The sequence below is a fragment of the Halichoerus grypus genome, chromosome 1 (genome assembly GCF_964656455.1).
Source record: "Halichoerus grypus chromosome 1, mHalGry1.hap1.1, whole genome shotgun sequence".
Taxonomy (NCBI): Eukaryota; Metazoa; Chordata; class Mammalia; order Carnivora; family Phocidae; genus Halichoerus; species Halichoerus grypus.
Window position 1 is genome coordinate 85,570,742 of NC_135712.1, and position 121,896 is coordinate 85,692,637.

At 36.9% G+C, this 121,896-nt stretch overlaps 2 protein-coding genes across 4 annotated transcripts; one reads left to right on the plus strand and one right to left on the minus strand.

Annotated features, from left to right (window-relative positions):
* The first annotated feature begins 21,603 nt into the window (after positions 1–21,603).
* KCNMB3 (potassium calcium-activated channel subfamily M regulatory beta subunit 3) lies at positions 21,604–27,403 on the plus strand. The gene is made up of 3 exons (XM_036115908.2): positions 21,604–21,851; positions 25,638–25,836; positions 27,005–27,403. Exons 1-3 carry the CDS (start codon positions 21,604–21,606, stop codon positions 27,401–27,403), a joined length of 846 nt encoding a protein of 281 aa, XP_035971801.1.
* Positions 27,404–32,589: 5,186 nt separating this feature from the next.
* Positions 32,590–120,385, minus strand: PIK3CA (phosphatidylinositol-4,5-bisphosphate 3-kinase catalytic subunit alpha). Of its 3 annotated transcripts, XM_078068962.1 has the most exons (22): positions 119,905–120,385; positions 109,824–110,015; positions 72,604–73,031; positions 71,863–72,072; positions 70,267–70,517; positions 69,411–69,656; positions 68,603–68,688; positions 54,705–54,810; positions 54,035–54,187; positions 53,810–53,944; positions 50,014–50,138; positions 49,047–49,128; positions 48,571–48,735; positions 48,245–48,348; positions 46,666–46,837; positions 44,039–44,145; positions 43,398–43,519; positions 42,489–42,567; positions 38,496–38,666; positions 37,822–37,939; positions 37,562–37,713; positions 32,590–36,743 (listed from the first exon to the last, which is right to left on the minus strand). In XM_078068962.1, the coding sequence occupies exons 3-22, from the start codon at positions 72,953–72,955 to the stop codon at positions 36,473–36,475; spliced, it is 3,207 nt and encodes a 1,068-aa protein (XP_077925088.1). In that variant the 5' UTR covers positions 72,956–73,031; positions 109,824–110,015; positions 119,905–120,385; the 3' UTR covers positions 32,590–36,472. The 3 variants fall into 3 exon arrangements, with proteins under 3 accessions (XP_077925088.1, XP_077925086.1, XP_077925093.1); XM_078068960.1 differs by lacking the exon at positions 109,824–110,015; XM_078068967.1 differs by lacking the exons at positions 109,824–110,015; positions 119,905–120,385 and adding an exon at positions 119,657–119,675.
* Between the last annotated feature and the right edge of the window lie 1,511 nt (positions 120,386–121,896).

Genomic DNA, 121,896 nt, shown 5'->3' on the forward strand with positions numbered 1-121,896 from the left:
CGCTCACTGTTATATTGGAAGGTCTGGAACAGTGCCTTCTACACAGAGGTGCTCCATAAACGATTCATGGAGTGTTATTGATTCTTGATTGTTGAGACCACATCTTGTCTGGTCTATGCTGGGGAAGAAGACTTGATGGATTTTGTGCTGGCTGAATTGGAGGGCTATCCCCTTGGAGCTGTCCAACTCCCTCAGCCCAAACTGCCCACCTGGTCTGCCAAGCAGACTCTTAGATTCAGTTCAGAATTGTCCTCTCGAAAACCCTCCCTTGCCCTGACCTCCAAGCACTAGTCATTCCTCTTCCTTGCTCTCTTAGTACCTCGTTCCAATCTTTAATTACACACCTTCACACAGCATTGTGTCCTTGTTTGCGTACCTATCTTTCTCCCCAATTGGGCCGTGAGCATTTTGCCAGCAGGAATTCTGCAGGGTTTGTCTTTGGATCCCTGGTGTCTGACAAAGACTTAGAATTCAATCCCACAATTATTTGTGTGGAATAGACAAGTTGGTGGGTGCATTGGGAAACTGGATGTGTGAATCTGATATGTAGGAGTGAAGTCAGTGTTAGTGACGCAATCACTAAATTAACCAATTTAACAGCCATTTATCCAAAAACCATGCCACTAAAGAAAAAAGTCTTTGACACTTGAGCCAGTCAGTTGCAAAAGAGTTCAGATCATCCTTATTGTGTCAAGTTAAGTTTATCTGAGCCATTCTCCCATTCACATCCTGTTCACATGCTCCTATTCACAAGCCTGGGATACAAGAGGCTCTCTTGGGATAACTCCAGAGTCATGGTTCTGACGTTCTTAGCTCTTGAATGACTCTATTTTCACCTAACCTGAGTTACAGTCACTAGCTCTTGTGAGATCAGCCTCATTAATCATAATAGTATCTGTGCTGGGGAGGATGACTACCTCACCGCCCCCCCCCCACAGGGAGACTCAATGACGTACAACATGAGGGTTAGCTCAGGCTCATTCTATTCACTTTTGATTCATTGCATCCTTTGGTCTGCTGTGTTATCACAGATTTGAGATCCACAGCCATAATTCAGTTGGTAATTTTATGTAATGCCATCCCTGGGGTGAAATTTTAATTGTGAAAGAAAATTAGTTGTTTATTCACTAACCATTTGTAAGTTGTGGATGACATAGCCTTGTGCTAGAGGCTGAGGACAGGGATGAGTAAGATCAAGTCCTTATCTTTGAGGAGCTGACAGTCTAAAGGGCAATTCAAGATAAGAGGGCAGATGATTTCAATCTGATTTGTGAGGGCCATAGTAGGGTAAAGTCTTGGGGGATGAACACAAGCTGGTCAGACGAAGGATAGGGGCAGGGAGGGAACAGCAAGAACAAAAAACAGGAAGGCATGGACACGGAGTGGCATGGGACCAAAGCAAAGCAGTCTCTGGGCCACATAAGGCTCTTGAATTTTAACCTACAGACTGAGTGTTTTCCGAAATATATTTTATTTATTTATTTTAAAAAATATTTTATTTATTAATTTTTAGAGAGAGAACGAGAGAATGCATGAGCTGGGGGGGGAGGGGCAGAGGGGGAGAACCAGAGAGAGAGAGAGAGAGAATCCCAAACAGGTTCCACGCTCAGCTATGGAGCCTGACGTGGGGCTTGATCTCACGACCCTGAGATCGTGACCTGAGCTGAAATCAAGGGTCAGATGCTCAACTGACTGAGCCAATCAGGCATCCCTCCAAAATACATTTTAAAGGATACTTGTTTTGTGTGATGATAATGACTTTTGCATAGTAAAAGGGTTTTATGATTAGCTAATTTGGGGGAACCCTGACTTAAAAGGCAGTATTAATACTGTCCAGTTGGTACCCATTTTTCCTGAGCTCTGTGCATCATCCTGTGATAGGCAGGGGGGGACACAGGGAGAACAAGACATACTGTCCCATGCTCATGGGGCTTGCAGGCCAACAAGGAAAGTAGGAATTAAACAAATAGCTACAAATGATATGTTAAGTATTTACAAGTGAGAGAAGTCCCAGAAAGAAGAATGTGTTATAGGATACAGATAGAATGGTTAATAAGAACAAGAATTAACACTCTTTTAGCCCATGCCATGAACCAGACATTGGGTTAAAGGCTTCACAAGCATTATTACATTTAAACGAAGCTAATTGGGACAATATGCTAATGTGTGTTTTGCATTTCCTAATGCTGGACTAGTAATAGGGCATTTCCCAAGCAGATTTGACCATGAGATGGTTTTTTCATAGAACAGCCTTTCAATTATACGGCAGATTTGGCACGGGGAGCCATTGAGGTGTTCTCAACCACAGAGAGATATGGTCAGGTTTCATTTTCCAAATGGCAGAAAACATTTACTTTGTGATCTTGGTGACTTGGAAGGGGGCAGAAATTTTAGAAAAAAGTTTAGGAATTGTCAAACTTGCCAGTAAGACAGAATTACCTTCACTTTTCAAAATACTGACCTATTAAGTCTGAGTTTCCTAAAGCAGTCTGTATTTTGTAAAGGCTCCTGGGTACACAGGAAACTGGTAACATTTGTTGCCTCTGGGGAGAGGTCTGGGCGGCTGCATGACAGGGACAGGAGGAAGACTCCTTATTGCAAAGTGGTGAGCCACGGTTACATACTACCGTTACAGAATAAATGTGTGAATTAAAAAATCTTTATGGGTGATCCAGATGTAGACAGGATGGAGAACCACTGGTGGAATTAATTAGTGAATTCAAAACCAAATGATGTGAAACAAGTGATTAAAATTTCCTATTACAAGTAAGATGTGCTAGATAGGTTTGATCATTAACCTTAAATGACTAAAGAAAGCAACTTTCTATGAATGGGGAAGGGAAGTCAGAACATGAGGGGTTAAAGAGACAGAAAAAGGGGGAGTAGAGGCTAAAGACTAAAATTCTCTGGTGGGCAGAAACAGGTGGGCTATCGGAACTCTGACCCTTCTACTCACTAACTGATGAGCTGTGGGACTTGGGGGACTTGGGGACTCAGTCCCCGCCCCCCCATTCCTCACTGTAACATAGGAATAATATTAGCTGCCTTAGAGGGTGCTTGGAAAATCAAAGGAAACAATGAATGAAGGTTTTACACACACACACACACACACACACAAACACACACACAAACACACACACACAGCATTTAGCATAGTGCCTGGCGCAAAGTGAGAAGAGAGGGTAGACCTGGACATTTTTGTAAGGAGAATGGAAGATGGAAGTTATAAAAGTGGAGACAGATCACGATCTTGCAGGGGATAGAGAGGGAGGCGAGCGAAAGTGCAGGCTGAGAAGGTTTCTTGGAAAGGAGGAGAACCCTCTTCCTCTGGGAGGGAAAGGAAGGAGAAGGTGGGCAGGTAAAGAGGTGGCAACAGAATTTTCAGGAGGGAGGAGGGAAGCTGAAGGAGATGAGGCAAAAAAATCTTACTCCTCATCTCTGCAAAGAAAGAGGCATGGTGGAAATTTCATAAGATGTTTCAACTACTCACAATATTTGATGCACAAAAGCCATGTTTTTTTGGTTAAAATAAATTGGCGCCAGTCTGCGTATCTGATGAAAATATAGGCAGCCTCCCTACTACGTCATCTCTCTGCTTCTTCTTTTTCAATGTGTTACCTCCAGCACAAATACCTTCAAAAGGCCATTTATTCATTCAAACCTTTTATTTTGAGCCTACTGTGTGGCAGGACCTGGAAGACCACGGAGGTCCACACAACAAGGATAGTGCAGGGTGGTAGGGATGAGGAGGGGTGGGGAAGAAAAGCACAGCTTAGCTATTCTTATGTCCAGTGTGTGAACTTAGAAACTCAGAGAAGGCTGCGTGTTTGCAGTGCAGGAATTAGGTGGGTTTCTCTTCGTATAGCACATTGAAACTGACTTATTTCCCCAAATGAGCCAATTGACATAAGGTATAAATCCACTTGAGTAGACATGTTCCATGTGGCCCAAGAAAGATGCTGGCACACTATACCAAAAACTGTGGAAAAGAGTATGCTGAATCAAGCTTAAAAAATAATTTCTGCCACCTAATTGTCCACTTTCTTAACAAGGACAACCGTAATGTTCAGTCCCTTCAGACCCAATGCCTCCTTCATAGCAGATAACTTTACTATTCTGAAATGAGATTCATAGAGGACATAACCTGCCAATACATTTAAAAAATAACATAATGCCCAAACTTTATTATATAGGAAAATTAAAGTTAAGTAAGTTACCATTAAATATGTGATTCTCCATGTAAATACTTGAGCATGGCTACATCACTAGTGCGATGAAGGCCACAGAGAGTGACATCTATATGGACAATCACTGTGGATGTGGCAGCTGCAAACATAGGCCAATTTGGGGATTTTATTGTATTGGTAACTCAAATACCAACTCAAACAGCTTTGCTGATGGTGATGTGATTTTCTAGAATGTGAAGAACTATTTTTTTTAAAAAAGATTTATTTATTTATTTGAGATAGATAGAGAGAACCGGGGGAGGGGCAGAGGGAGAGGGAGAGAGACAATCTTGAACAGACTCCCCACTGAGTGCAGAGCCTGATGCGGGGCTCAGTATCAGGACCCTGAGGTCAAGGCCCTGAGATCATGACCCTGAGATCATGACCTGAGCTGAAATCAAGAGTCAGAAGCTCAATCCACTGAGCCACCCAGGCACCCCTAAGATGTGAAGAACTTTTGATGAAGTTCTGAACAAAGCAAGTACATATTTCTCTTAATTTATAGAGTAGATGCATTTTTGGAAAATTCAGTGGATATTGAAAAAAATGCAAATATACTCAAACATAGATACTGTGTGTTTATATGTAAAATGAAGTTAGGTTTTAGCTCAGATCATTATAAACAGGCTTTGCATCTACATGAATGTCTAGTGGGACATGGAAAGTTCCATGGCACTCAGGGCAATTCTTTGTTGTGTGGGACTTTCCTGCAGAACTACAGGACATCGGCCACATCTGGCTGTTCACTCCAATCATGGGGACAACCAAGAAACATGCCACAGATTTCCAAAATGCCCACCAGGGGGTGGCACCGAACCACTGTGGTGGAATACGTGAATGTAGTTGAACTCTGCACTTAGGAGAGGCTCACTAAGTGCTTGTTGAATAGAATGATTACGAACCTTGCAGAGCCTCACAACCATCATTTTGTTTTTTGTTTTTTGCTTTTTTTTTTTTTTTTAAAGATTTTATTTATTTATTTGACAGAGAGAGACACAGCGAGAGAGGGGAACACAAGCAGGGGGAGTGGGTGAGGGAGAAGCAGGCTTCCTCCTGAGCAGGGAGCCTGATGCGGGGCTCGATCCCAGGACCCTGGGATCATAACCTGAGCCGAAGGCAGACACTTAATGACTGAGCCACCCAGGTGCCCCGACAACCATCATTTTGAACTTTAATTCACAATGTGGAGAGGCTGTAGCTATACATGGAAGATCTAGACAAGGAGAGCCAAATGTTCTTGTCTTTCAAGCCTACCCCAATGGGTTGGAAGTAGTTGCCCTCAATATCATATACAGAATAATTTTGGGGGTAGTGTCCAGCTTATTCAATTGTTTCAGCACTATTTACTGGGCATCTATGCTAGGCACTGTTCTAGGAGCTAGAGATACAGTAATGAATAAAACAGACACAGATTTGGGCCCTCATGGAGCTAACATTTTGAGCTCAGGAAGAGCTGACATTAAAGGTGTCTGCCATGAGATCAGGAACCCACTAGCCACAAGTGTGTCTTACTTGAAACAGAAGAGTTACTGGAATCACTACTAATCCAGGAACTCTCCTGGAATTTTATTTTTAAAAAATTCAGTTTCTAATACTCGTTCATTTTCCTGTCATTTGTCTTTTTCTTCTCAGAAAGAGAAATAGAAACAAAACAAAACAACCCAAACAACTTCTAGTTAAATGATAATTCTGATTGAGTTCTCGTGAACACAGTTATTCTATAATTTGTAAGGTTGTATTAGAATTAATGAAGAGATATCACTTGCCAAGACATGGAGATTTGGTCAGGTTGGGAACAAGAATTGATTTGAAAGTAACTAGGACACCCCCAATACCTAGCAAAATTTGTGAATGCCCTCTCTGTGTGAAGACCTGGCCACCAACATTCTTGGGCAAACCTTAAGAATAAGACACATATCCCCAGCCACTGGGTGAGGACCCGCCCCATATTGCTGTGGTTTTGTGATTTGGGGGTTACTCGTCCTCTCTGAGCTCTGTGGCCTCACCTACAGGGATATGTGAAGTACTACCTCTTCGGGTCATGTGACTGAGCAAATAATGTTCCCAAAGCCCTGAGCATGATGCCTAGTGCAGGGTGATCATTACTCCCAGCAGATGCGGGGTGAGGGTGGGTGGTTGGTTCTCTTCTTTCTAGGTGAGTGGGGCTACTCATCAGCTCATGTGGGGACTTCTTACATTCTTGTAACTCCAGGAGAGGAGATCACATTTTCTTGCAAACAAACTTATGGTTTCATAGATTTCATTGAGTCTTAAAAGTAGAAAGTACATTAAATCATCAGCTCCAACCCCCACACTGTACTGAGGAATAAGCTGAGATCCAGGGAGGTTGTGTGATCTGGGACTAGACATAGTGTTTAGTTTTCTAAGGTCAGGCCTTCAAGACCTAATTAACCCATAATGTGATGTGGGGTTTTCCAAAGTATGAATGTAGGACCACCTGTATTAGAATCATATGAGGAGGGGCTCCTGGGTGGCCCAGTTGGTTGGGCATCTGCCTTTGGCTTGGGTCATGATCCCCAGGTCCTGGGATCCAGCCCCATGTTGGGGTCCCTGCTCAGCAGGGAGTCTGCTTCTCCCTCTGCCCCTCCCCCTGTTTGTGCTCTCTCTCTCTCTCTCATATAAATAAATTTTTAAAAATCTTAAAAAAAAAAGAATCATATGAGGAGCTTTTTAATATGCAGTTCCTGGGTCCTACACCCAAACTATTTTATCAGAATCTCTAGAGATGGCACCTGGTAACCTGCATTTCATAGCAGGCCACACTTGAAGTCAAGTACCACTCATGTAATGATCAATATTGGTCATTTATGATATTATAAAGTATGCCCATACCCAGTGCCACCTGAAGACTTGGTCACAGTGGATTCGAAATAGGAACATAAACCTAGGGCTGTTGAACTATCTAACAATTTCAGCTATTATTTCTTAGTTTCTGCTTCAATTATCCAGTGAGTTGTCTCTATGCCAGGATACGCTCAGTTCTGAGGCTCCTTGAAATCGCATAACTCAGTGTGGCTCTCTGCTCTTGCAAAAGCCCAAGAAATGACTCAATACATGTAAAGCCTTAGAACTGTGAGGGGCTCACACTAAGTGCTCAGTAAATGTTAATCATTAGTATTATTTCTCATTAGAGCAGGAAGAGCATCTGCAGAGAGGTGATGCTGGTTTCTCAGACATGAACTTAGATCATAGGATCAGTGTCCATTTGACTAGCAAAGATGGTTGGAGACAGTCATTAAGATAAAGGAAATGGAAGATCCCATCAAGACTCCCTAAGTGCATGGTACAGATCATACTACCTTGTTGTTTTTACCTGTGAAGAGAATGTAAGATCAGATATGACTTTACTTTTGACAGTTTAAATTGTTGTGTGCATCAGCAGAAACTACTCATATTGGAATGATGGTTCAGTTAGGGATTTATTTATTCTCCTACACACAAATACACAGAGAACACACAAGTACATAGGCTGTTGTATACTTTTTAGGTTGTTGTAAATTATTTGTGCATATCTCAATTTAAAAAGAGAGATACAGTGTTCATGAACACGGAGAATTTTAGCCATAAAAGAATTCTTAGCTGTCATAGGTAGTATGTAATTGAGAGAATGTGAAAAGAATGAAGAAGTAGTTTCTCCAGCATGATGAAAGAGGAAGGTGGTTCTTTTTTCCTTGAGCAAAGCATTTGTTAAATGCAAAAGAAAATTACTATGGACTCTGGAACCAGGAATCCATGATGCCAGCATTTTGCAATGACATCCTCTTTCATCTATAGATCTCACAACAGTTTATAGACACTAATTAAGTCTCACTGTACTAATACACTTCACACCGAGTTTTCTTTACTTCCTTTTTACTGAGGAAAACCAGGGCAGTGAATGTTTAAAGGGTTATTTGAAGTTACAAAGCTGGGATTTGAACCCAGTACCCAAAGCTTTTGGCCCAGAGAGGAAGGGGACCCACATGGTGGGTTTGACAGTTGACTCATAGCTGATATTTTGTGGAGCAGGAAGTGATCTCTGGCAATTCTGAGAGGAAGGAAAAAGCTTGGAGCTCTGGGATGGTCTAGGGGACCAAGAGTGGGGACCAGAGATCCTGATGTACAGCAAAGGCACACGTACTGATGCCTCTTACCACCACACTCCTTCTGCCTTACTTGCCATGCTCCTGAATAGACACAGTGGGATTGCAGTTCATACTGACTACTCTAGATTTTTGAGACTGTGAGCCTTGAGGGAAGTATGTGTGTGCCAGGGGGGAGTGGCCTGGTATTGGTGGGCAGAGGTGAGTCACTTACCAAGTGAAGCCGCAGTAGGAGGGAAATCAAAGGGCAACAGGTTATGTTACTCCCTCTCACTTGTCATCTTGGCCCTCTTTAAAAAGGAAGAGAAAACAAAGCACAGGATAGGTCTGAGATCAGTCTCAGATGGCCAGGTATGACAGCTACACCTCAGACATATTCAGGCCCTGACTTGTCCAGGACCTAAAATAAATGTCTGGGTCTATCAGAACTCTTGAATGGAGACTAAAAATAATTTGAAATAATTCACTTTCTCTCTCTCTACCCTCTCGAGATGAATGTTTAAAGATCATGCAGGAGTATTTTCACATAAATGGAATAAGCATCAGAAAAGGGGGATGACCAGAAAGCCCCAGGAAAGGCAGATGCAAGTGCTGGGAGCCAAGTAGGAATCTCACAGGCTCAAAGAGTATTATGTTTCTGAGACTGAATTAAATCTGCAAAAATAGTAGCAAATTATTTACCTCTTCGAAGAGAGTTACATACCAATTTGCAGGGGAATTTATTAGCACATCTAAATCTGAAAAAGAAAGGTTATAGATTTACAAGGCTAAGTTGCAAGTAGGGAGCAGAAGGGAAAAAAAATTAGTTGCTATTAGTTTTTATTCCAAATTGCATCAGTTCCTCAGAAACAAATAGTTTATAAAGGGCTTAGTCCATAACTCTAATAGAAAAATAATACAAATCAGAAGTATATCTATATATATATATTTCAGTAAATAATATTAAAATAGCTATAAGTAGCAGTTAATCTGGCTATATAAACATGGATATTTACAGACAAGATTATGCTTACATTCTTGCTCACACTGATGTTTTGGAAAATGGTAAGATGATATTATCTTTACTAAAACCATACAGCAAAAAAGGTCTATCTGACAATCTATTATCCAGTTTTAGTAAGCTACATTATAATGGTAATTGATGTTCATGATTTGAGGGTATTGAAAGATCTCCAAATGTCTTCTGGGTTATCAAAGAAAGATAAAATGTTATTTCATACAGTTCTTTAAAACTTTGATATAGTTTTAATGGTGAGTTATTTTATGGCCCTTGAAAATTTGGGAAATCACATATGGCATAAAAACGAATTCTCTTAATTGGAACATGCAATTAACTTTCCCTAAGCTTGCACTCTAAGAGACAATTTGTGAAAAAAGAAACGTGGTCAGGGTAAAACATTTCCTCTTATTATAAACCTTGAACTGGGTATGTCCCTCACCCATTACATAGGGTCCCTTGGGCCTCAACTTTCTGCAAGCAGTTGGGTCTCTATGGCAATGCACCGGGCTGCCGAAGCGGAACGCAGGGGACACGGCGGAGGCAGGCGCTGGGCAACCATGGGGAAGTCTGGCTGCGCAAGGCTGTGCAGGGTCTTCTTGAGCGTCTGGGCTCCACTGCTCCGCCTTGCCAAGAACCTGCAGAAATCCTGGGCCCGCCTGCCTCGACTTCCCTCCTCTCCTGGTAAGCGGGCTCCGCACACCACCCCGTGGCGCCCTGGAGGCGAGGGTGCTTCTGATGCCTGCCTGCACTGGGACTGGTGGCTCCCGGTGGGACTCCACTTCCGTTGATGCGTCAGCTTCACCCTTCCTGCGCCCTCAGAGGCGATGACTCAGGTGAAAGGAGTCCATTTTGCCCAGCCCGCTGGTCTCATGTAGCTGTTCAGCATCCCCGTTCAAATTACACTCCAGGGTGGCCGGCGGCGTCAGGGGAGGTAAGTCACCACTAGAATCTCTCTTGCTGAGTAAGTGGCTGAAGGGTGGCCATGACGAGTTGGCGGTTAGGTTTGGTCTTCATCCTCTGAGGGTGCCCACTTGCCCTGCCTCCCAGGGGACCCTGGGGGCAACTTCCCCAGAAGTCCTGACATCAGGGGGCTGCAACCTTTCTTGTTGGTTTCCTCTTCCATTTGGCTTGCAAATTCCTGAAGGCCAGGGACCTTTTTTTTAACTCACCCGTGGTTCCCTGGCACTAGAACATGGCCCAGAACATGTTTGGTGCTCAGTAAATATCTCTTGGTTGAATGAAGGGTCGAGGACATTACCACCAACATTTGGTTCCCCTGGTGAAGCATGCTTGGGCCCTGGAATCACAAGCCTGGATTCAAATCTCAGTTCCACCCCTTAACTAGCTATATGACTGTGGGCAAGTCATATAATCTCTGTCTGCCTCATCCCCTTGTCCATAAAGTGGGGATAGTAATAGTCTCTACATACTTTCTATGTACTACTCTCTACACTATTCCATTACCCTCTCTATTTTAACCATTGTTATTAACCATCCATGTCTACGCCTTAAGGAAGTGAGATAGGCTATCTTAAGGACCTTAAGGACCTCCCCAGAGGAATGCAAAACAAGGGGACTGTGAGCCTTAAACAAAGCTACGGTCCTTCTGTCTGCTTCTGGGTTTGGGCCGGTGGAGTTGTCAGAACTGGATGCCAAAACTGAGAGAGGAGCCTTGCCTGAGGGTGTTTGAGGAATAGAATATTAAAAGCTTGCCAGGGGGGTACATTTCTCAGCCAAGTTCACACACTCTACCTGGAAATGTGGATGGTTTGTTAGTGGCTCAAGTGGAGTTGGGAGCTGAGTTGTGGAAAGAGTAAAGACCACAGTGGTCATCACAGTACCCACTTCCATCATCCTGTGATGACATGCGTGGGTATTCGAGAAACGAAGGAAAGTGAGATAGAGGGGTTTGGGCAGAGGTGAGGGTCGGAGGATGAAGACACAGACAGATCAAGGGGGAAAGAGAGGCAAAAATACTTCTCTCCTTGAAAGGCACTAAATGCTTTTCTGAAAAGACAATTAAAGCGAATTACTATATGGCAGAAGATCAAATGACGAACAGGCAAGGTAACAAGTTTTAATGCCCTGTTCATAACACAATTAACTAGATATTAGAGCAGTTGTGTTCTCCCCAAAGCAATTCAGTCTCCCATTTTCACTGGTGAGATGCACAATTTGGATTATTGCCCTTGCCTCTTGCTGAACTCAATGAACCATGCTGACTTTACTCAACCTCGTTTGCTGTTTCAAAAGAAGTTGTTAAACAATTTTGTAATTAAAAAATAGGAGGATAAAAATAATTACCCACCTCTCCTCTGTAACACAAACAAATTACAGGGAAATATGAATTTAACATCCCAGTGCTTAGAAGTTACTTGCACGTGTGAAAGGAGTGCCAGACGAAGTACCAAGCTTTGATGAACAGCAGTGTCTTTCTAAGGAACACTCCTTGACAAGTTATGGTGTTGGAGGGAGAGGCTGCTGGTTTCGGCAGGGATCACAGCCAGAGAAGCATGTTCAAGCTTTTGAAATCATTTGCCTGAGGCTAAGCCAGAAGGTGCCTGGAGCGATGTGTGCGAAAGGGCTGGTGGGAAAGTCAGTTCTGTCTGCAGGGAAGCCGCCGGAGGGGGTGGGTACTGCCTAGACTGTGAATAAAACATCTCCAGGTAACACATTGGTTGGAAGTGGAAATATATTGCTGGCAATAAGGAATAAAAATGCTATTCACTCATCTCACTGGCTAGAGAGCAAAATTAGATCATTCTGAAACACTTTGAGGTCCTTGGATGAAAGGCGCTTGTAAATACCACAAAGTTAATTACAGGGATGTTTATGGTCTCAGAAAACTGGAAAAACCCCAATATTCAACAATAAAGAAATAGGTAAGGAATTTATGTCATATCCAATTGATGGAATATTATGCAGCCAATAGAAGGGTCACAAAGAATTGCTCATGATATAAGAAAGGGCTTATTATGTTAAGTGAAAAGAGAAGATTAAAAAAACCCCACTATATCCAGAATGATCTCATTCTATTTAAAACAATATAGAAGAGGGGGATAACTCAGTAAGTGAATAGAAATTATCTCTAAGTGGTAGAATTGTGGGTGATTTTTGTTCTCTTCTCTCGACTTTTCCACATCTTTCAAGTTTCATAACATGAGCATATAAAAAGTACGTTACTCTTACGAATCCTTTGACATTTCTTGAGGCTTTCCTACGGCTCGGTTTGTGGTTAGGTCTCATAACTGTTCCTTATATGTTTGAGAAGAATATATATTCTGTAGGGGACAGTATTCTATATTACCATTTAGATAAAGCCCATTACTTATTTTGCTCAAATCTTTTCCTCACTGATTTATCTGGTTGAGCTATCAATTACTGAGGGAGTATGCAAAAATTTCTCATTTGTCAGTGGATTTTGTCTATTTCTTCCTATAGTTCTTCAGTGAAGCAATGCTATTAGGTACGTATAAATTAGTATTGTTAGCTCTTCCAGGTGACTCTTTAATCAATAGCATTACCTTCTTTACTTCTAAGAGGCTTTTTAACTTGAAGGTTCACATCAGCTTGCTTTTCATTAGACTTTGCCTGACAAACTTCAGCCTTTCTACATCTGCGTGTCTCACGTGATTTCTCTCAGCATATTGACAATATTCCTGTCTTCTGGTTTCCATTCATGTTATGGAGAAGTGAGATCTCAGCTGGTCATTCCTTTGAGGTTGATCGTGGTTGCTTTTAAGATTTTCTATTGTGGGGTCTGTTCAATATCTCTGTGATGGGTCTAGGTGTGGGTTTCTTTTTATTTTATCCCACTGGGCTTCTGGAATCTGAGGACTGGGTTTTCATCAATTCTGAGATTTTATTATCTTTTTAAAATATTGCCTCTGACTTATTTCTCTTATTTCTGGAATTCTGAATAGACCTTACGTTAGATCTTTCCTATTTATTTTCCATGTTTCTTCACTTCTCTTTAGTATTTTCCATTACAGAAATTCTGTGTCTTATACTCTGGCTATATTGCAGGTCCATCTCTCTGTTTACTAATTATCTTTTTGGATGTTTCTAATCCACTGTTAAATCTGTCAATGGAGTTTTTATTTAAATTATTTTATTTTTCATTTCTAGAAATTATATTTGATTCTTTTAAATATTGGCCTGGTCATATTGCAGAGTCTTGCTCTTTTTGATACTTCTAATCCTTTCTTTATTTCTTTAAACATATCACAGATACACTTTTATATACTGTCCAAATACCTGAAGTTTTTTGTGGATCTGAACTGTTTTTTCTCACTCAAAGGCCCTTACTGTGTTTTATGACTTTTGAATGAGAACACATACTCCTTGAGACTTCATAGGATTCCTTTGGGGCCTAGATTCAGTAGATTGCCTTCTCATTTTATTGAAGGTTCCCTTTTCTGTGCAGAAAGCTTTTAGTTTGATGTAGTCATGTTTGTTTATTTTTGCTTTTGTTTTCCTGGCTTTTGGAGTTAGATCTAGAAAAATATCATTAAGACCGATACTAAAGAGCTTTCCACCTATGGTTTCTTTTAGGAGTCTTATGGTTTCAGGTCTTACATTGAAGTTTTTAATCCATTTTGAGTTAATTTTTTGTATATGGTGTAAAATAGTGGTCCAGGTTCATTCTTTTGCATGTATTTGTCCTGTTTCCCAACACCATTTACTGGGGAGACTGTCCTCTCCCCACTATATATTCTTGTCTCCTTTGTAATAAATTAATTGACCATATAAGCATGGGTTTATTTTTGGGCCCTCTAGTCTGTTCCATTTATTTATGTGTCTGTTTTTATGCTAATAACTTTAGGTTTGCAGCATAGTTTAAAAGCAAGCAGTGTGATAACTCTAGTTTTGTTCTTCTTTCTCAAGATTGTTTTAGTTATTCTGGATCATTTGTGGTTCCACACAAATTTTAGAATTATTTGTCCTATTTCTGTGAAATATGTCATTGGAATTTTGATAGGGGTTGTCCTGAATCTCATTGCTTTGGGTTTTTGTGGACATTTTAACCATACTAATTCTTCTAATCCATGAGCACAAAATATCTTTCCATTTATTTGTTTCTTCTTCAAGTTCTTTCGTCAATGTCTTACAGTTTTCAGAGTACAGGTCTTTCATCTCCTTCGTTAAATTTATTCCTAGGTATTTTATTCTTTTTGTTGTGATTGTAAATGGGATTGTTTTCTTGATTTCTCTTTCTGATAGTTTGTTACTAGTGTATAGAAACACAACAAATTTTTGTATATTAATTTTGTATCCTGTAACTTTATTGAATACATTTAATAGATCTAAGAGTTTTTTTCATGGTCTTTAGGGTTTTCTATATATACTATCATGTCATCTGCAAACAGTGACAGATTTACTTCTTCCTCTCCAATTTGTATGCCTCTTATTTCTCTTTCTTGCCTAGTTGCTGTAGCTAGGACTTCTAATATTATGTTGAGTAGAAGTGGGCATCCTTGTTTTGTTCCTGATCTTAGAGAAAAAGCTTTCAGCTTTTCGCCATTGAGTGTGATGTTGGCTGTGGGCTTGTTGTATATAGCCTTAATTATGTTGAGGTACTTTCCCTCCATATCTACTTTGTTGAGAGTTTTTATCATAAATGGATTTTAAATTTTGCTGAATGCTTTTTCTGCATCTATTGAGATGATCATATGGTTTTTACCCTTCGTTATTTAACGTGCTGTATCATATTGATTGATTTGCAGATGTAAAACCATCCTTGAATCCGTGGAATAAATCCCACTCAATCATGGTGCATCATCCTTTTAGTGTTTTGTTGAATTCAGTTTGCTAATGTTTTGTTGAGAATTTTTGCTTCTATGTTCATCAGGAATATTGGCCTATAATTTTCTTTTTTTGTGCCGTCCTTGTCTGGTTTTGGAATCAGGGTATTGCTGGCCTCATAAAATGAGTTTGAAAGTATTCCCTTCTCTTCAATGTTTTGGAAGAATTTGAGAAGGATAGGTATTAGATCCTTGAATGTGTTGTAGAATTCACCAGTGAAGCCCTCTGGCCCCAGACTTTTGTTTGCTGGGAGGGTTTTGATTGCTGTTTCAATCTCTTTATTAGTAATTGGTCTATTCAGATATTTTATTTCTTTATGATTCAGTCTTGGAAGATTGTCAGTGTTTAAAAATTAATCCATTTCTTCTAGGTTGTCCAATTTGATGGCCTCTAATTGCTCATAGTAGTCTCTTATGATCCTTTGTATTTCTGTAGAAACAGTTGTAACTTTTCTTCCATTTCTAATTTCATGTATTGGAGCCTTCTTTTTTTTTTTTTTTTTTTTTGGTGCTAAAAGTTTGTCAATTTTGTTTATATTTTCAAAGAGCCAGCTCTTATTTTCATTTATCTTTTTTATTATCTTTTAAAAAAAGATTGATTGATTTATGTATTTATTTATTTATTTTAAAAGATTTTATTTATTTATTTGACAGATAGAGACACAGTGAGAGAGTGGACACAAGCAGAAGGAGTGGGAGAGGGAGAAGCAGGCCTCCCGCTGAGCAGGGAGACTGATGCAGGGCTTGATCCCAGGACCCTGGGATCATGACCTGAGCTGAAGGCAGACGTTTAATGACTGAGCCACCCAGGTGCCCCTAGTTAATTTATTTTAGAAAGAGAGAGCACACGTAGTAGAGGAGGGTCAGAGGCAGAGGGAAAGAAATAATCTACAAGTAGACTCCCCGCTGAGCACAGAGCCCAATGCGGGGATGGATCCCAGGACCCTGAGATCATGACCCAAGCCAAAACCAAGAGTCTGCCGCTCAACTGACCGAGCCATCCAGGCGCCCCTTCTTTATTGTCTTTTTTGTCTCAATTTTATTCATTTCCACTCTGATCTTTATTATTTCCTCCTTTTACAACTCTGGGCTTCGTTTGTCCTTCTTTTTCTATTTCCTTTAGGTATAAAATTAAATTGTTTGTTTCTTGTTTCTTGAGGTAGGCTGTATTTGCTATGAACTTCCATCTTAGAACTGCTTTGGCTGCATCCTGTTGATTTTGGTATGTCTTATTTCTGTTTTCATTTGTCTCTAGGTATTTTTTTTTTTTCCTTTCATTTATTCTATGATCTAGTAGTTATTCAATAATGTGTTGTTTTATCTCCAAGTATTTGTAGTTATTTGTTTTCTTCTTTTATTAAATTCTAATTTCATACCATTGTGGTCAGAAAAGATGCTTGATATGATTTCAATCTTCTTGAATTTATTGAGACTTGTTTTGTGGCTTAACATGTGATCTATCCTAGAGAATGTTCCATGTGCACTTGAGAAGAATGTATATTCTACTGCTTTTGGATGGAATGTTCTATATATGTATCTATTAAGTCCATGTGGTCTGATGTGTGGTGTAAGGCCAGTGTTTCCCTACTGATCTTCTGTCTGGATGATCTAGCCATCAATGTAAGTGGGGTATTAAAGTCTTCTTTAAGTTAAGTTAAAGTTAAAGGCTTCTACTGTTATATCATTGCTGCCAATTTCCCCTTTTTAGGTCTATTAATATTTGCCTTGTTTTAGTGCTCCTATGTTAGATACATATGCATTTATAAATGTTGTATCTTCTTACTTGATTGACCCCTTTGTCATTATGTAGTGCTCCTTTCTGTCTTTCATTTAAGTCTTTGTTTTAAAGTTTACTTTGTCTGATATGAGTATAGCTACAACAGCTTTCTTTTTATTTCCATTTGCATGGAATATCTTTTTCTGCTCCCCAATTTCAGTCTGTGTGTGTCCTTACTTTTGAAGTGAGTCTCTTGTAGGCAGTATATAGATGTGTCTTGCTTTTTTTTTTTTTTTTAATCCATACAGACACTCTGTATTGATTGGAGAATTTAGTATGTTTACACTTAAATTAATTATTGATAAGTGTATACTTACTGCCATGCTGGTAATTGTTTTCTGGCTGTTTTTGTAGTTCTTCTCTGTTCCTTTCTTCTCTTTTTCTCTTCCTTTGTATTTTGATGATTTTCTTTAGTGTTGTGTTTAGATTCCTTTCTCTTTTGTGTGTGTGTGTTTACTATCAGTTTTTGCTTTGTGGTTACTATGAGGTTCACGTATAACATCTTATGTATATAAGTCAATTTTTAAAAAGATTTTATTTATTCATTTGACAGATTGAGAGAGAGAGCACAAACAAGGGGAGTGGCAGGCAGAGGGCAAGGGAGAAGCAGGCTCTCTGCTAAGCAGAGAGCCCAATGTGGGGCTCCATCCCAGGACACTGGGATCATGACCATGGCCAAAGGTAGAGGCTTAACTGACTGAGCCACCCGGGCACCCCTATAACAGTTGATTTTAAGCTGATTGCAACTTTAATTAAATTTGAACACATTCCAGAACTACTTTTTTACTCCCCTCTCCAGAGCTAGTTTATGTTTTTGATGTCACATTTTACATGTTTTTATTTTATGTATCTCTTAACTAATTATTATAGTTTTAGTTAATTTTACAACTTTATAAGTGGTTAATTCACTACCTTTACTATATATTTACCTGTTCCAGTGAGATTTTTTTATTTTGTATGTTTTCTTGTTATTAATTTGTGCCATTTCTTTTAAGCTTAAAGAAATCCCTGTAACATTTCTTGTAAGACCGGTTTAGGAGTGATGTACTTCTTTAGCTTTTGCTTATGCGGCAAAGTTTTTATCTCTCCTTCAATTCTGAATGATAACCTTGCTGGGTAGTATATTCTTGGTTGGAATTTTTTTTCTTTCAACATTTTGACTCCCTCCTGGCTTGCAGTTTCTGCTGAGAAATCTACTGATAGCCTTATGGGGTTTCCCCATGTACATAACAATTTGCTTTTCTCTTGCTGCTTTAAGATTTTCTCTTTACTTTGAACTTTGGACATTTTAATTATAATGTGTCTTGGTGTGGATCTCTTTGGGTTCATCTTACTTGGAACTCTCTCGACTTCCTAGAGCTGGATGTCTGTTTCCTTCCCTAGGGAGGTTTTTAGCTGTTATTTCTTCAAATAACTTTTCTGCCCCATTTTCTCTTTTTTCTCCTTTTGGGACCCCCCCATAATGTGAATGTTACTCTACTTGATGTTGGTCTCTTAAGTTGTCTTCATTTTTTAAAATTCTTTTCTTCCTTTTGCTGCTCTGTCAGGGTGAGTTTTATTGCTTTGTCTTCCAGCTTGCTGATGTGTTCTGTTTCATCCAGTTTGCTGTTGATCTCCTTGAGTATATTCTTCAGTTCCATTATTATGTTCTTCAGTTCTGTGACTTCTGTTTGGTACTTTCTTATAATTTCTCTCTCTTTGTTGAAGTTCTCACTGTGTTCACTCATTCTTCTCGTTAATTTGTTGAGCATCTTTATGACCATTACTTTGAATTCTTTATCAGGTAGATTACTCATCTCTTTTTCTTTTTCTTTTTTTTTTAAGATTCCACCTATTTATTTGACAGAGAGAGACACAGCGAGAGAGGGAACACAAGCAGGGGGAGTGGGAGAGGGAGAAGCAGGCTTCCCGCAGAGCAGGGAGCCCGATGCGGGGCTCGATCCCAGGACCCTGGGATCATGACCTGAGCCGAAAGCAGACGCTTAACGACTGAGCCACCCAGGCGCCCCACTCATCTCTTTTTCTGAGGTCTCATCTTGTTTTTTTTTTTTTTTTTTTGGAAGGTATTTCTTTGTTTCCTCATTTTGCTTGACTCTGTGTTGGATTCTATGTATTGGGCAAAATAGTTCCTTCTCTCAGTCTTGAAGGAATGGCCTTGGGTAGGCGATGAATCTTCTTGTTCACCCTTTCCCTAGCTCTTGGTTGTCTCTTTGTGGTTGTCTAAACTGCCCGATTTATTCTTTACGTGTCCCAGCTGTTGAGGGTATGTCAAGACCTGTTAGTGTTCCAAGGGGAGGAATTTCATTTAGCACTTAGCTTAAGGCTGATTGGAAGACCCTCAGACCCTCAGGCAGCAGCTGTAAAAGTATGCAAATATATACAGTCCCTTGGGGGCAATTGGAAAACTAGCTGACCTTTAGACTGGGTGATTTAGAGGTGTCTCCTAGATGAGAGTTGCAAAAATTAGGGCTCCAGACAAGTGTATAAGCTCCTTTCTGGGAGGTCTTATTGAGCTATAGCAAGACCAAGAGGGTGTGCAAGGATTGTGTCTCCCTGCCTATGTTCCCTGGGAGTGCCTCTTAGCCTCTAGATGTATGGGAAACCTGAAGCCTGTACTTCAGCCTGAAGCTCCAGGCTAAGTAAATAGGCCTTTTTTACAGGAAGATTGTGTGTTTTTGTCTGCTATCTGTGCATTGCCCTGGGGTGGGGGTGGGAGGTGGCCTGCCAAGAACTCTTTCTAATTGTTACATTCTTGTGGAACTCAGGAACACCAGTGTCTTGGCCACCAGGGTCAGGTGATCAAAGGTTGTCCCCTGTGTGGATGCTGTCCATGCACACTGAAATTATGCCAGTTTTGCATATCAACAATTATACTTGGGTTTATTAAATCAATATATTGTAAGTGCCAAAGAGACCTCATAATAAGTCTCTTCATGCATGGATTGCATGAGTATCTTACAACCAACCTCCAGGATGACTTACAATATGAAGCAACTGAAGTCCAGTTTCAGAACATGAAGGAAAAGACAGGGTATTGGGTACTGGAAGCCTACAAAATATCCAAATCTTACTCCATGGGTAAAACTCTTCTCTTTATCATATTTGTTTATGAATTATAAATTGTACTGCCTCAAATTTCATTAAAAAAGTTGTTTTCCCTGCCCATTCTCTGAGGGTGGAAAGATAGAGGGTGAATAAAATATCAAAGGAGATTAAAAATCCTCAAACCACATCCTTGATTCCCAAAGTAATATTAACCCGGGAGTGCTGCCATCCTCTGAGGCTGGTGCTTCCCACTGCAGGCTCCTAGAACATCGTGGATTTCTTGACATTCCCCTCACTGTCTTTGAATTCTGAAGATGTTGCCAGGGAGAAAAGGAGCTAGGGAAAGGAAGGGGAAGGATGTGGGATAAAGTATAAAATATACTTTTGGAAGAAAACAACTAGCAATTTCCTTTACAAGGTTTTTGCTTGGCTTTAAATTTTAGTAAGCTTTTTATGCAGTTTGATGGTGTCTGAGTTTCTACCATTATAACTGCATTTGTTTGGCTTAAGATTTTGTTAAGACTCTTAAAGTGGAAATACCTCTGGGACTCATACGCCTACTGAGCAAGGAACTGCAAATCAATGACATTGACCACAGGAAGTGGTGGGACTATGGCAAATTGGAGAAGACATGCCAGTCCATAAGGACAGCCTCTACTTAGCTTGGCCAGCTGTTCCTAGGCAGGAGTGTGGACCTTATGATTTTTTTCCAAAAGTTAGTAATCAGCATTTTTATGAGAAATTTCACAATTTTTAAAGTGTTAGCAACTAATCCCACATTAAAAAAACACACAGAGAAGGCCAACAAAACACATCTGTGGGCTGGATGCTGTCCATGGATCACCAGTTAGCAACCTTTGTTTTGGACTTGACTGTTCACTGGACCCCCACTGTGAAATAACTTATCACATCCTTTGCTGGTACAGAGCAGAAAAAGGGAGAGGAGACATGTAGGGCCATTCACACAGAGCTGTGAGGGAACAGAGAGGAGGAGAAGAGGGGTGAGGGGAGAGAAGACAGAAGTGAAACCTTCATTATTCTGAATGGACTGGCCATGGGCCACCAAGCCCCATGGTAGATAAGCTGCCTTTCCATAAAAAAGAACAATATAAAAGAACAAGTCAAATCCTACTATTTCTGGATGTTGTTAATTCTGAATCTGAACTTTTTGAGTCATTCTTTACATGTGGAACTCATAAAAGAATGTAAAAATTATTTTCAGGGGGAACGTGCAGTATCCCTGACAGATAAGCAAGTTCATAGCACTTATTTACATAACACAAATGAAAACTACTTATAGGTAATTGTTTTCTAGCCCTTGATTAAACAGATCTCTAAAGACTTCCTCGGGCTCCCTGCTCAGTGGGGAGCCTGCTTCTCCATCTCCCTCTGCCGTGCTGCTCCCCTGCTTGTGCTCTCTGTCAAATAAATACATAAAATCTTTAAAAAAAATAAAGACTTCCTTACTGTTGCGTTATATGTAAAAATATTATGTTAATTATATTTTATAACACATAATTTTAGCTTGTTTAGGTGGGCTTTTAATCAAGCTCTGAACATGGGATTTCATTGTGTTGTTCTGAACCTGATCACAACCCTCAGGTGGACGGCAAATGGGATCATCCTTCCACCCACCATGAGTTAGTAAATGTTCCCATTTCTCTATGAGCTTATTGAAATCTCTTCTTCCTACTTCCTCCAAAGGACAGCCTTTTCTGTCTCAGGGAGGAATAGAAATATAGACCACAATGATGGAGACCTCCCAGATGTGCACAAGAAGCTGCCCTCCAGTGCTGGAGAGGACCGAGCCATGCTGCTAGGGTTTGCAATGATGGGCTTCTCTGTCCTCATGTTCTTCTTGTTTGGAATCACCATCCTAAAGCCTTTCTTGCTCAGGTAAGAAGCAGAGAAAGGAGACCCAGAATTTTCAATTCAGATCAGACCAAGCACAAAGGTAGAGAAGAGGCTGGCTTTGGCTTCTTCAGCCCTCCTGATCATTGTCTAAGGGAAAATAGAATCACCTGTTTGTCTCTCAGTGCTGGCAGGAAGCGGGGTAAGAAAGCGAAGATATTCCTTGGCCACTCCCCCTCTTCAGTCTGAAAAATACTTTCGACAACTAATCCATACATTAGATATGCATGTAGGTAATAAATTCTTCCTTTAACAAGCAGATATCAGGGGCACCTGGATGGCTCAGTCGGTTGAGCGTCTACCTTCGGCTCAGGTCATGATCCCAGAGTCCTGGGATCAAGCCCCACATTGGGCTCCCTGCTCAGTGGGGAGTCTGCTTCTCCCTCTCCCTCTGCCTGCCACTCCCCTGCTTGTGCTCATGCTTTGTCTCTCCATCAAATAAATAAATAAAATCTTTAAAAAACCCGAACAAGCAGATATCACAGGGAATAGTTAATTTAAGTCTTTTACATGAGCACAACAAAAGTTATTTGAGTTTGACAATGTCTAGCACATAGTAGTTGCTCAATAAATATTAGTTTCCTTCCTTTTGTTTTAATTGGTTTCCTTATTAAATACATCTAATAACAATTATCATTTATCAAACATATACTATATGCCAAAATATACTATATTTTATCCTATTTAAGTCTATAGCAAACCTATGATGGTACCATTATCATTTTAATTTTCCTTTTATAAATAAGAAAGCTGAGACTCAGAAAGGCCAAGTAACTTGCCCAAGTTCACCTAGCCAGTAAAGAACTTGCCTGTCATTTTGATATAAGACTCCTTGCCTCCTAATACTTAAATGAAGTTTGAAGCAATAGGGAAGATGGGAGATTTCATTAGGGCAGGGGAGGAGCTGTATAATTTTGGAGGATGGCTTACACAACATGGGGTACTTTGAGGGAGGGCAGTACTGCATAGGGGAAAAGCAAGGGGCACTTTCCCTTTGGTTAGCCAAAGAATGATAGAAAGTTGGGAGAATGGGGAGAGGGAGGCCTAGGAGTTCAGTGAAGAAAAAGGGTCATAGGATAGGAAGTAGGTGGCCTGCTTTTGTTACTTATCAGATTCATCTCCTGCCATTCCTAAGTTACATTATTAGGGCAATAATGTGGAGGTCTCCATTGCTAGAGTACATAGCGCCACTATTAGAAGTGCCCAGGAGGTTTTTCCCTCTGCTATTAACACTGGGAGAATATGTTCTTCTTCTGATCAACCAGCTTTTATTCAGTGGACACCAGGAATCTTCTATGTAGTTGTATTTCCTTCATTGCTTTGGCTGCTAGGAAGCTCAGAGCCAAATTTGTGGCCCAGTTCTCATAACTTATGGTCTGCAGGATACATGATTGTACCTCACTCTTGATTTCTAGCTTTCTACTTCCCTTTCCTATTACTCCATCATATATATATATGGGGGGGAGATCTGTATCTATATCTACCTATCTATCTAGCTACATTACACATATCTATGTAAACTGAATAAAGTGTGTGTGTGTGTGTGTGCATGTGTGCAGGTCCAGGTCAGATTATTTTTAAAATGTGATAATTTGGGAGATGGTTCAAGGATACCTTCCACAACCTGATGCCAAACTGTGGCTTATATTTACATTTTACTTTCCTAAGCATTTCTGGAAATTGTTTGCTTAAAGTAATTAAGTGGATGCTTAAGAGTGATGCGTTCTCCTCTGTCTCTTGCCTTGTGATCTTGTGGCACCTCACAGACTGGTTTTGCTCCACAGAAGATGACCTGGATAGCTCGTACCTGTCCCCACTCCCTTAGACTCTCATCTCTCAATCCAATGATGGACTTTGCCTGCTTGTAGACGCAGACACACAGTGTTATTGAAAGAACACGCTCATGTTTTCAGCTCTAAATACATCCCTGGTTCTACTGGAGAGGCCTGGCCCGGTCCTTGTGCATGGGAATTCAGAGAGCTTAAGTTCTAACACAGATAAACAGGCAACTCTGAAGTATGATTTTAAGATACTTAGTCTAAATAAGTACAGAATTTAATTTTGTGAAAAAGCAAGCTAGTGTTAAACCTGTGAAGAGAACCTTATTTTCCATATTTGTATTCTCACTCGCCCAATATTTTGTTCTTCTTAGGCTCCATCCAGTGGTTTTTTTATGCCCCGGCCTTGAGATTATTTTAAACGGCACCGTCTCCCGAGTTTATTAAAGAAAATGCTTCCTCATGACCAAAGATCTCAATGGGAGTGCAGTGTGAACCTAGTTTCAATGAGGGTTTTCAAACATTGACTTCAGAATTTGCTAATCTCACTTCTTGTGTTTAAGTCGCCAGGAAATAAACACAGGGACCCACCTACATGTGTGAGGGTGCATGAGGGGCTGGTCCTGTACATTCAATCAAGCATTTCCTCTCACGTTCATTTACCCTTAGATTTGTCCTCTAATCATTTCATACATATCTGTCTTTTCAACACCACCACAAAATCTTCATGGGCAGGAATTTTGTCTACCACTTCTCGTAGCACCTAGAACATTCCGTGTGTGTAGTACTTGTGCAAATTCTCAAAGGAACGTTTTCCAAGTAAAACTTAATTCAGTGTAACTTATTGAGCCTCTACTATGTGGGAGGCATGGTGCTTCACGCTTTGAGCAACATAAAGATGAATAGGATGTATCCCCTAACCTCAAGGAACTTACTGATAGTAAAAACATAGTAAGCTTTTTTTTTTTTTTTAAGATTTTATTTATTTGACAGAGAGAGACACAGTGAGAGAGGGAATACAAGCAGGGGGAGTGGGAGAGGGAGAAGCAGGCTTCCTGCTGAGCAGGGAGCCCGATGTGGGGCTCGATCCCCGGACCCTGGGACCATGACCTGAGCCGAAGGCAGACGCTTAATGACTGAGCCACCCAGGTGCCCCAAAACATAGTAAACTTTTGAATGAGACATTCCTTCTATGATTTCTATTTGCTCTTTGGAAGTAGAGAGAGTACATGGAATTGTACATTGTTACTAGGCTATATTGACCAAGGGCCACATTGACTGTGGTTGGACCCCTTGTGAATGTGCCCAAAGGCACATTTCCATCAGGACAATCTTGAGATGACGAGGCATGAAAGAGGATGAGATTTCTGAGTATGTGGTTACAGTAATATCTGTCAAAGCATGGCTTGCCAAATACCTGCATCTTAAATACAGCTAAATATAGATTCTTGGGCTTCAACTCAGATCAACTGAACCCAAATCTCTAGGAGTGAAGCCATAGAATCCACAAATTCTTCACTCTAACAAACTTGCTCAGGTGATTCTGAAGTTTGAAAACCATTGATCCAAGGGTTGGTGCAGTGAGAAATATGCCAAGAGGGTCATAATTGAGATGAAACTTAGCAATTTGCTGTTTATCCCCTTTCTCAATGTTCTCCATGTTCCCTAACCCTTATGTACCTTCTGTAATGGTTCTACATTACCTTGAAATAGACTAATGCCTTGGGTTATCACATTAGAAATATAAAACTAGGGGCCCCTGAGTGGCTCAGTTGGTTGAGCATTTGACTTTGGATTTCGGCTCAGATCATGATCTCGGGGTCTTGAGATGGAGCCCTGTATTAGGTTCTGCTCTGGGCATGGAGTCGGCTTGAGATTCTCTCTCCCCCTCTCCCTTTGCCCCTCTCTCCACTTGCTCTCTCTCTCTTAAAAAAAGAGAGAAATATAAAACTAAATTTATAGAGGGTGAAGATAATTTTTTTTCCAACTGAAGCACTCAGAGAGAAGAATCAAACTGCACTATCATCCACACTCATATCATGGATGACTGGATGGACTGTGCTTTCACCTGTGGTATGGACTGCCGAGGCCAGGGCAAGTACCCATGTCTTCAGCTGTTTGTGAACCTCACGCATTCAGGTCAGAAAGCTCTCCTACATTATAATGAAGAAGCTGTCCAGATAAACTCCAAGGTAATGTAAAGTTCATGTAATTAAAGAGTTCTAATTATAGCCTTCCTTCCATGCCAGACTGTCCCCAGCGGAGTGCAGTCCCCAGGACCATCTCTGGGGATAAAGCTGTTTCCCTCCAGTGAACGCCTCTACGGTGGTCTAATCAGGATAAAGGAAGCTAAAAGCATTCTTGAGGAAAAAATGGGGTATATAGAATGGAAAGGAATTATTCCAATTTCACAAACTGGTGTCTAGAATTTACAGGCTGAGCCAGTGAAGAGAGTCATTTGTGGGCAGTCTTACTTTTGGAGGTCCCACTCTCCATCATATCAAAAATGTTAAAATGTACTCACAACCCACCTTAAATCAAGTAAACAATTTCTCGTATCAAAGAGATTTAAAGAATTATTATAATTTTGATTTTAATAGGTTACTAAATTGGTTCATATGTTTTTAGTGTATATTTACACCTAACTATGAAAATTAGGTTGTATTAGATTAGTTGACATGCTATACTTTGTTGTCTTTACTTAGGCACTAAGCCATCTGATGATTTCTCTTTTCTGTTTTGGATGCAATAATTTTTAAGGTCTCAAACATTTCTGTAGGCCCTAAGCCCAGTGCCATGAATGCCTAGTGGATATGCTGAAAAACCTCAAGCTTTTTTGAAAAAAAAAAAATCACCAGCTGACAGATCCCTTCACTGGTTCTGCCTTCCAGGAACCAAAACCTATGTAGGACCCCTCTCTGTGGGCCTAGGGCAGAAGTCACAACATGCTACCCTTTAGGGAAAGATTTTACTATGGGAAATCAAGACAACTAGGCTAGAGGCATTCATAGGTGTTGAAAGCACATGGTGAGTTCAATAGATATTTGTTGAATGGACAAAGACCGAGTGCCTGTATGTGGAGGGAGCATGGTCCTTATGAAGCTGGTCACTGCCTCTTCAGCAATGTCTGTATTTTAAAGAATTCCTTCCCACATTTCTGCTTAGTGCCTGGAAATGGCCATTTCACTTGGTGCCCTCCTGCCCACCTTTCCCTATGAGCTCTGCAACAGGTTTCATCACCTGAGATTGAAACTCTCCACGAATAGCTTCAGTTTGAAGCTCTTTCAGAATTAAAACTGTTGTTTAAATGCTTGGTTTGGGGACAGTGTCCTCATCTTTCTTCCTCCTCCATATTCCTAGTGCTTTTACACACCCAAAGGCCACCGAGACAGGAATGATTTGCTCAACAGTGCTCTGGACATAAAGGAATTCTTCGATCACAAAAATGGGACACCCTTTTCATGTTTCTACAGCCCAGAGAGCCAATTTGAAGATGTCATTCTCATAAAAAAGTATGACCAAATGGTTATCTTCCACTGTTTATTCTGGCCAGTGCTGACTCTGCTAGGTGGTGCCCTGATTGTTGGCATGGTGAGATTAACACAGTACCTGTCTCTACTGTGTGAGAAATATAGCACTGCACACAGAGATGAGGTAGGTGGCAAAGTACCTTATATGGAACAGCATCGATTCAAACTGTGGAGTGTGGGGAGGAGCCAAGAAAGGGGCAGAGAAATCTCACGATGGTGGCCAGATTAATTGAGCACTTTTGGCCTTCGGATGCTTGGCAATTTTTGCGCCTGAGGATCTAATGGTGCCTGCTTGCAGACTAACCATGTAGAGGCAATTCAAATTAAGTATATTTCACATGGGAAACAACATTTTTAAAAAGCCTCATTATGTATTCCATCTATTCTATAAATACACACAAACTTTTCCTTTACCCCACATTTCTTTCCACGTGAGCCAAAGCAGCACTTTTGTTCCTTCACGGCAACATGGGCTCCAGGTAGCTGTGCTTGATCTAATTTCGGCTCTCGTGGAACCCGTCGGTGTGGAGTACATGATGAGGGCATCTACCTACTGACCACTGAACAACCAGCCTCGCTGTCGGCAACAGAGTTCACATCAAAGTATTTCTCAAAACAATCTTGGTGAAGAGCAAGTCATTCACTGTTCGGAAGAGAATAATCTGGTAACTTCAAAAAAATGTGGGCCTACCATTCTACCTCCCCATTCATGATAAAGGAAGAAAGCGGCTGCCTAGCAAATTCGCTAAGTTTAGAGCTATTCATACTTAACCTTGCCATGTACCATGTAATTTTGCTTTCAGCCACATTTTTCTAGTTAATTATGCTTTCCATAAGCTCATTTTATTCTTTGTGCACATTCTGGTGGGAGTGGGAGAGACGGCCAGAAATGTGAAGCAGGGAGAGGCTGTACTGGATGGAATTTAACATTCATGTCAGATGATCCGCATTGTAGACAAGTCCCACGTGGATAGTCAGCAAATGTCCGTACTTTAATTAATGACTCAACGTGGTTATTAACTAATGAATGTCACAAGGCTCTCCCAACAAGTGCTTTCCAGAGTAAGCTGAATAGGAGCTGAAAACAGAGTTTGTTCTGAAAACCTATGTGCCTTAAAGTATCTTTAAATTTTACTACGAAGTCATACATCACGGACAATAGAAAGAATGAGACTTTTGAAGCAACTTTTATATGCAGATGTAATCAAAACAGAAATTTTGCTTCTAAGTCAATTATTATGCCTTTCCGCAGTGAATTTCAAGTCACAAATGACTAAATAGACTGGATAATTAGAGCAATATTGACTTGACAAGTAATGAACAATTTTGGTGCTTTCTCCTCTTCCGAGTGTGGAATGGTAGAAAAAAACATGTCTCAGAGGATTTTATGTGAATTCGTAGGCCATAATTACAACTTTTCAGGTATGTATCCTTGGGCAATTCAGCTGAACCGAAATGAAGGTTCAAGCCTTTCTCTTCTCATTTAGAAAATGAGGATAATCTCTTCCTTCATGGGGTTAAGGAATAAACAAGGTAGAGTATGTAAAACACCTCGCTCAATTTCTGGCGTCTAGTAAAAGTGCTCAAAAATGTTAGTAGATAAAAAATTGTTTGCTAAGTTTCAATATTCAGCCAGCCTTATCCCTCTTTTGGGTATATACCCAAAGGAAATGAAATCAGTACCTCCAAGAGATAATCTGCACTCCCCAGTTCAGTGGAGCATCATTGACAATAGCCAAGATATGTGTCCATCAACAGATGAGTAAATTGTGATCTTACACACACACACACTGAACACACATATACATGAGGTATGTATCTACATACAATGGAATATTATTCAGACTTAAAAAAGGAGATCCTGCCATTTGCAATGACATGGACAAACCCAGAGGGCATTATGTTAAGTCAGACACAGAAAGGGAAAAAACCTGCATTTCCCTTATATGTGGAATCCAAAAATGTCAAATACATAGAAGCAGAGTAGGATACACATAGAGTAGGATGGTGATTACTGGGCGTTGGGGAAATGGGGAGATGTTAATTAAAGTGTACAAACTTTGTTATAAGATGAATAAGTCTAGAGATCTCATGTACAGCATGAAGACGATGGCAATAATACTACCTTGAGTACTGGAAATTTGCTACGAAAGTAGATTTCAGGTGGTCTCATCACACAGATATACACACACAAAAGGTAACTAGGTGAGGAGATGATACATTGATTAGCTTGACTATAATTATTCACTATACATGAATATCAAATCATACTGTACACCTTAAATATATACAATTCTTATTAAAAAATAAAATTCAGTCAGCCTTGGTACCTTTCATTGGACAGCTGGTTATAAGGGCTAGTGTAGGGAGCTGGAGAAGAGGATTCCTTCCCACCTTCTCTTGGCTAAATATAATATACATTTAAGGTCCAGAACATGCTGTTTAAGAGGTTGTGGTAAATTATTTTGTATACCAAAGACTTTCCTGAAATAAAATAGATGTATGCATACATATTTTAAATCATTTTGCAAATTGAGAGTCTATAGATTACTTAAGGGCACGTCTTAGTCCATTTCTTAGTTTGATACGCATCTAACAACATGCAATTCTTGGGATTTTTCTCCTAACAAATTCAAAATCACTGATTTAAAACCTAAAAAGTGAAAGTGTGAAACCTGAAATGTTTCAATTACTACAGTTTTCCACTCACAGAGTGCGGCTACTTGGTTCATCTAATCTCATCTCAGGAAAGAGAGACATTATGCTTGGAGAACAACGTCAATTTAGAACAATGTTAATTCAAAGTCATGCAAACCATTTGGCAAAGAAACAAAATTTAAGCTATTACTTGCTGTTAATTGCTTAGAAGTACAAAGTATCAATGTCCACATGTATTACTGGTTCAAGAAAAGCCCAGACTCCCCTTTTGCAAGGTTTATGATAACTGAAAGCAAAACCAGTTTGCTTCTAGCCTAACCTCACTTATAGGTTCTGGTCTTTAACTGACTTCTGTCTGCATATAGACAAACACATTCATACGTTTATGTGTATCCATATATTTTTGCTTGAAATACAAACACATAATTCCTTATACTTAAAGGAAGTTAAAATTCAAACAGATATTTCTCTCAATATTCATCACTTTACTGGGGCAGAAAAATTGGCTTTTAAGGCATAATAGTTTCAGGTTTTCAATCAACTATTCTTAGTCATTATTGGTAAGAACTCAAGTTCAGCTAAATTCTGATTATTAGCAACACCGGTTTGCTTTTAAGTATTCAAAAAAAGGCAAAATATAATTATCACATTTTTTTTTTTTTGGTTTAAAATACATAGTACACTAAGGATTGTTTGGACACAAGTCATTTTTTTCTTTTTCTTTTTTTAATAAACAGCGTGAGGTTACAGACTGCAAAGTTAAAAGAAAAGCAGACATTGACAGTTTCTGATGAGCACAAACAGTAAGTGCAGTCACAGGCCAAACTTCTTGCTAGGAACAGCAAGACTGGGAAGCGGTCTTAAATTTAGTGACACTGTATTATTCTATATTCTCAGTACAATAACACATGCATCTTGCTGTGTCAAATACTTTCGGGGCCATCATTAAAAGAACATTTAAAAACATTTTTCTCCTAACGAATGCATTATACCATAGGACTTCAATTCATAGAATGACAAAATATAGAGAAATAGATTTGCTACAATAAAAGGGGCCAAAAAAGGGTGGTGGGGGCTTCTTCTGGAAGCTTCCAAAGTCAACATTTGATGTGTTAGTAGTCTTCTTTTGGTAGTGCCACATTCTCCAAGATATTAAAGTGTTAGGTTCCAAAAGGATATATTCTTTTAGATTTTATTCAACCCAATTAAGCCCGAGGACTAAGTCACATTGAAACTATTAATTGTATTTGAAACTTAAGTTCCATAGCCAAAAACATTTCTAGAAACCACATGAAGTCCAAGCCCTCCAACCACTCTTTGGAACAAAAATTAAAACTGATAAGGGGCTTTTTCTTATGAAATTGATAGATCATGACACATTTGGAAATTCATACTAGAATTAAGAAGTTTAGTCTTATTAAAGATATTTTGAGAAAATATAAAACAATGAAAGTTTTCTGCCTCCTTGCTTACTCAGAAGGAGGAACAAAAGTTAAGAATCACCTAAAAATATACATGGCTCTTAGCATAACCACAAAATTATTGTAGTGACAGATTAAATAAGGTTTCAGATAGATTTATAGACTTAACTGGCTTACAAAATGCATTTAAAAATAAAACCTTTCCATACTTACCAACGTGAAGAATGGAGTCTACTGCTGGTAGTGAAAATCAGTTACCTAAACTACACTAAACGTACAATGGACTGATTCCCACCCCCCCCCCCAACCGCCCCCAACCCTCTACTAAAATTCATATGTAGTTGTGTAAAAATTAAGTCAGAAAATTTCCTTATGGCTCATAACTGTCACTTTATGCTAACTAGCATGGTTGTAATATTAACATGTCTAAAACTAAGGAAAAGGAATGGCGCTTCATGAATAAAAAGGAAGTGTGAAACCTTAATCAAGTGGAATACTCAGATGAAATAAGCTTATTTAAAAACTAACATCCCAACTTGGGAAACTCCTAATGAATTCTAAACACTTTTGAACTTTAGAACCTGATGTTTACACCTTTTATAAAAGATGCCTCTTGACTAGGGCTAGCAAGCAGTGTGTACACAAATAGAAATGTGTGCAAATATACACACACTAATTTCACTAATAATAAAGAAAAGAGAACACAACTAATTTCGAATGCCGAATTCAAGAACCTAGTACCATAAGCCTCCTGGCGCTATAGCCTTTTCCATGGCTGGAGCAATGATTAAATTTTAACTGAAAATTTTTCTCAAGTCTCCAATGCCATTAAAAATAAGGCATGCCAACTCTGACTTTTTATAAGTCTAAACTACAGTGCTCTGGAAATTTCTGTAACGTAAGAGCCTGAAGCACTGAATTGTGACTCACTTACTTATTTTTTCTTATTAACCTTCTGAGGTAGAGTTACCAATCCAATTTTATCAGGACTGTAGTTATCTTGAGCTAAACCCCATAATCTTTTCAGAAAGTGAAAGTAGCTTTTGAAAGAAAAGAAAAAAAGGCTTCCCAGGCCATGGCACATAAAATACACTTATAATTTTAATGTAATAATTAAAAAATAAAAATGGTTTCTGTTTATATTTTAAAAAACAGCCCAGCTGTATTACTCTGTCACCAAGAATTGTTATCTAAAGATCCCGTCAGTGCTGAGTTTTATAGTTCAGCCTTCACAATCCCATCCCTGATGAAGAGTTAGTTCCCTCATGGTATGCACAATATACTCACAACTTTCGGCCTTCTCTTAGAAGGCTCCATCTAAGGCTTCCTTTAGAAGTGCCCCTTCTGAGCAGGATGGATATGAAGAATGTGATTCATTCAAACAACTCCTCCCTGTTCTGCTCCCTCCTTCAACATTCCCCTCTTCTCAAAAACATCTGAAGTATGAAGTTGTTTTTAAATAGTAGAAGCACCACAATCCATTAACACCACATATGGTCTTTAAACCGAAATATTTTAGGGATGTCTTGGACATCAAAATTGATTTTTAAGGTGGATTCTGAGTGTGTGGGTCCAGCCCAGGTCTGCAGTTTGTGCAGACACAGAAACAAAAGAAAGTTAAAACATTCAGAAAAAGTTAACCTGTTAGCTGGCTTTAAAATAATGCTGGAAATCCAATTTTTTCAAAGAGTTGGCAAGCATGGGCTATTGGTCAGAATATGAATTACATGGATTTACAAAATCATTAAGAAACAAATCCAAGTTTATATGCTGTGAAATTTCCATGGTTCCTTTAAAATAGATAGGCTGCTCGTAATTTTTTTTATAATGTTAAGTCTCTCAATTTTTGATGGAAAAAGAATACAGATGGACTGTGTTTTACCTATGTGAAAATCACCAATCCACTGAAAATAAAATCCAAGAGGGTATATACATTCTAATCAAGTCATTGATTATTTTCCTGATTAATAAGAACTACACTTTACACAAAATACTTTATCAGCAGCTGTTTTCATCAAAAAAACCAATATTCAGTTTCACAGTTGAAAAAATTACACATTAAAATATTTTACAATTCATTGTATATTCACCAGGTTTCAATTTCCTAAAGGGCTTGTAATATAAAGCAGATTAGAAGGGAAAACCTCAAAGTTGATTCCTTTGACACTGAGTTTTACAGAGGACACTAAGAACCACAGAAAGCTTAGGTTCTATCATAAAATAGTGACCAAATTCCATTCTTCTTTAAAAAATCCAATTAGAAACATCTTTTTTAAAAACCAAATTCTACAATATGATTAACAGATTTCAAATTAACAGCAGTCTAAAAATCTTCAAAATAAATGATTTTGTATACTGAGAATATGATAAAAAGTTAAAACATGATTTTCAGATTATATCTTAGTAGAATGTGTTTAAAATTAGGTTTTATTTTCTTTAAACCTGCTTGGTTTTTCTTTTTTTCCTCCAAAATAGTCATTGAAGGAACTATTTCTCAAGTGACCAAATAAAACCGTAAAGTCAAGTTAGTTACACCACATTCAATGATAAGGATGGTTGGCCACAGGAACTGACCAATCCATGGGAAGTGATAGGACACTGAAGTACCTGGAAACAGCTTACCACTGACTTGACAGCCTAGTCACCCCATGTAGCATTCAATTTTTGATTCTTTGCCTTCTGAGCACTACCTGAGCCTTTTTTCTTATTTTTAATGTTGTTTGCTTAAACTCTGCTTGGATTCATTTAAAATTTGCTTTGCTTTTAGCTATATCACTTAATCTACATTCTTTGTAAAATTTGTCTACACCTCTTCAAATAGAATTAACTTGGTTGTAATAACTGTTGAAAATAAATGTAAAAGATGAAATAAGCTATGGGGCTGTGTTTTAATCGTGGAGAGGTCCCAGGGGAAGAGGACTAGCTGGACTGATGTGAGACATGCAAAAATCATGTAAATTTTGTGCAAGGAAGCTCAAAGCTTTTTTGGCACTCGGGTAAAATGCTGTTCTCTCTTAAATCTTCAGTTTCCACCATCAGAGTTTCAGATTTGTACCATTTCATTAAGTTTTCCTGTAATTAATCCCTGATATAGAAAAGACTGGGATGTTAGTATGTATTAACTGAATATATCTAAAAGGCACAAAATGTTAAAGAAGTTTTAATAAGTTATGAAATCTACATCTGCAAAAGAATCTATTTGGCTTCCTGCTTAAAATGGGAGTTTAAATTCTTCTTAACTATTCCAAGACAGTTTACAGAAATAAGTTCCCCTAATCTTCAAATTTATTTTTCTTGTTGGCAATATTATATACATGCTTTAGTGAAGTACCTAAGTCTCCAATAATTAGGCCCTTTAAGGGCTCTAAAATAGCCAAATATTAAGAGTATTTGTATTAGAGTCCCTTGTTTACTATTCAAGACTTCTATTATAGGTAACTGATTTCATAAATGAATATCGTTTAAGTGATGCTGTTTTACTAGAGTATATAATGTGCACTTTTTATAGAGTTTTGTATTCCAATAATATGCCTAATCTAGAAAACTGTCAGTAAATTATTGCACTTTTTCTGGTGTGGCACCTGGACATTTGCTAAAGCTATTTCCTAGGGCATTAATCATTCATTTCAAATACTGAATAAAATATGAGATTCTAGAGTGATGATTAGCATTAGCCCCTACACCTTCGGTTAATGTTTTCCAAAGTGTTTAAGAATGTATCCTGCACTCAAATGCAATTTAATAAAGTTGGACAGTGAGCCCTAATAGCTTGGAAATGGGACATGATCTTAAAATGGTTTAAGGTCCTACTTTTATTATCCAGATATTGCATAAATAGCCTAAAAAGGTAAAAAGTTCATGGTTTCTATTCCCCCATATTATAAAGTATTATTCATGAGCATACCTTGGTAGAGGGGTTGAAGCAATCAGGAAGATACTCTATATTGTGTTAATTTTGGTAACTAGTTTCCTGACTGAGGCATTATCGACTATAAAAGAAGATGGAAAATGGGGGAGTCATATGAAAACAGAAAGAAATAAAACTAAAGAGGATGAACTTTAATCTGTTTTCCTTATGCAGTTATACACTAGTCCCTGGTATAAATGGGATAGTGCCTGAGCCTCACCCACAGACCAAGAGGAAAGCTGACCATGCTGCTACGAACAATAAAAAATTTGGGGTGCAAACAATGCATGACTATGGGACAGATCATGTAAATAAAGAATATATATTAATGATAGTTTCTATAATATAAATAGCCTTTAATAAAAAAAATAATCTTTTTTAATAACATTAATACTCACTTCTATTTTCTGGAAACATGCATGAAAAATGTATTCAATTCAATTGCAAAAGGAGAAAAAAAAAAATCAACCTACGGTGAATACTGTACAATTCTGGAGCAAGAACTAGTCCTGCTCATTCTTTCTCTCTGATGATTATTGTACTTTGTGGGAGCCCAGAATTTCCCTGGGAAATAAGAATCAGATTCTTGTAAATACTGTCCAGAAAAAAACCCAAAAACACCACCTTATAACAGGTCTCATTTGTGACTGCTTCTAAAACTTTGCAGATAAGACCCCAAATCGTCAAAAGGTTTGATTTATTAAAAAGGAAAAGTCTCTGGTGAAATCTCAAGAGTCCCTTCCACCCCAAACATTTTTTCTTCATTAAACAAGGAGTCAAAAAACCCACTTCAAACTATAAATTGAACAGCAATGGAAAAATAAGAAATCTTCATTATTTTCTACTCTCAATGTAATTTAACACCAAACTTCAGTTTCCTTGGACCTAATGCAATAATAGACTTTGTTGTGTCCACAATTTCAAAACATAGAACATTTGCAAGACAAAAAAAGAACATCATTCTTTTTCCTTCTCCATCATTTCTATATATTTTGGGGTTTTTTTGTTTTGTTTTCTTTTTTAAAAAAAGATACAAACAATCTTCAAAGTTTACCTTTTTGGACTTAAGGCATAACATGAAATTGCGCATTATTCTAAAGCTTAATTTTGAAATGAACTAGTTTAGTGCTCTCAAACCCTGTTTGCGTTTACATTATTTAAATTATATAGTATTTTATTTCTGTTCTTGTGTAAATTCTAATGCTGTTCACGGATTGTGCAATTCCTATGCAATCAGTCTTTGCCTGTTGACAGTTATTAACAGTGCAGTATAGAATCCAGATAATGAGCTTTCGGTTTCTCAGTTATCATTTCAGTTCAAAGCATGCTGCTTAATTGTGTGGAAGATCCAATCCATTTTTGTTGTCCAGCCACCATGATGTGCATCATTCATTTGTTTCATGAAATATTCCAAAGCCTCTTGTTCAGTTTTATCTAAAGCTAGGGTCTTTCGAATGTATGCAATATCATCAAAAGATTGTAGTTCTGGCATTCCAGAGCCAAGCATCATTGAGAAAAGATTTATGAAGAGATTGGCATGCTGCCGAATAGCTAGATAAGCCTTGTAACACATCTCCTGAAACCTATAAGTAATAAGAATAGTTTGATCAGTATGGAGCGAATGGGGTTAATACCTTGAGGTCTCTGCTCAAATGTCACATCATTAGAGAGGCCTTCTTGGGCAAACCTATAAAAAACAGCCTTCCTCTCCCATTCCCCTTACCAACACTTTCTGTTCTCTTTACCCCACGCTAGAATGTAAACTCCGTTAGTCCATAAGGATTCCGTTTACTGCTTTATCACCAGCACCTTAGGATAATGCCTGGTACATCAGCAGTTTACTGAGGATTTATTAAATATAAGAACTGGTCCATACTAAAGCCTTTAGGATTTAGGCTAGGGCCAGGACAGAGTTGCAGATAAAATGGAATTTTATACAAGGTTTCTGAACGTACTTTAAGGTTTAAGATAGACTGATTATATACCAGAAAGCGGTCAGAAAAATTATAAATAAATGTGGTAATTATAGCTGACTGATTTCCTCAAATTGTAGGACTAAAAAATATTGTCTTAAGCACTATACATTATTTATCAGTATACAGAAGGTGTAGTCCAATTATTTAAATAGTAGTAAATAAAAACCTTTAATATATTAAGAAGTTTAAGAATCACTTTCTTAGGCCTTAAATCATTTCAGGCCTTCATTAATAAATTGGTTTTTCTTTCCATTTTTCTTCATAGCATTAAAAATAAACACAATAAAACAAGAATAAATAAATACACTAAAATGCTCAGGCCAGAATGTTAATAAAACATATTTTAAATTGCTTGAAAAATATCAATTATTTTTGATAGAGCAGCAAGAATTTTGTACTTTGTATTTTTGATTTCTTGAACTTACCTCTCAAATTCTCTTGTCTTTGTGCATTCTTGGGCTCCTTTACTAATCACTATTAAGAAATCTTGTGTCAAAACAAATGGCACACGTTCCCGTTTATAACCAAATTTTTTCTTCTTGTGATCCAAAAAGTGTCCAAAATCTATATGAAACAGCTTTCAAAAATAAAGAATTATATTATAGCTTGACAAATGCAGAAGTACAATATCCTGAATTAATAAATTTAAGAATGTGAAAACATCTTAAAAAGAGGAAGCTATTACTTGTCCATCATCTTTAACCATGATGTTACTATTGTGACGATCTCCAATGCCCAGAATGAAGGTAGCAACACAATAACCAGCACATGAACGTGTGAACAGGTCAATGGCCGCATCGTATCTACAAAGAAGAAATAAACACTTAATGAGTAGTGTGGTAATATAGAGTCATCCAGTCCAAATGGGGAAAAGATGGTCAGTCTGTACTGAAGACTGAAAACAATCACTGACATTAAGAAGAAGAAGTAATTATGTCCAAAGATTTGAGGTAGAAAGGACATTTCTGGCTATCCTCTGACTAAAGCATAAGTCTTATTATGGTGAAAAAATACTGAAGGTGTCATGAAAAAAATTTTCTTTTAATCATTTTAACAATGAACTAGAAGTAAATTTTGAAATGTTCAATGTTGACCTTGAAAAAAAAGAATAAGGAGAAAAACACATTTTCGATACCTAAAATTGGATGTATAAGTTGGGTAAATAGGGATTCACCAAAATTATAAGTAATTCTGATCATTCAAACACAAAATCTCAAATATTTCAAAAGGTAAGCATATTTTTTTTCCAAAGTAAGTACAAATGTTTTCTCTGGTCTCAAGAGAAATGTACGCAACCATTCAAAGACCCATCTAACAAAACCTTTGATTGACATAGGGAAAAAAAAGTAACAGACTCACATTTCTCCTTTGTTCTTGTCTTTGAGCCACTGATGGAGTGTGTGGCTGTTAAACTGCAGAGCGCCTTTCAGACCACCTTTGCACTGAATCTGCATAATCGTGTGAGAATTTCGCACCACCTCAATAAGTCCCACACAGTCACCAATTGACAGACAACCATAAGGTAACATTCTGAAAAGGATCAAGACATTTGCAATTAAGTGACGGAAATCTGAAACAACAAATATTTTAATAGGCTAATACCGGAATATTCTTTATGCAAAGTTGTCATGCATAACCTTTATTCCTTTAACTTTGGTTTTCTTTTAAAATTAGAAAAATACTAGAAAAATCCTCAAAATTATCTGCCATCATTTGTTATAACCTTCAACTGAGAAAGCACCTAATTGTACGAGAGAAAAGCACTAAGATTATTGTGGCAATTAAAATTTTATCAACATTTATGACTTAAAAAATATGGGTGAATTTCAGCTTGTTTAGCTGACATCTAAATAATACTTTAGGGCAGCAGTTCTCAAATTTTTGGTCTCAGGACTCCTCTATACTCTTAAAAATTACTGAGATCCCAAAGAGCTTTTATTTATGTGGGTTATATCTACTGATATTAGCAATTAAAATAGAGAAAAAATTAAAGTATTCATTTGAAAATAACAAACTAGGGGCGCCTGGGTGGCTCAGATAGTTAAGCGTCTGCCTTCAGCTCGGGTCATGATCCCGGAGTCCTGGGATCGAGCCCCGCATCGGGCTCCCTGCTCAAGTGGGGAGCCTGCTTCTCCCTCTCCCTCTGCCATTCTCTCCACTTGTGCTCTCTGGCTCTATCTCTCTGTCAAATAAATAAATAAAATCTTTAAAAAAAAAAAAAAGAAAATAACAAACTATTATGTGGTAATATAAATAACATCTTTTATGAAACAAAGAACCTTATATTAAAAAATATTCTTGGGGTCCCTGGGTGGCTCAGTCGGTTAAGCATCTGACTCCTGGTTTCAGGTCAGGTCATGATCTTGGGGTTGTGGGGCTCTGTGCTCAGCACTGAGTCTGCTTCAGATTCTCTCTCCCTCTTCCTCTGCTCTGCACTCTCTCTTAAATAAATAAATAAAATCTTTAAAAAAGAAATTCTTAGTAAGAAGAGTGACACTTTCCCATATTTTCAAATTTCTTTAATGTCTGGCTTCATAGTACTGAACTGGATTCTCACATATACTTCTGTATTCAATTTAATGCAATGTTTTAATTGAAGCATATGAGGAAAATCTGGCCTCATTCCATTATGTAGGTAGAAAAAGCAGGAGTACTGTAATACCCTTTTCAGATAATTGTAAATATTTTTCTTTGATACTATTCCAAAACTGGACAAAACGTAGTTTCTCAAGTTGCAATACGGAATGTGAAACCATACCAATAAACTCGTCATACTATGTTACATTAAAATCTGTCTATCTTGCCTCTGAATGGGACTTTTACCCACATGTGACTTGATCATATCCTGCACTGGTCATTTGGAAGATATTAGTTCACTGAGTTACAAAGATCTTTCAGATGGTGATACTTCTCATTGTACCAACTAAAAAAAATCACAATTGTTAATATTACCACTGATCTCATCAGAAAAGTCTTTACTTTGGGGGAGCTCTTATGGTGGTACATACAATTTTTTCCAAATTCTAATTTTTGCTTGAAAGCTCAAATTTGATCTTTGACAACAAATACCGTCAGTTGTTCACCTTGAAGAGATAGGCTCGTATCATTCATTTTCAAGAAAATGTCTGCCAAATACCCATGTCTCAATAATGAAAGCTTATCTATTAGTTATTCTTTAAGTAAAAATGGTTCCATGAAAAAAGCAGTTAGTATGGCTTGCAACTCCTTAATAACCCATAAATGCCTTTTCTTGATAAAACCATACTTGGGTATGCAGCAGAAGTGCTATATGGGTACCTCCTATTCATCACAGGGTAGTAAAAAGGACATGTAGTCAAGGGAGGTGTAAGCAGTTAAACACACAATGGGAAAAACATCCCAACTGGCACATAAGTACTAAAGTATGGTTTTTCTTGCTCTGATGCTCTCCTAAGCTACTGTCTATGCTCTCCATCTTTCTTTTACTTCTTTTTTTAAAAGATTTTATTTATTTATTTGAGAGAGAGAGAGTGACAGAGACAGCAAGATAGAGCACAAGCCGGGAGGAGAGGGAGAAGCAGGCTCCCACTGAGCAGGGAGCCCGATGTGGGGCTTGATCCCAGGACGCTGGGATCGTGACCTGAGCTGAAGGCAGCCACTTAACTGACTGAGCCACCCTCTTTTACTTCTTAAGTCACTAAAAGAGTAACAGTCTTCACTTATTTTCATTTTCTCAATTCCATGTAGCGTTAACTTCTATTGCCTACCACTCTACTGACTCAACTCTTCTTACAGTTAACCATGAATCATCAAATCTAAAGGTTTTTTCATAGTCCTTATGCTCTTACATTCCCTGAAGCACCTGATGCTATAAACTGTGAATCTCTTCCCTTTTTTGGGTCCTGTGAATTACTTACTCTGGTCTACCTATCCCTTTGACCATTTCTTTTACGGAATCTTTCCTTCTACCTGCCCTGGTAAATGTAGGAATTTCTTAAGGTTGTACTCCTGCTCATTCTCTCTTACTTTACATTTTAATTTTATTAATGTTGAACATGCTCATAGTTTAAAGAGTCACACAGTCCTATAAGGCTTGTGACATAAAAAAACCAAACCAAACCAAACCAAAACAAAACAAGCAGAGAATCCAAGTTTTGGCAAGAATAAATAAAAATGCCCTGACTTTTTTAAAATAAATTTTTTATTTAAAATGAAACTTTAAATAAAAATTTTTGCTTAAATTACTTAAGTTAAAAAAATTTAGAAAATATTCTAAGACTTAAAAACTTCTTGAAGATCCAACTTACTTTCCAATGATCTAGCCTAACTTTAAATGCTTTTTAACACAGTCACTCATTTAAAATTAAATACTGTAATTACCAGAGTTATATAGTTAAATCCTTTACTCTGTCTAGTTCTGCATTCTCTTTTGTTTTATACTTCCCTGGGGGCAGTGGTAGTAATGGAATGTATATCTCTCAGACACAGACAATTATACCAAAAGAGGAAACTTGATTCATGTAACACTGTTTTTAAACAGGAAAGCAGAAGGGACGAAGCAAAGAATCAGGAGTTAAAAATTTGAAGTTGATGACCTAATTTTGTGCTTTAGCAAATTACTTGACATGTCCATTTTTTTTTCTTTGCAACAAGATGATTCTACTATGTGTCACTGATATATTTTTACATACTAGTTACCCTCAATCTTTAATAGGCATACAAATAAGCCCTAATCTGCTCTGCTGGTGCAGCTAGAGTTGACTCCTATGCCCACTTATGGACAAAAATTCTTTTGGAGAGAGTGGCCTTTGCTGGAATGACTCTAGATTTGCAAAGAGACGAGAAAGAGAAGGGAACACTGTGAGAGAGAAATGACAAGGACAAGATGAAGCATGACTGAAAACTTAGACATAACTGCAGAAGGTCGGGCAGAAACCAACAGAATGGCAAAAGCTTTAAGATGAGTTCTTTTCATAAATTTTGTGTCAAACTGATTCAAGATTAAGAGGCTATATAAAGTTTTAAAATTAGAAAATTTATATTATGAAAGAAACTTTCTTTTAATCACTTCTGAATGAAAATAGGGGGCTTTTGTGCCTCCTATGTCCTGTCCTAAAAACTGACACTCCAGACACAGCTGCAGTCTTTGCCAACTTATGAGAGACAGCTCTTCTTGCCTAGTGGCATCTCTTAGCTATTCTATGCCAAGGAAGAGGAAGACAAATGAAAGTAGTGTAATCAACTAGTATTAATTACTACTCCCTACATTTCTTCATAGATACATGCCCCTTTATGCTTTATAACTGATGTTTACTAATAGTTTACTTTTTCAGGATAACTTTCAACATATATGTTGCCTTACTGGTTACCTACCGAAGATCAAGACCTTGATTTTGCCAGATATTTTCCATAATGCGAATTATTTGAAGTGTTAGCATATCTTGCCGTAAATCTGCAATTCAAATAATATGTATCACCACTTAATGCCATAAATGCAAACCTGGGTGTTAGGTCATCACGTTGCTTTCAAAAGAAAATAAATACAGCTAAATTTACTTTTCAAATTAATCTGTAAAGAAGCAGTATTTTGATTCTCTAGCCCATTTCTAAGGTATCTGCATAACCCCATCTGTATAACAATGTAGATAAGCTAGCATGTATTTCATAAAAATTTTATATTTAAACATTTAAAGTACTTATTTTTTTGAATCCTTAAATTTGAACCTGTTTATAAATATTGGGGTTAACAGAATTCAGTGCTGAAATGTCATTTCTCAATGGAAACCCATCCCTGATCCTCCCATTGCTTCCTGCCACAGCCTGTTTTCCAAGTACATTAGGACCTTCTTTTAGATTTCTTAGCAGACTACACCTTTCTTTTGTACCGTATTGTAATTTTATTTTTGTAATTATTTGTTTAATGTCTCTCTTCTCCCTGCTAGACTGTAAACTTTAAGAGAGCAGGGACTCTGTTTTGTTTATTCTTACAATTGGATGGCCTAGCACATCAAGTATTTATGGAATGAATGGATATTCACACAGCTAAGTAAATAATAGTTAGAAACTTATTTCAGGCCTTTCGATTCTAAATTTAGTACTTCTTTTCTTTTTAATAATTACATATACATTTTCTAGAGGTTAAGACATCCGTTTAATATTATATATTTTACCACATGCATATTCCTTAAATAGCTTTCGATAGTCTTCGTGATTCATAAATATCCTGTGTATAAAAAGATAGCTAAATTCATGCATCATAAGTTCATTAATACTCTTCCTTACCATCCCCATTTTTAAAGATGATCTCATTGTTCTGAAAGAGTAACTCTGACATGATGTCTGGGTTCTCCCAATTCAACCACAGTGGCCTTTTTGCAGAGGACATAATTCGACACTCTTCAAGCCTTTAAAATAGTTAAAAACTTTACTAGGCACCTTACTTTTTAAATTCTTTTTACCCTCAAATTTATTTTAAAATACACAGACAATATAGTTTTTTGAAGTGTTATAAAAACTTAAAACCTTCTCAATTTCATTTATGAATTCATTTCTAAGGGAGTATAAAAAAATAAATATTAAGCTTAAAACTTTCTTATATAATAGCATATGAATTTTCAGCAAATATAGGGATATGCCATTCGTTTTACAGACATTACATTTCATTTTTGAAATGAAACCAGAAATTCTGGCCAGAGAAAAGTTTTAAACTCTGTTATTAAAGTAATAAAAACTCATTCTGACTAAATGCAGTTCTGAACTTAAGAAATCTGAACAACTTATTTTGCAAGGTAGGACAATGGCAGAGGGAAGTATATATAATTGAACATTCTAATTATAATGGACATTTTAACTTTTCTTAAGATTTTCTCCAGGAAGGGTGCTTGTTTAAATATATCAATAAAACTTCCAATAAGGTACATTACCTGAGATTTCCTAGTTGATGAGCAGGATTTAGAGGAGACAGGAAACCTTGTAGAGCATCCATGAAATCTGGTCGCCGCATCTGCTCAACTAAAAACTTCATCTGTACCTGATAAATGAGCATAATCATGTTTCAAAACTGATTTCGTGAAAGGTGAAACTAGCTGCTAATCTCTTTTATATGTTGGAACCTCAGTATTGTATAGTGTATGAATCCGTATCGTGTATTCTGATTAGAAAGGTTTCTCGGACACAGAGCAACACACCACAGGCAGCGGCAGGAGGGGCAGCTGTGTCCTGTCCTGTAAGAACTCTGCACGCTGACACAGGCATTGTTTTGGCTCTAGAGCAGGGCTTGGTCAACTACGGCAGTTTTTGTAAATCAAACTGCACTGGATATAGCCATGCCCATTCATTTAGATACTGGCTGCTTTCACACTAGAATAGCAGAGTTGAGTCATTACAACAGAGACTGCATGGCCTGTGAAGTCTAAAATATTTACTATCTGGCCTTTCAAGAAAAAGTTTGCTGACCTTTGTTATAGAGAAAAAACTATGGAGATATCAGGTTAGCTTAGCAACTTTACTTTTAAGCTTTGCTTTAGAAAACACCATTTCATTTCCTCTCTGTTGGGTAAAAAAGGTCTAGCGAGGTTAAAGGCAATTGTTTGGAAAAGGACTTATAAAAACATTTGTTACATCGAGTCGCACACTATACTCAGGTTCCGGTATATATGCAGCAACATCTCTTTAATCAACTGAAACCAGAGCCCAGACTGCTGAGCTATATCATGCAATAACTGCCATTTCATTTTAGGAAATCTTCGTCTATCTAAGATATAAAAGGTAAGTGGGGGACAAAAGAGGTTAGAAGCTAGGAATTCATAATAAATTAATTTTCATGCTGTGATTTTAGTAATAAAGTTTTTTTTTTCCTTTTTCACTGTGGCTAAGTGAGTAGCTGGAAAATCTAGTTATCACTGACTAGAGCAGCTCTTGCTCATGTAAAGGCATTTCTTTTTCTATCACTATCAACCCTAATGTTAGCACACTGCTTCCAATGCTTTATCACTATTATGATAAAGCATGAAACCACCCAAAGAAACTGTTCTTGTTCCTATGGCATTTTCAGTTTCCTATCACAATCCCATTTAAACCAATAATAATGTGAATAATGACTTTCACATTCCCAATTAATCCACTGTATCAGAGCCAAGCTGTGATATGAAAATTCCAGCTAAAAGAAATGCCTATATTTGCAAAATAACTGATACCTAGTTTCTTTTTTCTTATCTGTTACAATATAAATATAGTAAGTTTTATTCTTTCAAAGCAGTCTAGTCCCCTCTGGCTCATGATTCCAGCATCAGAAACAGTGTAATAATAATTATTATTTTTAAATTTTTTTTTAGAGAGCACGTGTGAGCAGGGGCGGGGGCAGAGGGAAAGAGAGAATCTTAAGCAGGCTCCACGCCCAGCATGGAGCCCAGTGCCAGGCTTGATCTCATTACCCTGAGATCATGACCTGAGCCAAAATCAAGAGTTAGATACTTAACCAACTGAGCCACCCAGGCGCCCCCACAATTCTTTTCTTTTTTTTTTTTTTTTTTAAGATTTATTTATTTATTTGTGAGAGCGAGAATGAAAGAGAGAGTGTACATGGGGGGGGAGGGTCAGAGGGAGAAGCAGACTCCCCGCTGAGCGGGGAGCCCGATGCGGGACTCGATCCCGGGACTCCAGGATCATGACCTGAGCCGAAGGCAGTCGCTTAACCAACTGAGCCACCCAGGCGCCCCCCCCCACAATTATTTTCTAATATCATTATTTGAACTTATATTCCCCAAGTTCAATAAAATCAACTCAGTTACTCACTCTATGACATTTAGATTAATACAGTAACTTCCTTTAAAATTTTTTTCATGCAGTATCAATGAAGATGTTGGAAAAATTCATTCAGTACTGCTAATTTACATTCTTTGTGCTTGGGGACTAATATACCGGGATTTTTTTTTCCCATTTCATTAGAGGTGAGGAATGATCTCACTTTTTACTACAGGATGTGGTAGATTGAAAAAAGGACAGAGAGGAGGAAGAGGTCATGAAAACATATTCCTCAGTTACACTAGGCTAGATTACAGATCACCAGTGTGTGATAATGTTCACTGCATGACTAAGAGTCCATTTTAAACTTAGAAATGTACAAATTAATTTCTTTACACTTATTTTCAGGGTCATTACTGAAAGATAATAAATGACACAAAATAAGGAAAAATAATTTTAAAAGTCAGGGCTGTGTAAAAGAGAAGGAAGGGAAAGAAGAAAGGACTAACATTTACTGGGCACTGCCTGCGTTCTGGGGACTGTGATATGTACTTCAGTGCATCTCATGTAATTTAATTCTCACAACTACACTACGTAGAAAGTATCACTGCCATTTATAAAGAACGAAAATGGATCTCAAAGACTAAATAATGTGTCTAACATTACACAGTTGAGAGGCGGTGGCACTTGGATCCAAATCCTGATATGCTTGATTCTAATGCCCACAATCTGCATCTACACCGGGCTCTCAAATTACCCTGCCCCACCGCAATGAAGAGTTTCAAAAACAAACTAAAGATTCACATACCTTTTGTGTTTCATCCTTCTTCTCTTGTTTGAGAATGTCAGTTAAGTTAATGAGCTTTTCCATAGCCTCAACTTGCCTATTTAGGTGCTTCAAATACATCCCACATGCACGACAATAGGACTCCAAAAGAAGGCCAAACCTCTGACTAACAGTTTTATTGTGCATCTCAGATCTAAAAGAGCAGCATAAGATTAAAAAAAAAAAAAAAAAAAAGACCCACATACACGCACGCACGCACGCACACAGTGCATTACATATATGGTCTTAAATAAGTATACGTATATAGTCTTTTTTTCTAATGTTATAATCATACTAACAATAAAATGATTTAAAATCTATCATTTGGAAGCAAAATAATCAAGAATTTAAGATAGTTCCTGGAAGTGTAAATTTAATAAACTAGCCTATAGGCCTATTTCAACTACTTTTCATTTACTAATCTTAGCACAAGATATATTAACTATAGAGAACAAACTGATGGTTACTGGAGGGAAGGTGGTTGGGGGCTGGGTGAAATAGGTGATGGGGATTAAGGCGTGCACTTGCTTTAATGATGAGCACTGGGTGTTGTATGGAAGTGTTTAATCATTATATCGTACATATTGTAATACTAATATGTAATACTGATATTATACTGCATGTTAACTAACTGGAATTTAAATAAGAACTTAAAAGGAAAGATATATAAACACGAAACAAGTAAATTCAGGACAAAAGTAATAAAATGAATAGGGAGGGAGTGAAGAGCGAGTGAGTACTATTTGACTCTTGTGGCATACATGTCCCTTTTCTATACTGTCTTTGAATTTAAGTTATTTTAAACCTAGCTTCGAGACTCCATTTTGATTCATTTTAACATTTAAAAAATCAAGTTAATTATTAAAAAAGTCAAATTAATTATAAATCTTTCTAAATTTAGAAAACAGTGTATGGCTTATGATCTCACTTTGAGTATTAGATAGATCATATTCTACAAAATACTTTTAATTCTTTTATTTATTTATTTGAGAGAGAGAGTAAGAGAGAGCATAAGAGGGGAAAGGGGGGAGGGTGAGGGAGAAGCAGACTCCCCGCTGAGCAGGGAGCCTGATGCGGGACTCAGGGATCATGACCTGAGCTGAAGGCAGTTGCTTAACCAACTGAGCCACCCAGGTGCCCAAATACTTTTAATTCTTAATTAGCTTGTTTTCTGAAACGTGGGATTTTTGTCATTATTGTTCTGAATTCCAAGGCAGGATTTTTTTCTTCCCTTTTATTTTGGGTATTTTAATCCACATATAAGTGAAACCAACTGCAATATTAACCAATATTAATCTAGCATATTTTGCTTTGCTTAAAGTAAAATCAAAGTCTTTAAAAATATTTCAGCTCTCATTTCTGTATAAAATTCAGCTTTGAATTTTACTGCTTATTTAATATTAAAGAGAAAAAGTTGAAGGGAAGCTTACCACTGGTACAATATACTTTCATTATGGCAAACTCTTTCAGACAAAAACAACAGTATATAATATTTATAGATCTGTTAAGAAAGCAAGTAATATATATCTAAAGAATTTACTGGGAAAATAATGTGACTTACTTTAAATGCCAAAAGAAAAAGTGCCCAATCCTTTGATTAGTCAATGCTTTCTTGAGTAAAAATCTCACAAGCAGGTTATCCAAATACTGTTCATATTTTAGGACCTATGTGATTAAACACAAAGATAAAAACAACGTTGCATCAATCAGGGTCGATTTTTGCATGGTTGGATTTAAAGAAAATTTTTTAGAAAGTAAGTAGGTACTACTGGTAATAAAACTGATTTTAAAAAAGGCATAAAACCAGTGTAGATAAAGATCCACAGTTTGGATAAAGTTGCATGGATTTAGAATAGAACATTATTTTTCTATTTTACATTATTTTACCTGTACTAGCTGAATTAGGTACTGAGAAAGCTTGTCATCTGTTAAGTATTTTTCCAAGCACCGAACAGCAAAACCTCGAACCATAGGATCTGGGTAATTACAGTCCAGAAGCTCCATAGCCTGTTCAGGTTTGATTGGAGGCCAGTCTTTTACTAAGCAGTACATCTGTTACAGGAAAGACAAATCATATTTAAAAAGGAAAGGCAATTGTGAGTGAACTCTCTAAGACATTGTCTTAATTTATTATTTTAAAATTAGTTAAGAGCTCTCCTTATGAACTTGGTGTTTAAAATGTTCAATTCTAATTAATTTTTCAGTGGAAGTGTTGTGAATGATATTTTTCTCCACTATATTATCATTACTAATATAAAACATAGTCTCTTTCACCTCTTATGCAGACTTTCTGAGAGAAAACAATTTGAGCTACACACCAATTGTATACAACAGTTATTCTGTAATCTCAAACATGCATTTACCTGCGCTACTTCATCTCTAGAATTCCATTTAACGGACAGAAGCAGTTTGGGTAGAATTTCAGGGATAGTTACACAATAGTGTCTGTATGGAAAAGACAAAACAAAACAAAAAACATTCTTGCATGTTATTCAAAAGGCCTAGATATCTAAAGTTTCAACTATGTAATCTTTCCAAACACTTTCAAAACTTACCATTACTAGCCTTCTTTAAAATCAAAAGAAATCAGCATTTAACACTATAGTTGCATATTTATGCACATATACACTTAGTTATAATGTCAAGAAAGACAAAAGAAAAATCCAAATGGAAGACAGATACTTTGAACAAATTATGAACTTATTTCATAACACTACAGAGCTCCTTTTATGTACCTACTTACCCCATAGAAACCATGAGAAGAGTCGCCACTTCTACTGTAGTCACTGGACAAAATTTATGTTTCAATGGACTTTCTGTAGAAATGCACTGCAACTGCTTTATTTAAATAAATCAGTATATAATTCCCAAGTAGTGGGGTAATTTCTTCATAAGTGAAAATAAAGCACTGCACTATCACTTTGAGGAAGTGTAAGAAAAAAACGGAAGGAACGCCTAAAAATTGAAATATCTAGACCAACTACATCACAACTAAATTGATCTAAAGCTGTAGGGTATTTTTTTTTTTCAGATCTTGAATTTCATTTAAAAAAGCTCCCAAAATAAAATATTAAAAAAAGTCATATCAGGGATTTAGAATTTTAAAAAGCCTTCAAGGCTTGAAGGTGGAAGGTTAGCACCAATGCAGCATGATTTTCTAGAAATACTGATCTTTATCCACAGTTTAAAAAAGAATAATGTTTATAATAAAAAGTCACGTAAATTATGCTTTATGTACTTTAATAGGTATGGTAGAACCTGCAAGATAAGCCAAGATCTGTTGTTCCTTCTGTAACAGAAGAAACAGGGAATCTCCATCTTAATATTTACCTGTGGCTCCACAGAAAATCTTTCTCTTGCTCAGTGATTTCAGATAGAGGATCTCGGGTACAAATTGCTCGGAGCTGTTCTTTATCATTTTCTCTTAATTCATTGTCTCTAGCTAGTCTGTTACTCTGCAAAATAAAGTAATATCTTATATGATTTCCTTTGCCATATTTTTTCCTGGATTCATGAGTGATCTACAAAAAAAGACAATGGCCAACAACTCTATATTGCTTATTAACTGTTGTGAAACAGTTTATTCTCATCATAAGCCTTTATTTTCAGGGATAGGGGAGAATCAACTTAAGGCAGTATTTGCAGAACAAATCCAGTATCTTAGTTAACATTACCACCAGCCACAGAACAGTAACTACCAAAGTGAGTCAGGGATAAGACCAGACTGGGATACTTGGGGGTAGAAGTGAGTAACTGATTTCTCTTCCTGATGAGGCCCCTTCCTAGTATTCTATTAACTAATCTGCTCATGTTTCTGGAATAATACGAAATAGTAAAATAATAAAATAAAAATGTAAATTCTTTCATAATCTTTGCTCGAATGCATCCTTATAATCACTGCAAGGCTTTCAAACTTAAAAAGTAAAAGTAAGTAAGAGAAAAAAGGAAAAGAAATACCCCCGTTAAAACACTGGACATTAAATGTTTGGAAACTAAAATGAAAATACCATAACCTTTGGTATAATTCCAAGATTCCAAGTAACATATTTATTCCCTTTAAATACAGACATATTAACTGCATAATGAGTAATTATCAATGTATATTAATATATTATGAAAACAAGTATACATCCCTTGGAATGGGTTACACATATTCCCAATGGCTAAAAATGAAAGCAGGCATCCATGCCACTTGGTTTTTATTAACATTTTTTAACATTTTATTAACATTCAAATATTAATTTATCCAATAATATAAATAAATATTATTGGCACATGTCCATCAACAAATATTTATTAAAACATGTAGCGTGTGCCTTGTTTTATTCCTACTGCTGGGGGTCTTAAATAGTAAAAGAACCTGCACTAACAGGGTCCCCATTATAGTGAAAAATTAAATGAACAAATAAAAAAAATTGGCAAGTTGATACAAATACTTTGGGTGATGTAATGGAGAATGACTGAGTGGCTATACTTTACACTGGGTGTTTGGAAATGGCCTCTGAGAAGGGAATATTTAATCAGTGATCCAAATGACAAGACAGAACCACCCACACTAAGATCAGGAAAAAGACCACTGCAGATGGAGGAAACAGTGAAAGTGACCCAAGGAGAGAATGAGTTTGGAGTGAGGGAGGAACAGGAAGAAGACCTGTGAGCCTGAAGCCCAGTGGATGAGGGGAGCAGTGATGGGAGGTCAGAGCACGTAAAATTTGCAAGTCAGGGTAAAAGGTTTGGATTTTATTTTTAGTGAAAGCTATTTAAGGGATGATTTGATTTATGTTTTACAAAGATTATTCTAGCTGTTTTGTAGACTGAGGAAGACCATTTAGGAGGCTATTGTAATACTCCAGGTAAGAGATAACAAATACTTAACCCTTGATTCACCAGGAAAAGCAGTCATTATCATTTCTCATCTTGGTCCAAGTGACTCTTAATATTATTGGCTTATTTTTAGTTGTTTTCATTTTTAACACAAAATAAATGTGAAAAATTTTGTGAAAAACAATTGTGAAAAACAACTTTACTAGACATCTTATTAAGAATTTAAACACGGGCGCCTGGGTGGCTCAGTCGTTAAGCGTCTGCCTTCGGCTCAGGTCATGATCCCAGGTTCCTGGGATCGAGTCCCACGTCGGGCTCCCTGCTCGGCAGGAAGCCTGCTTCTCCCTCTCCCACTCCCCCTGCTTGTGTCCCTGCTCTCGCTCTCTCTCTCTGTCAAATAAATAAATAAAATCTTAAAAAAAAAAAAAAGAATTTAAACACAGCAGAACCAAATTCATAATCCAAAATGGGCAACATCCTTTGAATGCCATTAACTGCTTGCTCATCAACTGCCATGCATGAGCCTGGAACATACACATCTTATAGATACTGATTCCTGACTTCAAATGCATATCTAAAAAGTTCTAGCTTATCATTACTCCTGGTTTTTCTTCTTGTACTTGAACTGTCAAAATGTAATACTTTTGAGAACTTTTATAGTAATCCAAGCAATTTTGTATTTCTACATCACCTTTTTCCTTCCACTCATCTTTTCATACACACCTGCCTGTGATGTTTATCCACTTAAAAAGTATATCAAGTAAATTCTGGTGTACAGCAGCATTAAAACTGGAAAGAAAGATGAGGTGTGGTCCAAGTTCTCATCAAAAAATGTGTGATGAAGTTATTCCTGTTGAATGACTAACTGAATGTGAATACCATATTCCTTTTTGTCCTTGGAAATACATTGTTCACTCATTATATCTTGAGTTTGAGAAAATTCATCTAAGATATTATTTGATGTTTTCCCTATATGATCAATTTGACTATCATCATTAGAGTCTGGAGTAATGATTCTCAAGTGGCGTAATTTTGTCCCCTCTACCTCCCAGGACCTTTTATATTGTTTGTATCTTAGATTTATAAAAGTTTATAAAAATAAATAATTTTTTTCTTTAAAGAAAAAATTCTAAGAAAAAAAGTCATAAAATATCAATCCTTACAAAGAGTTAGAACTGCTCAAAAAAGAAACCCAAAGCTAATTGAGACAGACTCTGATGGTAAAGTGAATGTATGAATAAAAACAGGAGATAAATGAGTCTTAAAGTAATGATTTTAAATTAGTTCATACTTATCCAAATACCTGCTACATATCTCTGAAAGTATACTGGCAGGAAGGTTATGATTATTACTAATCAGTTTACAAAAGGGATTTGATTTGTAAACTCCTTACTGAGAACACAGCTATAAACTAATAAAGTTCCTCAGTGCAGCATTCCAGCTGCCCCAGGGAGGCATATTTCAGACCTCCTGGCCCCATACTCATTGGTTGGTCTAGCTATAATGTATCACCAGGCCAAAGAAAAAGTGATAAATTGGAAACTAGGGAAAGAGACAACAAAGAACAAAAATACCTTCTTCTCTTAGCACTGATACCATTGCCCTTGAGAAATAAGAGAGTTAATTGTCCTTGAACCCAGTTATACTGTGGTTCCAAAGTAATGGCCAAGATCAGACAACTTGATCCATATTTAAACTCCCATTTTATATGTAATCTTTTCTAGGGGATTTGGAGTATGGTGGTAACAAAGCTCTCCTCTACTTCCAAGCTCAACTAACAACATACTCACACTTCCGTTTCAACTTTAAGGTTACTATCTCAGAGAATTAAGAAGTTCTTTCTTGAACCCAGTATATATCAGCTTTTCACCCCAACCCTCTGTAATCATTCTTGGCACACTACTGGTTTTTCCATCCTAGCACCTACCATGATTTATAATCTTACATTTCTTTTACCACTTTAATGTCTATTTTCACATTAGACTGTATACACAATGGAGGTCTCTTTAGGTCACAACTTTATTACCTAGTACCTCTCATACAATAAATACAAACATAGTTGACATTCAATAAATATTTGTTAAATGAAGGCAGGCTAGGGCTCTGAATAAACTAAGAAGAGGCAGAACTGCAGTAACAATATTAGCGTATGGAGAATGTGATTCTATCGCAACTCTGTCCAGAGCCCATAGGAGCTATGCCAGTGTAACTAAAACACATGAACCCTTCTTCAAACAAAGAGGATAAACCCAAATCCACCGATTATGATTGATACTTAAGAAAACTCAGTGATCTGCCTTACCAGTCCTGCATGGGAATAACTAAATCCTGCTTCCCGAGACACCGACCAGTTGGCATGCTCTTCAATCACTGACATATCTGGGAACTTTACCACACTGCTGAACCAGTCAAACTCCAACTCTAAGCATGGGGTTTCCTAAGAGATGGAATAAAAGTTATCATATATATTGTGTTTAACTGTCATAAAAAAGGAAAAAATTCTAATTTATGATAATAAAAAGCTTACTTTATTTGGATTTGACCCAGTAACACCAATAGGGTTCAGCAAATCTTCTAATCCATGAGGTACTGGCCAAAGATTCAGAGCCATTTTTCCAGATACTAGAGTATCTGTGTAATCAAACAAGTTTATATTTCCCCAGGCCAATGGACAGTGTTCCTTCAAAAACGAACAGAAAAATATTCACTACTCTGTGGATTAAATTACAAAATGCATTTCAAAACACTTTTCTTCCCCAGAAAGAATTCAATAACTGTCGCTATAATGATTATCTATAATAAGCCACATCAATTTTTTTTTTTTTTAAGATACAAGCACTTTCTGTTTCCCTATTTGAAATTACATGAACTTGTCTTTAATTATAAATAGGAAATATGAACCAAAGCAAGCCAGGCAGATATTGGCATGTAGTCACCTAACAGATATTTGTGGGTAGTCACTCTGCATGTTTAAAAAATTGTGTCAATGCAAACTCAGGAGATACTCATTGTAAATAAACTCAGGAAGCTCTCCTGAGGTATTCTTCTTTGACACATTTATTTATTAAAAATTTAAAAATATTTGACTAATTTTTTTAGATAAAGAAAAAATCCATTTCTTGATAAAAATTCAAATCAGCAGTATAATTAAGAGTTTTTTAGAAGTAAATATAATTATTCCTTCTGAAATACTTTACCTCTTTAGCACCCTTTCGGCCTTTAACAGAACAAATGGAAAGGCAAAGTCGAGCAGCACGAGGAAGATCAGGAATGTATATATCATAATTTAGCCATTCATTCCACCTATGTAAGATTTTAAAGAAAAAAAGAATTTACCAAAAAAAGGCTTTATCCAGAGTACATAAACAACTCCTACAAATCATCAAGAAAACAAAAAATCAAATAAAAACAGGCCAGAAATCAACTGGAATAGACATACTTCACAAGATCATATCCAAATGGCCAAGAAACATAAAAATGTAGTCATTATTATTTGTCATCCAGAAAATGCAAAATAAAATCTCATGGAAATATTACTATACAAGAGATTGGCTAAAACTATAGAGGCTGATGATACCAATGATGATACCAAGGGAGGGTAAGGAGCTGTAGTAACAGGAAATCTCACACATTGCTAGTGATTAGTATTTGTAAATATCCCCCAAGTGTTAACAAACCAAATGTCCAAAAGTAGAATATATTGCAGTAATTTGTATAATGGAATACTATACAGTAATGGAAATAAACATGTTACTTACAATATGGATGAAATCTTACAAACATGAGTGAAAGAAACTAGACATAAAAGAGTATCTATTCCTTGAGTACATTTATATAAAATTTAAGAACAGTTCAAACTGAAAAATAATGTTAGATGTCAGGACAGTTGTTGCCTTTGGGGAGGTGAGAAGGTTAATGGGAAGTGGCAATGTCGTATTTCTGGTAAATGTTCTATTTCGTAACCAGCATAGTGGTTATATAGGTATTAACTTTGTGATAATTCACTGAACTTTATGATTACAACTTATATACTTTTTTTATTATTATGTTATGTTAATCACCATACATCACATCATTAGTTTTTGATGTAGTGTTCCATGATTCATTGTTTGCGTATAACACCCAGTGCTCCATGCAGTACGCGCCCTCCTTAATACCCATCACCAGGCTAACCCATCCCCCCACCCCCCTCCCCTCTAGAACCCTCAGTTTGTTTCTCAGAGTCCATAGTCTCTCATGGTTCGTCTCCCCTCCGATTCCCCCCCCCTTCATTCTTCCCTTCCTGCTATCTTCTTCTTCTTCTTTTTTTTAAACATATAACATATTATTTGTTTCAGAGGTACAGGTCTGTAATTCAACAGTCTTACGATTTATATAATTTTAATGCATTTGTGCTATACTTCAGTAAAAAAAATAATTAAAAACAAACTAGCTTATAGAAAAGGCACAGGAAAGAAGGAAACTAAACAAGAAGAGTGCAATTTCCTATTATTATTACAATTATATTTACTTTTACATATGGTGTAGTTTTATTCAGAAGAACCCGTTAAGTATGTAAGTAAAATGAAGGATATGTAAGCAGAAAGTATTTGAAGTTGAGAATAACTACTTCACAAGAGATAACAGTTAACATTCATAATAAGGAAAGAATAGAAAGTTGCTCTAGAGAGTGATGACAAATATTTATGATAAATTCCTTTCAATTTACTGGAAATTGTATGTGAAATTATATCTATATTTGGTGGACATATTTGTAAAGAGCCAATTAACAATACATTGTTGTTTTTTTTTTAAAGATTTTATTTATTCATTTGAGAGAAAGTACAAGCAGCAGGAGGGGCAGAGGGAGAGGGAGAAGCAGGCTCCCCACTGAGCAGGGAGCCCAAGGTGGGGCTTGATCCCAGAACCTGAGATCATGACCTGAGCTGAAGGCAGTTGCTTAACTGACTGAGACACCCAGGTGCCCCACAACACATTGTTTTGTCTTGTTTTGAAACATTATAGCAACAGTTACCAGTATAAAGTCAGAAGTCAGACTACCTAGAGTAGATTCCTGCTCCTCCTATTTTATTAAATGTGTGACCCTTTGTGATGTGATGAGCACTGGGTGTTATCTGCAACTAATGAATCACTGAATAGTACATCAAAAACTAATGATGTACTACTATATGTTGAATTTAAATTAAAAAAATGTGTGACCCTTGCTTTTGTCTGTTTTCTCATCTTTGAAATAAGACTAATAATAGTACTTACTCCATAAGGCTGTTGTGAAGATTAAATGAGATAACACAAGTAAAGGGGTGCCTGGCTGGCTTGGTCAGATAACACAAGTAAAGTGATTAGAATAGTAACTGGTCCACAGCAAAAGTTCAAGTGCTAGATATTAATCTAGAAAATCTCTTCAAAAGGCTTTTTCATAATTCTATTTTTTATTATAAATAAGACCTAACAATAAAATGGCATAAAGTTCTATTTTTAATTAGCCAAACTAAGGTATGAACTTTATCAGTAAAATAAGTTCTACTTATGGACAGAGATAAAAAAAAATATGGTCCTTTGATGCAGAGAATGCTTACATTTAAGTGGGAGGACTTAGTAATAAGAAATTCTAAAGGGGAAAGAAACAATAAATGCAAGTAGAAGAAATACTGTGGGATCAGATAAGGCCACAATAATTTAAGAAAAACTAAAGATACACATACTCACATGTACCCAAGAGTTTTATTACTTCTAAAACTTTAGAATTGCTTATAATTAATGAGAAATATTCTACACACTTTCTAAGAAAGCTATGTCCTATAAATGTAGTTGTTCAATACTATGCTAATTGACAAAAACATGTTTCTCTCTTCCTCTAAAGTCCATACAGACACATGCGTGCACACACATCAATTAAATTATTTTTAGGCAATGGTTTGATATATATATTCCAAATTTATTCTGATTTTGGGAGAAGACTGGTAACATCTATGAAGAAATCATTAAGTGGCTACTTTACCTAGCATATGGGAAGTACGGATATGGAATAATCACTTAATCTCAGTAAGAATTTTTTTTAAATCAACTTTTCTACCTTTCTAATAACTTCATATTCTTTTATCCTTGATTTTAATTTTGTGAATACAGAAAAGTTAAAAAATCTACTTAAATCCTCATACTATTACCATAGGGATTTTACCCTTTAACTAGAGATTTCTTTTTTATTAAGTATTTTAATTTTAATTCCAATATAAACATACAGTTATATTAGTTTCAGGTGTACAATATAGTGATTCAACAATTCTATACAGTACTCACCATAAGTGTACTCGTAATCCCCATCACCTACTTTTCTTATCCCCCCCATAACCTCCCCTCTGATGACCCTCTGTTTGTTCTCTATAGTTAAGAGTTTCTTGCTTTATTTTTTTCCCCCTTTGTTCATGTGTTTTGTTTCTTAAATTCCACATGACTGAAATCATATGGTATGGTACTTGTCTTTCTCTGACTCATTTTGCTTAGTATTATAACTCTCTAGCTTCATCCATGTTGCTGCAAATGGCAAGATTTTTTTATGGCTGAATAATATTCCACTGTGTGCGTCTGTGTGTGTGTGTGTGTACAGCTCTTTAGCCATCCATCTAGCAATGGACACTTGGGATGCTTCCATAATTTGGCTATTGTAAATAATGCTGCTATAAACTATAGGAGTGCATGTAGCTTTTCAAATTAGTGTTCCGTATTCTTTGGGTAAATACCCAGTAGCAGGATTACTGGATCATAGGGTAGTCCTTTTTTAATTTTTTTGAGGAACCTCCTTACTGATTTCCATAGTGACTGCACCAGTTTACATTACCAGCAACAGTGCACGAGGGTTCCTTTTTCTCCACAAACTCACCCAATACTGTTGTTTCTTCTGTTTTTGATTTTAGTCACTGACAGGTGCGAGGTAGTATCTCCTTGTAGTTTAGATTTGCATTTCCCTGATGATGAGTGATGTTGAGCATCTTTGTTTGTTTGTTTTTTAAATTTTTTATTGTTATGTTAATCACCATACATTACATCATTAGTTTTAGATGTAGTGATTCATCTAAATGATGAATTGTTTGTGCATAACACCCAGTGCTCCATGCAGAACGTGCCCTCTTTAATACCCATCACCAGGCTAACCCATCCTCCCACCCCCCTCCCCTCTAGAACCCTCAGTTTGTTTTTCAGAGTCCATCGTCTCTCATGGTTCGTATCCCCTCCGATTTACCCCCTTCATTCTTCCCCTCCTGCTATCTTCTTTTTTTTTATTTCCTTAACATATATTGCATTATTTGTTTCAGAGGTGCAGATCTGAGATTCAACAGTCTTGCACAATTCACAGCGTTCACCAGAGCACATACCCTCCCCAGTGTCCATTACCCAGTCCCCCCATCCCTCCCACCCTACCCCCCACTCCAGCAACCCTCAGTTTGTTTCCTGAGATTAAGAATTCCTCATATCTGTGAGGTCATATGATACATGTCTTTCTCTGTTTGACTTATTTCGCTCAGCATAATACCCTCCAGTTCCATCCACGTCGTTGCAAATGGCAAGATCTCATTCCTTTTGATGGCTGCATAATATTCCATTGTATATATATATACCACATCTTCTTTATCCATTCATCTGTCGATGGACATCTTAGCTCTTTCCACAGTTTGGCTATTGTGGACATTGCTGCTATAAACATTGGGGTGCATGTACCCCTTCGGATCCCTACATTTGTATCTTTGGGGCAAATACCCAGTAGTGCAATTGCTGGGTCATATGGTAGCTCTATTTTCAACTTTTTGAGGAACCTCCATACTGTTTTCCACAGTGGTTGCACCAGCTTGCATTCCCACCAACAGTGTAGGAGGGTTCCCCTTTCTCCACATCCCCACCAACATCTGTCATTTCCTGACTTGTTAATTTTAGCCATTCTGACTGGTGTGAGGTGGTATCTCACTGAGGTTTTGATTTGGATTTCCCTGATACCGAGCGATGTTGAGCACTTTTTCATGTGTCTGTTGGCCATTTGGATGTCTTCTTTGGAAAAATGTCTGTTCATGTCTTCTGCCCATTTCTTGATTGGATTCTTTGTTCTTTGGGTGTTGACTTTGATAAGTTCTTTATAGATTTTGGATACTAGCCCTTTATCTGATATGTCATTTGCAAATATCTTCTCCCATTCTTTCGGTTGTCTTTTGGTTTTGTTGACTGTTTCTTTTGCTGTGCAAAAGCTTTTTATCTTGATGAAGTCCCAATAGTTCATTTTTGCCCTTGCTTCCCTTGCCTCTGGCGATGTTTCTAGGAAGAAGTTGCTGCGGCTGAGGTCGAAGAGGTTGCTGCCTGTGTTCTCCTTTAGGATTTTGATGGACTCTTGTCTCACATTGAGGTCTTTCAACCATTTTGAGTCTATTTTTGTATGTGGTGTAAGGAAATGGTCCAGTTTCATTCTTCTGCATGTGGCTGTCCAATTTTCCCAACACCATTTGTTGAAGAGACTGTCTTTTTTCCATTGGACATTCTTTCCTGCTTTGTGGAAGATTAGTTGACCACAGAGTTGAGGGTCCATTTCTGGGCTCTGTATTCTGTTCCACTGATCTATGTGTCTGTTTTTGTGCCAGTACCATACTGCCTTGATGATGACAGCTTTGTAATAGAGCTGGAAGTCCAGAATTGTGATGCCGCCAGCTTTGCTTTTCTTTTTCAACATTCCTCTGGCTATTCGGGGTCTTTTCTGGTTCCATACAAATTTTAGGATTATTTGTTCCATTTCTTTGAAAAAAGTGGATGGTATTTTGATAGGGATTGCACTGAATGTGTAGATTGCTCTAGGTAGCATTGACATCTTCACCATATTTGTTCTTCCAATCCATGAGCATGGAACGTTTTTCCATTTCTTGGTGTCTTCCTCAATTTCTTTCATGAGCATTTTATAGTTTTCTGAGTACAGATCCTTTGCCTCTTTGGTTAGATTTATTCCTAGGTATCTGATGGTTTTGGGTGCAATTGTAAATGGGATTGACTCCTTAATTTCTCTTTCTTCTGTCTTGTTGTTGGTGTATAGGAATGCCACTGATTTCTGTGCATTGATTTTATATCCTGCCACTTTACTGAATTCCTTATGAGTTCTCGCAGTTTTGGGGTGGAGTCTTTTGGGTTTTCCACATAAAATTTCATATCATCTGCAAAGAGTGAGAGTTTGACTTCTTCTTTGCCAATTTGGATGCCTTTGATTTCTTTTTGTTGTCTGATTGCTGTGGGTAGGACTACTAATACTATGTTGAATAGCAGTGGTGATAGTGGACATCCCTGCTGCGTTCCTGAGCTTAGAGGGAAAGCTCTCAGTTTTTCCCCACTGAGAATGATATTTGCTGTAGGTTTTTCATAGATGGCTTTTATGATATTGAGGTATGTACCCTCTATCCCTATACTCTGAAGAGTTTTGATCAAGAAAGGATGCTGTACCTTGTCAAATGCTTTTGCTGCATCTATTGAGAGGATCATATGGTTCTTGTTCTTTCTTTCATTAATGTATTGTATCACGTTGACTGATTTGCGGATGTTGAACCAACCTTGCACCCAGGGATAAATCCCACTTGGTCGTGGTGAATAATCCTTTTAATGTATTGTTGGATCCTATTGGATAGTATTTTGGTGAGAATTTTTGCATCCATGTTCATCAAGGATATTGGTCTGTAATTCTCCTTTTTGATGGGGTCTTTGTCTGGTTTTGGGATCAAGGTAATGGTGGCCTCATAAAATGAGTTTGGAAGTTTTCCTTCCATTTCTATTTTTTGGAATAGTTTCAGAAGAATAGGTATTAATTCTTCTTTAAATGTTTGGTAGAATTCCCCTGGGAAGCCATCTGGCCCTGGGCTTTTGTTTCTTGGGAGATTTTTGATGACTGCTTCAATTTCCTTAGTGGTTATAGGTCTGTTCAGGTTTTCTATTTCTTCCTGGTTCAGGTTTGGTAGTTTATACATCTCTAGGAATGCATCCATTTCTTCCAGATTATCTAATTTGCTGGCATATAGTTGCTCATAATATGTTCTTATAATTGTTTGTATTTCTTTGGTGTTGGTTGTGATCTTTCCTCTTTCATTCATGATTTTGTTTATTTGGGTCATTTCTCTTTTCTTTTTGATAAGTCTGGCCAGGGGTTTATCAATCTTGTTAATTCTTTCAAAGAACCACCTCCTAGTTTTGTTGATCTGTTCTACTGTTCTTTTGGTTTCTATTTCATTGATTTCTGCTCTCATCTTTCTTATTTCTCTTCTCCTGCTGGGTTTAGGCTTTATTTGCTGTTCTTTCTCCAGCTCCTTTAGGTGTAGGGTTAGGTTGTGTACTTGAGACCTTTCTTGTTTCTTGAGAAAGGCTTGTATTGCTATATACTTTCCTCTTAGGACTGCCTTTGCTGCATCCCAAAGATTTTGAACAGTTGTGTTTTCATTTTCATTGGTTTCCATGAATTTTTTTAATTCTTCTTTAATTTCCTGGTTGACCCATTCATTCTTTAGTAGGATGCTCTTTAGCCTCCATGTATTTGAGTTCTTTCTGACTTTCCTCTTGTGATTGAGTTCTAGTTTCAAAGCATTGTGGTCTGAAAATAGGCAGGGAATGATCCCAATCTTTCGGTACTGGTTGAGACCTGATTTATGACCTAGGATGTGATCTATTCTGGAGAATGTTCCATGGGCACTAGAGAAGAATGTGTATTCTGTTGCTTTGGGATGGAATGTTCTGAATATATCTGTGAAGTCCATTTGGTCCAGTGTGTCATTAAAGTCTTTATTTCCTTGTTGATCTTTTGCTTAGATGATCTGTCCATTTCAGTGAGGGGGGTGTTAAAGTCCCCCACTATTATCGTATTGTTGTTGATGTGTTTCTTTGCTTTTGTTATTAATTGCCTTATATAATTGGCTGCTCCCATGTTAGGGGCATAGATATTTACAGTTGTTAGATCTTCTTGTTGGATAGACCCTTTAAGTAGGATATAGTGTCCTTCCTCATCTCTTATTACAGTCTTTGGTTTAAAATCTAATTTGTCTGATATAAGGATTGCCACCCCAGCTTTCTTTTGGTGTCCATTAGCATGGTAAATGGTTTTCCACCCCCTCACTTTCAATCTGGGGGTGTCTTTGGGTCTAAAATGAGTCTCTTGCAGACAGCATATTGATGGGTCTTGTTTTTTAATCCAATCTGATAGCCTATGTCTTTTGATTGGGGCATTTAGCCCATTTACATTCAGGGTAACTATTGAAAGATATGATTTAGTGCCATTGTATTGCCTGTAAGGTGACTGTTACTGTATATTGTCTGTGTTCCTTTCTGGTCTATGTTGCTTTTAGGCTCTCTCTTTGCTTAGAGGACCCCTTTCAATATTTCTTGTAGGGCTGGTTTCGTGTTTGCAAATTCCTTTAGATTTTGTTTGTCCTGGAAGCTTTTTATCTCTCCTTCTATTTTCAATGACAGCCTAGCTGGATATAGTATTCTTGGCTGCATTATTTTTCTCATTTAGTGCTCTGAATATATCCTGCCAGTCCTTTCTGGCCTGCCAGGTCTCTGTGGATAGGTCTGTTGCCAATCTAATGTTTCTACCATTGTAGGTTACAGATCTCTTCTCCTGAGCTGCTTTCAGGATTTTCTCTTTGTCTCTGAGACTCGTAAGTTTTACTATTAGATGTCGGGGTGTTGACCTATTTTTATTGATTTTGAGAGGGGTTCTCTGTGCTTCCTGGATTTTGATGCCTGTTTCCTTCCCCAAATTAGGGAAGTTCTCTGCTATAATTTGCTCCAATATACCTTCTGCCCCTCTCTCTCTCTCTTCTTCTTCTGGGATCCCAATTATTCTAATGTTGTTTCGTCTTATGGTATCGCTTCTCTCTCGAATTCTGCCCTCGTGATCCAGTAGTTGTTTATCTCTCTTTTTCTCAGCTTCTTTATTTTCCATCAGTTGGTCTTCTATATCACTGATTCTCTCTTCTGCCTCATTTATCCTAGCAGTTAGCGCCCCCATTTTGGATTACACCTCATTAATAGCCTTTTTGATTTCTACTTGGTTAGATTTTAGTTCTTTTATTTCTCCAGAAAGGGTTTCTCTAATAACTTCCATGCTTTTTTCAAGCCCAGCTAGTATCTTTAAAGTGATGATTCTGAACTCTAGATCCGACATCGTACTAATGTCCGTATTGAGTAGGTCCCTGGCAGTCGGTACTACCTCTTGTTCTTTTTGTTGAGGTGATTTTTTCCGTCTTGTCATTTTGTCCAGAGGAGAATAGATTAATGAGAGAACAAAATGCTAACAGGGTAACAACATCCCCAGAAAATATACTCTAAACAAATCAGAAAAGACCTGAAGCAGGGGGAAAAGAAAGGGAAAGAGAGAAAAAAGAAAAAGATAAAGATAAAAACAAACAAAAACAGAACAAAACAAAAAAAAACAGAATATGATCAAATATGATCAGGCTGGTACATAGATCAGTGCCACACACTAGATTTTGGGTGTATTTTGTTCTGTTAGAAGAAAGTGCCTCTCAAAATTTTAAAGAAAGAAAAACCTATATATGTACAAAAATAAGGGTTGATATGATGAAGGGATGGAATATGACTGTAAAAATGAAAATTATAAAAAATTTTCTAAAAGGAATTGATAAGAAGTTGTTTGAAAAAAGAAAGAAGAGGATTTAAAAAAAAAAAAAAGGGAGAGAATGTGATCAGGCAGGAGAGTAGAAAAAAGCACACACTAGAGATTTAGGGTATATTTTGATCTATTAGAAGAAACTATCTCAAAATTTTAAAGAGAGAACAACTTATATATATATGCCAAAAATACGGGTAACTACTGTGAAGGGACAGAATATGACTCTAAAAATGAAAAATAAAAATGTTTTTTAAAAAAGGGACTGATAAGATGTTGGTTGAAAAAGGGAAAAAGAAAAATTAAAAAAAAAAAAAAAGACCATTAAAAAAAAAATTAACTTTGAGAGACTAAAGAATCATGGTAAAAAAGCCATGGATTCTATTTGCATTATTCCCCTAGCACTGGAGTTCTGCCGTTCTCATTGATCGGTAAACCTGGTCTTGGCTGGCTGTTCTTGCTGATCTTCTGGGGGAGGGGCCTGTTGCCATGGTTCCCAAATGTCTTTGCCAGAGGCAGAATTGCCCCGCCCTTGCCGGGTCCGGGCTAAGTCATCTGCTCGGGTTTGCTCTGGGGAGCTTTTGTTCCCTGCAAGCTTTCCGTAAAGCTTTGGAGGCGGAGAGTGAAAATGGCAGCCTCCCTATCTCCGCCCCAGAGGAGCCGAAAACTTGGGGCCCCGCTCCTCAGTGAGCCCCCAGAGAAAAGCAGTAAGTCACTCCCGTCTTCCCGGTCTCTGGCCGCACTCTGTGCTCACCCGGCCTGTGACCGAGCATCTCTATCTCTGGCACCCGACCCCGTGTGCAGTCTCCAAACCCAGCAGATCCCTGCGATGCGCTCCCACGCCGCTCCTCCCGGGGCAGGAAGGGGAGTCTCCCCGGATCTGCCTCTTGTTGGGTCCCTGCTGGAGGAGCAGTGGCCCGACTGTGCCACCGATCAGTTTATGGCAACCCCGAGCTCAGAGCCCGCTCCTCGGCTCCGTCTCTGCAGCCGGCTTCCCTGCTCCGATCCCTGGGAGCTCTGCCGCACTCAGGCACCCCCGGTCTTCCTGTGACCCGAGGGTCCTGAGACCACACTGTCCCGCGAGGGTTCCACCCCCCGCTTAACCACTGGAGCGACGTCCCTCAGCGGAGCCGACTTCTAAAAGTTCCGACTTTGTGCTCTGCGGCTCTATCACTTGCCAGAAGGGCCAGTGACGGAGGCCCCCTCCCCCGCCCTCTATCCTCCCGAATATCGCCTCAGATTCACTTCTCTGCATGTCCTACCTTCCAGAAAGTGGTTGCTTTTCTGTTCAGAGTGTTGTTGCTATTCTTTTCTTCGATCTCCTGTTGAATTTGTAGGTGTTCAGAATGGTTTGATCCCTATCCAGCTGAATTCCTGAGACCAAACGAAATCCAGGTCTCCTACTCCTCTGCCATCTTGCTCCGCCCCGATGTTGAGCATCTTTTCATGTGTCTATTGGCCATCTGGATGTCTGACTTCTTTGGATATGTCTGTTCCTGTCTTCTGCCCATGTTTTAATTGGGTTATTTGGTTTTTGGGTGTTGAGTTTTTTAAGTTCTTTATATATTTTGGATACTAACCCTTTATTGGGTATGTCATTTGTTGTCATTCAGTAGGCTGTCTTTTAGTTTTGTTGTTTCCTTTTCCATACAGAAGTTTTTTATTTTGATGTAGTCCCAATAGTTCACTTTTGTTTCTGTTTCCCTTGCCTTTGAAAACATGTCTAGCAAGAAGTTGCTGCCTGTGTTCTCTTCTAGGATTTTGATGGATTCCTGTCTCACATTTAGGTCCTTCATCCATTTTTAGTTTATTTTTGTGTATGGTGTAAAAAAAGTGGTCCAGTTTCATTCTTCTGCATGTGGCTGTCCAATTTTCCCAAAACTGTTTATTGAAGAGACTGTCTATTCTTTCTTGTTTTGTTGAAGATTAGATGACCATAGAGTTGAGGGTCCATTTCTAGGTTCTCTATTCTGTTCCATTGATCTGTGTGTCTGTTTTTGTGCCAGTACCATACTGTCTTGATGTTACAGCTTGAGGTCTGGAATTGTGATGCTTCCAGCTTTGTTTTTCTTTTTCAACATTGAGTCTTTAGGATTTTCTTTTTATTTTATTTTATTATATTATGTTAATCACCATACATTACATCATTAGTTTTTTATGTAGTGTTCCATGATTCATTGTTTGCGTATAACACCCAGTGCTCCATTCAATACGTGCCCTCTTTAATACCCATCACCAGGCTAACCCATCCCTCCACCCCCTCCCCTCTAGAACCCTCAGTTTGTTTCTCAGAGTCCATAGTCTCATGGTTCGTCTCCCCCTCCGATTTCCCCCCTTCATTTTTCCCTTCCTACTATCTTCTTCTTTTTTTTTTTTTTTAACATATAATGTATTATTTGTTTCAGAGAGTCTTTAGGATTTTCTAATAGAGTATCATGTCATCTGCAAATAGTGGAAGTTTTACTTCTTCCTTACCAATTTGGATGCTTTTATTCCTTTTTCTTGTCTGATTGCTGTGGCTAGGACTTCCAGTACTATGTTGAATAAAAGTGGTGAGAGTGGACATCCTTGTCCTGTTCCTGATCTTAAGGGGAAAGACTCCAATTTTTCACCATTGAATATGATGTTAGCTGTGGGTTTTTCATAGATGGCCTTTATTATGTTGAGAGTTTTTATCATGAATGGATGTTGTACTTTGTCAAATGATTTTTCTGCACCTATTGAAATGATCATATGGTTTTATTCTTTCCCTTATTGATGTAGGATATCATGTTGACTGATCTACAACTACTGCCACCCTTGCATCCCAGGAATAAATCCCACTTGATTGTGGTGAATGATTTTTTTAATGTATGGCTGGATTTGGTTTGCTAATATTTTGTTGAGAATTTTTGCGTCATGTTCATCAGAGATACTGGCCTGTAGTTCTAAACTAGAGAATTCTTGAAGAAAAGATAATCAAATTTAAGTCTTCTCTAAATAGCTAATTTACTAAAATTTTGAGCTTTTAATCTTATATTATTAAACAAATTTACATTTTGCTTTTATGAAACTAGTTTACTTTTGGTACTTGAAACAACTAGGCTATATCTACCCAATATTATTTTGGGGTCTTTGGTTGGGGCTTGTTGAACTCCTTAGAATGTTTATAGTTTTCAACAAATTTGGCAAATTTTTGTCCAGTATTTCCTCAAATATTGTTTTTCTGTTTCTCACACAAACACCCCACCCAATCTGTGATAGACATGCAGTATGGGTGGGAAAAAACTTTTCCTGTTACAACAAAAATTTAAAAAGATCCTGTAGTTGTTTGTTTCACAGTGTAACTTCTAATTTAAATAATGTACCTTCTGACTGACAATAGTTCAGATAGGGTAAGGAACTATTTTACTATTTACTATTTTACTCCTGGTAGAGAAGGCTATCTCACCTCTTTGAACTTCACCTAGGCTCTAGAATGGTGGCCATATCTAGCAACTTAATTACAAGACCAGAACTTTTTCTTGACTCTTCCAGAACTCAGTCTAAATTCATTATAAAATTTACTTCTGGATATTTTACTAGTTGTCTCTATTGCTAGTCTACAAAATCCATCTTTAATTTTTAGTAACAATTCGAGTGCTCTTAAAATATTTCTATTATGTTCAGGGTAAATTCTTAATTCCCAAATGATTTTATAAAGAGCCAAAGAAATAGCAGGATGGCAAACTGTTGGATTATATTACCTTTTTCTTCTTCATTGTATTTCTAGGCAGTAATCATTTAAAATGTTCCCCCAGGGCGCCTGGGTGGCTCAGTTGGTTAGGCGACTGCCTTCGGCTCAGGTCATGATCCTGGAGTGCCGGGATCGAGTCCCGCATCGGGCTCCCTGCTCTGCAGGGAGTCTGCTCCTCCCTCTGACCCTCCCCCCTCTCATGTGCTCTCTCTCTCATTCTCTCTCTCTCAAATAAATAAATAAAATCTTTAAAAAAAAAAAAAAAAAAAATGTTCCCCCAAACTCCCTCTCAGAAACTGATTTGTTCCCAAAGACTCTTTATTTGAATGTCATAAAGATCTACTCTTGTGAGTGATGGGAGTGCCTCATAGTCTGGCTCTGAAGTTGTTTGCCAACTCTCATTCCTTAATGTAAGTGTAAATGGAGGTAAGAATAAAATACTAGGTTAATGGATCTAATGTGGGGAATCATCAGCACAAAATGCAACTATATTCTGTTCTCTACTTGATATAATGGAAAGAGAGAATCAGAAAAACCCTTCGGATAAAATTTTACAAAGAATTAACAAAATGATCCTGTGATAGATACTCATTTGCCTGAAAGTCCTTAGGGTCTATATGTAAATGTTTGGTAATTTAAATTACTTGTATAAAACTAAGGATGCAAAAAAAATTTAATACTTTTATTGATTACATTGCTAAATACTAACATGGCTTTTGGAAATATAAATCCATACACTTCCTTACCTGGGATTGGAACAAGGTACTCTTTGAGTGTTCACATTATCGCATAAGGGTTCTCCTCCATGATAGATACCTGTTCGAACATAGATCTTAAAAAAGAAAAAGAAAGTTTGTGTATATAAAGACACAACAAATACACACACACACACTACAGAACCAATATTAAACAATATTAAAATAATGTAACTGATATGAATGACAGAATCCATTAAAAGTTTCTGTTCAGATGTTTTTCTGTTCTTCCTTCACATATATAATAAGTTAATACTGATGCAGATTCTTCACCAAACAAAATGTGTTGCTGCCTTTAGGGGGACATCACACTATAAAAAAAATCAATATAGACTCACAATCCCTTTAGGCCAGGTATGTAATTCAGAGTTTTTCATATTTTAGAAAGATAAATTGGTACATATACTAAATATTACTTCATATTCTTAGCTGCTGGAACAGCACCCCATAAAGACATTAATATTTCTGCAACAAAACACATGCATATTTACACTAAATGGGATATATAGAGACTATAAAAATTCCCGCTTCAGGTTAGGTCAGGTTTTGCTGCCACATGAATTCTGTAAAACTCATGGTTTTAAGAACTTAGATATATGGAAATTAGAATTATGAGAATATTAGAATTATGGATATTAGCATTACAGACAAAGAACTGTAAGCCGTGCAACATCTGAGGGAGAGGAGTGGTTTTCTAGCTATCTGAAAACAGTGCAGGTCAACAGATTATTATACATAGTTCAATAAAAAAGTCAATGTAAAATAATTTATATAAATAAGCGTCAACACTTGACTTTACCTTGTCAATGTCTCGAATATTTACATTCACATAGGTCGCACAAAGGATTTTTATTCTGAGTGCACTATTTATAACCCAAAGGGATTTTGTAGATGTTTCTCCATTCATATATGGTGTAGCTGTGGAGATGCGTCTGGAATATGAAGGCATTGTGAAACAGTCCATCGGCAGTTGGGAGTAAAGGCTTTCTTTAGCCATCAGCATCAAATTGGGCATCCTCCCAAGCATTATACAGCTTCTTATGTACTGTAAAAGATTAAGAGGGGAGGGAAAAAGCCATTTCTTATAAGGTGTTTCATTTTAAAAGCAACAAACATGTAAGCAAAAAAAAAAAAAAAGGAACAAAGGAATTAAAAACAATGACTAGAGGATACTCATTATGAAAACACTGTTTATATCTGAACAATGTTAATCAGCTTATCCATATATCTACGGTCAGGCCCCAAATATTAAATATATAAAATCTAAAGGGAAAAAAAGCATCTGCTCTCTCAAATTCAATTCATCATGAATCTCTCAAATTAAATACAGTATATATTTTTTTAAACTTTAAAAAATTTATTTATTTGAGAGAGAGCGGGAGAGAGAGAGCACAAGCAGAAGGAGAGGGAGAAGCAGGCTCCCCACTGAGCAAGGAGCCCTACGCAGGGCTTGATCCCAGGACCCTGAGATGATGATCTGAGCCGAAGGCAGATGCTTAACCACCCAGGTGCCCCAAACAGAGTATTAAAAATAAACTTATGAAGCTATTCACTAATATTAATCACTGAATTTTCAAAAAGTATGTCCTAAAAATACAGATACTTGTCCCCAACTTTTACATTTCCTATTAATATTTTTGAAGCTTGTTACTCACCTTATACTGACTTAGAGGATATTTTTCAAGGAAGTATTCATCACATCCACACACTTTTAAAATATACTTGCCCTGATATTCTAAAACACAGAGTTTTAGTTGTTCAGATGATAGCAACATGCTTCTAGTTTTTTTCCTGATTGCTTCAGCAATTACTTGTTCTGGCACACAGTCATGGTTGATTTTCAGAGTATACTTCTGCTTGTCATTATTTGGAGAAACTATTACCCAAATCACCACTATTATTTGCCCTATAATAGGAAAACATTATTAGATGCAATCACCATATATATTTCATTTTTCAAGAGACAAATTTCAAAAAGTATGTACTACCATTATTCTAACCATAATCAGAAATGACTTATAATCAAACTAATTAAATATAGGTAAATATCAGGTAGAAACCACAAATCTTCAAATATGATAGGGCTGCCAGGCCATGCCCAAATCTCGTGTTTTATGGCAAGCACGCAAAACTGTGACGAGAGTCACAATACCTGAGGCCAAGCTAATTTCCATTCTAAACTGCATCACATACTTCATGAGTACAACTCCTGTGAAGAGCGACTCATGATGGTATCAAAGGTTCAACAGTACCTAAAGTAGAAGAGTTTTTGGTAACTATGGGAAAGAATCATGGAGACTTAATGAAAATGCTGAATCAGAAGGAGAGAAAAGATGGTGGAAGAAGGGAAAGAATATGAACTTTTAAATGTTTTCCTTTTAAGATCAATTAAGCTGGGAGGAGGGGTGAAGATGATGAAAATGGAAAGATTAAAACTATGGTAGGGTGGTCCAGGTGTTCACAGTACAATTCTTTCAACTTTTCTGTAGGGAAATTTTCATAAAGAATGTTGGCCGAAAATGAAAAGAGACTTTCATTTTAAAAGGTATGCTAGAGTAGAAAAGAATTTCAAATGAAGATTTTATGTTATACTGCATTAAACTAGTGTGAATAATATGAGTGAAATAGTAACAAGATGTCTTAACTTATTCTACCAACAGAATTTTAAATTTAAGAGTGTGTGAAAGCTAACTTACTCTAAAACTTCAAATTGAAACCTTCACTTTGTTATGTTGAAAAATACAGATACTCATCTGATACAATGATATTTTCATTTCCTAAACAACAGAGTGTATAAATTTCCATGTTCACTTAATTCTAGAAATTGATAGTGTCAAAAGTCATTCTATATATTATCACTCATGATAAGATTTAATTATTCCATTTATTAAGAAATTTATTTTTCTTCGTATAACAAAAATGTGCAAAGTTTTCCCAAAATTTCATAAAGTATTTCTATTTATACTTTTTTTATTTGTAAAAAGATAATCAGCTATAACTGTATAATAATGAATTTCAAACTCAAAGTTCTTTAGTTTTATTTTAAGATACACAATTCACCGGGATCAGCACTGTATGTGCACAATTCATTCAATCAATAATTTATTACATGCATATATATTTGGCACTCAGCTACATCTTGTCAGTATAAGCAGTCCCTGTCTTCCAGAAGCTTATCATGTAGCTGGGATAAAAAGAGATCGAAATTTTTACTACAGTAACCAATTATGGTAGATTGACAATTTTCTTACCTTTATCTAATTTATTATATATGTGCTTTGGCAGTTCTGGTGAAGATTCTACATTTGGAGGATAGACATACATTGCTCTACTATGAGGTGAGTTAAGATCCCGAAGATCCACAGCTTCTTTACAAACATTCAGAATATTTCGTCGGAAGTCCTGTACTTCCGGATCTTTAACCATATCAAATTCACACACTGGCATGCCAATAGCAAAACCTTAAAAAAATTATATAAAGAATATAACATTCTATTAAACATATAGTATGAACATGTCTCTTACAAATGGGGAACTTGACACATTTGGAAGTTCACAATAAAGAAGTGTCTCTGTGTTTAAAGAAATTTTGATGAATACATAAAGTAAGAGTTGACAAAGACTCAAATATTTTTAACATATAATATATTCAGCAACTTGGAGGAAAGGCAGCAAACATCCATGTAATTTTTTTTTTAAAGAGTAACAAAACAAAACTGGGATATAACAAATCTAAGTCAACCCTACAAATGATATTTCTTAAAGAAAAATTTATAGGATACTACCAAAGTGTTAAAAATAGTTCCTTAGCCAGGTTAGTCAAAAAATACTTTCAATTTGTAATGGTTTTTATTTCAAAATCTATTTATTTAAGGTTACAAAGGTAGTTAACTGATTCAGACAGAAATATTTTAGTAATGAGAAAATAGTTAAGTTTCATGGTTATTTGCTTTTAGAACGACAATGCCATTTAGTCAAAAACTGAGTCATACCAATTTCTCGATTGAGGATCTTTTCTTCTCGGTTGCCTACTGGCTCAATTACTTTTAAAAAGGGTTGAAAAAGCCGAAGGTCACAAAGTCGTCTTGTTTCATCAAAAAATTCTTCCCTTTCTGCTTCTTGGGTAACACTTACGAAAATGTAAGAAGATTCATCTTGAAGAAGTTGATGGAGAGGGTACTTTCTTGCTTCTTTAAATAATTCATGCTTTATAGTTATTAATGTAGCCTCACGGAGGCATTCTAACGTCACTATCATTCCATTTGGTAGTAAACATTCAACTAGGATTCTTGGGGGCATCAAGTGGATGCCCCACAGTTCACCTGATGATGGTCTTGGAGGCATTGTTCTGATCCTTTGCAAGTTTTACATATAAAACTATTTTAAGGAATTAGATGTGTGGCTGTCCCAAAGCAGAAATCTAAACCAAAGGGGAAAAAAACATATGTTAAAAGAAAAACTACAGAAGAATATATTTATGGCATTACTAAATGTAAAAACTCATTTTCTGTAGTTTGAATTGATTAGGGTATTAATAATTTATCTTAAATATTTTGATGGAGACTCTTGCTCCAAATTAGGCTGAAAGAATTGATTCCAAAGCAGGAATTAGAAAAAACACTTGGACTGGAAAGGATCTTTTAGATCATGGGTCCATCGCTCTCATTTTAAAGGTGAGTAAAGGTGAGAGAAGTCAAATCTTCCTTTTCACTCCCTACCACTACCCTGTGGTAATGAGAAATTACATGGCTTGGTTTTTTTCTTAAATTAATCTTTGTGATTTCCTTCTTTGTATTGATTATTGTCTACGTGACATCTTAGACCATTCTGCTTCTAAAGTATAATTTACGTATATATTCACTATAATATAAAGTGTCATCAATACATCCTTGAAATATGATGATGAATTTGAATGATCCATCTACTTTATCAAATAACCCAACCCTAATAATTCTGATTGAAATGATCTACACACAAATGAGACCCACTGACTCTCTTTGTTAGTAAAATATTCCAACAGTGTTAAGTACTTGTAATATTTTTTAAAATACAAAGTATTATTATGATTTGAAGCCCTCATTTTTAAAGATGTCAAAAATCTCCAGGATTCTTTAGAAGATACTGCAAAATCCACAAAGATTTGGGCATGGCCTGGCAGGTTTATTTTTTGCTATTTATATTTATATTTTCTTTTATTCAGCAAGCTACACTGTAAAGGCATAAAAAAAGGTAAGGTGAGAGACATTATAAAAAAGAAATGAAAGTTAAGCTAGAGAAATGAATCAAAAGGGCCCAGATAACTTACTATATTTGATTATTCTATCGGGCACTGTGGACAATAGTCATAAATGACACTTTGTTTATTCACTAAAAATGTACTGGAGCTAAAAAAAAAATGTACTGGGGCTTTTCCACAGGACCATGTTAGGTCCTGGGAATATGATAATGAAGAAGACAGGCATGGCCCTTGCCCTTACAAGGCAAAGTCAAGAGTGTGAAGATTATGGGTTTGTTGGGTATAGGATAATTAAATTCACAGGTAATTAAATCCAGAAACCTATCTTCTCTGACTCCTGTATGTCATACCCATCAACACTAATCCATCAACAAACTTTGTTAATTCTATCTCCCGAATCTGTATACTCCACTACCACTCTTAGTACCTTGGGTCAGGCCACTACTCTTTCTTGTCTGGACCACTGCTAAAGCCTAAATGGTCTCCCTGGATCTAGGTTTGCCCCCTACGATCCATCTTTCACTTTACAGCCAGTGTGAGCTAGACAGGGCAATAGGGTCTACTTTGAGCAGACATTTTTGCTATCTTACTTGCAAACAAGTACTTATAGTATGCTTCAGAGTTCTAATACATGAAGGAGGGGAGAAATAGAAATAGCAAAAATTTCAAGCCCTCCCCCATCTCTAGAAATATAGAAGTCAGTTGGAAGACAATAGAGAATGTAAAACAATTTTTAATAGTTGAAAATCTTTCTTCAAATTTATAAGAGACCCACTGAAGTTATAGGATTTAAAATATAATTATTCTATTTCCTACACTTCTAAATGAAAATTCATTGGTTAGTAAAAAGACCAGATGGATCAATCCGTGTGCATAATTATAGAAGTGACTTAAGCTAAGCTTTTTAAAACATACAAAAATTTGAAGAATGCAAGGGAAATGCCAAATGACTACTTTTAAATGATGATCTGACTGCATAAAAAAGTTCAAATAAAAACCAAACCAAACCACAAGCCACACCAAAACAGCAGCTGTGTTTATAGTTTTCTTTGTTGAATGGCGCTAAGAGGTCCACGTTATGGAGTCATAGGGGCAACTATATAATAAATAACATCTCAGAGTCTCATATGTCCCCTAAGAATTAGCAAAAGAGAAGTCTAGTATAGTAGAGAGATCACTGGTTCTAATCTTTATCCTACTATAGTATATTTATGCTCAGTTAACAATTATTAAATACTCAAGACACACGTTCTCATTAAGAGAATAAATGTGATCATAGCCATAAAACACTTGGGAGATCCTGGAAGGCAGGCACTGGTTGACACTGTGGTAGTACTAAATAGAAGAGAGAGGATGCTAACTTTCTTATATTTCTTCTTATGTCAGGCCCTACTCTGTACAAACCATTACCTCAGAGCTCACATGAACAGAAGCGTAGAAGAGGGGAATGGAACTAACATTGCTAGTCAGTATATATCATGCACTCAGGTGGCAATAACCCTTTCAGGACCATTTTACATATGAGGAAACTGAAGGTCAGAAAAGTGAAGTTATTTGCCACCAGTAAATGTTAGATAACGGATTTTGAATCCAGGGCTAGATAATTTCAAAGTGCACACTGTAACCATGCTGCTCTTTGGGCTTCAGTTATGGCCAGGTAATACTCATTGGTGGTGAATAAGAAAATGGGCTCTAAAGTTACACTGGATTCAAATTCTCACTGCCTTAGTAAATAGCTGCCTTGAGCAGTTTAATTCATCTCATTGAACTTCATTCTCCCCATCCCATTTTGTTAAGTTGGGATAATGGCAGAAAATTCATCAGATTGCTGTATTAGATGAGGTAATATATGAAAAACATGTAAGCAAAGAGACTGGCATACAGTAAGCATTCAGTAAATGTTAAATATTAATAAACCTGTAAAGTACACCCACACTACCTTTTCAAGCTATTATGAATTATCCAGGGCTGGCACCAGATAGGGATGGGAAAAAGAGGTTTGAGTTCTTTTACAGAGGGAGGCAAGTAAATAAGGAGTCTTATAAAGGAGTGCTAGTTTTAAAAGCTGAACTTTGAAGGTAGCACTGGTAATGCAAGGCTCACAGCTGCCTCTAGTTCCCTGGACTCCTAATATTCCTATTTAAATGGTACAGCTATCTACAGCTTAAATAAGGAATCCCTTGCTAACCCCCTCCACCTTTTTTTGGAGAAATATCTACTTGTGCTGGGCTCTGAGCTAAATATGCTATGAAAACTAAGGTAAATAAAATGCTTTCTCTTCGGTTGTTGAGGGACTCATAGTTCATTGAGGAATGAAAGCCAAGAACAACTTTGACAATGGAAAATTGTAGGACAGAGTATGAACTTTAGTAAAGTCACAGGAAATCTCCAACTGCTTGAGGAGGTTAGGGAAGGCATCAGAGAAGTAAAATTTAAGTAGAATATTATAGATTAGTAGGGATCTTGCAGGGAAGGTAAGGGGTAGCTTGGACATGGGGGAGCTAGATGAGGAAAGTGTTTTAGATTGCCACAAGAGTATGTGTGCAAAGTCACAGACCATGAGAGAACACAGCCTGTTACCAGCAATACAAGTTGTTTTTTATTACTTGAGTCTGAAGTGCATGGGAATAGGTAGGGTGTGTGGCAAGGAGGGAGAGGGGAGAAGTAGGCAGGGGCCAGAAAGGTGGACAGACTCTTTATTAAGGAGTTTGAATTTTATGTAGTATGCTGTAAGTAAAGGGGGTCTTCTAAAGTATTTTGAGCGAAAGAATGACATGACATTTTTTTCATGATTTTAAATTTCATATTAAAAACTATTTCTCTTCAAATACAGGATATAATCAAATAAGCATTAAACCAAGGTGTAAAAATGGTATCTTCTCAATTCCTCTAATTTGGGGGGAAAAAATCCCTAAAGTTAAGAAATCAGCATATATACATGTAACATTTTAAATAAAAGGGCCTTTACACTATAGAAGAAATTAAATGCTGATAAAGAAGGTGGAATTACCCAAATGTAAGCGCATAATCTATTTACAAAGGAACTTATTTGAAAAGCAATAGAGGGGGAGAAATCACCATAAAGTTAATATTTAAAATAAGAATCTCTGCAATTTGGCAGTCTGAAGTCACAAATATGTATTTACTAAAAATAAAATACTTTAAGAGTAAGGAACTATTGTTTTTTTCTTTTCTTTTTTTTTACAAACCCTTGTGTTGAGAGCTGACTTCCCATAGACTGCAGCAAGCTATATTCCCCTGCTATGTGGGAAACCCAGACCCAGAAACAGGGTCTGCCAATTGGTTAGCACCAGCTTCCGCATGAATGTGTACTCAGTGACCTGTGAGGGGCAGCCCCCTTTCTGGCTGTGCCCCATTTTCTGGGACAAGGGGCTCTGCATGGGACCCTGGTCTTGACACTGCTGGCCTTTTGAGTTCAGAATGCCAGGACTAAATATTCATATACTGAAAAATCACAATTATTCAGGACTCTTAGGAAATAAATCGGTTTTACTTATCCTAACTTTTTATATATCTAATGATAAGTTATTTCAATTGGGGTGTTCCTGCTTTCTTAAAAAGTATATATAACTCACAATTTCCCCTTTTCTTGATGAATTACAGTCCTCATTATAAAACCAATTACTTTGCTATTCTGAAACACAATACAGCAAAGCACTTCAGTATTATTGAAGAGTCTGAGTGTATTTTTGGCCCTATCCCCAGTGACCCCAGGTTGGAGATGATGCTTTTTAAAATGGCCCCCCCATCTCCTTGTTTTCCAGTAGTCAATGGTCACTTTTCAGCTGTGGCCCCCTGCCTGCGATAGTAGCCTCCTCTTCTTCAGTTACTCATTTCTATAAGCATCAACACTGACTACCATTTTATAATAATCTCTAGACTAGAGACCAACAGACCAAATGGTGACTGTATATGTACAGGAGCACAACATATGTAACAGATACCTTCCTGGTCAGAGGTTTTGTTTACTTCCTTGTTCTGGTGTTAACATTACTGTTAAAAACTGTGTTTGGGCAGGAGACACTGAAAGTCTTTAGTGCTTAGAAGGCCTGAACCCCCATTCGTTTCTTGGTTAGGGCTGGATCTGCATTAGCAGTCCAAGTGAGGGCAATGGTATTGCTCAGCTGGAGTAAAGACAACTTTAAGCACAAAATAAGCAGCAGAAATGAACAGTAGAAAACAGTCTCAGACTCGCCATTGTCATTTGACTTTTGTAAGTTGAGGGTTTCTTAATTCATTGGACAATTTAATTTAAACATCTAATGTGTGCTCTTTCAGCCCAAGAAGACAATGACATTTTGACAATTTGTTTTTTAACTCCTAAATTCAAAGCCTTTCCTTGCCCACATGCCAAATCCAGCTCACCACCTGCTTCTGTTAAATAAATTTAAATGGGAATCCCACCAATAAATTGTGTTCATATATTGTCAACGATGCTTTCCCACTACAACAACAGAGTTGAACAGATGCTATAGAGACGTGGGGCTTAAAACATTTAATATCTGGTCCTTTACAGAAAAAGTTTGCTGGCCTCTGATAAGGTATCAGAATTACCCAATAAATCAACCCGAGAATTTTCTTTCTTTTTTTAAGATTCACTTATTTATTTGAGAGAGAAAGAGCATGTGCGTGAGGGGAGAGACAGGGAGAGGGAGAGAGTCTCAAGCAGATTCCCTGCTGAGCACGGAGCCCAATGTGGGGCTCAATCTCAGGACCCTGAGATCATGATCTGAGGTGAAATCAAGAGTCAGATGCTTAACAACTAAGCCACTGAGGTGCCCTCACTGGAAAATTTTCTAAATGGACATCACTTAATAAATCATCCCTAACCCTGCCTTTTGGACCACAATCCTACACTTTCACTCGAAGTCCTTCAGGGCTGAGGTGGAGAGGAAGCATTAATTTTAAGCCAGTGAAGTTAAAATCCTGAAATAGGAAAGTATCTCAGAAGTCACTATACTGAATATTTTCAGTGTTGGGAGATCACTATCTGATATAGAAGTTTTTGTGGAGCACTTCTAAAGTTATCCCGAACATTATTTCTAAACTTCTTCATTCCATCATTTCTGCCTTTTCTATCTCTTCACATGCTTGTCAGCTATTAGAATTTTCTCTGGGTCTTTTTACCCCCAATTCCTTTAACCATAATTCAAGAGATAGTTTACCATCATCTTTGCCATCACTTAAAGTGTTCTTCTGCTAATTAATATTCATCTCAAAATGCAGCAACCAAAATCTAGTATGTACCTATGAATTATGAGTCTCTATAAATACATCCTAAGACTGCAGAAACCTTTTCTAACTTGATTACTTTAAAATATAATGTATACTTTAGATATTTTAATTCAGGTTTCAATTTCGAAAGTGTATTATATTTAAAAGTTATTTGTTTTTAAAGTAATCAATATTACATCTGCATTAGAAAGTCATTAAAATAAGAAAGCTATTTTGAAGTGTACGCTTGGAAATTTAGGGGGGATATCTAGACTGATTCCACTGGCAGCTTACTCACCTCAGACAGCCTTAATCTGTTAAAATAAGCAGCTTGTGTTTTCTAGATATCTGTGTTCCACAAATATAGAAACTTCGTAAGTATTTACTGAATGAACAAAAGTTTTACAAATACTTATTTCTTATTTAACTGATACATTCAACCAATGTTATTTGAGTTAATGGACACATTACTAAAGGAGTATATTTAGTTGACAAGGTATTTTCCACCCTCATTCTCAGAGAGGTCAACGGGAAAACATTAACATGTAGTTTTGTTGCTAATCAGTTGCACCTTTTTATTTGCTCATTAACTAGAAAATATACTTTCCTGTTTTTTTAAATTACCAAATGAATCCTTACTTTATTCTGATTTAGAACAAAATAAAAAATTTGCCTCTATACTTGCTAAAGAAATAACATGATAAAAATCTGGATTAATAATTCTATGATCTGGTTACTTTCTTTAAAAGTTATTTTAAATATTTCCAGTTAATTACTCTTTCTTAATGTTGCCTCTTAACATATATGTCTTTGATTGTACCTTAATACATTCTTGTTAAAATTATCTATTTCCATATTTGACTTCCTACTAGACTATGAACTTTTTCCGGATAGGATCTTTTTGGGGTCACTACAGTCCTACAGCATAAGAAGTAGGAAATCTAAGTTGTAAAGTTATCCCAGGGAAAGTCCCAGGGCCTGAAACAAAGAGAAGTAGCAATAGTAATAGAAGAAAGAGATGGACGAAGACAGCTTATAAAGGGAAATCAAAAGCACTGAGAGACTAACTGGGTTTGAAGGATAAGAAGCATAATTTTAAACAAATTTCACTGCAGTGGAAATGCATGGGAAGCAAGTGTTTTTCGGTACAATTTTTCATGAGCCCCAGTTAGGGCCTCTAAAATTCTCTTCCTCCAAGAGTCACTGAGCTGTTGTTGGAGTGAGTCCAAAGAGACAGCTGTAATATACACTAGTGCTGGAAGGATGCATTTTATCCACTTCTTTCAAAACGCTGTCCTTCACTGACCTTTACAAGCTGACCATGAGAAAACAGATTTAACTCATTCTCTTAGTTATTCAGAGAGAGACCTTAACAACTTCAGGGTGGAAAATCAAGTTCTCATGACCAGTATGTAGAAAATTAAAATTCCTTTAGAAGGGGATATAATTTATTTTCACTATTAAATTCACAGTGCTGTGAAATACACTTCAGAGATTTAAAAATACATTTCAGAGATTTAATGATTTATTTAAAACAAGGGTTCCCAAATATGAGGTTCATAGATGAGCTTAGGAAGGGTCTGTGCTACTGGATTTTTAAAAAAATGACAAACAATTAAGGTCTAAGTCAGTAATGTCTATGCCAATGTAGACTTTTTTTTAAAGACTTTATTTATTGATTGATTGATTGATTTTGAGAGAGAGAGAGAGTGCACGCATGAGTGGCTGGGGGAGGAGGGGGGCGGCAGAGGGAGAGGGAGAAGCAGACTCCTGGCTGAGCAGGGAGCGCAACGCAGGGCTCGATCCCAGGACCTCGAGATCATGACCTGAGTCGAAGGCAGACGCTTAACTGACTAAGCCACCCAGGTGCTCCTGTGGACTTTTGATTATCAATAAATTCGTGAACAAGGACTTTATTAAGGTGGGTTAAAAGAATCCATTGTGGGGGCGCCTGGGTGGCTCAGTCGTTAAGCGTCTGCCTTCAGCTCAGGTCATGATCCCAGGGTCCTGAGATCGAGCTCCGCATCGCGCTCCCTGCTCAGCAGGAAGCCTGCTTCTCCCTCTCCTACTCCCCCTGCTTGTGTTCCCTCTCTCTCTCTGTCTCTAGGTCAAATAAATAAAATTAAAAAAAAAAAAAAAAGAATCCAGTGTGACTAGCAGAACTGAATGGGATAAATAAGCATAAGAGTCACTAATGAAGTATAGATTAATAAATACCTGATCTTAGATTATTAAATAATGAATTTAAATTCTGTTTTATATAGATATAAAGAAACCTTACCAAATCTCAAAATATGTAGTCACTAATTTCCCCAATTTGAACTTCAAAAATTCAAATTTTAGTGTGTGATAAAATTTCTTAAAATTTAAGCTCAAAAAGAGACTAAATATTAATAGATAGAGGTGATAGAAATATAGACAGGATTATGAGGAAAAGCAAACATAGTTAAACAATGTAGAAAATACAACAAAAGATATTTCATAATATAAAACAATTTAATAAGACAAATGACTCCACAGTGACATAGAGTTTTCCAGAAAATATTTCTTTTCTCTTTGTGAGGGAGTCAAGGCAGGATTATCATAGTTTCACATAAAACAAGCAGCAGGCAGTCAAAAGTCAATAGTAAATTAGGCAACTCTAGAAACCCCATTTATTTTTTAGATCCAGATGGCAGTATTTGGTAAGTTATGATTTCAAAATATAGAACTGAAAGAATGACTAGTACTTCAAATGAAAAATACATTAATATTTTGCCTTATTTTTCTACTAGTAGAATACTTTTGCTCTAACTCTTTGATTCCTCCTTATTAACCAGCCCACCTTGTGACTGATGGCATGTATTGATAAGACAGGTGGACAGAATTAAGGGTGCCTCTTTCTGCCCAAAGAAAAGGACAAAGCTAATGATTCCATAAGGAAAATCTAACCAGCGACTTGAGCTTTAACATCTTAATACCTGGAACAAATAATCAACGGAGCTGAAAACATTTTAGAAACCTCTACATTTTTTTTCAACTATAGTATTATTCAGTGTTTAGTAGCAAAGAAAACAACATATATGAACCCAGTCTAGTTCTAGGGGTAGAGCAGAAATGGTTTAACCAGTGTTTTTGCTTTTGTTCAGATCACTCCTCCATCATCTTCAGCTCTACTGACCCTATGGAGAACTCTGCAATTCTTTTTTTTTTTTTAAGATTTTATTTATTTATTTGAGAGAGAGCAGGGTGAGGGGTGGAAGGGACATAAGGATAGTGAGAAAGAGTCCTAAGCAACTCCGCCCTAAGTGTGGAGCCCAACATGGGCTGGATCTCACAACGCTGAGACCACAACCTGAGCCGAAAGCAAGAGTCCGTCGCCTGACTGCCCCATGCAGGTGCCCCAAGAGAACTCTGAAATTCTTTTTTTTTTTTTTTAAGATTTTATTTATTTATTTGACAGAGAGAGATTCAGCGAGAGAGGGAACACAAGCAGGGGCAGAGGGAGAGGGAGAAGAAGGTTTCCCATGGAGCAGGGAGCCCAATGTGGGGCTTGATCCCAGAACCCTGGGATTATAACTTGAGCCGAAGGCAGACGCTTAACGACTGAGCCACTCAGGCGCCCCGGGAACTCTGCAATTCTTTAGACTTCTCCAAGAGTTTCCTTATTTCCACAAAGTGAATAAAAATAGTTATTACCTCATAATGATTAAAAAGAGTTAAGTGAAACAATACATGTAAAATCCTAGCATACAGTGCCTGGAGCATGGAAATTCAATAAAGGTTCCCTCTCTTATCTATTGGATCCATGCTATCTAGATCCATGGGTCCAGAAAGGAGCCAGAACTTTAGCGTTTCAGGATTATTTTATAATTATTAAAAAATATTTTGATGCAGAATATTTTACTTATGTCTTTGAAATCTGTACAAATGTCTCTGTCCTCATCTTTATATTTGTTTCTGTATTCTTATTGAACTGCAAAATTCCTAAAGGATGAAACCTTTATCTGTTGTTTTTTTTTTTTTTCAAGATTTTATTCATTTATTTGAGAGAGAGAGTGAGCACATGAGCAGGGGAAGGGGCAGAGGGAGAGGGAAAGCAGACTCCTGGCTGAGCGTGGAGCCCTACTGGGCTTGATCCCAGGACCCTGAGATCATGACCTGAGCCAAAGTCAGATGCTTACCTGACTGAGCCACCCAGGCGCCCCTGAGGCCTGTCTGTGTTTAAATCAGTTTATACACTCTCAGTAGAGCATAAGCATTAAATGGACATTTGATATATTTCAATGATAAAACATAAAAACAATCAAATACAAGTCAACACGAGACATAAGAAAATAGCAGAAGAAATATATACAAAAATTCTTATTTTAGAATTATGCTATACATAATTGGCAAAATCTACTTCTTTACATGTATACATGAGATTATATTGATTTTTTTATTTAAAGAAAAAGAGGGAAAATGCAATGAATGTTAGAGATAAAAATGCAAAGTCATAGTAACAAATATTTTTGGTTCTTGGACTGAAAAAAAAATGACGACCAGTTAGGAAAAGAGAGAAGTGAAAGGGTATTACATAGACCATACCACTGATTTTCTCTTCATATTAAATAAATGCCTTTTAATCATATTTGGTTTGATTGAAAATAAGCAGGAATGATTTTTTTTGGGCTAAAACCAACAACACAGCTCATCTCCTACATTAAGTAATATACTATCTGGTTCACTGAAGCAATACTTAAAGGAGATTTGGTATAATGTGGAGAGTAACTTTTTAATGAGAGAAAAAAAAACTTTCTTTATAAATCATTACAAACTAGTCTCTTTTATATATAGAGAGAAGTAACCCTAAAGTATTTAAATTTTACAGCTGTATCTGCATCTTGAAGGGCCAAAAGTATACTTCAACAAAACAGGGAAAATAGAACCCCAATTATGTATCTGGTTGTCTCCATGAAAATTTAACCAATATGAGATCATTGAAGAGACCAGCCCAGCAAGAAAGGAAGGAAATGCAAAATATGGAGGGGATTCTTGAAATGTTACTATTTTCTGCTAAACAAACATCTTAGTTCCCAGGGAACATAAAGAGAAAAGGACCTGAAAGCTTAACCTTTTACAAGTAAGTTTATAACCAAACTTATTACTGATGATAACTAAAATATGGGGCTCATAGTCCTTTGTAATTTCCCTTTACAAATGACACTCAGGTACCATATACTTCAGGAACAAAAGCAATTTATTATTTGGTATTGCACAGATGGTGCCAGCCACACATTGTTTCTTTCTTGATTTATGGGTTAAGAAAAAAAGTATAAAAGGGATCTACTTTTCAGCTTAAAATCAATATGAAAACTAACTCTCCCTGTTTTTCTTTCAAAAGCCTGGGGGCTTCACCAAAAAAAACTTCATTCTTTCTTGCCCTAAAGAAGCTAACACCATCCTGGACTTGGTTGATTTGTAAAATTGTTACTTCCTGGCTGCTAATGATAGAGAAAGAAGAGACAAAAAGTACATCATCCAGGTCCTAGCTAGATAAATTCATTGGGAAGCTTAAGAATATCTAGATTAAACATCTTAAATAAGAACATCTAGAAAAAGGTAACCGTAGCAATGTGTCTTCCAGCTCACTTGACTATTCTTTTAAAGACCTGTAACAAACTGAAGGCAAGATGTTTCCATAAGCCACCAGGAATAAGAACTTACTTCTCTTAAGTTTATCAAATGACTTTTTCTTTTTTCTTTATGTTTTTTCTTGTATAGTGCAAATGCCTTTGTAAGCCTTTCCATGTCTTTGAATACCTCAACAATCTTCTTCCAAGTCTTCCTGCCACTATGGGTTAGGGTGGATGAACTTCTGGAAAACACTTGCTTCACACTATTCCCTTTTGTTTTCTCTATTCATCAAGAATGAACAGCTACCTTATTTCCTTATATCGTGGAATGAAGACATAGTTTAATTTCTACCGGGGCTTCTAGTCAAGTACTATTCCTTCTGGTGGTAGCTCTCTAGTGTCTAGATGCATTAAAACTTATTTGCACTCCACTACTGATTAACCTTATGGTTTTTCTTGACAATGATGAAAAAATGAATCTTGTATACCAACCTTCTACTGCCATTATAAAGTGAAACTTGGGTTAGCTACAGATTTCTCAGTAGATCCAGTTGTTCTCTCTTCCTTGTACAGAACAGGTAGTTTGTGTCCACAAAGAGAAAAGAATCCCAAAATGATAAAATAGTAAATGTTCAGTCTAGTCCAGTCCAATAAAGACAGCTACCTTTGACTGGCGGTACTAGCAGACAATAGATTCACCTAATTGAATCCAGACATATTTCATAGAAAGTCTCTTTGCTTTGGAGTATTATTTTCATTTTTGACCAACTCAACATTCTAAACTCAAAATCTGCCATCTGCTCCATTTTCTGACAATAACAGAATAGTTTAGTATTTAATAGTAATGGTGAAAAAACTCCACTGCAAGTAATTATTGACCAACTTTAATAGTGATTTATCATCCTTCAATATTTGATCTCTGATAAAGGGGCTACTTCACTAAAGCAAAATTTGAAGTAATGCTGAACAGCTGTTTGGCAAGCCAAGGACACAGATCTCCCAGAAGTGCAATGAGAGAGAGAGGAGCTTATTTTCAGCACAAGCACCACCTAGCTAAGATTTGAACAGGAGAGTTCTATGAGTGATAGCAACAGCAATGTGGAGGCATGTAAACACAAATATTTTAAAGATCAATTTTTTGGGGGGGCCTGGGTGGCTCAGTTGTTAAGTGTCTGCCTTCAGCTCAGGTCATGATCCCAGGGTCCTGGGATCAAGCCCCACGTCTGGCTCCCTGCTCATTGGGAAACCTGCTTCTTCCTCTCCCACTCCCCCTGCTTATGTTCCCTCTCTCTCTGTCTCTCTCTCTGCAAAAAATAAAATCTTTAAAAAAATAAAAATAAAAATCAATTTTTTTAAGCCACTACAATATGGGCAACGGTACTTCAGAATCCACTTAATGATGAGAGAGAAATAGTAGATGGTCTTCACTTTGCCTCTTTAAACATTTACTGTTCACTTATACTTAACATGGTGTAATATACCACATATCTGAAAAGCTATAGTTATATACCTTAAAATGATAGCAATGAGAATGACAAATCGAAATGGGAGTAACTGTGTAAAAATAGCAACATAAGTTATCAGTAAGTAGAATATTTCTATTTTATTCACTGATGTTCAATATGTCATCTGTTGACCACTTAAGGCATATTATTAAACAATAAATTACCTTATAATAACTCAATAAGTTAAAGTGCTTCCTTAAAAATGTATCACCTGACAAAAACTTATAAACCAGTTATTTAACCTAAGTCATTAAACTATTATCCCAACAATTGCTTCATACATTACAGTTTATTATATAATCTTGCTGAAATTAAAGGCACAGAGTGAGATGTAAGAAAGTTTGAAACAGAGAACTTAAAGGAGCTAAAGTTCTAAACCTTCACTACAGAGTAATAACTCAAGAAAGGGAATGAATGTAAAGATTAAAGTGAAGAGAGAAGGGAATGTTCTGGAGTTGGAGAGAGATCTCGTGGAGGACAATAATGGAGACTTTTTGAGTCTGTGCTCAATAATGGAGAATGCTGATGTGAAAATGTGGAAAGCATCTATTATGGTACATAAAGAGTACATTCAAAGCTCTATTTCTTAAATGGCAAGGTTAAGGTTAAACTAAAACTAGACCATAAACTTTTACTTACTTATTTATTTTAAAAAGATTGATTTATTTAAGAGAAAGCAAGTAAGCATGGGGAGGGGGGAGGGGGCAGAGAGAGAAGCAGACTCCCTGGGAGCAGGGAGCCCAATGCGGGACTCCATCCCAGGACCCTGGGATCATGACCTGAGCCAAAGGCAGATGCTTAACCGAATGAGCCACCCAGGTGCCCCTAGACTATAAACTTTTAGCTTCATCTAGTCAATACTAATAATTTCTATTACTTGATAGTTGCCTGATGGTCTAAGGAATCACAATCCAATAATCTCATACCAATTTGGTGGGGAATAAGAAAAAAAGGCACAGCAAAAATTCTTTAAAGTATTCCCACTGTCAATACTGAAAGTCAGAAATTCACCTTTTGTCACAAAGACCTCAAAATGATAAAGTTTTTTTCAAAGATAAAAGTATGGGTTCTATATTTATAGCGTAATTAACAAAACCAAAATAATTAGCTTACTAGTTTAAAAAATCTACTTTCACATCTCTAGGAATCAGCTAATTAAAACCTGTGCTTGGTTCCTTTGTTCCAATTGGCTTTACAATACTAGTGTTCTTACCCATCACTAGTCTACTCACAATGGTATCATTAGCACTAAGATCCAAATAACAGTGCTGTATTTATGACTGCACTTTAGTTTACACAAAAGCAAAATTCTGAGAAGAGCATGAGTCATTATCCCCAGGGTAAAAAAATAATGTTTCTTTGGTCAGAATATGAAACTTATTACTGAAACCAGTAATTTAGCCTAGAAATTCCTTTTCTGAATAAATGGAACAGAATGTTTCTTTTCTCTATTTGAACACTCCAAAACTAGCAGAACTGTCCATCTGTCTGCTTTTACTACTCTACATATCTGGTGTGTGGTGACAGAAAAACAACCTTTAGTCTAACTATTTTCAGTACTGCTCTTTTGTTTTGTCCTGTCAGAATGTCATCTTCCCAGGACAAAATACAGAGAGACACAAAGACACACACACACAAACACACACCCCTCTCCCTCACTATTTGGGTAATCTATTACTAAGTCACTGTAAAATATGTAGAGAACATTCTAAAAATGGATATTTATTTCTATAATGTTAAATGTTAGAAAGTTCTCAGGTTCATATTTTATATCTCACCTTAAAATACCTTCATAAATAAAAGGTAAAAGTTACAAAGATAAGGAATTATTGGGGTGCTTGGGTAGCTCAGTTGATTAAGCATCTGCCTTTGGCTCATGTCATGGTCCTGTGGTCCTGGGATTGAGCCCATGTTGGGCTCCCTGCTCAGTGGGGAGTCTGCTTCTCCCTCTGTCTGCTGCTCCCCCTGCTTGTGCTCTCTCTCTCACTCTCTGTCTCTAATAAATAAAGTCTTTAAAAAAAAGATAAGCAACTATTGATGTTTTAAATGATTTAAAGTTTTCCCCCAAATTTTCCCAAAAACAAGTCAAAATAATCTTTCTAGAATATTTTTCTGGCCGCCTTCAATTGTTTCTTTTGTTGGTACCTCTTACTTTGTTTATTCATGATATCACCACTCTCTCAATCTCTAAGGTTGGACACTTTGGAGATCTCAACTCCTTTTGCATGATATCACTTCCCCCATTAAACCACCCACAAACTCATCACTTTTGGGGGGAGCATCTTCTCTATCACTACTAAACTCTAAAGAGTTCTCATATGGAACAATGATAGGTCTCTAATTCAACAAGCATTTATAAAGCCACTGCTATCTACAAGACACTGACAAAGTGAAGAGGGGAAAAAAACCATTCACATGTGTATATAAGTGAAGATGAAAACCTTTATTACCTTACAATCTACAAGGCAGAATATAGTAATTATAGGAGAAAGTGTACATATGTGCTTGTTTAAGGGAAAGAAGCTTAATGACTGGTAGGATTTCTGATAGGTACAAAATGAAGAGCAGGTTAAGTGTGCAGTAAGAGCTAAGGCAAAAAGCCCTGAAAACACAGTATTCAATCCCCTCCCCCAATTGCCTATCCAGTGTCCCTAAAACTGGCTACCTAAAACATGTATCTAATCACATCACTACTCAATTAAAATAATATGGTGAGTTTCTGTTATCTAGAATATACTTCAAACTCAAAGCCTCATCAACCATTACAACTATGCTCTGTCCTTATGCTTTTTCCCCACACTCCAAGCTCTAATCTTTCTAGATCAATCTTTTTCCTTTACAGTTTTCTTTGCCTTTGTAAGGGTCCATGATCTTTCTTCTACATCTATTCCCATTCACTGCCATTTCAATCATACCTTTCCTTTAAATTCAGCCCAATGCTTTCCCTTCTGTCCCTTCACAGTCTCACTAAACTTGGTTTATAATTCCAGATTAACTTTAGAATCATTTTGTGAAATTCAAAAACAAAGATCAAAGCAAGCTTGTTTGTATTTTGATTGAGAAACTATGATTTGTACTAATTTAGGGAGAACTGACATTTTTACAAGCTATCTTTCCTATCCAAGGATGTACTTACACTTATCTGTTTTTCAATGTTCCTTAGTAGTTACTTTTTAATTGTACTATAATTAACATACAGTGAACTGCACAAGCACTTTTTATATCCATGTAACCACCATACAAAACAAGATATAGGACATACTATTAACCTGGAACATTACCTCATGCTCTTTTCCAATTCATTTCTCTCTCTGCCCCTAGATTACTGCATTTTGATTTCTGTAATCATAGGTTACTTTTACAGGTTCTTGACTTCATATAAATTGAATCACAGTGTATACTCTTATGTGTTTGGCTTCTTGCTTAACATGTTGTATCTGAGATTTATCCACGTTGTTAATGTATCAGTAATCAATTCTTTTAAGTTGCCATGTAGCAGTCCAAAATATATTTCAACTTGTTTACCCATTCTCCAGTTGTTGAATATATGGGCTGTTTTGGCTTTGGCCATGAACATTCTTATATTAGTTTTTTTTGTTTTTGTTTTAGTGGACATATACTTTTATCTCTTTTGGTAAATACTTAGGAGTAAAATTCTGGGTTATATGGTATGCAGACTGACTACTTATCCTTAAGAAGGCCTGCTTGCAAGGTTGGCCCCTGGTTGGTGTCTGGGAACTTGGATCATGGATTTTGAAAGACTTTCCACCCCCTACGTGATAAAAGTGGCTCACTGTGCCTGAATTATTTATGAAAACAATATGTTTTATGTTAAATACCTGCTTGCCTTCTGGAATTTGGGTATGTGCTGGGCAGAGGTATCAGGCTCCAAGTATTTGTGTACTGAATCTAACAAGCTTCCCTGGTTGTCTATGTTTCATACATGTTGTCTCAACTTCTTGCTGGGGAAATTAAGTGTATCTTGTGACTCCATTGCAAGAGGACCCTTGGAACCCTGCACCTAATCTACCCTGAATTTCTCCCCATGCACCTTTTCCTTTTGCTGACTGTGGTTTGTATCCTTTTGCTGTAATAAACCATGGTCATAAGCATGATTACACAGAGTCCTATGAGTCCTCTTAGTAAACCATCGAACCTGGCGGTGGTCTTGGTGACCTCCCAAATACATAAGGTAAATGTTATGTTTAACTTTGTAAGAAACTGCCTACCAGTTCTCCAAAGTGACTGCCCATTTTGCATTCCCACCAGCAATAAATGAGAATTCCAGTTACTCTCTATCCTCATAACTAGTTAGTGGTATCAGTTTTTCTATTTTAGCTATTCTAGTGGGTATGTAGTGGTGTATAAAAACACTATGGTTTTAATTTGCATTTACTGATGACTAATGATGTTGAAATTTTTTCATGTGCTTATTGGCCATTTGTTTATCTTCTGTGAAATGTCTGTTTGAGTCTTCACACATTTTTATATTAGGTAGTTGATTTTTTTTAAATGTTGACTTCAGAGGTTCTTTATATATGCTGGATATAACTTTTGTCACTTATAAGTACCGAGAATATTTTTTCCCATTCTGTGGCATATCTATTCATTATAATGTTGTCTTTTGATGAGCACAAATTTTTAATTTTAATAGTCTTATTTATCTCATTTTCTTTTATGATCAGCGCTTCTTATGTCTTGTCCAAGAAATCTTTGCCTTCGTAAGTCTTAAAAGATTTCTTCATGTAAATTCTGCTATGCCTTACTAAGTTTATTTCTTAGATAAGTGATCTTTTTGTTAATTTTATAAATTAGTTCTTCTCTTCCATTATATAACTGGTTATTGTTCATATAAGGGAAAACTATGGTTTATTTATATATTAACATTATAATACCAAGAAGACATACAGGAAAAGGTGGATAAATATGACTAAAAGTAAAAAATCTGGTTTGGCAAAACTACCACAAACCAAATGGAAAGACCACTGGCAAACTGGTAATGATATATTTGTAATACATAGGACAAAAGGCTAATTTTTTGGGGTAATTTACAAATAGCTCAGACAAGTCAATTAGAAAAATATGAGTAAGAAAACAGTACAAATACAGTTTGCAGAAAAGGAAATTTAAATGGGATAAGCTTAAGAAAATAATTTAAAAATACAAATAAAACAATGATATATTTCCATTTTTTACTTATCAGATTGAAAAACATTAAGCTAGTTAAGTGTTAAGTGTCTGCCTTCAGCTCAGGTCATGATTCCAGGGTCCAAGGATGGAGTCCCACATTGGGCTCTTTGCTCAGCAGGGGACCTGCTTCTCCCTCTGCCTGCTGCTCCCCCTGCTTGTATTCTCTCTCTCTCACCCCTCTCTCTTTGGCAAATAAATCAATAAAATCTTAAAAAAAAAAAAAGAAAGGAAAACATTTGAGCTTGATGAAACCCATTACTACAAAGATAGTACTCTTAGAAAGTTGGTGGAAATGTAAACTTTCTAGAAGACAATTTTGACAAAATGATTCAAAATTTAAAATGTACATATTCTTAGACTAGGCAATCCCACCACTAGGAATTTGTTATATGGCTATGTTTGTAAAAAATTCACCAAAAAGTAGGTTAAAGAATATTTAATGAGGCAATGTTCATGAAAGCAAAAGCCAGAAATAACCTATCAACAGGGGAATGGTTATGTAAATTATAGTAGTGCATTTCATGAAATACTATGCAGCTATTAAGATGAATGATATAGAACTGTATGTACTGATATGAAATGATCACCAAAATACAGTAAGGAGTCAAGGAAGAGCAACAGAGCAGTGTGTTTATAAAAAGGGAGGGAACAGACTTTTGATTTCAAAATATCAATGTAAAGACCTTTGTGCCGCAACTCACTCCTAAATAAGGAGAGTAAGAAAAACACCTTCTTTGATAAAGCTAGAAAATTGTCACCTTAAACCATAATATATAGACAGGGTTAAAAAAAAAAAAGAATGATAAATGAGATGAAGAATATTAAATTAAGTGCCTATAGATAAAAAGGAAGCCAATTGTCACAGAACCTCAGAAAGGTTTGGGACTAGGAGATACTTGGAACTATTAGCATTCCAGGTCTCTAACTCCACCTAGTACAGTCAATGACTTCCCAATCCTTCAGAAATCAGAAGGTGTAGTTTCTGGAAAACTTAAACCCAACCGACTTTGGATTTAAATAGACACAGAAGTAGATAAGGGTAAAGCTGTGACTAAAACCAGAAGATTACATGAAGTCTAATGAGACTCAAAGCCCCTTTCTTCAGTATAGCTCTAGAACACAAGCAGGTCTACATAGGAGGTGGTAAATTTTCCCCAGAAAAGGATCCAAAACTGATTAACCTAGAGAAAGATCATGACATTTAGGGATTTCCTGCAGCACAGTCCACCAACAGACAAGAGTTCTGCCCTCAAACTCCACTTTCCACCAGCTTTTAATGATGTTTAAATATAAATGACATGTCGTCAAGGCCTTTTATGCATTTCAGGAAAGTCTCCAATATTAAGGACAGAGACTAAAACATCATGGGAGTGCTGAGAAACAGAATGATGAAACAAAAAAATATCAAGGAAACTAAAATAGTCTAAGAGAAACTATTGTATATCACTAACCAGATGAAGAACCAATAAGAAAAGAACAATCAGACAATAAAAGCTGAAAAGAAGTTCAATAAAAGTTTGAAGTTATAGTCAAGGCAATTTTCCAGAAGGCAGAATAAAAAGATGAGTAAAAGGAGGGCAAGGTAAAAATATAGAAAAAGAAATCCAGGAAGTTTAATACCTGATTTGTAGGAATTCCAGAAAGAACAATGAAAACAGAGGTGAGAAAAATATCAAAAAAGTAAGGCAAGAAAATTTCCAAGAACTGAAGGATGTTAAGTCTGCAGAAAGCAAGGACCTACTTAGCGCACAGCACAATAAATGAAAAATACAATACCTTAAAACTTCAGAACACTAGGCACAAAGAGAAGATAATAAATACTTCCAAAGAGAAAAATAACTAAAAGATCAGGAGCCAGAATGGCACTGGACTACTAAACAGCACAACTGGAAGTCAGAAGGCATTCTAACATTCAACATTGCAAAAATTCTGAGTAAAAATGATTTTCAATCTAGAATTCTACACTCACCTAAAATATCACGTGTAGGAGTAGAAAATGACATATTCAGGCATGTAAAATCTCAAAAAATTTACCTCTCAGTTATCCCTTTTCAGGAAGCCATTCGAGGATATGCTCCTGTAAATGAGGGAATAAACCATGAAGGTATGGGGCACAGGAAATCAAGGCTCCAACACAGGAAGCAGGTGTAGGGAATTTCCAGGATGAGAGCAAAGAGAAGTCTTATGATAACAGCTGTGAAAGAGACCTAGGGAGCAGTCAAGATTAAATCAGAAAAACTGAAGGCTCTAGGAAGGATATCTTAGGAAAATAACCAAACTAATTATCTCACAGGTGAAAGATATTACAAAGATGGATTGAAGTGTGTGGGAAGAAACTCAGATAACAATGGTAAGTAAGCAAATTTTTTTAAAATGAGGTAATTATTTAATAAAAATAAAAACCAGAAAAGATATAACCACATGCACTATTTGCTTCATTACTGAATAATATTTATATGGTCATAATAATGAAAACACTAAGTGTGTATTTAACCAGTAATAACTAAATATATTAGGATATGAGATAAGGCAAAATAAGGCATAAAAAGGGTTAAAATCATGTTACAAGAAGAAATGAATGTCAAATATTGGTGGACCAAGAGATAGTGCCATACCCCATTATTATAAGCTAGAAAATATGAGCTGAAATAGTTGAAAGTGGTTTTCCTGAAGAATTACATAAGGCAAGACAAGTTCAGGGGAGAGGATGGGAAGAAGTAGTAGCAGCAAACTTTTAAATTAATCTTTCAGTAGTAATTTAAAATCACATGATTATATTTTTATTTCAGTTTATTTGAGGTAATTTAAAATTCCACTCAATGTGTCTTGGTAAGTGTGTAACAGTTGTGAAAATTACACCATAATCAAGTTAAAAACAGTCAATTATCTATCCCTAAAAATTTTCTCCCTTTGTAGTCAATCCTCAATCCCCATTCTTACCCCTAGGTAAGGTCCTAGGTAACTACTAATCTGGTTTTTGTCACTGTATATTTTTCTAATTCTGGCATTTCATATAACTGAAATCATTCAGTATGTAATCTTTTGTGTCTAGTTTCTTTCACTTAGCATGATGTTTTCATTTTTAGCATTTATGTTTAGGTCTGGATCCATTTTGAATCAATTTTGGGGTTTGGTGTGAAGACCTTGTTAAGGATCTTTTTTTAAATTCCTCCAAATGGACATCTAGTCATTCTAGAACCATTTTTTGAAAAGATTCTTTCCCCCTTGAATTACATTAGCATCTTTGTAAAAAAATCAATTATCCTATTAAGTATGGTTCTATTTCTAGACTCCAAATTTCTTCCATTCATCTATATGTCTCTAAGGCTAATACTGAACCATTTTGACTACTGTCCCTTCATAGCAAGTCTAAACATCAGGTACTGTAAGTCCTCAGATTCTGTGCTTAAAATTTTTTTCTGCTACTTTATGCCTTTGCATTTCCACATAAATTTTAGAATCATATTGTCAATTTCTATGAAAAAGACTAGCAAGATTTTGACTGGGATTGTACTGACTCTATAGATCAAATTTTTTGAGAATTGCCATCCTTAAAACATTTAGTCTTCCAATTCAAAAACATGGTATATCTCTGAATTAATCTAGGTCTTAATTTCTGTCAGCAATACTTTGCAGTTTTCAGGGTACAGGTTTTGCATATCTTTTGTTGAATTCATTTCAAGGTAATTATATAATGCTACTGGGTTTTGTTTTTGTTTTTTAATTTCATTTTTGGATAGTTCATTTCTAGTATATAGAAATACAATTAGTTCTTATTTATTATCTTGTATTCTACAGCCTTGCTAAATTCACATCATTAGTTCTATTAGTTTTTACTTTTCTTGCAGATTCCTTACAACTTTCTATATACATGTCACCTGACAATAGTTTTACTTCATCCTTTCTATTCTGTAAGTCTTTTCATTTCTTTTTCTTGTCTTAATGCATTAGCTAGGACTCCAGTGTAATGGTGAATAAAGGTGGTGAGAGTAAACGTCCTTGCCTTGGTCTTGATCTTAAATGGAAATGCATAAAATCATTCACCATGAAGTATTTTCCTTTCTTTTTTTTGAGAGAGAGCGCAAGCAAACGTGGGGGGGGGTGGAAGGGGAGAGGGAGAGAGAGGATCTTTTTTTTTTTTAAAGATTTATTTATTTTAGAGGGAGAGCAAGCGAGCGTGCGCACGCGCCAGGGAGGGGCAGAGGGACAGAGGGAAAGAGAATCTCAAGCAGGCTGCCTACTGGGCACAGAGCCCCACTCGGGGCTTGATATCACAACCCCGAGATCATGATCTGACCTGAAATCAAGAGTCAGACGCTTAACCAACTAAGCCACCCAGGCGCCCCAGTATATTGTTTTTTCTTAAGCATCCTTTATTAGGTTAAGGAGGTTGCCTTTAATTCCTACTTTGCTGAGGGTTTTTGAGTTTGTATTGAATTTTGTCAAATACTTTTCTGCATCTACTGAGATGGTCATACGGTTTTTCAACTTTATCTTAGTAGCATGGTATATTACAATGAATTGATTTTTGGAAGTTAAACCAACCTTGCATTGCTAGGATAAATCCCACGTAATTATGATGTATTATCCTTTTTATACATTACTAGATTTAATATGCTAATATTTTGTTAAGGATTTTTGTGTCTATGTTCATGAGGAATATTGTCTGCTCGTTTTTTTTTTTTTTTTCTCGCAATGTCTTTATTTAGCTGTGGTATCTGGGTAATACTGGCCTCAAAAAATGAGTTGTGACATTTTCTACTCCTGTATTTTCTGAAAATCTGGGTAGGACTGTTATTTTTAATTCCTCCGTTGCTTGCCAGAATTACTAGCTATGCCTTTGGGGGCTGGATTTGTTGTTGTTGTTGGAAGGTGTTAAATTACTAATTGAATTTCTTTATAGAAGTCTATTTAGATTTTGGTTTTTCCTTCCTTTTTTAAAAAGATTTATTTATTTATTTTAGAGAGAGAATGTGAGTGAGTGTTGGGGCGAGGGGCAGAGGGAGAAGAGAATCCCAAGCTGACTCCATGCTAAGCACAGAGCCCAATGTGGGGCTGGATCCCAGGACCCCCAGATCACGACCTGAGCTAAAACCAACAGCTGGACGCTTAACCAACTGCACCACCCAGGTACCCCAGATTTTCTATTTCTTCTTGAGTCCATTTTGGTCATTTGTATTTTTCACGGAATTTGTCCACTTCATCTAAGTTGTCATATTGGTTACCGTACAGTTGTTCATGATATTCTTTTATTTTTAAGTATCTATAGTATCTTTAATACTATCCGTTCTTTCATTTTTAATATTGTTAATTTGCATCTTTTTTCCTGATCATTCTAGTTAAAGGTTTACCAATTTTATTGAATTTTTTAAAGAACCAGCTTTTCATTTCATTGATTTTCTTTCTATTATCTATTTCCTTGATTTCTGCTATGATATTTATTATTTCCATTCTTCTATTTACCTTGGGTTTAATTTATTTTTTCTTTTTTAGCTTCTTAAAGCAGCAGGTTAGATATTGATTTTAGACCTTTCTTCTTAGAAGTAGATCTTTAAAGCTGTGTCTTAGCACTGTTTTAGCTATATACTGAATATTTTCATGTTGTATTATTTTCATTCAGTAAAAGTATTTTCTGATTTGCCCTGTGAATTCTTCTTTCACCTATGGGTTACTGAGAAATATGTTATTTATTTTCTACATATTTGGGGATTTTCCTTATTTCTTTCTATCCTGATTTTTTTTTTGGCATTGATTTTTAATTTAATTCCTTGTGGTTGCAGAACACACTGCATAATTTCAATTTCCTCATATTTATTAATACATTTTGCTTGTGGGTCAGTATATGGCTCATCTTGATGAATGTTTCAAGTCCACTTTGAATGTGTTGTTGGGTATAGTTTACTGTAGATGTCAATTACATTGACTTGCCTTACTCAAGTCTTCTTTATCTTGTTTTTCTGCCTACTTATTCTATCAACTGTTGAGAGAAGGTTACTAAAAGCTCCAACTCTAAATGTAGAATTATCTATTGCTCCTTTCAGTTTTTGTTAGCTTTTGCTTCATGTATTTTGTGTTTCTCTTACATTTATATATACTTAGAATTTTTATACTTTCCTGCTGTATTCATTTCTTTATAATTATGAAATGTCCTTCTGTGTATCTAGTATCACTCTTTGTTTTACAATATATCTTCACTGATATTATTATATACTCTAACATTCTTGTGCCTGTTTTTTTTAAAAATTTTTTTATTGTTATGTTAATCCCCATACATTACATCATTAGTTTTAGATATAGTGTTCCATGATTCATTGTTTGTGCATAACACCCAGTGCTCCATGCAGAACGTGCTCTCCTCAATACCCATCACCAGGCTAACCCATCCTCCCACCCCCCTCCCCTCTAGAACCCTCAGTTTGTTTTTCAGGGTCCATCTTCTCTCATGGTTCTTCTCCCCCTCTGATTTCCCCCCCTTCATTCTTCCCCTCCTGCTATATTCTTCTTCTTTTTTCTTTCTTAACATATATTGCATTATTTGTTTCTGAGGTACAGATCTGAGATTCAACAGTCTTGCACAATTCACAGCGCTTACCAGAGCACATACCCTCCCCAGTGTCCATCACCCAGTCACCCCATCCCTCCCACCCCACCCCCCACTCCAGCAACCCTCAGTTTGTTTCCTGAGATTAAGAATTCCTCATATCAGTGAGGTCATATGATACATGTCTTTCTCTGTTTGACTTATTTCGCTCAGCATAATACCCTCCAGTTCCATCCACGTCGTTGCAAATGGCAAGATCTCATTCCTTTTGATGGCTGCATAATATTCCATTGTATATATATACCACATCTTCTTTATCCATTCATCTGTCGATGGACATCTTGGCTCTTTCCACAGTTTGGCTATTGTGGACATTGCTGCTATAAACATTGGGGTGCACGTACCCTTTCGGATCCCTACTTTTGTTATCTTTGGGGTAAATACCCAGTAGTGCAATTGCTGGGTCGTATGGTAGCTCTATTTTCAACTTTTTGAGGAACCTCCATACTGTTTTCCAGAGTGTTGTGCCTGTTTTCTATGGAGGAGAATCACCCAACCTCATCATGCTGTCATTAATGGAAGATCCAATTATTTTAATGATGAAAATTAAATACAAATTTAAAAAGGGAATATAATGGTAGACTCAGAATATATTTTTAAAAAGAAAATGTTGATTATAATTCTATACTAATAAAAATATGGATTAAAAATATATGTAAATATACTTTCCTTTATCCTCTTCTATTTTCCCCCCTAGAATTAGTCACATGCTCTTAACACTGGCTGTACTTTGGAGGGTAGGATATGATTGGGAAGTTAGGAGATGGAAATGGATATACAAAATGGAAACCGAAATTTGCAAATAATGATTTTCTCCTCCTTTATTATACTCATTTTCTTTCCCTTGTTTAACTCCATTAGTATTGTACACCAACACAAATGAGAAGAGTTATTGATTGTTCCTTGTTATTCATAACATGAATGGAGTGTGAATCTTTGATTATTAAGCCCGACTGAAGTTTCTGGTTTGGGATATATATCATTTAGTATGCCAAGGAATAGCTTTCTATTCATATTTTACTAAGGTTGTGTGTTTTTGTGGGAGAGAATGTGTGTGTAAATGTGTGTTACTGATATCCTAAAGTTAAAATGATCCACTGTATTTCTAGCATAAATGCCATTTGATTGTGGAGTGTGCATGTGTATGTTTTCACGAACTACTGAATCCATTAGCTAATAATTTAAGATAAATAATACCTGAAGTGAGGCAGGTCTGTAGTTTTCTTTGTGTGTGTATGAGATAGAGCCTTTAATATAGTGTTAAGAAGTTTTATAATAGCTTTTTTTTTTTAAAGATTTTATTTATTTGACAGAGAGAGATACAGCGAGAGAGGGAACACAAGCAGAGGGAGTGGGAGAGGGAGAAGCAGGCCTCCTGCCGAGCAGGGAGCCCGATGTGGGGCTCGATCCCAGGATCCTGGGATCATGACCTGAGCCGAAGGCAGACGCTTAATGACTGAGCCACCCAGGCGCCCCATAATAGCTTTTAATATACTGAATGTTTAAAAGAATAATGAGGGGACACTAGCCTTAACAGACATTAAAGCTTCAGTTAAAAAAACCAGTATATATAATATTGGCTGATGCAGATCCAGGGAACAGAACTGACTACAGAAATGAACCCAAGTAGTTGTTGCAATTTTGTATGGGAAAAAAACCAGTATCTCTAAGTAAAGTAATAGGATGTATTCTTTAATAGATGATCCTGGTAGAAGTGACTAGCCACTTGGAGGGGGGGAAAAGTTTAATTTTTACTGCTTTAAGATAAAGAAAACTTTAAAATGTTCCTGTATAACATAAACAACTTGAAGGAATGGAAAAACATATCATATTCTTGGATAGCAAGACTTAAGTTCATAAAGATGTCCATTCTCCCTTAAATAATTTATACATTTAACATGATATCAATTAATACTAGTATGATTTGTATGTGCAGAATTTATCATGCTGACTCTAATGTTCAAAAATAAAAATAGAAATAACAGCAGAAAATCCAGGAGAAATTAGGGGAGGGGAGAAAAAGAAAGGAGAGAAAAGGGTCTAGTCCTACTAGATATTAAAATATATTATAAAAGCACAATAATTACAATAGTAAGATATAGCTCATAACAGGTCACACCAATAGAACAGAAAATTTAAAAATAGACACAGAATGTATTATATAATAAGAGTGTCATTTCAAATCAATAGGGAAAAGACCATTTGGAACAACTAGCTGGACACTTAAAGAAAAGAGTGGGCTCCCTATTTACACCTTACATTGAAAGAAATTCTCCTTAGAATAATAATCACAATGTAAGGATAAAACATAAAAGTACTATAAGAAAACATGAGATGATCTTTTTTCATATATGTGAGGAAGTCTTTCCTAAGTGAAATTAAGATGCCATAAAAAGATGAATAAATCCAACTACACAAGAAACAAAAATTACTTCATGTAGGGGAAAACTACCATAGGCAAAGACAAAAGATAAACTACTAAAAATTATCTGCTACTCATATAACTGACGATGGGAGAAATCCCTACAGTATAAATAGGAACAACCCAATAAAAAACGGACAAAAGCATATGAACTGAGAGTTCATAGAAAAAGAAATGTAAGTGACCAAAAAACAGATGATAATTACACATCTTTATTCATAATAAAAGGTAAATTAAGTGATATATTTCACCTACTGGATTTTAACTAAAAAAAAAAACTGCTAAAACACAGAGCAAAAAGAAATATATTGAAAATTAAACAGATATATAAGATGAGTCAGAGGTCCAACAACCAAACATTTATTATTCCAGAAGAAATAAGAGAAAAATGGAGAAAGAAAATTAAAGAAATAAAAAGCATCTGAGCTGGAGAGACTTTCATGTTTAGATTAAAAGAGACAACTGAGCGGATTAATGTAAAAAAAAAAAACAACCAACCAAAACCCTCCATACTAGACAAAAAAGATAAAGATAAAAGCCTAAAAGCATTCACAGGGGAAAATAGGTAATATGTAAAGGAACAATTATCTGACTGGCAACACTCTTCTCATCAATAGTAACAGTAGTGAATACTGTACACCTCAAACTAATATAACACTGTATGTTAACTACACTGGAATTAAACTAAAAAATAATCAGTAGTGAAAAACTCTGCAGTAATTAAAGTCTGTTGGAAAATAATTTGACCAGGATTTCTATACTCAGCAAATATCATGTGTAAAGAAAAAATAAAGGTATTTCCATGGGTTTTACTTCCATGAACTGATTCCGAGGCACCTGATTTATTACTCTAGCCAACCAAAGATGGAGGTCAAGAAAGAGGAAAATATCCTATACAGAAATGGTGGAACTGACCCAGTGACCAAACAATATAAATAATAAGAAAAAGTAATTCTAGAGTAAAGTTTTATCAATTGTAAGAAGTAATAAACCCAAGCTAGCAGATGAAATCTATATGGCCCAAGTAAAAAATATTCAGGACAAAGAATACAACTGGCTCTAAGCAGCAGATAAAGGAATTGAGAAGTTACGTAGTATTAAAGACACATATATGAAGAATGTATATGATTATTTTCACAATAGAAAAAAAGGCAACTGGAAACTTTAGGGAAAAGCCCCCCAAATATACAATAAAATCGTGCTCAAAATGTGAAACAAAACAGCACAATTTTGAGCAATTTGTAGAGCGTATGAAAAGAGGAACCATGTGACTGAAATGCTAAAAATATTCTTTGTATGGTTCATGATGTTGAACACAGAGAAAGAAATCTAATCCTAGTGTTCTACTTAGTTGTGGCATAAAACATTTTTACATAATCATATTCATGTAAATAGTATTTGTTTCAACTATTAAAATCTACCTATAGTCAAAACATAAGCGGGTTAAAGCATGGTTATAATACAGAATATAAATGTTACCATTACTTGACAATGTAAAAATTATATAGTATGTGGTGAAAGGGTAGAAGACTTGAAAGGAAAAATGGAGTAGTATCATTGTCTAACATTGTGTGGAATCAGGACTATTACTGAAAGTTGATGTGATAGAAAATGGAGATTTGAGTATGTTCAAAGTAGAAAGATGACAAAAGCTAAAGAAAGGGAGAATGGAAGGATACTGTGATGCTGATTAAACATGGTAACAAAATTAAGAAACAACAAAATTTCAAAGTGAAATTAAAATGCTCAAATTTACTTTAATTATCTTCAAGTCCAGTGGCTATTCACAGAGGGAATTTTTCAATTCTCAAATGCTCCTATTATTTACCAATGCATATTTCAGCTTAATATTGGGGTTATTATAGATATTTGTTTTTTATAAATATCTTTGAGACACTGACTGAGGAACTCTATTTGGAAATCTTTATAAGATATAACAGTTTTTCAAGTGTTTAATGTATTTCAAAGTATGGTACCCTAATTTCCATTTTCTTGATTTCAGTTCCAGAAATATTGGCAGAAAGAGTAAAAAGCTGACAGCTGGGTATAAGGATATTACAAGATGACTCTAATTATCTAAAATGTTTCTTTTAAAAGAACAGTTGCTACTAAGTATTTCATTGCTAACATTTGGTTCAAGCCATAGATACATGTATTCTATGGCATACTGGATCTGAACTTTGCAGCTGGTGGTTGATTTCCATCAACACCTTAAGACTGAAGTCTATAGTAAGGCTAAACACATTTAAACTATGAAAATGGAGCTTTAAAAAATATGCTGGAAACCTACTTGAATACTTAGACATATATAGCTTTTTGTCTTAACTGTTACAGAATAAAATGTTACCTGCATAAATGTCAGCTGAATTTAATTAAACCAGCATTTGTGGAAACCCCATTATGTACTATAATATGGTTTCTGCAAGGGATACAAGTAAGCATCACAAAGTAGAGCACAGGAGGTTGGATGTGAAACTGAAAGACAAACAGTTTAATATCTAGTAATCAGTTCTTGCTCTGGAGGAATAGGTTTTATTTTATAAAGAATGAATATGATGAGAAAGTTTATTAAAATGCCTTCTGCCCCAAACATAATCAACTGATAAATGAGTGGAGGGAGCTAAAAAGGGGGTGTGTTTGTGTGTAATTTTACTGTGACAGTCTACCTTAACTGTAAGGACCAAAACAGAAAAGAAGCCAGGTATCTTGGGTGTGTGAATCTCAAGTCTATACTTACAAGCTGGGTAACAGTAAGCAAACACTTAACTTTTTAAGACCTCATTTTCCTCACTGAAAAATGGGACTAATCACTCCTTCCCTGTCTTCTTCATTGGATTGTTAATTATATGACACACATTTATTAAGCAGTTATTATGGACCAGGCTTATGCTAGAGGTACAAGATAAATAAAATGACATCCCTGACTTCAAAAGGCTTATAATCTATGAAGGAAGACAGATGTGCAAATAAGCAAGAAAAACTTAGTACAGTGTGTATGTGCTGTAAGAAACAGAGGCTATGAAAAACAGAGGAGGGAGAGATTGACTCTGGTTTAGGAGAGTGGGTCCAGGAATACTTAATGCACATTACACAGAAGCTCAAGACAGTGGGTCAGGTCACGAAGTTATTGGGTAGGAGCAGCCACCGCGATAGGGGCTCTGAGCAGCAGAAACAGCACAAGCATGGTGAGTACAGAAGTTCAGAAAGGCCTAGGTGGGTTTGAGGCAGTTCACAATGGCTAGATTGCAAAGTGTTCAGTGAGGGAAAGTATAGAAACTCCATACAGGAAAGTAGGCTGGTGCCAAACTGTGATAATGATTGTAAATTAATGAGATAGCACTTTATTCCAAGATCATTGTTCCTCAAAATTCTGTCCTGGGATCACATGTAAAGGACCAAGAGTAGGAAGCCTTGTTAAAATGCATGTTCTCAGGCCCACAAAGGCACTGAATCAGATTTTTTAGAGTCTGAGATAATTTACATTGTAACAAATCCCCCTGATGACACCCAAAGCTTGAGAAGCAGCAATGTAGGCCACAAGGAATTACCAAGCTTTAAGCAGATCAATTTTGTATTTTAGGATGAGTGATATTTTGGCAACAGTGTGGAAGCAGTGTCAATCTCTCCCCTGTTCTCTTCCACAGAATCTATTTATTATAGCACATTTATGAAATTCTGCTAGTTATTTACATGTCTGATAATTTTGGCAGCAGTGTGGAAAGTAAAAGAAAAGTGGAGAGACTAGTCAGGGTACTTCAGTGAAACACGAAAGAACTAAAATAAGGCAGTGACTATGAGAAGAGGTGAAAATGAAATCAAAAGACATTTCTCCAATAAAGAAATACCCAAGATTTGGTGATTAGTCAATTTGGTAGTTCAGGCAGGATAGAATAAAGGTTAACAGAAATTTCTAACTTAGCAAGTAATGATATTATTAAAAGGATCATATGAAATAGAATTGTGAAAACATTTTGAAAACTGGAAATCTAAGTGTAAGATATTATTAATCAGGTTCCTTTCTAGAGCACTTCCCACACTTCTCCTTTTCTTAACTTAGATGTGGATTGTTTTCATATTTCTTTTAATGTAAAAGTAACTCATGCTTATTATAGAAATTCATTCACTTAAATACTGACTGAAGTGTCTATTAAGATCCAGGACTGTGCTCTGTGCCTACTTAAAATGCAACAGTGTATGGATGAACAAAGAAAACAAAACAGTGAAAAACACATCTGAGACAACCATTGCTACCCTTTATGATGTTCTCTCTTACGGCTTTTTTTCTACGAATATTTTAGTTTGTTTCTTTGGTTTATATAGTTGTGCTCATATAGTATAATGATTTTTTTTTTTTAAGATTTTATTTATTTATTTGACAGAGAGACACAGCGAGAGAGGGAACACAAGCAGGGGGAGTGGGAGAAGAAGAAGCAGGCTTCCCACGGAGCAGAGAGCTTGATGCGGGGCTCGATCCCAGGACGCTTAATGACTGAGCCACCCAGGCGCCCCTATAGTATAATGATTTTTATCTTGCTTTCACTTCAAAAACATTTCCTCAAACTACTGTAAATTCTTCATAAACAATAGTGTTCTATACCACCTATTTCTATGGGAGATATAGCAGTTTACTTATAGAATACTTAAGCTGTTTTAAATTTTTCATTGTTATATATAATGCTGCAAATGAAATTATGGGATCACAAGGTATGTTAATTTTAAAGGCACAAAAATTCCTGACTTGCTTTCCAAAAGGGTTCTATCAGTTTAGACTGCCAATAAGAAATATATGAACGAGCACATTTCATGGTACCTTCATCAGCAACAAAACCATTAGAAAAAATTTCTTGCTAACTCAAAAAGTAAAAATATATCACTACTTCTTAAAGTTTCCCTTCTTTGATTATCTGTCAGGGAGAAACATTTTCCCATTTGCTTTTATTTTCACTTTAGTAAATGAACCTGTTTTCTCAAGTTCTTTGCTCATTCATGTACAACGAATTGGTGCTTTTGAAAGCATTTGTAGAAAGACCTTAAAATTTAAAGATAAACATTTCGCTTTCTGCAACTGTGAAGCTGGGGAGATCTCAGCCTGGCCCAGTGCATGAGATCTCATTGGTCTCCCAGCCCCTCAACCCTTCCTTCCCTGAAGCCCCCCAATAAAATGGTTTGATCCAAATAAATAAACTAGAGAAAACCTCTCTGCTACATATTTACAAATTTCTAATCCTGCTCTGCACATCTTCAGTTTGTTCATTAGTACTGGGGGAAGGGGGGTGGGAGAAAAGGACATAATAAATGTCAATGTTCTGAGTCAAATGTAATCAACTTCCCTTCATGAGTCCTTCATGCGGCAGGCAGTTCTTTAAAGTTTGGAAGGTATTCCCCCATCCACATAAGTATCTTATGAGACTAGCATAAGGATATTTACTCTATTTCATTTAACTCTTCAATTTACCTGGAATTTATTTTGGTATATAAGATGACATAAAGATTCAAACTTATTTTGAACACTATTTAACACTCTCAAAAACATGCACTGAATGTCTTCCTTTTTCTACTAATTTCCGAGAATTCCTTTATTATATTTAGCATATCTATTTTTGAGATCTCGACTCTTTTACCAACTTTACTATCAATGCTATGTCAGTATCCAACTCTTTTGTTTATTATAGTTTTATAGTATGTTCTGTTATCTATTAGGGCTATAGTGGTTAGTTCTCTGTCACTGTTCTTGGTTTTTCACTTATCTCACTTTTTTCCTCTTTAGTCTCTTGGACAAAACTAAGAATCATATTAATTTCTCAAACACATTTTTAAAAAATCAGAATTCTGCTGAAGCTGTAAGTTAACTTGAGAAAAATGGGTATTTGTAATAGTTGGGACTTCCCATTCAGGCACACGATATTCTTCTCCCTGCACAGCCCCCCCGCCCCGCCTGTATCCCAGTAGTTTTCAGTTTCTTCTTTTTTAAAAGATTTTATTTATTTATTTGTCAGAGAGAGAGAGAGTGAGCACAAGCAGGGGGAGCTGCAGCAGGCAGAGGGAGCACCAGGTTCCCTGTGGAGCAAGGAGCCTGATGCGGGACTCAACCCCCGGACTCTGAGCCACCCAGGCGCCCCTCTACCATACTTTCTAAATGACTACTGCTATTATAAAAGTGAACTACTGAATTTAAAGTATTTGCCTTAAATCTAGTTACTCTATATTCTTATTAGTTGTAATAACTTCTCAGTTGACTCTTGGTTTTCCTGGAATGTAATCATACCACACCAAAAATGGGATTGTGCAGTTTTTCAGTATTTAGTCCTCTTTGTTCTAATTCATGTCTTACTATATTGGTCAGAACTTCCTGAAAAATGTTAATATAATAATGTAGTGATAATGGGTTTCTGAGTTTTTAATAGTCGTTGCTTCTCTAGTGTTTCACCATCAATTATTATTTTAGCTTTTATTTTGATATGTTTTGTTAGGGAAATTTCTCTTCATTCCTGGCTTTTAAAGAGACAAAAGGAAATTATTAATTTCTTTTCCATGTTTGCTGATATGTTTATTTTCCTTATCAGATTCATTGACCTATGCATTATAAAATTTCATATTTAGCCATCTTTGCATTCTTAGATGCTTGATAATTGTAAAGAAGACTTAATGTACTGTTGAATTATTTTTATTTCTATCTTATTCATAGCTGCTATTTGAGTTCTACATTCTTAAAGTTTGCACAAGCTCACTTCTGGGACACAGCACCCTGGAAATATCTCTTTTAGTCACTAGCCATCTAGTGACAACTCTCCAGGCTCATAAAACCTAAGTGGCTTGTTCAGGGTCATGTGGTTGGCAGACAGGTTAGATATTCTGGTTCTGATCTAGAATTATAAGCAAATGTCCCATTTCACTGCGCCAACCCTTTCTTCTCCCCCAGTGTGAGAGAGATCATGTCTTCTTGGCCCAGTAGTCTTATCTTCTGGCCAGCTAGAAAGATTGGCACATGGCAGCGCAGGTTACACTCTTCTCTTTCCAAGGCTCTAGGGGAAGTTCTACCTTCCTGCACAGATCAGACAGGACATTCAAAAAGTGGGTGTCTGTACAAAGGGAATGAGTATTACATAAAGAGGTTAGAGTAACATGTAGATCTGTCCCCTTATTTATATGTCCTATCTTTTAGTTTTTCCATTTCTCTAGGTTCAAGAGTTAGCAGAAACCTACTCAGAGTTTTCATAAAATAATTCTGCATAGTATGGCTGAGTTTCCTTTAGCAAATCCATCCATATACATATAAAAGAAGGGATGGGAGAAAGGAAAGAAACATAACGCTAAGTCCAGTGGTCACATCAGGACCAGATGTTGTGAGATAGCTGTAATTTCTAATATTCTATTTCCATACTGTTCTAAAATTACTTAAGACTAATTCATCTGGGGTATGAAGCAGATTTTTCAAAAGCTTCAAAATTTGAGCTGAGAAAATATGATCACTGCATGTATATTTATATATAAAAAATAAGTAGCTAAGTATTAAAGATTTTTTTCCCAGTGATGCAATAAACTTGTGCTTAGCAGTGTGCTAGACCCTGGGTATTTAGTGGCAAACAATACACAGTCTGGATGTACAGAGTCAAAATTTTCCTTGAAAAATCTCTTAAATCACCCATAAATTACAATGGACACATTTTTTGTATACCACCTTGTACAGAAACATTTTGCATAAAGATAAAATATATTTACAGCAATCTAGAACATGTAATAAAATTATATGTGCAATATATAAAATATGTATTTAAAAGGGTGTGGGTTTATGCATGTACCAGAGAGGTACCAGATGAGGTATGTATGTTCCAGAGAGGATGCACATGTATAGGTGGTGGTTTGCTGTGGCCATATCTGCAGGTCATCTTGCAAATCAACACAATTGCTCAGCAAGTCTAAAACAGCAGTTTCTCTTCCAGCACTGGAATAAATTGCTGTTTCTTTGGTTAAGCACTACAGGTTTGGCATTAGAAGCCATGTTGTATGAACATTACATATGACTAACAGAATCACACTCAACACTGAGATGTTCACTACCCACTGAGATCAGTTGAGGTGACAGAGATTCACATCTTTAATCTCATGTCTATTCTGAAACAAAAGCTCAGTAGTGGGATGTGACTGCATATTTAAATGATTACTTTTGTCATGATTTTACTTTTGGCTGAGTGTACATAGTTGAATTCATGTAAATTAAGTGTGATGAGACTCCACTGTACTGATTAGATGTGGAACTTTAGTTTCCTACTGTGTGTAGTGGAGAGATTACACGTGTACGGAAGTGCTGTTGTGAGGACTAAGGGAGATAACATATACAAAGTCCATAATATTCCTCTTTCCCAGATTCATGATGTTAAAGTTTGGGTCTGAGGTAACTCCAAGTATACATTTAGGAAATCAAGGAAATTTTCTCACGCAGGTTGTCAGCTATGACTCTCCATGATGCCATTTTAAAATAAGTAGTTAATTCTTAACTTCAATGCCTAGGTTAATCATAACCACATAGCACGGCAATAAACTCTTGGTCAGTACTAGAGCAGTCCATTGCCGTGTTTTATTTAGTTTTTGTTTTTTTCATTGCACATACCATTCCTTAAAAGAGATTAAATTCTATAGAGTTTTACAAGTATAAAAAAGGTTTAGAAGTATGCTTAATGATTCTTTAAAAAGTAAAAATGAAAATTTTGAATAACTGTGCCCAAACTATAGATCCTTTCTAAAGCAATCTCCATATAAATTAATAATAATAATGATATATATATAGTTTTAAAAAGTACATGGATTTTATTGTTACTATCAATCTGGTATGAGAGATACAGGTGATGGGGTCATCAGATTGAGAAGAATAAGTTACGGTGTGGGACCATCAAGAGAAGTCTAAATTGCTAAAAAGTAGGAGGTGAGAAAACAAACACTTATATTTACCAAAAATTTAAATATGAACTACCAGTCTGTCTCATTTATGTAAGGTGCCAACGAGATGCTGCTGCAAAAACTTGTATCAATGATGCTATATAGGTAACTTAGTAATTAAAGGCAAAGAATTAGAGACTAAACTCATGGAAAAATCAAAACACATGGTTGCCTTCCTTATTTTCACATAAATGACTTCTAGTTTTATACAATTTCCAATGAGTGTAAACTGGGTATCAAAATCATATACAAAAGAGTATATTACATACAGTATTTACTCTTTTTGTGTAGATTTTGATACACATAACAAGTGTAATGGGTGAGATACAAGCAGCTTTAAAACATGACGAGACTTCTATAAAAGCCATGTAACATAGGGAATATGTGACAATATGACACAACTATGGTCTTTAGTACATGGAGGACAGGGAAAAGAAATGCCTAGTAGCTTGAAACAAGTACTGCTTCAATGGCAGAGTGCTATTAAGATACCTGCTGGGGATTCTGAGATTCCAGGAATTCACAGGGAAAAATAATCCATAAGAAGATCAGACTAGATGTGAAAAATGTACATCCATTTACTTGGTAGCTTCCGTCCATCAAAACCTCATTCGTCTCAAGCTAAATCTCCATAGGCTGACTTCTCTTAGGAGTAGGTATGAAACAGAATTCAGGTTCCTAGAGCTAGAATGAAATTTTAAGAGTTGTAACAGAACAAAAAGCAAGCAGTGATCAAGAAACTTGTTAGAAGGCAACCTTTATTGTTCACTCTCCAGAGACTGGATCCATTAGTAAATCCTCAGAATGGACAAAATTCAATTCACTACATAATGTTAAAGCCCCCAAATAAATTGATGAATATGACATAGTTTGTGCTCTCAAGGAGCCTATAAATATTTACTGAGTGCTTACTACATGCTAGGCACTGTTCTAAATGCTTTAACGTATTAGTCACTTAATCCTCATTACAATGTTATGATGTAGGTACTGTTATCATCCCTCTTTTACAAACAAGGAAATGTGTATTAACCCAGAGAATATTTAACCCAGACAGGTTAAATAACTTGCCCTAAGCTACAAAACTACTAATCTCAATAGTATGGCTCCATAGCACATGTTCTTAACCATTATGACATATATTTTGAAGAAAGAAAAGAAAATTAAAGAAGCCTAAGTACACTGACCATATTTTGTGGATATTCTAAGACTGTCCTAACTTCAAATACTCTGTCCTATTGTCAAATTACTTACCCTCATTTTGGTTGGGAAAAAGATTATTTGCAAGAGAAATGTACTAATTTATATGCCTGATTTTTATACTCAACAAAAAAGATCACAGCATGATATGTTTGCTGTGCTTTAGTAGTTGTACATTAGTAGATACATTTAGCTACACATTAATAGTGCCTGTGAACATAACATGGCTGTAAAAAATGTTGCCTTTTATTGCAAAGAATTAGTCAAAATTATTCAAAGTGATTTTGAAGAAATCTGGAGCCCCATAATATCACTAAGAAACTTGAAATTTGGTCATTTTTAGTGAAGAGAAAACAACCAACCAGTCTCCACACTAATTTTATAGTGTTACTATATTACTAATATTCCAAACTACTTTGAGTGTTACTACCATTATAATTATCAAGTATAGAAGCTGCTTTGGAAAAGTCATGTTCAACTTTTACAACTGCTATATAGTTAGAGAAAAAATACAAATATCTCTTTCATAAATATATTAAGATGCTGCCTATTGGAGTCTCAAATGCAAATAACAGCCATTAGATTTTAAGAAAATGTTCATATGGAAAATAACTTTAAAATGATGTTACTATTAATATTTATGATAAGTAAAAAATGACAGTATGAAACACAGTTCTGTCATATATGGTTTGATTTCAGATTGGCCTTTAGTAGTCCTAATTTCAATCTTTTCCCCCACAATTTTTCCCATTAATGATGCTTTATATTTGATGATGTGCTCTACAAATCTATATTCACAGAATAGTAGCTTATTTAGCAAAAAACTCCAAGATTTTAATTTTTGCACCTGCCAAGAAGCTAACCTCCTAAAGAAAACACACACACACACACTCTTCACTCACTTTTAAGCTAGAGGCAATTAATTGTTTCAAAATGCAATAGTACTTTCAGGTCTAGACCTGAAATAAGTCCATCAGAAAAGTACTTGGAAAAGTACGATCTCTAAAGAAAGATAAGCCACAGAAATGCGCTTAGCTTTGTTGAAAAATGAGTACATACTCAAAATAACTCTCAATAGGGGCACCTGGGTGGCTCAGTCAGTTAAGTGTCTGCCTTCGGCTCAGGTCATGATCTCGGGGTCCTGGGATCGAGCCCGCATCAGGCTCCCTACCCAGCGTAGAGTCTGCTTTTCCCTCTCCCTCTGCCTCGCTCGTGCTTTCTCTAACAAATAAATAAAAATCTTTAAAAAAAACAAAACACTAATATCTCATAATTTGAACAGTTTGCCGGTTAAAAAATATTCAAACCCTATAGGTGAGTAATTTGAATATTTACAGAAACAACAAATCAGTAGCATAAATACCAATGCTTCCCAATCAAGAACAATGATTTTTGTCATCTTTCCTTATATTTGTCTGCACAAAAAGGATAGATCTAAAAAAAAAGAGGCTTACTGTGCCTCTGGAATTATATTCCTAAAATCAGAACACATTTTCTGAAAACCATCTAGTGGGATGGGTCACCAAAGGAAATTGTGGAACATACTTTCCTAGAAGTCTTTAACAAGTAAGGATGGTGACCAGTGGCTATTAAGGGTGCTGTGACAGGTTTGCTGGCCTTCATAACCCTGGCAACTGGTGTGCAAATGGATGACCTACTCTCAATGCTTGTTGTCATGAATGTCACTGAATTGTCAGTCATTCAACTGTTCTCAGTGCCAGTAACCAAAATGGCCATGCAGGCAGTAAGTTTGATTCTCCAAAGTCACTGATGGTTTCAGAAAGAAAAAAAAAATCTTTCCAGTCCATTCTTTTCTGATGGCAGCTTGTCTATGCCACAGAATTTCACACAAGGAACTTCAAATATGTAAAAATTTATAAACAGGCAGACAAAAAGATTTTAGTTTCTGAAAATACAACAAACTGATACAGACTGTCTTCACTTTTTAGGGAATGGCTTACTTACTTTTCCCTGAAATAAAAAATAGACTTCATTTTATTTTTTTAAAGATTTTATTTTTTATTTATTTGAGAGAGAGTGAGAGAGAGTGCGTGCACAAGCTGGGGGAGAGGCAGAGGGAGAGAGAGAGAGAGAAGCAGGCTCCCCGCTGAGCAGGACCCTGGGAATCATGACTGAGCCTAAGGCAGATGCTTAACCAACTGAGCCACCCAGGCGGTTAAGCCAAGTTACCAGTTTGGTACTAAAACCAAACAGTTAATAGTTTAATGTGGAATTCAGATTTTAGATTTCTAATCCAATGTTCTTTTCACCATAGCACACAGCCTCTCCTTAACCTATTAATCTTTGTTAAAAATATCTCCAAATAGCAATAGAAATATGCAACTAGTTAACAAGTTAACAACTTACAGAAAAGTGTTTCTGATATACTTCAGGTCTGTACTCAATAAATGATCAACTAAGATTGGCCCAGAGCAATTTACCTACTTTTCAGATAGTTTAAAGTATATAACTACACACTGATAAAAGATAAGAAAATTATTTTGATTCTCAATTATGATTCTACTGCAAAAGTATCAACGCATATTGGCCACTTACTTTTAGGCACTATGCTAGGTACTGAAGATAACAAGAATGAACATGGTTTCTTCCTGTTAAAAAATTTATGCTTAAAATTATCTTTATAATATTGTTTTAAATTTCTATAGAACTTTGTAAGATGCATCTCCCCATTGAGTCTTACTAACTCCTGAGTTAGTATTGAGTTTGGCAAGAGAAATTATGATCAGAGTATATGATTCTATCCTGTTGCAGCTTTTTTTCAAATCACAACACTGACTTTTTTGACTTCCACTACATAAATATTTAAAATCTGGGGGCACCTGGGTGGCTCAGTTGTTAAGCGTCTGCCTTCAGCTTAGGCCATGATCCCAGGGTCCTGGGATCGAGCCCCGCATCTGGCTCCCTGCTCGGCAGGAAGCCTCCTTCTTCTCCCACTCCCCCTGCTTGTGTTCCCTCTCTCGCTGTCTCTCTCTGTGTCAAATAAATAAATAAAATAAAATAAAATCTGAACTGTACCAGTTAGGTAGGATCTGTAAGAATTCTCACTATTTTTTTTAATCCCACCTTTATTTCAAATGGTAATGCTGGCTTTGATACAAAGACTCCTTCGTAACAATTGCAAGTATATGGTAAGAGTTACTAAAAATTTCTAATAAATGACAATTTTGATAAATTATCAAGATAGCTACTAAAATAATATAGAAGAAATGAGTAATTGTTAGGCTAAATATGAAATATGTTATTCTTGTAGTAGATATAAACTTAGAATAATGATTAGTATGAATATATTCTTCCTTATTAATTTTATGTAATTTGGGATCACTTAAATTATCTCATTAATCATATAAGTTACTTAGCAAGCAACATAATACAATTCCTGTCCTATCAATGAAGAGAAAAGAGGCAAAAATTTGATACATCTGCCTCTTCTTCCCCATACACAAACACAAAGTAGCAGTTTGGGACTGGAATTTAGTCCCTTAGCCCTCTATATCAGAGGTCTATAACAGCTTCACCTTAAGAAATATTAAACTTGAAAAAGCTCTAAGCTACCATATTTATTAAAAACTTACAAATTCTTTATTGGCACATTTTAACTTTAAACTCCCCAAACTATGTATTTGGGGAGAGGGAGAAAGAGCACCTAAAAATTCCTTAACAAGGATCAATCAGTTCACAGTATTACTTAATAAAGTATTAAATGTGAATAAGATAGAACTATAAAACATTATTGATATATCTAAGGTTTAATAACTTTCCCAGTGATGGAAATCTCAAGCCTTCAAGTCGAATCCTCAGACTTCACTCTGTGAAGTATTAAGTATTAGTATTTCTTTTTTATGCCCTAACATTTTAGTTTCTCCTCTCCAATTTTTAATTTTTATCATAGTATTTTTCCCCAATATAGTTGGTAATAAAATTCACTTTATTTTTTTAATTTTTTAAAGATTCTATTTATTTCTTTGAGAGAGAGAGAGCATGAGCAAGGGGGAGGGGCAAAGGGAGAGAGAGAAGCAGACTCCCCGTTGATCAGGGAACCCCATGTGGGACTCAATCCCAGGATCCTGGGATCATGACCTAAGCCGAAGGCAGACGCTTAACTGACTGAGCTACCCAGGTGCCTTAAAATTCACTTTAAACATAAACTTAAGGGAAAACTCAGGCACACCAATTTGATTTATATAAAAATAAAATTGGTATCAAGAAACTTCAGCAAAGAGGGGCGCCTGGGTGGCTCGGTCGTTAAGCGTCTGCCTTCGGCTCAGGTCATGATCCCAGGGTCCTGGGATCAAGCCCCACATTGGGCTCCCTGCTCAGCAGGAAGCCTGCTTTCCCTCTCCCACTCCCCCTGCTTGTGTTCCCTCTTTCATTGTCAAATAAATAAATAAAATCTTAAAAAAAAAAAAAAGAAACTTCAGCAAAGAGGTATTATTACACTGCATGTAAGGTTACTCTCTATTACTAAATAAAGGCTAAGATAACTACATATTTAAAAACATGGCTCCCAAATAGAGAAAAATATCAATAATTTCAGTCTGTTGATATCTGAAATTGCTATCTGACATCAAGAGCAATTTTATCTTATGGATTTGGTCCTGACCAAAGGTATATTTTCTGTATCTCCTAGAAATACCTAAATAATGATCCCTGAATTTTAAGCTTTGGTGAACAGAGAGTTCACCAAAATTTCTGGGTCTTCTTTTATAAATCACCCTTAGTTTTAATTTGTCTCCTTTTGGAATGGTCAGGTCTGATTTCACTTATCTTTGGAGATGGTATAAGGTTTCCAGACTCTCGCCTCCTTCATTTTATTTACTATAGATGTATTGATAGCTTGGCACTTGATATTCTGTCATGGTTGAAACTTCTAGGCACAATTACTTCCCAAGTAGGCTAACACCTGGGTGTTTGACAGTGCAATGGGGTTCTAAAAAAATGAAACTAAAAGCCAGTGTGGTTTTGGCCCCTAGTTACACCTGTGATGCTAGGAGTTAGCAAAGTGGCAAACAGGATTACATTAACTATGTCTTTCTGTTATCTCAGATAAGTCCACTCATGAGATCTAACACCTCCTAAGGGGAAAGGAAATGAACATTTATTAAGTAATACAGGACAAAAACTCTCTTGGATCTATATTTCATTTAATTCCAACAATAACAACTCTACTGAATAGTAATTACTCCCATTATGCAGATTAGGAAATCTGTCCAAAGTAATCCTACCAGTAACTGTAAGAGCCAGGTACTGAACCAAGGAGCTTCAGATTCCAAAGCCAGTATTTTTAGTACTCATAAGATTTATTTTTTTTTTTAAAGATTTTATTTATTTATTTTACAGAGAGAGACACAGCAAGAGAGGGAACACAAGCAGGAGGAGTGGGAGAGGGAGAAGCAGGCTTCCCGCGGAGCAGGGAGCCCGATGTAGGGCTCGATCCCAGGACCCTGGGATCATGACCTGAGCCGAAGGCAGATGCTTAACGACTGAGCCACCCAGGCGCCCCACTACTCATAAGATTTTAAGGCTAGACCACTGAGGAGCATGTAGAGCACCTGGTACAATCTCTCTGTGTTACAGAAGAGGAAACAGAGGCCCAAAAAGATTGAGACTTGCCTAAGGACCTAATGCTTCTGGTGAAACTGGGATTTGAATTCAAGTCTCCTGATTTTCAGTGCAGTTCTGTGCATAATAATGATCCTTATTTTTGCTTGTGTGTGTGTTTGGGGTTGAGTCATGCTTGGTATAATTTATACATAATTTATAATGTCTTGACCCTCCAAATGAAATTATATGCGTGTCAAGTTCAGAGATATACGTTTTTAGTGACCAAAGATATTAAATGTATTTGGCAGGAATAAAAACTTAATTGGTATTTGTAAATTATTACATGTTGTAAAGAAATCTGTTGCCAATATACTTATTTATTCAGTTAATAAGTGCCTATTATGTACTGGCTACTGTGCTTGGCAATAAGAATACAACTGTGTATAAAATAGAAGGATTCCCTATCCTTCTCATGGAATGTATATCCTGGTGGAGGATACAAACAAATAAATAGGCAATTACAATGCAGTGAGTCAATGCTATGACAGTGGGAATACAAGATGCTATGGGAACAGGAAGCAGGGATACCTAACGCAGACTAGACTTTTCGAAGGAGGCGGTATGAAAGACGAGTAGGAGTCAGCTAGTTAAGGAAGAGGTATGGAGTGCGCAAATATTTCAGGAAGAGCACTTGCACAAGACATCAGGGAAAGGCCAAGGAAGCTGTGGGAGGAGAAATGAACCTAGAGAGACAAGCAAGGACCAAATCATACAGGTCCTTGAAAGAAAGGGCTTTATAATCTTATCTATTACTATTACCTGGGGAACTTTAAAACAAACAAACAAATCACAGATGTCTGGGTCCTATCTCAGACCAATTACATCAGGATCTCTGGGAATGAGACCCTGGTACTGGTACTTAAAAAAAAAGCTAACTAGATGATTCTAATGTGTAGCCAGGATTGAAAACTACTGTTTAAGCTATATAGGGAATTTAAAATATATACTTATTACTGGAAATAAAGAAAAAGGTGATCTTAAGTAATTAACTTCTCTGGCACTTAGGATGAAGCAGGTTAGAGGTAGCTTGATATAGTAAAATGAGTCAGAAAACACTGGTTTTGTCAATGAGTCTGTCACCTAACACCTGTGACCTTAGATTAAAATGTCATTTCTCAGAGATAGTAATACTGCCTGCCTACAGGAGTGCTGTAACTCAAGACAACACTTAAGAAAACAGCTTGATAACTGCTAATAAAATATGAACCACAATATTCCATGATTTATGCTGCTAAAAGTGCACAATTTTAAAGATCATAAATATTTTTACCAAAGATGAGATCTTTTATGATGCTTAAGGAACACATTTCACTTAAAGAATCACACCTATCTTGGAATTCAAGATATTAAAATCATAAAATAGAGAACTGATCCTTTTAATGCTACTCTACTTACTAAAGAGATCAACTGGGATTAAGTTAGCTCTTTTCAAATAAACAGATCAACAGAGCAAATGCCCTTTAATGGTAACAACAAATGTTAAAACTCTTTGTTCAGTAAAGGGCTCTAATCAGGAAAGTTACACACAAACTGTTTTAGGAAAAATGTTATTATGATCTATCTTCTTAGCAAGTATTTTACTTATAAACCTAGGTGTTTTGTTTTGTTTTTAAGGGACTACTTATTTGGGATGGAGAGGATCTTATCCTGACAGGAAGGAAGCTCTGCCTCCAGAAGGACTGTTCCATACACAGAGCCAGGCAAAGTCACTGTTCTTTCAGTCTCCCTTTTACATATATCCAGCCCCATGAGAATATACACATTCATGCAGTAATCTTCCAGTTCAAGTACAGTATTGTATCGAGTGACATCTCTTTCATGCTATATCCAATTTATTTAAAATTTAAAAACTTTATATAAAAACACTGTTCTGCATTTACATGTGGTTCATTTTTAATTCTTCAAATAAAACTGAGAGAAATGCCTTTCAAACTTTATACTCGCAGTCAATTGGATATTAAGTTAATATTCATTTACTTTCTTGCTATTTCCTCCACGGAGCTATTACTATTATGATGTGCTATCATTTCTTTCAATCACCTATCTTGTGAAGAAATTTTATAAAGATAAAAAATGCACAAGAAACTTTTGAAAAAAGTTATGGATGACATTTTGATTTCATTGCAAAACACGAGACAAGAAAACTTAAAAAACAAAACAAGCACCAACACACACACACACACACACACACACACACTCTCTCTCTCTCTCTCTTTCTCTCTACTGGGCCCTCTTCAGATAATTTTGGTTGATGACACTGCAGAACAGTTAATCTGATAATTGAAATTTTCCATAACATGTGATGTTTAGCTAGAGATCTATGCTGTCAACCAGAATTCAACACTTCAGTTAAAAAATCTTAAAACTTAAATACACAGACATACTAACAAATTCTTACACTGCAGTTGCTTCAAGGGCCTCTTAATAAAGACATAAAGTATTCTGATTTATCTAAATTAAATTAGCAACATGGTATCTTAAGTATTTTTCAGGTCTTTTCTCAACATCATCACACAATCCAGCATAAAAGCAAATTTGTAAACAAATACCTCCGAGAATCTATTATCTAAGGAGGAAAGCATGCGACCAATACTGCCTGCAGTGGTTCAAATGTGGCCACTGAAATCATCCGACTTGAGTTACCAGGAGTTTATCTACCCAAGTTTTCGAGGGGTTCATCCCAGGCCCCACAAACTAGATTCAAAACATCATCTCGAAAACCCATGTACCGAATGTGCACAAAGGCGCTGGAATGAGGAAGCTTTTCTAAAACGAAATCACAACTCTTATCATTAAAGAATATGCGGGCTGTTTTCCTCAAAGCCCCCCTTGTTGCGCTCCCTTATCCTTCGTATAGCTATGTAAACAGTTCCCTAGTTATTGACATCTAAGAAAATGGCTTTCAATTCCTAAGTCTGGGAACTAGCCACCATCACCACTATTCCTTTAGCATCCTAAAATAAACCCCTCAAGCCGCGGTCAAAACACAAGCTGAACGTCTGGTGTTTACATAGTCCAATCCTGGGCGTACCCTACCTTTCTGAACCACTTAGGAGCTATGAAACGGGCATCACATAATAGACTTAGTAAAGACACAAATCACGAGACAATGTCTCAGGTCTATGAATGAAGATCCAATAGGTTTGATTGTCTCGGTTAAAAGGAAAAAAACAACCTCGAGAGGAAGGGTGGGAGGGGAACTGCGGGGTGGGGAGAGCGGTTTTCCTTCCCTGCCCCAGCCGGGCGATTTAAACTCAGCGTGAGGCAAACGCAGGGTCGCCGGGCTGGCGGGGCCGGAGTCCTGGGGCATGACAGCCCCTACGGAACAGCTCGCGGCTCCGCCAGGGTCCCTCACGCCGCGCTGCTCGCGGCAGCCCCGCCACCCGCGGGCCCGGTGGGCGTGCAAGGGTGAGGGGGACCGAGCTACCGCGACCGGGGCGGCGGCCCTGGGTGCACTTCCTCAGATTCCAGCCGCCCCATCCCAAAAAACGAGAGAGGAAGGAAACCTGGAGCGAGGCTGCAGCCAGGGGGGAAAGGAGAGTAAGCGGCGAGCCCTCGCCTCTGCATCTGGGTGAGGCCAGCGGCAGGCGGGGAACAGGGAGCGGCGATCACAGGCGAACTCCGCCGCGGGCCGACGCTGAGACGACCCGTGGGTAGCCCCCGCCCAATACCACGGGCGCGCCGGAGAGGCCCCCACACCGACCCGTTCCCATCCCGGCCGCGCCCGCTCCCGGCAGGTCCGCGCTCTACTCACGCTCGGGGCTCCTCCAGGCTCCGCGGCTCTAACCGCATCGGGTCCCAGCCCCGCGGGCGGCGGCGGCGGCGGCGGCGCCGAGGGAGAGGAGAGCGGGCGGCACGGCCCCCGCCTCCCGGCCCCTCTCCCCCGCCGCTCCGGAGCTGCCCGGCCGGGCCCGAGCCCTGCCTCGCCGGCGGCCCCAGCCCCAGCGGCCGCGGCAGCAGCAGCCCAAGACCTCAGCGGCCGCAGCGGCGGCACCGGAACTGCCGCTTTCTCCTTCTAGCTCCCTCTCCTCTCTAGCCCCCGCCACACGCCCCCGCCCCCGTCTCCTTTCTCTGTCACCCTGTTTTTTTTCCTTTTGTTTCCAGAATAAACTTTATTGGTCTCTTTTTCCGCTCACATCGTGTAAACAAACAACGAACTCTTCCCCACCCCCTCGACTCCCCCCCTCCTCGGGCAGAGGAGGGTTAGAGCTGAGGAGGGGCTGAGCCTACAATACCCCGGAAGCAGATGTGCAAAGGAGGGGAAGTGAAATTGCTGAGACCGGGAGGGGGAAGTGGGCAAATCGGGTAACAGTGTGCCAGTGCGCCTGCGCCTTGCTTTTCCGCCCGAAGTTCGGGTGGTGGAGGGGTGCTTTTCTGTGGAGCTTGGGTTTATGCCCCGTCTTTTGCAGCAGTGAGACTGTTGTGTCATCCTAGGACGGCATATGTGTTGTGTATCTGTTTCCACGGGAACTAGGCAGGCTAAGGTAGAGATATAGGAGTATTGGGATCGAGTGAGTTGCTTCACTTTCACTCCCGTAGAGGAAATGAGATTTCCTCTTGTTTGGGGGCGAGAGAAGGGGCCCCGGTGGTTCACCGCCGCTGTCAGTGGCTAACCCAAACTGGTTATGGAACTAGAAAGGAGGCATTTTAGGAATAGTTGCTGCGCGTCCTTCTGCCGATGTAAAGTTAAGTTACAGCCCAAATCGGAAGAGGAATACACTGCCATTACCCTCTGCCATCCTTTGACTCACTCCGGGGAGACCTTTTGCAATGCTTTTTAATTCAGATTTGAATCAGCTTGTAGGATTCAATTCTGACTTGAGAAGAAGAGCTTTTTTCGTGTAGTGCCCGAAGTGCACGGAGACTTCAGAAAAGCCATCTTAGCTGTAGATTAGATTCAAGTTTTGGTGCTGCGTGCCACAGAAGCCCACTCCTCCACCCCTTTCTTTGAGAGTAATGGGATCTGTTGCCTTTTGAGATCCCGGCTAGTAAGGGTCCAGTGTTTTGAGTGTTTCTCCCCCTGGTGGTTTTTCATTGTATTGAAAAGACACAGGAGCGTGATTGGAAGTCTGCAATACAAGTCCTCAAACATCCGTTCTTGAATTTTTAGGTAGAGGACTTGGAAGTGATCCACCCTAGAGAGGTTACAGTGTCATTTGTCATCCAAGAGCAAAAACCTGACCAATAAGCAATTTTTGCTCGAACACCACACGTCCGTACGCAATCGTAAATGAGATTCATTCCTTTATATTGTCAAAGTTTCATTTGACTATTTCTTGTTTTCTTTCTTTCTTTTCTTAAGCTCTGGCTTTCATTTCACATTCCAGGGGTCTATGTTTCTAAATATTTTTTTCCGGCAGTTTCAGGACACAATGTTACTTACTCCAGAGCAGGGAATTTAAGGGCGGGGGGTAGGGGGGGAGAGGGAGCAAATAACATTGAATCAGGAGTCAAAGTAAACCTTAAGGCTCCATTTCGAAAACTATGTTTCCATTCCAGGCACAGAGTTTTGTGAGATATTAATAGGTAGTCTTTGCTAGGTATATTTTTCCTTCTAAAATTTATTTTTAAACAAGAAAATGCTAATTACATTGTATAATTTTTGTTATGTGATGATAGGCACTTAAGAAATCGTATCATAGCAGAAAATGCCATACCTGGTACTTGAATGCATGATTATTCACTTTGCAGTAATACCATTTATTGCCCAATTCTCAGTTGATGCATTTGGTTTATTTGGTGACCA

Excerpts from the sequence above, each read along its gene's own strand:
- KCNMB3 (XM_036115908.2), top strand. The coding sequence starts at position 21,604 with ATGTTCCCATTTCTCTATGAGCTTATTGAAATCTCTTCTTCCTACTTC. Across the intron at positions 21,852-25,637 it reads CTAAAGCCTTTCTTGCTCAG|CACTCAGAGAGAAGAATCAA; the intron begins GTAAGAAGCAGA and ends TTCCAACTGAAG. Across the intron at positions 25,837-27,004 it reads CTGTCCAGATAAACTCCAAG|TGCTTTTACACACCCAAAGG; the intron begins GTAATGTAAAGT and ends CCATATTCCTAG.
- PIK3CA (XM_078068960.1), bottom strand. The coding sequence starts at position 72,955 with ATGCCTCCAAGACCATCATCAGGTGAACTGTGGGGCATCCACTTGATG. Across the intron at positions 48,736-49,046 it reads CTAGAGATGAAGTAGCGCAG|ATGTACTGCTTAGTAAAAGA; the intron begins GTAAATGCATGT and ends TTCCTGTAACAG. Across the intron at positions 44,146-46,665 it reads AGAAGGATGAAACACAAAAG|GTACAGATGAAGTTTTTAGT; the intron begins GTATGTGAATCT and ends CTCATTTATCAG.